The sequence below is a fragment of the Akebia trifoliata genome, chromosome 4 (genome assembly GCF_017979445.1).
Source record: "Akebia trifoliata isolate Shusen 1 chromosome 4, ASM1797944v1, whole genome shotgun sequence".
Taxonomy (NCBI): Eukaryota; Viridiplantae; Streptophyta; class Magnoliopsida; order Ranunculales; family Lardizabalaceae; genus Akebia; species Akebia trifoliata.
This window is the reverse complement of record NC_141378.1, coordinates 19989478-20133656: the sequence shown is the minus strand read 5'-3', so window position 1 is coordinate 20133656 and position 144179 is coordinate 19989478. Positions and strand designations below refer to the sequence as shown.

The window sequence follows — 144179 nt, the reverse complement described above, 5'->3', positions numbered from 1 at the left end:
ATTCACCCCTGAAGCATACATGGCTCCGCACGAAGAGGAACAACGAGCAGACTATTCTGGTTCACGAAAAGCTACTCGAGATCCACCACAAGGCTCTGTTGCTTCGCTTTCCGTTCAACAACTGCAAGCAATGATTACTGACACCATTCGTGCTCAGTATGGGGGCATGCCACAGTCCTCATTGGTTTACTCCAAACCTTACACTCAACGTATCGAACAAATGCGTCTTCCAGCGGGATATCAACCACCAAAATTCCAAGTTCGAAGGAAGGAAAGGCAATCCAAAGCAACATATTGCCCACTTCATCGAAACTTGCAACAACGCCGGTACATTCGGAGACTTCATGGTGAAACAATTTGTTCGCTCCCTCCGCGGCAATGCGTTTGATTGGTACACTGACTTGGAACCCAACTCAATAGACAGTTGGGATCAACTTGAAAGAGTGTTTCTCGGCGCTTCTACAGCACTAGAAGAACAGTAAGTATGGTGGAGCTTGCTGCCGTCAAACAAAGGAAGGATGAACCAGTCATTGAGTACATAGAACGATGGAGAAATCTTTCCCTCAACTGTATGGATCGACTCTCCCAATCTTCTGCGATCGAGATGTGTGTTCAAGGGATGCACTGGCAACTCCTTTACATCTTAAAAGGAATCAAGCCACATACTTTCGAAGAGCTAGCTACTCGAGCCCACGACATGGAGCAGAGTATAGCTGTGCATCAGACTCCACGACCAAGCGAGCCTCGAAGGCAAGAAAAGAAGGATGGCAAGTCCTTCAAAACCAAAGAAGTCTTGTCTACCACTACCAGCAAACCTGTTAAGATCACAGGTAAAAGAAGAGAAGATCAGCCACGAGCTGATTCAACACAAGAAAAAGGAAAAGCTTGGAAAACTCTCAAAGAGCTTGAGGCAAAAGAGTACCCTTTTCCTGATGCTGATGTCTTGGGCATGTTCGAAGAGCTACTGAAGTTAAAGCTCATCGAACTTCCAATATCCAAACGACCTGAAGAAGCAGGTCGCAACAATGATCCGAGGTATTGTCGTTATCAGGGTGATAGTCACCCAATTGAAAAATGTTTCGTCTTCAAGGAGGAGAAAATCATGGATTTGGCACGTCAAGGGAAAATTGAACTTGACTGTGCCGAAAATGTTGCTACTTCCAACATGACCTCTGTCACTTTTGGATCTTTTGATCCAATACTCTTGACAAGTCAGTATGCTACGCAGATTCCATCTCCTCAAATCACCAAAATTTTACTTCAACCATCACAACTCATATCCGTACATTCCGATGTTGAAAAGGCCCATCCCACGCTGGGGGCAAGGCCATATCAAAGAAAAATCATCACATTTCCTACCTCACTTCAACAAGGACCACAATCTCATTCGGCTTCAAATTCAAAGTCGAGTATCTCACAGTCTACTTCAGTCGACGACGAAGGGTGGACGGTTGTCACTTGTCGAAAAAGACGTCCTACATACATGCCAACTCTTTCTGCTCCAAAGCCAAAGAGAAATAGAAGAAAGTCAAAACCAAGTACAGGGTCAAAGAAACGAAAGAAAGCAACAAAGAAGAAGGCTTTCCGAGTTCCACCTGCAGATCCCGAAGACATCCTTCAGCAACCTCCTCGTGTGCCAGTCACACTTCTAGAATTCTTACCCAAGAAGCTTTTAAAGGAAGTCTGCACGGTTTCATGTCATCAAGTAGAAGCAGAAGTGCTAGAAGATGATGTCGGTAATAGGTCCGAAGAACATCCTACTGCTTCCAGTAATGGAGATCAAAGACTTGAGAAAGACAATAGCACTTCGGAAATAGAAGATTCGCAAGTCGACTTGGATTTGTCCAGTGAATTCCAAAAAGTTCAGCTTACTTCAAAGCAAAGCTCGACCAATTCAAAACAGGAAGTTCAACCTGACGTAAATCCACAACAAGACAGTATGTGTATGGCCACAATCACCTTTACTGACGAGGATCTCCAATTAGGGTCTCGACCTCATAATAGGCCTCTTTATGTTACAGGTTATGTGAGGGAAACTAAAATTCAAAGAATCCTCCTGGATTGTGGTTCTGCGGTCAACATCATGCCAATTCGTACTATGAAACAGGTTGGCATCTCATCGGATCAACTTGCTCGCAGTAAGTTGATGATTCAGGGCTTCAACTTGGGAGGTCAAAGAGCGATTGGCATGATAAGAGTCAAGCTCTCTATTGCAGATTTGGAGTCAACAGCGCTTTTCCACGTGATTGATTGTAAAACTTCATATCACTTACTTCTCGGTCGACCATGGTTACATGAAACTGGAGTAGTACCATCCACATTACATCAATGCTTCAAGTATTACCAAGATGGTGTGCAGAAACGTGTAATAGCCGAAGATCAACCGTTTGACAAGGCAGAAACGTATTTTGCAGATGCAAAATTCTATTTTGAAGGGGATGTCATTCAAGAAGCATTTCCAGTTTCGGTACCTCCTTCGAGTAAGCAAAAACCTGACAAAGGAAAGTATGCTATGAATGACGCCGATAAGATTTCTCCCGGTCCTCCGCTTCAAAAAGAACGAAGTAAGAAGCAAGAACCAGAAACTCGACAGATGAAAGTGGGCCAATCAATGGTGGACGCGTCATCCACAGTTGTATCGCCAACCCCAATGCTTCGTTACGTGCCACAATCGAGACGAAAGCCGGGACAATCACCTTTCGAAGAGATTTCTTCAAAGACTAAACTTCCTGTCTCTAAAATCGAATTGGAGACGTTGAAAGAAGAGTTGACATTCCCGGTTACACCTCTCCAAAAATCTTACATAGTAAGGACACCCGTGGAAAACGTTGTCCCAACTACATCAATTGTGAAGAACCATAAAGACAACCTCGCAAAAGTAGAGTCCAAAAGTTGGTTCGGTCCTAAAACTTCAAAGTTATTCGAAATTGCTGGTTACGGAAAAGGTGAACCCGTACGATTGGGTGAACTACTACCAACTGATCAAATTCATGGTTTAACTTCAACACAAGTCAAACTCGTTCGAGCTGGAGAAAAGGTTTCATTCACACGAGCGGGGCTAGGGTATACGTCAGAAGCTCCAATCAAAATTTCTAAGATGAAGACGGCTGCTTCGCAACATACTACAGTAGAAATCATTGATGAGTCTGAAGAAACACCAGTTCCACGAACATCGGTCTTTGATCGAATTGGTGGCCACATCTCGACCACGTCGGTATTTGACCGATTAGGTGCTTTAGATGATCATCATGATGTACAGATTCATAAACCTCGTGCGTCTGCTATATCTAGACTTGGTCAGAATGTTGGGGTAAAAATACGAAAAGAATCGCGACGTCGACCTAAGCCAATGAATAAACATGTGGAGCATAAAGATAGTAGTGGCTTGCATAGCACTATTCCATCTCGCATGAAACGACAAACGACTTTAGAAGTCTCGATATCAGATGCATTGGTTGTGAAACGACGCACCATCATCCTCACAAACCAAACGAGCAACAGCAGAACTTCAACTGTTGAAACAGACAATTCTGAAGATGTCGTTTCGGTAAATCATATTACCATCGAGGAATTCCCTGAAGAAGATTCTACGTCGTCAGATGAAGAACTCGAAAATGCTCCACCTGTCTTTGAAGAAGGCGGGCAAGCCACTGTAGATGACTTAAAAGAAATAAATCTAGGGACAATTGAAGAGCCGAGACCTACGTTCGTTAGCACTCTTCTAAACCAGCATGAAGAAGCCGAGTACCTCAAGTTGCTACAAGAGTACCGAGATGTATTTGCTTGGACTTACAAAGAAATGCCAGGACTTGACCCGAAGATCGCGGTTCATCAGCTCTCAGTTAAACACGGAGTTCGCCCAATAAAACAGGCACAACGTCGTTTTCGACCAGAGTTGATACCACAGATTGAGACAGAGGTCAACAAGTTGATAGAAGCTAGCTTCATCCGAGAAGTAAAGTATCCAACCTGGATTTCTAACATAGTTCCGGTAAGAAAGAAGAATGGGCAAATTCGAGTATGTGTCGATTTTCGCGACTTGAATAATGCATGTCCAAAAGACGATTTTCCGCTCCCAATCATAGAGCTTATGGTTGATGCAACCACAGGACATGAAGCTTTATCTTTCATGGATGGATCTTCTGGCTACAATCAAATTCGAATGTTGCCAAAAGACGAAGAGCTTACAGCCTTTCGTACCCCAAAAGGTATATATTGTTACAAAGTTATGCCTTTTGGACTTAAGAATGCTGGTGCCACTTACCAGCGAGGTATGCAGAAAATCTTTGATGACATGCTACATGACAAGGTGGAATGTTACGTTGATGACCTAGTAGTAAAGTCCAGGAAAAGAGAAGATCATTTACAACATCTACGTGATACCTTCGACAGATTACGACGGTACCAGCTCAAGATGAATCCATTAAAATGTGCTTTTGGAGTTACCTCGGGCAAATTTTTGGGATTCGTGGTTCGGCATCGTGGTATTGAAATCGATCGAAATAAAATCGAAGCCATTCAAAAAATGCCAGCACCAAAAAATATTCATGAACTCAAAAGTTTACAAGGTCGACTTGCCTACATTCGTAGGTTTATCTCAAACTTAGCTGGGCGTTGTCATCCCTTCAGTCGATTGATGAAGAAAGATACATCATTTGAATGGGATGAAGCTTGTGAGAATGCTCTGAAAAGCATCAAGGAGTATCTTCTCAAGCCTCCTGTTCTTTCTGCACCAATTCCTGAAAAGCCATTGATTCTCTATATTAGTGCACAAGAAATGTCACTAGGAGCATTGTTGGCTCAAGAAAATGATGAAGGAAAAGAAGGTGCACTCTACTACTTGAGTCGAACTCTTGTTGGAGCAGAAGTAAACTATTCACCCATCGAGAAAACATGTTTAGCGCTCATCTTTGCCACAAAGAAACTCCGGCACTACATGTTGTCGCACACAATCCGACTCACTGCGCGAGCTGATCCACTCAAGTACATCATGACAAGGCCAGTCTTGTCGGGAAGACTAGCTAAATGGGCCCTTCTCTTATCAGAATTTGAAATTATTTACATCCCTCAAAAGGCTGTAAAAGGGCAGGCGTTAGCCGATTTTCTTGCTGATCATCCTATTCCAGCTGAATGGGAATTGTCTCACGACTTGCCTGACGAAGAAGTATTCTCTATTGATGTGCTTCCAGCTTGGAGAATGTTCTTTGATGGCGCAGCTAGAAGAGATGGAGCGGGGGCAGGTGTAATTTTTATCACCCCACAAAATGAAGTATTGCCATTCTCGTTTGCCTTGACGAAGCTATGTTCAAACAATGTTGCAGAATACCAATCTCTGATCATTGGTTTAGAACTCGGGCTAGAGATGAAGTTACACCAACTCTACGTGTATGGGGACTCACAACTTGTCATTAACCAACTCTCAACAGAGTATGACGTTCGAAAGCATGAGTTAGTGCCTTATCACTACTATGCTTTACAACTGGTAAGACAATTCGAAGACGTCATCATTAGGCATATACCAAGAGCTGAAAACAAGCAGGCTGACGCTTTAGCTAGTCTTGCTGCAAGTTTGGCTATGCCGGAAGGAGAAACAATGAGTATCCCTATCTGCCATCGGTGGGTATTACCTCCTTTGATAGATGAAAATTGTGAGTCTCACGAAGCAAACGTTGTTGAAATAGCTGAAATCAAAGATTGGAGACAGCCACTTATCGACTATCTACAGCATGGGAAGCTGCCAGACGACCTAAAACACAAAATCGAAATACGTCGTAGGGCACCTCGATTTTTATATTTTAATGATAAGTTATATCGTCGTTCTTTTGACGATATCCTAATGAGATGTCTCGGAGATGATGAAATCCGAGATGCTTTAGAAGAAGCACACTCTGGAGTGTGCGGTTCACATCAGTCAGGACCAAAACTCCATCACAGTCTGAAGAGGATGGGATTTTACTGGCCTACTATGGTGAAAGATTCTCTAAACCATGCAAAGAGGTGTAAAGCTTGTCAATTTCATGGAGATTACATTCGTCAACCACCGGAGCCATTGCATCCTACAATTGCATCTTGGCCCTTTGACGGATGGGGACTTGATGTCGTTGGACCACTCCCAAAATCTTCAAGGCAACATCTCTATATCCTCGCCGCAACAGATTACTTTTCTAAGTGGGCAGAAGCAGTTCCCCTTCGAGAAGTCAAGAAAGAAACGGTAGTCGACTTCATCAAAAGTAATATCGTCTTCCGTTATGGCATTCCACGATATATCATGACAGATAATGGTAAATCTTTTAGCAATACGCTGATGGATCAATTCTGCATGAAGTTTAACATTAAGCAGAGATGTTCTACAATGTACAACGCTGCAGCAAATGGACTCGCCGAAGCCTTCAACAAAACTCTCTGCAAGCTTCTTGAGAAGGTTGTCTCAAAATCGAAAAAAGATTGGCATGAACGAATTGGAGAAGCATTATGGGCATACAGAACCTCATACCGCACCTCCACACAGGCCACACCTTACTCATTGGTTTATGGAGTTGAAGCTGTTCTTCCATTGGAACGACAGATACCTTCCTTAAGGATTGCGATTCAAGAAGGTTTGACCTGCGATGAGAATGCTAAGTTACGTCTGGTTGAACTTGAAGCATTGGACGAAAAAAGATTAGAAGCACAACAACGGCTAGAATGTTACCAAGCCCGGCTGTCACGTGCATTCAATAAGAAAGTTCGACCACGTTCTTTTCAAGTTGGCGATTTAGTTCTCGCTGTACAACGACCAATCATCCTCTCACACCGTTCTGGAAAGAAGTTTGATTCGAAATGGGATGGGCCTCATGTAGTGAAAGAAGTATACACTAATGGTGCATATCTTCTTGTAACACCAGAAGGATTACGTCTTGGTCCGATCAACGGGAAATTTCTCAAACGATACTATGCTTGAAAGAATCATGCTCCCCAGCACGAGCCTAAACTGTTTGACAATGCTCCTCGGCACGAGCCTAAACTGTTTAGCAATACTCATTATCGTTCGAGCTTAAACTACATGATACTCCTGACCCGCATGAGTTAAAACTGTGAACGGTCCAAAAAAAAAAAAAAAAAAAAAATTTGGCTCGCTAGATTGAAAACCCGAGAGGGCGGTCTAGGCAAAACTTAGAGCATCCATCTGAACTACGTTATGGTTTGATCCCGTTTTTGGGTACGTAGGCAGCCTGTAAAGTTACTTCAGGTTCAACCACATCAAAAAAAAAAGAAGATATACTCGTATAAGGAAAAGGGGAAATTTTATTAATTTCAAATGAAGTGAACAATGATATAATTTCCTAAGTCCTATACAGTAAAAAATAAATAAATAAATAAAACTTAATATAAAGAAGTAAGGTTCCAAAACTTCTTCTTCAAAGACTCTCTCTCGGCTTCGCAAGCAGCTATTTCATCATCATCAATGATTGGAGCATTAGATAAGCGAGTACACTCCGCTTCAACAGTAAGTAGAGCCTCCTCCTCTTCCTGAACTTGAGTATTAAGAGATTCTTTAGAAGCAGCGACCTGTGGTAGCATTTCTCTGATTTGAGTCAACTCGATTTCTATCTCAACTTCTCGTTTAGTCAGTTCAACTTCTTTATCTTTAACTTCAGTCAGTTGCGTACGTAAACTATCCACTGATTGACGTTTTAGTTGAGCTTCCTGATCCAAGACAGATAGCTGAAGATCCCTATCATCTGCTGACAAAGATGATAAAGCCTTCTCTCGTCTTGAAAGATACGCTTCTACTCCAGTTATAAGTGATTCGAAGAAGTTAGCAAAAGGCATAGGATCAGTTCTGAAAGCATTCTTGAGAGAAGAGATGATGGCCGGCATATGAAGTGATTGCCATTCTCTTAGGTTGGAAAAGCCAATATTGAGCATCAACTCAACCCTAGATCGAAGGAATTCATCACGAGCTCTATGTAATGCTTGTTGAACGCATAAGTCGATGTCACTATCATGTAAAGAAGCTTGTCGAGTTTGGGTAGAAATAGTAAGCATTCCACGTGACTTCGGAACAATCACAGATGAATCAACCAACTTATTAGAAGTAGGTAAAGCCAATGCGGTAGGAGCCGTATGTGTAGTTGAAGTTGATGAAATGCCATGAGAATTTTGACGAGGACATGAAGAAACCTCATCCCCATCACTCTTTGAGGGGTCTTCAGTAGCAATCAATTCCGAAAGCCCTCTACTAAGATGACTGACATTCAAAACATCTCCCATACCCGAGAAGACAGGGAAGATTGGAAAATCTTCTGAGGCGAACAAATCGGCAATGGAATGTATATTGGTTGATGATTCTGCGAGATCAATTAAATCACAAAAGATTATACATTTAAAAAAAAAAAACATGAAATTTCTAAGAAAGGAAAAAGTGTGTAAAGTTACCTTTCCTAGGAGACACATCATTCTCAGCTTCAGCTTCTTGCCTATCCGGAGTCACACTCGTATCTTTAGGTTTAGTCTGAACAACAGGCTTCAAAGAACTAACGGGACTTGATTTATGAACAACTTGTTCTACATCTACCCCAAGAATGTTGGCCTGTTCTGTTCGAGTAGTCGTTGGAGTCGGCAGTATTTTTTTGAAACGCAATTTCAATCTACGTTCTGCAATGACATTTTGCGTATCATCAATGCTAGTGTGTTCTATTCTTCTTTTTCGAGAACGACGTGCCTCACGATCTTCAAATCCTTTTCTTTCATCAAAATTAAAGTTCGGAACGGAGACGCTATCTTCAAGAAGACGAAAATCAAGGGCATCCAAATGAGGTAGTACATCTTGAACCCACCAATCCCTATAACTCTTATCAAATTGCCGGTTCATGTCTTGCACTTTTGGAGGAATAAAAAAATTGACTCGACTTTTGGTCTGAGTCAAAGACAACCATAAACTGTATAACTCTATCCCATCCACGGATCTTGTGAAAGGAATCGGAGTTCCAGGGATACGTTGACGAAAGCCTTGTTGACGAGCAAACCTGTGAGGGCTATACATTTCCACCTCGCAAACATCACCATATCGAAACATAACAAATCCAGGACGACAGCTTATCATGAAAGCTTGAATTTCAGAAGGATCATCACCATCATCAGTCCGCATCCTTCTATGACCTTTTGGCGGCCAAATCTCTTCCGGATACCATTTAAAATCACTAGAATCCATGGTTCTTATCAGATTCCTTGCATCTTTAGCACTATCTTCCCAATAAAAGTATGAGTTGGAAACACCAGCTGTGCGAACCAAATACGGAGGTCCAAAGTCAGCATCAATGCTACCAAATACTCCCCGAGGAAAATGAAGTCCAACCCACCCAAATAAGTAATGAAGGGGACAATAACTCGTGGAGGCACCTACAACTTTCTGTGTTTTCATACCCCAATAAGTCTGAGTTAGACCTTTGTATAAACAACACAGAAGTGGAGGTACCAAGCTGAACGTAGTACCTCGGGCCATCAATGCTGCTATCTTGAAAGTACCTGGACGAATAACATCACCATTCTCACAAGGGAGAACAAAACGACACAACCACAAGGAGAGGTATGCAGCTGTCATAGCTTCATCTTCAACATTCTGATTTGCAAGAAAACCGAGCCTGATAAATGGATTTTCTCCCTCTTTACGACCCCCCTTAGCCAAAGTAACTCGAGAAGAAAAGGGTCTTTGTAATTTTGTTCTAGGATACTGACGGCCATTACGATTAATGTAGAACGATTTTGCCCTTTCTTTATACTCTACTGTCAGACGAGGATTAGAAATTCGTTCAGCTTTAACATACCAGAAATCAAGCCACTCACTGTGACTAACACAGTCACTCCCTTTTTCAAGAATCAGTAAAGCATATGCCTTGAACAGATACTGACAGGAAAGAGGAAGTCCTGAAACACCGTTGCAACCCATGAGTTCATTGAGACTGGGTACTACTTCTTCATAATACTCACCGGTGATAGAAAGCCCAGAAATCTTCTGCATTTCCCATAAAGAAATGCCAACTTCCCCACGACCTGTCACAAAAGTATTGGTTTCGGGACACCAAAACTCACACAAAGCCCGGTACATACCATTAGGACGACTGTACTCCTTACTAGCTGCAAATATAGTTTCACCAAGGGAAGCTGTCGACTTTCTGCTTTGTAGTTTATGGCTCACGTCCAAACTCCAGTCCCAAAAACCACTGAGATATCGAATGTCGCCTCGAGGTTCAATATCCGAACCCCATCGAGTGAAACGTTGCATGATTTTCTGTGCCAAAACAGCCTGTGGACAATTACGAGTTCGATCATGATGTGGAGGATGACATAAAGATGGTTGACGCTCCATATCAATCTCATCTCCAGGAAGTAGGTCAACCGTTGAAGGATATTCACTCAAAGCTGCCAAATCAAGTGATGTGTCCCTTTCTGTATCATGTGCCTTCAAAGGACCAGTCATCGGTGTGTGCACTGCAAGTTTCAGCTCCATAGATGAAATATTTCCTCCTTTTGAATGACCAGATATCATAACATGGGGAAAACAAAGCCATTTTCCTTTCTGAGAAGGATCTGCATGGTCATCTACCCAACCTTCACGCGGTAAGCTTCGTTTGGAACGATTCTTATTCCTTAAACCTTTGGAAAGGGTGTCCCTAGCCATCTCTGCAAAATTTCAATGGAAAAGAAAAGAATAAACACATTTATTCAAAAAAAAAAAAAAAAAAAGTCTTACTAAGTACTAGTGTCACATTGACTAAAAGTATATAAGAGTATGAATAAAAATCCATCATGTTCAATAGTGCTATAGTGCTAGAGATTAGCCAATTGACGTTTGTCCACTCTTAAGCACTAATGATAAATGACTACTTTAGAGCTTGACCAACTAACTGGACAAATAGATCGTCGCCTGGTTCTTCTACTTGAACAAATCCTGCTTCAAGTAATTTTTCTAGCCAATTGACGTTTGTCAGCCAGTTGACGTTGTCACCTCTTAAGCACTACTGATGAACAGCTATGCTAAAGATTGACCAACCGACTGGACAAATAGCTCGTCGCATGGTTCTTCTATATGAACAAATCTTACTTCAAGTGATTCTTTAGCCAATTGACGTTTGTCAACCGATTGACATTGTCCACTCTTAAGCATTATTGATGAACAATTGCTTTAGAGATTAGTCAATTAGTTGGACAAATAGCTCGTCGCATGGTTCTTTTGTATGAACAAATCTTACTTCAAGTGATTCTTTAGCCAATTGACGTTTGTCAACCGATTGACATTGTCCACTCTTAAGCATTATTGATGAACAATTGCTTTAGAGATTAGTCAATTAGTTGGACAAATGGATCGTCGCATGGTTCTTCTGTTTGAACAAATCTTGCTTCAAGTAATTTTTCTAGCCAATTGACGTTTGTCAGCCAGTTAACGTTGTCACCTCCTAAGCACTACTGATGAACAGCTATGCTAGAGATTGGCCAACTAGCTGGACAAATAGATCGTCGCATGGTTCTTCTTTTTGAACAAATCCTGCTTCAAGTAATTTTTCTAGCCAATTGACGTTTGTCAGCCAGTTGACGTTGTCACCTTCTAAGCACTACTGATGAACAGCTATGCTAGAGGTTGGCCAACTAGCTGGACAAATGGATCGTCGCATGGTTCTTCGGTTTGAACAAATCCTGCTTCAAGTAATTTTTCTGGCCAATTGACGTTTGTCAGCCAGTTGACGTTGTCACCTCCTAAGCACTACTGATGAACAGCTATGCTAGAGATTGGCCAACTAGCTGGACAAAGAGATCGTCGCATGGTTCTTCTTTTTGAACAAATCCTGTTTCAAGTAATTTTTTTAGCCAATTGACGTTTGTCAGCCAGTTGACGTTGTCACCTTCTAAGCACTACTGATGAACAGCTATGCTAGAAGTTGGCCAACTAGCTGGACAAATGGATCGTCGCATGGTTCTTCGGTTTGAACAAATCCTGCTTCAAGTAATTTTTCTGGCCAATTGACGTTTGTCAGCCAGTTGACGTTGTCACCTCCTAAGCATTACTGATGAACAGCTATGCTAGAGATTGGCCAACTAGCTGGACAAATGGGTCGTCGCATGGTTCTTCTACGGGTACATATTTCACATTACGCAACGCTTCTGTCATGTCAATAATGTTCGCCCCAAGCATGACTAACAAATTCGAGTCATTATAAAATTAACGGACAAGCACCGTTTCCTAATAACTTGATCAATGCACCCTGTTGCAAGTCATCATGTATAAAAAGGGAATATGGCAAGATAATCAGGTTTTAAAAGAAATATTACCTTTTTTTTTTTTTGGTATAGTTGTCGAGGTGCGATGACGAAAATTGAATTGAGTAGTTGCTAAGATTAAAGCTACTGCAAAAAAGAAAAAAAATGCATGTTAGATGTTATACTGAGCAACATCACAAAAGGAATCTAAAAAAAAATCCCAAAATAAGTCTAGGGGTCAAAGACCTTAACAAGATCTCAAATCTTATTGGGGCCATGGGTCCATAAAGATTATTATATCGGCAATCCAATTTTGAAATTGAGATGCAATGCTGAAGAATGATCTCTGTTTTCAAAAATCTGAAAATTTTGTGGTGTTAATGAGGAGGGAAATTCGTACTTACAATTAAGAGGGTGGTATTTCAAAGAAAAAAAATGGAGATTCAAGGAGCTTAGTTCCTTGAAAATAGATCGGCTCTTAGATACGCTGGTACTATCGTCTTCTTTATCTTCTCATCTGTCAAGCAACTCTCCCAAACCTTGCTACTGCCATTGATGTGGATAGTTAGTAAAAATTTCAAAGAAAGAAGAAAAAGAATGACGTAGATCCATCGCCACAATATTCGATCCAAGGGGTTATAAATCTCTGTTCCCCAACATCCATCAATAGAGAAAGGAGAGTGAGAAGGAAAGCAAAGAACTCGACATCAATAGCCTTTATCACTAATATGGAGGTCGCAGCCCCTGTTTTGTAAAAATAAAAAAAATAAAAAATTATTCTCGAACTTAAGTATGTGAGCGCACATGAGTTACCGCATTGGCAATCCATCACCACAGTCTTCAAGATGTTACGAGAATAAATTTTACAAATAAATCCATCATGTTCTGGAAAAAGGAGATTAAAGTTTTGTTGTCTTCATTTACTTCCTTCTGACTTCAATTTACGTTTTGGAGATCACAATGTAAACCCAGTAAGCCTTAGCAAGATTTGGAAGCTTATTATGGTAGTAAGAATAGTTTTTTTTAATATAATAAGAAAAACAAGAGCAGCCCTTGTTTTAGCCTCCACGTACAGCAACAAGAGAGACTAACCTGTAGGCAGCTGTGGTTGGGACGTGAGTAGATGCGCCTTATGAGAGTGTTGCTCCAACGAAAAAAAAAAGAGGAGAATGAAATAAATAGGCGAGAAGAAGGTGGAATTGAAGAAGGAGTAGGAAAGAAGAGAGGAGTGGGACTCTCAGCGGTGCAGGAACGTGAGACAGAAGGAGAATAGAGACGTGAAAAAAATAAATAAATAAATAAATAAAATAAAATAAAATAAAATTCGAAAAAAAAAAAAAAAAAAGAAAAAAGAAAGTAAGCTAAGCTTACTAACTAAGTAAGAATTCAAATCTTACTAAAGTTGTTGCTGCCCCCTTGATGTTCCCTCATCACAATCTGCAAAGAAGAAAAAGGAGGACGAGACAAATAGTAGACGATGAACCCTCTACAGCAGCCGTGGGAGATGAATCCTTCTTGAAATAGGCTATTAGTGTTTAAAGAGGATTGAAAGATCTTCACCGAATTGATTCGATTGGCTTGTAGAAGGAAGAGTCCTTCTTGAACCCGTCTTGAATGTTTGGAGACGAAGTAAAAAAAAAAAAAAAAAAAAAACAATTTAAAGAAGAAGAAGGAGAAGGAAGAGAGGTTACCTATAAGCATGTAACGCTCAAGAAAAGAACGTGTTGCTGCAAATTCCTTCAAGAATCGTCCATTAACTGCAAACCGGCTCGGTTTGAAGAAGAAGAGTTCTTCTTGGACATGGTTGTGAGGGCTCTTCGAAAAAAAAATTAATTAAAAAAATAGATAAAGAAATCGAGGTTTCAATCTTGAGATCTGTTTTTCAAAGAAGGGCAATTCCAAACCCAATAATCGGTTTCTCTCCGGAGAGAGAGAGCTAATCCGAGGCTGTGGAAGGTGTAAATCGATCTTGACTATGCGAATCTACGGCTGAAATCTGAGAAAACGAACTTCCCATGGCTGCGACTTGAGAGGGTGAAGCTTCCATGGCCGTCGAGAATGAAGAGAACAGGGAATAGATTTAGAGTTTTGTTTTGTTAAAACTTCTATTGACACCCCAGTTTTTAATTGCCTAAGTCTCAAAGGGTTTACACAAAACAGCAAAATCGATAAATAAAAAAAAAAAATGATAGTAAGCTAAGCTTACTAACTTAGTAAGATGCAAATTATGCTGAAGCCCAACCTAGTCCATTACAACATCCAAGCCCAAGACTAGTATAATTGTTTTAAGGCCTGATCCATGGCTATTGGGCCTAACAACAACAAAGCATAGAGCTATGAGCCTTTAAAAAAAAAAAAAACAGCCCATTGGGCCAGGTTAGTGCGGTAATGTTCCTATACATGACCCAAACACGATGGGCTGAAGAGGCAGCATTCAAGTTCTGTTAAAATAAAGTTGTTGAGAAGTGGCATTGATCCTATGCACACTGGATACACCAAATTCTAATGGGACTTAATTGCTTCCAAGTTTTGTTCCACCTCAACTCGAATGAATATAGAGGCAACTCAGTTATAAAGCTTGTTAGAGGAACACGTCGGATTAACAAAAAAAAAAATGTTGACACATTCACCAAAGCATATCACACACTAGTCAAGGTGATCAAGAATGCATCATTGCTAGCTACGCATCAAATAATGCATCCTTGAGGGGGCATTTGTAGGCACCAAAATTTTGAAAAAGGGCTTTACAAATTTTATAAATAAAAATCCCTAATTTTATTAATGGGCTTCAAATCCAAATTGAGTCCATTAAATGGGAACGTGCCCCCCTACAAGTTTGGGTTTTGGGCTTTCGCAGATAAAGCTCATGATCCTATAAATTCAAGTGATCCACATTAAATATTGGGCCTAATACCCAAATAAATAAATTTGGCCCAATAATAATCCATAAAATCCATAAAATTGGATTTGGACAAATTTAGCCTTTTAAACAAATCAATTAAGCTTTCTTAAGTTGGGGGTATAATTGGAAAGCTAAATTACCTTTAAATCTATAAATACAAGAGCCTCTCTTATTGAGAGAGGATCTGGATCACTTTCTCTGAGAAGACAGAAGCTCTCCCTCTAGAAGAAGAAAAAGCTCTCAAGCCCTCCTTCAGAGACAAAAGCAAGGTTCTTCAGAGATCCGGACTCCGACTAAAGAGAAGATCAAGCATAAAACCCTTTTCCGGAATCCAAGCAACCTTCTCAGCCGATAAAGCGCGAAGCCCGGAGAGAAGAAGATCTACAGAAGCCTCTACAGAAGATCAAGCACAAAGCAAAGCCACCGTTCAAGCAACCTTCTCAGCCGATAAAGCGCGAAGCACGGAGAGAAGAAAAGCTACATACGTCATCACTATTTTGTACTTGACTGTTAATCAGAGGAAACACTGAGATCTGTATCCACTTTTCATCAAAAATCAATAAAATCATTTGTGATTATTTTTTACGGATCCCGAGGTAGATCCGTAGAAATTTATTGTCGACACATACAAGTGCAAGCAAACATCGATCAGGAACATACTCATATGGTTTAATTCAAGCTTTAAACGTGCACATCTCTAGCATTCATCAATTAGCAAATCAATTAATAAATAAGGGCCTATAATAATTAATTAGATCTAATCATCGCAATAGGCACAATTTTTATAATTTTTAAGGTCCAATCAATGATCACTTTTAGGTGATCCAAAATAAATCGAGATTCCAATAGGTGTTACATTGATGATAGAATGACAATGGTTGAGATGAGCTCACTCTCAAGAATATTAATTGTGCCAACATTAGATAAATTCAGATTTTCTGTGAATTAGGAAAATACAATCTGAACTTGCATCGATGATATCTAAGGCTTTCGATAACGAAATCGAGTGAACTCAAGTTCTAAATTAATCTACTCGATGAGATCTACATTTTATTAATAGATGTTCAGACTTAGTTCTCACCAGAATGTTCTGTAAAAATGTTTTAACGTTGCTGTCCCAACTTTCATTCAGAAAAAATTCCAGATTTACAGATTGAACTTGCATCGATGATATCTAAGGCTTTCGATAACGAAATTGAGTGAACTCAAGTTCCAAATTAATCTACTCGATGAGATTTACGTTTTATTAATAGGTTCCCAGATTTAATTCTCACTAGAATGTTCTGTAAAAAAGTTTTAACATTGTTGTCCCAACTTTCATTCAGAAATAATTCCAGATTTACAGATTGAACTTGCATCGATGATATCTAAGGCTTCTAATAACGAAATTAAGTGAACTCAAGTTCTAAATTAATCTACTCGATGAGATCTACGTTTTATTAATAGGTTCCCAGACTTAATTCTCACTAGAATGTTCTGTAAAAATGTTTTAATATTTCTGTCCAACCTTCATCATTCCATCAATTTGAATCTTTCATTATTTATGAGTCATCAAAAAGTGATCCTTAATTGAAAAAAAAAAAAAATGCAATACCCAAAATCATCTACAATCAAGACAAAAAAAATAAATAAACAGAAAAAATAAATAAAATAAATCCAACTAAATAATAAAAAAAAACTAGGTCATCTTGGCAATGCTCCCATACTTGGGGTTTTTCAAGTTTGATCCTCAATAGTCCCCAGCGGAGTCGCCACTGAAAGCGCCCTCGATCCGCGGGGGTGCGCGGATCCGCTTTTGACCCTTGAGGTTTGGGAGTCGCCACCTAGTTATTGTGGTCTAGGAACCAAACTGACTCTAACATGGATAAAAGGAACTAATCTACCATAAAAAATCTGAATTCGGGGATCAAGTTACGGGGTTGGAAGGTGTTAGGCACCAACCCCGCCCGGCCAAAGCCAGTCTCTACTAAATTTCCAAGTAAATTACATTGCTAAAACCTAGATAAAAAAAAATAAAAATAAAAATTTACCTTTCCGATGGCAAGGACTTGGTTCCCTCAGATCTGACAAAAAGAGCTCCTTGTACCGTGCTCCCTTGCTTCGTTCTGTTTCCGGATTTGACTTCGGATCTCCGAGGCAAGGTATCTCCTTGTTTTTGAATCTGAACTCTTCAAGTTCGTTGCGGATTTGGGAGTGTTTTTAGAAGGCTTTTGGGTGTTTTCTATGCTAAAATCGAAGGGGGGATGTTAGGTAAGGAGTTGGGACTCCAAAACTAGGGTTTATGGGGGGCTAGGGGAGCTTCTAGACCTACTTCTCTTAGGGTTTATGATTTGATACGAAAATAGGGTGTGAGCACCTCTATTTATAGATTTTTTTAGGAGTTGATTTGGGTAGAGTTAGTATTTAATTATAGTTATTTTAATTAGAGTTGTGTTTTAGTTAGAATTGTTTTAGGTAGAATTGTGTTTTAATTAGAATTGTTTTAGGTAGAATTATTTTTAAGTTAGAACTCTATTAGATAGAGTTATTATTTAATTAGAATTCTATTATGACTTTTGATCTTATTTGATTGACTTTTAATGTTTTGACTTTAGTTTTAATTGATTGACTTTTAATATTTTGACTTCAGTCTTGCTTAATTGACTTTAATTTTGACTTTAGTCTCACTTGATTGACTTTAATACCTTGACTTTAGTCTTGCTTGATTTACTTTTAATTTTTGGAGAACCCCCTTCCATTATTTCTTTAATTCTTTGGACCCCCAAATGGAGGGGTCCTTAAAGAAATATCCCACGAACCCTCAACAATTTTGCCTGAGAGTCCGATTAATCGATTTTTTAGGTTCAACTTTTTAAATTAATTTCATTAATGTTTAAATTTAATTATTTAATATTTTATTTATTAATTTCAGAATTTTTTATCATGAAAATTGTGAAATTACCGTTTTACCCCCGGAGAGGACTTTTCACGTTTTAAGTCGGTTTTTAATGTTCTAGGATGTTTTAGAATCGGTTTTTCGTAAGGAATTCAATGGAAATATTAGTTTTTGTTATTTATGAAATTTTTTGTGTGAAATGGTTGTGAACTTTATGAGGGGCATTTTCGTAATTTTGTCAAATTCTGTTAAAATTGGTGAAATGATTTATTTGGTTCCGATTTGTCATTTTATGTGTTCGAATGGATTTTCCTAAGCGTAACATAGGCTCTAGGGTTGTTTTGAGGTTAGGGGTATTTCGGTAATTTGGTAATTTTTAGTGATTTTTATCGTGAAGCTTCTTTTTGGTCTGCAAGATGATGATTTCTATGTTTCTGGGGTCGTACTTTCCTAACGTAGTGTGGTTTCTAAGGTTTTGTCAATTCGAGATACCTCATCTGGATTTCTGAAACAAATCTGGTAACAAAGTAAAGCAATGGAATACACATCCATCATTGGGAATCCTTGCGATCGGGTTGACGAGTTGATTAATCAGGCGGATGCAAAAATGGGGTGTCTACAGGATCACGTTACGAGATCGAAAGGTGTTAAGCACCAATCCCGTCCAACAAACGTCGATGTCTACTTTATCAAAAAATTGCATTGCAAAAATAATGACCTAAAAATTAAAATAAATACTTTTTTACCTAGGTAACTACGACAGTCGATTCCCTCAGAACTGGCGGAGAGCGCTCCTCATGTGAGTCTTCCTGCTTTTGTCTCGATCACTAGATCTGTTTTTTATATCTGAGATGATGTATTCTCTTCCTAGATTTGAATTTTTTTAAAAAATTTCTAGGTGTTTTTTAAGATTTATAGGTGTTTTTTGAGTAAAAAAATGGGATTTGGGTGTTAAGTAGGGACTTCAGATTTAGGGTTTGAGTGTTAGGTAGGGATTTAGGGCTTTTGATTTAGGATTTTGGGAAGGCTGGGGAGAGTTTTTAGCCTCTCTTTCCTAAGATTTTTCTTGACCTATGAGATTAAGTTGTGAATGCTCATTTTTATAGAGCTTTTGAGAGTTTTTCAGTTTGACTTGATTTTTTCAAGATAAGGTTAAGTTGTTTAATTAGGATTTAATTAGGTCTCTTGAATTAAGATTTTAATTCTTACGTACAATGAAGATTTTTTAAATTTTTTGGATAACCCCCTAATTATATTTTTTATTCTTTAGGATCCCAAATGGAGGGGTCTTTTTATAAATATTATGTGGGCCCCATTTAAATAGATGGGCCACCACTTAAAATTTGGCTCGTAGGCTTAATTAATTAATTTTATTTGTTCAAAATTTTAAATTTATTTTATTAAGGTATCACTTTACGCTCATTAATGTTTTAATTATTTGTTTCAAATTTTTTATTTTCAGAATTGGAAAAATTATTATTTTGCTCATCAAAAAAGACTTTTGGGTTGAGAAGTTATTTTTCAACATTTTAAGATGTTTTAAAATCAATTTTTTATAAGGAATTCAGTAGGAATATCGGTTTGTGTCACTTATGGGTTTTCGGCATGAAATGATCGTGGGCCCTATGAAGGCATTTTCGAAATTTTATCAAATTTTGTGGAAATTAGCAAAACAATTTATTTGGTTTTAACTTGTTATTTTATGTATTTGAAAGGGTTTTTCTAATCGTAATGTAGGCTCTAAGAATGTTTTGATATTAGGGGTATTTTGGTAATTTGATCATTTTTTAATAATTTTTCTCGTAAAGTTTTTTTTGTCTAAAAATGATGATTTCTATATTTTGAGTCACATTTTCCTAACGTAACGTGATTTTTGAAGCTTGTTTGCTTAAAATACTTCATCCGAATTTTTAAAACATATCTAGTAACAACAAAAAATATTGAAATATTCATCTATCATTGAAAATCATCGCAATCGGGTTGGCGAATTAATTAATCAGGCGAGTGTGAAAATTGAGTATCTACAGATGATCCTCTTTGGCAAAAGGTTGAAACAACCTAGATAGCAAATCTACTTTGATATATAGTGCGATATTTGAATGTTAAAGTTAATGACAGTTCATTTTGTAGTATGATTTAGTAATTCGTCGGGACGTTCAAATCTTTGAGGGTAAAACTCTCCTCGAACTAAAAGTTTGTCAGGTTTTCGAGTTTGAACTTTCACTAACGATGTCAGATCCTTGAATTTTAGAAAATTCTCCCCGACTAATGCAAATGCACTAAATGTGCAATGGGTGATGCCTATTGAGTATTCTATCGGATCATTGAGAATAAAATCTCCTCGCTAACCACAAATGTCAGGTCTTAGAGATCTTCTCTCATTAACGATGATAATTCAATTTGAAATACTTGATTCAATTTGAAATGCACATACGCAATGAAGACAATCACACAATATTGAATTATAGCAAATTTGAACAACGAGATAATTTGAGTCATAACATTAATAGAATCAGGTGATGTAGGAACTTGGAATCCTATTTGAAGTTCTTTTTTAGAGTTAAAAAAAAGTTTGAGTCTCGTTTATCAGATTCGAACTTATTGGAGCCACGCTTTTCAGACTAAGGTTGTAGGAATTTAAAAAATCTTATTCAAGTTGAAGTCTCGTTTCTCGGACTCGAACTCAATGAAATCACATTTCTCGAGCTAAGGTTTGTATGAACTTAAAAATCATATTCAAGTTGGAATCTCGTTTCTTAGACTCAAATTCATTTGAGCCATGCTTCTCGAACTAAGGTTTGTATGAACTTACAAAATCCTATTCAAGTTGGAGTCTCGTTTCTCGGACTCGAATTCATTGGAGCCACGTTTCTCAGACTAAGATTTGTAGGAACTTAAAAAATCATATTCAAGTTGAATTCTCATTTCTTGGACTCAAACTTACTGGAATCACGCTTCTCGACTACATATTATTTATCTTTATATAAGTCATTATCATTACTAAATTATTTAATATTGATGAGGAATGAATGAACCTGACCAATTTGATTTGGGTTAGGTTTGGGTTAATTCATACTTGAGGTCAGGTTTGGCACGGGCACAGGATGGTGATTGCCAAGTGTGAGTTGGGCACGGATTGGTCTTCAACCGGGCCCAATCCTTTTGAGTTGTAGTCTTATCTATTTATACTTTTAAATTTTTAGAACATGATAAGATTTGTTAAGCCACGATAAAATTTTAATAATTTTTCCTTATAAAGGATAAATGTGAGATTAAAAACAACGAACTCAGAATGAAGATTAATGGATTACAAATAATTAATCACATATTGTTGAGCATAAAGATAACAAGATTTTAATAAGAAAACGAAAGGTTTTTTATTTTCTTTTATTTTATATTATAAGAAGAAGACAAAGACATCGAGGTCGAGAAGACAGAAGAGAAGTGCATTTAGACATGGGAGGCATCTCAAATGACAAATATTCCACTTCATCAGTTTCAGAACCTAAGAGCCACGTGTCATTTAAAGAAGATGGATTTGAAGCTTTATCTGCCAAACCAAAGACAAATGAGTAAAATGCGGCTCAAAAGTGTCGGCATCCGACATATTCTCGTCGTCACATGAATAGGAACGCAGGTTTTATAGTGTTACTGAAAATCAGGAATAAATTAAATATTTTATTATAAAAATTCAACTCTATTTGAAAATTGTCTGAGAAAATAACTCTCGAAGATATAAATTAATTTTTTATTTTAGTGATCCGATGGTTGGGATACATGGACAGATCCATATGACGCCACGTATCTATTGTTGCAATCGCTTGCTCACATGAATTAAATCCGGTCGCTCTTCTTGCACCACGTGGAGCGATGATGAAAGTGTGCTTCATTGGGTGGATATGTGCTAGGGTGCGATTTGGTTCGATATGGTTTGAATCGATTTAGGCCCATATCGAAGCTCAAGTGATATAGGTCCATACCACTAAATAAGAATCAAAATTCAAAATCAATTACTAATAAGAATAAGAAATCAAAATGTCAATTTAATTCAACTCAGCTCTATGGATTGTCAAAAACCTATAAACCTACTTGGAAGCAACGTATTTTTAATTAAAAAATTAATTAATTTATATAAAAATAAAAATAAAATCATTAATCTATATATGCCCTAATTCTTATAAATCAACGTAAGTTATTAAGTTTGAATCTTTATTTGATTCATTTTCATACAATTGCTCGGTTCTCCATTTTCTTAATTTAGAACTTAACCACAATTTATTTCAAACAAGTCTGAAATTGTTGATTTGATTCAGCTCTCGATTTGAACCTTAAAATGACTGACTTAAATAATCATGTGTACCCTGAAGAATGAGTCATTTGGCATGCATGGGATTAAATAGATTCTCAATTTCAGATATCTTTTCCTTTAATTAAAGAAGTTTGATGGACCCAAATTCTCTTTTCTTGACCATTTTTTACCTGTGTGGAATCGTTTCATTTTTTCATTAAAAATATGTTACAAGAAAGTTCATAGGATATTCAATTGGCAACAAATTGAATCAAACTAACATTACTTGGATTTAGTTTGGTATAATTCTATGGATAAAGATTCTGATTCTTTTTTAGTAGAGTCGACTTATTTCGATTTGATTCCAGTTTGACTCCAAAATGAATGAAATTGCATCCTGGTAAGTATCATTCTTTATAGGGTTTTTAAAAAATATATATACATATTTTTAATTTTTTTTTAATTTAAATTTGTCGAATTGAATTAATCAACCAGATCTAACTTTGGTCAGACTAATTTGATAATTTTTTGTCAGATCAACGATTTAATTTTTAAACATCAACCTATAGTAATATAATAAAAAATGCGAAACCCTTTCCTTATTAACATAATAAGATTTTGAACCTTATTAAAGGTCGTTTTGCTCAAATGGATTACTATATCAGAAATCCAAATCATAGTCCTCTAAATTTCATTGAAAAACTCAAATAAATAAAATAATAATTTAAAAAATAATTTCTTCTAAACTAGATCAAAAATTTTAAAAATGAATGGCTACTAAGATTCTACATAACTTGGAAAATTAAAAATTAAATTCAATAATAAAACATATTTTTTTTTCGCAATTCATAGAATTTGATCTTCCAAACATTGAATCATATTTTTGAATGCCGAAGGACCCTCAGTGAGGGTGAAATCCTCAGTAAGGTTACGCAGCTCATTAAAAATAAATAAATAAAGAGAAATTTCATTAGCACACAAAAGTAAATGTGGCAATAGAATCTCTCTAAATAAATAATAAACAAATGCTTATGCGGTGGAACGCGGCTGATGTGTCAAGGGTACGGAATCATAGATCGTTTTCATCGGGATTCACGGACAAAGATGTACAGTTCTGTGCCCTTACCACGTCATAGATTCTCAGGTTTTAGGATAGACGGACACAGACACAGTTTACACTCCTCCTCTAATCCTCTCTCTCTCTCTCGTCCCAAGTCATCACCGTCTTCTACTATATATTTGACAGCTAAACAAAAACAAAGCTTCACAGATGTCGAAATATCTCTTCTCTTCAACTAAACAACCACCTCATACCCCTCTAAACCCCACTCTTTAAAATGCCCTCTCCAAACCAATCTCCACTCCAAACCACAAACACCATGGCTAAACCTTCCTTTCGTGGCAACAAACCCTCTTCGATTCTCACAGACAGCTTTCTCTTCGTTGGAGGCGCAACGGTCTCTCTCTTACTAGTCTGGGCTTTTGGGTCCTTTATAAACCCTAACCCTAACCCTAATCCCAATTTCCCTTCCACAATAACCAAACCAAAACCAATAGCTTCTGAACAACTATTCACAGAACAACCAATAGCTTCTGAAGAACTCTTCACAGAACAATATTGTTCCGAAGCTACGCAAGCTGCTAACTTGCGCGACGATTCGTCTTCTCCAACTTTCTACGACGATCCGAACCTAAGCTACTCTATCGAAAAACCAATCAAAAATTGGGATGAGAAACGAAGAGATTGGCTCAATAATCATCCATCGTTCATCGCTGGAACCCTAGATCGGATCTTACTCGTGACCGGATCACAGTCGACTCCGTGCCGGAACCCTATCGGAGATCATGTCCTCTTGAGATTCTTCAAGAACAAAGTCGATTACTGTAGAATCCATGGCTACGATATCTTCTACAACAACGCTCTCTTTCACCCAAAAATGTCACTTTTTTGGGCGAAAATCCCACTCATCCGAGCCGCGATGATCGCTCACCCAGAAGCCGAGTGGATCTGGTGGGTTGACTCGGACGCGGCCTTCACCGATATGGAGTTTAAACTCCCTTTAGACAGATACAGAGACCATAATCTAATCGTCCATGGTTGGGCCCACTTAATCTATGAGAAAAAAAGTTGGGTGGCTCTTAACGCAGGAGTTTTCCTGATACGTAACTGTCAATGGTCGATGGATTTCATGGATGTGTGGGCCAGTATGGGCCCACAAACACCGAATTATGACACGTGGAGTAAAACCCTTAAGTCAACTTTCAAAGACAAGGTTTTCAATGAGTCATGTGATCAATCGGCTCTCGTTTACTTACTTTTAAAAGAGAAGGAAAAATGGGCGGACAAGATTTATTTAGAGAGCGAGTATTACTTCGAAGGGTATTGGGTTGAGATTGTGGGGACACTTAATAATATAACGGACAAATATATTGGGATTGAGACACGGGTACGGGAATTAAGGAGACGACACGCGGAGAAAGTGAGTGAGTATTACGGTACGTTGAGAGAGCCGTATCTGAAGGAAGCTGGGTACGGGAGTGGGAGTTGGAGAAGACCGTTTATTACGCATTTTGCGGGGTGTCAGCCTTGTAGTGGGGATCACAATCAGATGTTTTCTGGTGAGAGTTGTTGGAGTGGAATGCAAAGAGCTTTGAATTTTGCTGATAATCAGGTGTTACGTAGCTTTGGATTCGTGCATCGTGATCTACTGGATAGTTCCTCCGTGTCACCCTTGCCGTTCGATTTTCCAGCTTGAGATTATCACAAAAGGTGCAGTGAATTTCATTTTTATCTTATTATGTATAATAGTTGTTACTATGTTATGAGGGCGGTCAATGGATCAGTTCAAGCCCGAAATCCTACTTATCTCGATCCGATAGCTATCCATTCGGGTTTTAGGACATGGTCCTGTAGGGTTTCTTCAGAAAAAAAATGTAATATTTATATTTTGTTATTGTACATGAAATTTATTTAGATTTTGTATTCCAAATTGAGTTTGATCCTATCCAAAATCGAAGCTGATGTTATTGGATCTTGTTGGGAAGTTAATATTTAGATCAGACAAAAAATCAAATCTGATACTTATCGGATGTATTCCAAGTCTAATTGGATCCTTATTTGATTGGCCCTAAATCAACTTAGTTCAGATCATTCTGATCCTATTCGAACCATCACATCATTGACAAATATAGGACTTCAATGAAGAAGCATCTCTTTCATCTTATTAAATCAATTTTCAATTATTAACGGTTGTATCCAGACATACAGGTTTTTCCCTTGTAGGCACGTACAATGCCCGCACATCACACGTATTAGGTAAGTAAATTATGTAATTTAAATGGATTGAATTTCGGGTTTGATTGATAAGATCCATTGATAGCTCTAGGATTGGATGTAAATTTTTAGGGGTAAGACAAAAGCATATAAATTACATTGAGCCTCTTAATCACACCATTAGATGATGATGATCTGTTGGTATGTTATTTGTTGCATTTTATTATTGCAGGGACTCCATTATCATCATTTCTTATTTGTTAAAGTGTACCGGAGAATCTTTGGTTTTGGGCTTAAATTAGTGAATGATTGAAGGAAGGATAATCACCCACTTTCATTATGGCTGTCATGTTGTTGGCCATCTTTTGACGGTCTTATGTTGGTTGACTTAATGATGCATTGTGATGTGCTTGAGAACACGTGTTGGTATTGGTGAGGTACATTAAGGTCTCATGAGTAGAACCTACCCCCACATTACCACCCCCAATTTTTTTTTTATTCTCTACGAATCTTAAGTAATCCAAAAGCATGTTGATGGAATAATTAAGAAAAGCACTTTCCTTATTAAGTTAGTTAGAGTAAGATTTTGGAGATCGCACGACTCCGTTGGTCCACGTAACACCTCTTATCCATTTCCCTCTCACACATTTTTATTTTTTTTTAAATAACTCTCTCATGTTTATTAAAAGAAAAAAATTAAGAATCGTGCTGGAGTGATCTCAAGGTAGAATCTAATATTACACTTTTTTTTTTTTTTTTTGTCGATTAATGGGGGGTTAGGCAGACCCCCAACCAGAAAAAACAAGATTACAACCTTTCATAGGCATGCCCAGAAGCATCCTTACATATAATCTCTATCAACCTCTGAGGGAGGTCCCTATGCTCAAGAATAACGCTACCTGAAGAATGAAGGAGTGAAGCAAGAAAGTCGGCAGCTTTGTTGCATTCTCTGTAGCAGAAGGTGAATCCAATTTTTTGGAAGTGGTTCCCTTTCGTCTTAATGGCTTTAACTAGCCTTTCTTCTCTCCAAGGGATTGTTCTCTCCCCCTTAATGCATTCGATAGCCTCTTTAGAGTCGGTTCTGATCTCTAGCACTTTGATGTTTTCCTTTTCCGCCATTGTCATCCCCTTTAGGATTGCTTGAAGCTCATGGTGTAAGACTGTCTCTCCTCGATTTTGCTCCGCTAAAGCTAACACCATCTTGCCATCGCTGTCTCTAATAATAGCCCCTTCTCCTCCCCTGTCACCTTTTAGAGATCCATCGGTGTTAAGCACAAACCAGTGCTCCGGAGGCTTGGTCCATATGCATTTCAGAGGCACTCTAACCATATACTGAAGGCTTAGGTTCCATGAGTCCATGAATGCTCTATTAGCAGGGTTGTCTTCCACAGAGGCTTCGATGCTTTGAAGTCTCATTTGAACATCTCTGACTATCATAGTCTCTACAAGCTCAGAGGGGTTGTAGCTGTTTTGGAAGATTCTCCTACATCGCTCAGCCCACACATGGTGTATGAAGGCATTGAATGCCAATTTTTTAGTGACCGCATGAAAAGTTTTACCTTTGAAATTGTTGCATGCCCACTCGACCTCTTCTCTCCAATTTCTATTTGATTGGGGTATGTTAGATCTTCTTAGCATTCTTTGCCACAAGTCGTGGGAGAAATTACATCCCAAAAATAAGTGATCCTCTGATTCAGGATGGTTTCTACAGAAGCAGCAGCACGAGTTCTGAATGACCCCTCTAGCCTTGAGCATGTCTTGAGTTTTCAGACCCTTGCTTAGGCAAAGCCATGCAGTGGCGCTATGCCGTTTGATGTTGTTAGGGAACCATACCAAGGTGTGCCATCTAACTTGAGGTATGGTCTCTTTAAGAGCTTTGTAAGCAGATTTCATAGAATAAGTACCTTTAGGATCAACTGTCCAGATGACTCTGTCTGACTCCGAGCAGTCGAGACTCATAACTTTGATCTGATCCCATATCCCTCCTAACGAGGTAGCTAGGTGGGCTGGAAGGTGCCACTCGCCTCCTCTAACCAAAATGCTGACCCTGGCTTCACTGTGAAGTCTGGTGTCATAGGAGTTCCCTTGTTGTATTACTCCCTCAGTAGTCCAAGGGTCATGCCATATAAAGGTGTTGCTGCCATCGCCGATTCTATGAGTGATCATGTCTTTAGAGGCCTCTCTCATCTGTAGCAACTTTCTCCACATCCATGATGCATAACTCGGGATACTCATAGTCCAGAAGTGGTTTTCTTTTATCAGATTCTTATGGATCCATTCTACCCATATGCTTTTCCTGTTCGAAGCAATATCCCAAACTTGTCTAACAATACCCGCTTTGTTTTGAAGACCGAGGTCATGAAATCCCAACCCCCCTTCTTCTCTTCCCCTAGCCATTCTCTTCCAGCTCACACAATGCATTTTGTTTCCCATGTTCTGCCCTGCCCATAGAAAGTTAGCACATATTCTTTCAATTTCTTTCAGCACCTTCTTGGGGAGCATTAGAATACTAGTCCAATAGATATGCATACTGCATATCACTGATTTGATGAGCTCCATCCTTCCTGCAAAAGAGAGAAAATGGGCTTTCCAAGACTTGATCTTACTAGTTATCTTGCTAACAATAGGCTCGCAATCAGCAACCTTGAGTCTTGTTGAAATGAGGGGCAGACCAAGATACTTGACAGGAAGAGTATCTTCAGCGATTTGAATGGTATTGGAAATTCTCTCTCTCACTTGGCTGCCAATCCCAGCACAATAAAGCTTACTTTTATTCAAGTTCATCTTTAGCCCTGTAATGTTGTTGAACCATTCCAAAGCTTCTTTAATAGCAGTTGCAGATCTGATATTCCCTTTGAAGAATAACATCAGGTCATCAGCGAAAATCAAGTGGCTAACTTTGGGATCTCTGCAATTGTCCATCAGCTCCAACTTCCCTTTATTCGTCATATCTTGCAGTTTGGCTGAAAGCAGCTCCATAACGAGCACAAACAAGTAGGGGGATAAAGGGTCCCCTTGACGAATCCCTCTCTTGCCTGGAAAGTATCCTTTCAAGCTTCCGTTAATAGCTATCGAGTACATAGGGGATGAGATGCACCCCCATATCCAAGCTATAAAATTCTCTGGGAATTTCATCAACTCCAAGCAGTGGATGATTGCCTCCCAAGCAACTGAATCATAAGCCTTCTTCAAATCGACCTTTGCAACGCATTTGGGGGGGTTTTTCGTTCTATGAAAGTTTCTAACCAATTCGTGGGAGAGCATTAAGTTGTCTCTGATTGACCTTCCTTGGATGAAAGCTGATTGGGTTGGGCTCACTATCTCATTTAGAGTGTTTTTGAGTCTGTTGGCTAGGATCTTGGAAATGCACTTGTATATCACATTGCAACATGCTATGGGTCTGTACTCTTCTAGAGACGTAGGCCTATCCATTTTAGGGACAAGGGTTACTGTTGTAGCATTTACTTCCCTAACCAGCTTCCCCCTCTGAAAAAAATACTTTATAGCAGCCACCATGTCGCTTTTGACTATGTCCCAAGACTTCTGGAAGAAGGTAGCAGAGTATCCGTCAGGGCCAGGGGCTTTGTCTCCATCCATGGAGAACATAGCTAATCTGATTTCCTCTTCGGTCACAGGTTTGATAAGCTCATTTGCCGAGGCTTCATCAATTTGCTTCAGCTGCAACTCATGGTTGTCTATGGAACTATCTGATCTGGTTTCAAACAGATTTTTATAATACCCAATAATCTCTTTCTCTATGTCTTCATTTCCCTCCACTTGATCTCCATTTCTGTCTTTAATAGAAGATATTCTGTTTCTCGCTCTTCTAGCTACCAAAGACTTATGGAAGAAAGCTGTGTTAGAGTCGCCAAGCTTAAGCCAATTCACTCTTGATTGCTATCTAGTTGCTGCTTCTTCTCTTCTAGCTATCTCATTGTAACTCTTAGCTATTCTTCTCTCTTGTTCAGCGAGCTCTTGGTTCAAAGGCTGCTCTTGAACTTCCTTTTGGACCCTCTCTAGCTGCTCATAGGCTTTCATAGAAGCCTTCTTGTCTTCCCCAAAATGGTGAGAACTCCATGACTTCAAAGTGGATTTTAGCCTTTTGAGTTTGAGAACAACTCTGTACATTGGGTTGCCTCTCACAACTTCTTCCCAACTTCTACCCACTATATCAAGGAAGTTTCTGTCCTCAGCCCAGAAATTGAAAAACTTGAAGGGTCTCAGCCTCGACTTTTCCTTATTTCCAAGAGACACTGACATGGGACTATGATCTGAAATCCCTGACGGGTGGAACTCAGCTTCAGAACTCTCAAAAGCTTCCAGCCAATTGATGTTGGTCATAACTCTATCGAGTTTAGAAAGGATCCTTCTGCTGTCTTGTTTATTACACCAGGTAAAATAGCATCCCTTAGCTTTAAGGTCCATGAGGCATGTCTTCTGGAGGCACTCATTCAGGTCTTGCACATCAGCCCTCATCACTCTCCTCCCCCTATCTTCTCCCCACCTGTGGTAATTGAATTGAAATCTCCCATAACTAACCAAGGGCTGTCAATGTGGTCTGCTATGCATTCTAACTCTCTCCAAACCCTTTTCCTTTCTTGCTTTTCATTATGCCCATATATCATTGTTAGAAAGAACTGGTGCCCCTCTATGTGCTTCCCTTGTAAGGTGATCATTTGGTCAAATTTGAAAACCAAGTTCATATTCACTTTATTGTTCCACCCCACCCAAATTCTACCCTTCAAGGCAGTGTTGTAATTATCTTCCATCTCCCAGTCTGGCCACACTTTTCTCGAGACAGCATCTCTATTAATCTCTCTTACTCTAGTCTCCACAATCCCCATAACATCTATATGGTTCTTCTTAATGAACGTCCTCATCTCTTGCTGCTTTAGAGGATCATTACGTCCTCGAATATTCCACGTGGCGCACTTCATTGGGTAACCTCTGTGTCCTTCCCCTCTTCCTCTTGCCCCTCTGTATTCTTGCCTTGTTCATTCATAACTTTTATTGCCTCCTTAATCTGCAGTTTGTGATTTTGCTTCATGGCTACTTCATCCACTTGGAGTTTGTTAAAGTCCTTATTGCCCCATTTCTGAATTTCAATACTTGTGTTATCTTCCTTTTCTTGAAGCACAAGAAATCTATTCGGCGGTGTAGTCTGCAAGGGATCGTGGTTGATGTTCCTGCTGTTTTTGTCCCCCCTCAATTCAGCATCAACTTTTTCTCTTCCTTTGCTTTTATTATACCCCTCTATCTCCGGTGTTTTCTTCATATTGGTACTCCCTTCCATCTCAGCTTTTTTGCTTGATTCCCCAATCACCTTTGCTCTATACCCTACTTGATTTGGTTCCTCCCACTCCATGCCTTGCTGGTAGGATTTACTTCCTTCTGTTATCACACCACCCTTCCCCCTCTGATTTCCCTCTTTTCTTGATGTTGGACTTGACTGATCAGTTCTGATGTTTTGATTGTGTCTTTTGGTGACTGTTGTCCACTCTTTCTCTACTCTTAAATCTGTTACAGTCCTTGTCGGCATCTCCTGTTCTGAATTCAGCCCTTGCACGTCTCTCTTAGTAGCTATAGCAGATGAGGGGCAATGTCCTTCCACATGCCCGAATGTGCAGCATGTTGGACACCTAGGGGGCATCCAATCGTACTCTATGGATACTTCAGCATGCGCATTATCCTCCACTTCCACATAAATCTTGTTTGGGGTCTCCTTGTTAGCGTAGATTTCCACACAGACCCTAGCATAAGATAATCTCAATTGTCCTTCCGTAGCACTATCCATAAATAGAGGCTTCCCTATAGAGCTGGTTATGAATCCTAAAGTATCAGGATACCAAAACTGGTTTGGGAGATCATGGAGTTTGATCCATACAGGGATGGATGCAGATTCCAGCTTTTCTAGTTCAATTGTGTTTGTCCATTCCTTCAATATCATCAGCCTTCCTGCCACAAACCAGGGACCTTGAAGCAGGGCTTTGGTTCTGTCCTCTTCAGCTCCAAACTTAAAAAAATACATTTTGTTGCCCTTTGAAAAAATTTCAACATTCCCTCTTGGTTTCCAGAGTTTGTTGACTGCATTCTTGACTACAGCATATGAGAATTTATGCCCCAGGAAGTGACCCACCAGGCTCCCTTTCCATTCGTCTTCTCCTTTTCATAGCATTTCTTTTGGGCAAGAGATAAGTCTTTGGTTACTCTCCAGAACCTTAGGATGAAAGGTTAGTTTGCCTTGACCTCTAGCTGAGGCTTTTGCATTTGTCCCCACCAATCCTGCCCAAGACAGGGGTGTTGTCCTACCCTCATCCCTTGGAGCATTGCCCTTAAAAGAAGGGCTCTCTGCTGGAAACAATCCTGGCACAGCCTGTATACTCTGGATCTGCTCTTCATTTGTTGGACTCACACTGATCACATTGCCTAGTTCTGTTCCATTACCTTGGTATATTGTTAGTTGGGTTTCTGGCACCTCTTCGACATCTTCTAATGAGGTGGTTTCAGTGCCCCGAAGTTGGTTTTCTATGGGTGCCCACCCCTCTGATCTCTCAAGCATTTCATCAAGCACTCGTTCCTCACCCAACGGTTTCACCAGTTTCCTTCTTTCAAGGATTTCCATTGGACTGCCTAGAGAGTGGCCAATCCCCCCTCTTCCTTTCCCTCCAGCATAACTCTTACTTCTACCAGCCCCTTTGTTGCTCCCTCCTCTTGGGCGAAGGTTGATTCCTTCCATGTCGATTCTGGTTCAATGTTTCTCCGGTCCACGTTTCACAATCAAATAGCAGATTTCTGTTTTTTGTTCTGTTTTACCGCCCATAGAGACATTTCAATCCATTGGATAAAATAAGGGTAAAATATAGAGAATGGACCTTATCTCTCCCCTAGTTTGTTTGTTTTCAAACGTGTAGCCTTTATTACGAGCTATGAACTTTTAATATCTCTCTCAAAAAGTTAACCAAGAAAGTAAAAGTGGATGCGAACCATAAATGCTTTTTCACTTGTATCTAGGGTTTCCATACACTTTCACGTCAAGAAGTGCGATATGAGATTCTAACTTGAGGTCACTTTAGTATTATTCCAAAAATAAAGGAACAATGACTATGAAGAACTCTTTATTAAGAATATGTAATGAATAGTCCCTTAGTAAAGCATATAGATTATTTAAGTCCCACTTAATAAAATATTAACCTATTAAAAATCTTTTCAAGATTTTTTTTAAAGGAAAATACTTGAAATACCTTTTTAACAATTTTACGAATTGGTTTGATTTAAAATATATACCTGAGTCAAATAAAAAACTTGATCAATTTATTTGATTATTAATATTTTTGTAAAAAATAAAAATAAATATTTTTATTTATTAAAAGTTATTCATTAATTCAATATAATTTTATTTGACACATTTAAGTCAACCTGTTAATTTTTGAGTTAAATTAATTTGATGAACATTCAAGTTGAGTTTTAAAATCGTGTTTTAATTATTTATATATTTTATAAATCTAATATACATGGATCAAATCAGTTTGATGATGATGATGACCGTACTCATCTCCATCAACATCATCTTTATCACTTATATGAATTAAAGATTAGTAGTTTTGGGAAGAGAAAACAAGGAATTTTTTTTTCTTCATTTAGATCATTTTTTCATTGTTGTATAAGAGATGACCATAATCAAGAGGCATGTCATTAATCTTAGAATATAGGAGTACCTCAAATATTCTCAAATAAACATGTTTATTTAAAGTTCAAAAAATTGTTGAAAGGGTAATTATGGAATTTTTATTTCAAAAATCCTTTTTAGATTAATACTTGATAAAATGAGTACTAAAGAGTCCATATTTTGTTTGAAGGGGTTTTTTGGTACATATTTTCAAAAAACTGGTCTTTGTCGTTATTATTCCAAAATCAAACCACCCCCCCCCCCCCCAAGCTCGTTTTTCTATCACATGTTTGACTTTATGTCATGTGAATTCAAGGTGTGAAATAGACGGTCATTGAACTCCCAAATTTAAAATTAAAATTCAACGGTTAAAAATATATATTTTTTTCGAAGTTCTAAGAATTTTTTCCCCTGCATCCTCGTGGCATTGGATCATGTTCTTGGATGCAACAAGGTGATGGGGTTAAGAAACTTTCCTTTCTTAGCAATGGAAGTGTTTTTACTCTGCAATAAATCTAAAAGTTGGTTGGCTTAGAAAATGCATTTTAATTGTTGGTTACAGCACGACCAAATGTAACAATTAATTGGGAGAAAATCTCATGTTGCACTATGAGATCGTGACACACTCCTACTTGATTGCATCGAACGTCCCCGTCGCAGTTCATTGTATGTCACTTATTCTGGGTATCTTCCATGAGTCTTTTATTCCAGGTGTATCTTGAGCATCTTTTCTATTACGATTTTTTTTAAGGGTTAGATAGGCAAGCAAGGTCATTAGTAGTCAACGTGAAGGTGAATTCAACGAGATTTGAACGTTGTTCATTGGATCAACACTCCACATGCCTTTACCAACTTAGGTAAGTTCGCACCTTCATCTTTTCTATCACCATGTTATCCATTTGAATCATCACATAGCCAACTTGCTCGTTCACCTCGCCCTTCTAGCTTTGATGACAATGTCGCTTTCCTTCTTTCTTGCTTTCTTGGGTTCTCCATCCCTCATCCAACTCGGGGTCATTCCATGGATTCATTTTGTTGTTGTACCTGCTCTGATGCCACTTTGTCATCCCAAGTCTGCCCGCGGGACCATGAAGTTAAAGCTAGATAAAGATGGAATTCCACCAACTGAAAAAACAAGAAAGATAAATAAGAATGTGTCAAGTGGAGCCATGGTAACCATTTGGAGATGTCGATATCTTAAATAGTTGGAAATTATTGGGAGATCTCAAAATTTTCCTTGCATTGAAAGTGAATAAAAAATAAGTTTCGATAATTTAATTTGTATTTCTGAATAGTGAATATTTAACTTAGATGAATACTATACACTTCTTGAAGATGCAAAAAAGTGGAATGGACCTTCGCAACGCTATCCTCGTGATTCTGGACAATTCAGTCTGTCCCCAAATACCGAGACAGTCTCAATTGAGAAATTCGGAATATTAAACGTTTCGGGTCAGTGTTAAATTCCAGTTCTGAAACACTCCAGAACGAACCATGATTAAATTAACAAGTTGGAACGAAATCTCTTATTAACTATTAGAGACCTTTTACAGTTGTTGAGGAATAAATGTAAATAATTAAGACAAAAATAGACTGATTAGGTTTAATAATGAATGAATGAACTAAGAGTCTTCTTTAGTCTAATTGAACATTTGCCTTCTATCTTGTTTAACAGAGACATCCATCAAAGACCTTATCAGAACATCAAATCCTAATCTTTTCTTCTATTTTTCTTTTTTTTTTTTTTATAATGAAATTTTTTTTTTTTTCTAAAACAAGTCTCAGATATGTATATTTGTGTGCAACTCTTGCATGTGCTTTGGGTGTCACCATAGCTCAAGATAATGCTTTTTCATCATAGAATAGAAAGTTGGTTAAGGTACTCTCTTATAATATGTTTTCTACTATGGCCATCACATTGATTCGGGCCTCTGAAAAATATAGTCACTCTGAATCGTCCGTCACATTGACTTGTCAAATAATTTGACTCAAATTCATCCAAGTTTTAAAACCATAAGTAAATTACAACTTCATAAAGTAAAAAAAAATTATACTTTTGTTTTCTTTCCTGTCCTTTGAACCACTATTAGCCCTCACGGAGAATATTCAACTCACCTTCTCAACATGTGCAAAACACATGGATCATTTGGGCAGTGGACTTGGCTGATTTTAAATTATGTCATTGTTGTTTCTATTTGTTTCTGGTTCCTCGTAGGAGAGGGAGTAAACATCTATTGTTCATTTGGTCCCTCATGGGAGAGGGAGGGTATCCCCAAATCCTTTAGGATGTGACTTCTCCCTATGGTCACATATCCCAACCCAACATACAATAGATTATGTATGCATGCCACTCAGTTTTAAACACACGACTAAAGAAACCTCCAAGTCACTTGTTTTACTAGGAGAATTGTCATTCCTCCTAGATGATAAATAGGCATACAAAACCTAAGATCTAGTGCTAATCTACAGGGGTAGTGGATGTGTGCCAGAAGATGAAATATGGTAGAATTACTTTTGTAGAGGCATATTCTTTAACATACTTTGAACACCTCAATGCTAGCTTCAATGGTGAATCTGCCTCCTTTTGTCGAGTTGGGGCACCATTGTGGTACCTGGCAAATATACTATGACACTAAAGTTAGTATCAATATTGTAGAAAATAATGGTTATAAGATCTAACCACCCCCCAAAAGTCCTCTTATGCATGGCCTCATCCTCTCTTTATAGGCTAATTGATTTCCTTAACCCCCTACTTGGACACGTTCCCCTTTCCTTATTCAAGGGGATTCTTCATGATCCTCTCTAGAAAGAACTTAATTAATACACTCAAGTATCTACTCCTCTACTCTAGCAAGTTACCAATTTGGCTCAATTGTGCCGAGCCCATCACCTTCAAAGGGGTTGCGCTAGGATACGATCCCTCCTACCCTTTCAACCCCACTTAATGCTGCCACGTGTAGGGACAGGATCTAGCCCATATTTTCTCCCATACAACTTCATTTATTTAAATCGATGTAGAAATTAGATTGGTTTGACTTGTGCCACACATGTTAATTTGTCTGAGATATTTAAATCTTTGTGGTGAGGAAATGGGAAACCAAGATCATTATTTTCCAAAATAATGGAATGGATCAAGGGTTTCCCAAGTAGAATGCTTGTGTGATGCACATGAGTGAAAATGGAAGCGTGAATGAAAAATGCAACAAACATTAGAAGCTTTAATGAATGTTGTAGTTTTGTTTGTCATTGATCTAACATCATTGATTGAATGATATAGTTTTATTCGATGAAGTATAAAAATATTTTCATAGACGATAAAAAAGGAGAGTTGAATTGGTTTAATGGATTCAAAGTAGGACAATAGAGAGGGAATAAGGATTTATCATGAGAGATGATAAGAAAGGAGTTCAAAGTGGGAGAATAGTTAGGGAATACGGATTTAACATGAGAGATGATGGAAGAGAAATCCTATATGAGATAAAATGAAAAATAGATAGCATTTCTCTTGTTTTGAAAAATCTTAGATGTAAGAATATTTTGCTATGTTAAATATTTTGCCAAGGTTTACCTGTGATACATAGAGGTATGATAAAGGGAACTTTTGCCATTTAATATGAATTTTTGTAAATACCCACCCCTTCTTATTGTAATAATAAAAACTAACCAGCACTATTATAGGAAGTTGTGGCATTGAAATTTTATTCCATTTGACTAAATAATCCTCGATAATAGTAATGTTAAATGTAAAAGTGGGGGCATTTTTTATCTTCTAAATTTTGGTGTAAACAAACACCCATTTGGCCTTCTCTCATTATAATAGTAAACTAAAGATAAGTTCCTACCTTATGTTGTTATTTTAATAAAAATAACGACTAATATAAATTTTGCCAACATCTTCATGGGCTAACAAAAATCATAGAAGATTCATGATAATATGACGTTCTCCTCTGACAAACACCCCCTATGCCCCGAACACAGAACTGTAGATCATTTGCCTTGGGATACATAGAATCATAAATCTTTTTCTTATGTATCCCAAGGCACATGATCTATGATTCTATGATGGGGGCGTAGGGGTGCGTTTGTCAGAGCAAAGTGTCATACCATCATGGTTCATCATAGAATGTTTACGAAAATAAAATTTTGAAGGTGATGAGTGGTCAATAAGCCAATTTAATGGGCTACTCCCTTATTTGGAGAATTTTATTAAGTTTTGTGATAAGAGTTGGGTGTGGGTAGGAAAAGTGATGTTGGAGTTGTGTCTCCCATGACTATACTACTCATAAACTTTCCAAGTTATGAACTCCACTTTGTCATTTGAATTACAAAACTCCCAAATATGTCGAAATTGCAACAAACATCTACAAGCCTCTAACTTACAACTCCAACCCTCCAACTTTGCCCTTGTCCATGCCAACCGCACTTGAAAAGATCAATTTTGACAATTCCAATTGAATTCCCATGAACAATCGAACATTGGAAATCTGCTGCCAATTCTCAATAATTCCATCTAATATTTATTTTTTATTAGAATCATAAACAGAAATTGACTAGAAGAAAAATAAAAAATCAAGCTGGCAATTTCTTGTGATTCTGGAAACCTGTTTCTTAGGTTTTTAAAAGAGTAGGCAATTCTAAAGTAGTTCAATAACAAAGAAAAATCCATCATAAAAAGGGGGAAAAAAAAAAAAAAAAACAGAGTTTTACAAAGAATAAAGAAAGCTAATTGAAAGAATATATCAAAAAGTTCATAAGAAATTTTCTTATCCTCCATTTATGGGTAGAATCCCTACATGCAAGAGTGGCATCATATAGTTTAAGAAACCTCTTATCAAACCATGCAAAGGAAATAGTCTCTGACAAGTTACAATAAATAAATAAAAAATTAGTAGGTAGTTACAATAAGATCTAAATCTCTGCATGGTAAATAAATCAAGAAAAACAACACATCTGATTAATGATTTTTAGTTGGATTAGTGGTGAAAACATGTGGAGTAATGAAGCCTTCACTCTCTCTAAACCCTTAACAATCGACGGGGCATGCATGGAATGAGTGACAATGTTAGAAGTGAAAGCTAATCTAGATAGATGAAGAGGAAACTAGAAGAAAGTTTGCTGGAATCTATATAAGAACGAAAATAAATATGCATCATTTTCCATAAGAGACCACAACTTGATTTTTAAACACATCGAAACTCAAGACTGCATAGCAGTTGCTTCTTCAGATTCATCCCCCTCATTTGCTAGCCCTTCACTGAACATATATTGGTTTTGATACTCCATCAAGTACTGTGTTGATCTCTTTACATCAAGAAACAGTTGGTATACTCGGCTAATGTCCTCCATCTCAACAAGTTTTCCCTTTCGTTTTTGGCAAGCCAATGCGGCAGCCGTGATGAGGTGTATCGCATACCTTAGAGATGCTTCGACCCCAATCCTCGTCAACAAGACCTTTGCATCCTCAGACATCTCAACGTCTTCCTCTTGGCTCCTGATGTCTAGGATTTTACGGATCTCATCCTCTGTGTACGGTTGTGTTGATATAATGAGCAAGCGATCAAGGAGGTCGATTGGGATCCCATGTGGGGATTTGTAGTTTGTGCCTCGGATGGTTGTGATCCCTCTGTTGGTTGCAACAACTAAGATAGGTGCCATCTCATTCTCTAATGCACGGTTCAAGAAAGAGAAACACTCAATGTCAAGCATGTGCACCTCGTCAATAAATAGGACACCCGGCACTATCTCCGCTTTCCCTTCCTCTCTCCACTCTGCCACCTTTGTGTCAATTTGTTCCCTCACTTCTGCACGAATTTCACCTGTATCCCCAGTGAAGAGTGCTAGAAATCCCTGTGTCCTGAAAATTTAATATCAATTAGAATCAAAGAGAATGTAAGAATCAATGGTCTGGTGTGAGAAATTGGCCCAAGGAAGGATGCTAAGCATTACTCACCATGACCATAAGCAAAACAAATCTATTGGGTAAGGTGTTCAAGGTTGGGAGTGTGGACAATATTGAATAACCGTTTGGAAATTTTGGCTGTCAATGGATTCTCCCATCTGCCTAGAATTTCAACGTGAATGAATAATTGTTTGAAGGCTATTTGGGGTCCTACCCTCGAGAGATTTGGAACAAGATTGGTACACTTTAAATCTCGTTACTTATCTTGTGGAATGAGATGAAAGGTGAATATATCAAGGGTTAAGATTTTTTTCTAATCAATTTAGATCTTCCGTTAAAATCGGAAGAAGATATACAATAAAAAAAATAAAAAAAGAGGCACAAGTGGATTTCAAAAAGACCTACCAAAGAGCACAACCCAAGATAACACATACATAGAGATATCCCCTCCCCTCCCAACATTAGGAACTCCTATGATTGTAGTTTTTGGAAGGCATTTGTAATGTTTTTTTTTTTTTTTTTGATAGATAAAAGCATTTGTAATGTTTCTTACGAATTTTCTAAAGGACTGAGAGTTCATGTGGGTAAAGGTGATAGGGATCATTGATGTAGAGTCATCCTTACAACCGATTTTCCAATACTATTTATAATTTTAAACAGAAAAGACCATTTAGTGCAAAATTATAATTTGGAATAAAGAAATATCTCTCGGGGTTTTAGTTTTAAAAGGGATTGGAATGATTGGAAGATAGATCTAATGGCTAGCTTGTTCGGTTGCACATTGCAATTACCATAATTCCCTCTTGGATGAGGACAAATGGATGAGGTTATGGAATCAAAATAAATACTTTTGGGTTTGTTCTTTTAGTAAGCTTTGGATACATCTCCTAGATTTGCTTTTTGGGCTGCTCATGTGTGGGGCTACAAAATCCCATCTTAAATAATAATCTTTTTACGCTTGAACTACTTCTTTGGAAAAAATTCTTACAGAAGTCCATCTAATCACATAGAAGAATAATTGTCACTAATGAAGAATAAGAAGATAACAGGAGAATCAATTAATCACCTTGGGTAGAGAGGCTTGGGAACCATTCTTTGGTCGATTTGGATTTTGTCGTGGTCCATGTAGACTTTTTCCACAACTGGCTGGCACCATTGTGTTCTCATCCAGAGGTCAGGTGATTTGGAGGTTCTTAACATTCACCTATGTTGGTGATGTAGGGACAATTCTAGGTCTGTTCTACTTGAGGAAGAAAAATGCTAATTAGGTGGTGAAGAAGAAGAAAAAAATTATAGAAAATAGTATAGGATCAAAAGATATTCATTGTAAAAAGTTTCAACAAAGGACAATTAGGTATTTGAAACACAGTTTTGCAATAGGATGTGGTAATTAGGTTTAAGTTAGGTTAAGAATTAATTTAAAATAGAAAATAAAGAAAAAGAGATGAAAACAAAGAATAGATGAAAATTAAAAATTAAAAAGAAGAAGATAGTAATTTGGAATCACACCACTGGTTCTTCACATCACACTAGGATGGTTTCAAACCATCCCATAATTGGAGAACTCTTAAAAAAAGAGCTGTAAATTTTTTAATTCAATAAACTATAAGAAATAAATTATAATTACCATATATATAAATTCTCACATTTTAGACTCAAACCCTAATCCTAACATGACTTAAACTTTGACCTTGAGATGCAAATCCCATTTAATACAGATTCCCTGTTAGTATTTTGTTCATTATTTCTCAAAACACATTGAGAAATTTCTCAAAGCACATTGGATTTGTAGAATCTTCCACCCGTTGGATAGATAATTGAATAACACTTTAAATAACATGAAAATCAACCAAACGCAACAAGTTTTGACTTTTGACCCCTCAAAATAAGGCCTAAAGAAAAATGACATGAATACTACTCATACTCAAATTTAACTCTTAAAATAACTAAGAGACAACTAAAAACTAAAATATAATAAATCTAACTAATCTAAAACTAATATCAACAAGGTACAAATAATAGAAAATAATTAGAGACCCAAACAAGTGGAAACCAAAAACTTCCATGGAACCTATGACTGGTAGTTTGATTTGCGTCTCATATTACTTGGGACCTATGGAAGGAGAAGAATAGGAGGGTGTTTGAAGGGAAGGAGAAAGACATCCATCTCAATATTGTTAGAATTAAATCTCTTAAGTCATTGTTAGAATTAAATATCTTAATTTCGAATGATCTAAACGAATCAAGAGATTGCAAGGGTTTATATTGTTTGAAGATTTTGTGCTTGGATCAGATCTAATTATTAATAGGTTAGGGTATTATATTTGTTTGTATCTTCTTTTAATCCTCAGTAGATCCCATAGACCACAAAGGAATGGATAAACTATGCTTAGTTTTCTTTATAATAAATTCTAATTATCAAAAGACCTAAAATGAATTTCACATGATAAGAGAAGGGATTATTTAAAGGCAAGAGGTAAGAGATTGGGTGATACTTATCAAGTATTACGGTGTGTTTGGATTGAGAGAAATGGAGAGAAAAGAAAAAAAAAAAAAAAAAAGAAGAGAAAAATGGGGGTCAGTTTTTCCTCTCTTTTTTTCTCTCTAAATCGGAGAGAAATAGAGAGAAAAGAAATGTTCATGACTAATAAAAGCACTAAAATTTACAACTCTACCCCTTTTTCTCTCCAAACTTAAGTTTTTCCATTGTTAAACCAAACAAGATGGAAGAAACTGGATTTCTTCTCTCTTTGTTTTCTTTTAATGAATTTCTTTTCTCTTCGTTTCTTGCAATCCAAACAAAGCGTTAAGGCCTTTTTTTTTGTTGCTTTAGATATAAGAAATTCTTATCTAAAAATAAAGGATCGGAACGAAGGTTTGATATGAGGCACTGGCTAACATAACGTCCTTTACATATATGCAAGCAATTTAAGACGATTTCTAAGCTTAGCTAAGTGTTATTACAACTCCCAGGCTTTGCAAACTTCCTAAGTTGGTATCTTTAGTGATATAAGGCCCTTGGTATTGAATAAGGAGAATTCACAAGTTCAAGAGGAAGGTCAAAAATATGAACCGGTCTCCTATCTTTCATTTGAATTACTTCTCCTTGGAGGGTTACCAAAGTTTAAGAACTTACGTAGCTGTCACTGCTTCTCGGTCAAAGCCCAAGTCATATCAACATCACAGGCAATCAAATCATGATATCTTGTAAAGTAGTAGTAGCTCAACTAAAAGTTAGTATTGACTTACACTAGTTCAAACACTAACCAAGTAGTGCAGCCTGGATATGCAAACTTGAATCAAAAACCACTCAAGAGAGCAATGGTTTATGTAAGCCGACTTCAAAGAACAATATTAAGGTCTTTTTGTTTTTTTGAGGACTTCGGTTTTAAATGGGGTTGTTCTGGTAATGTTTTACTAGTTTTAACTTTTAAAGTCAATCAAGATTTTTTTTTTTTTTTTTTGTGAGGACTTTGTTTTTAGATGGGATTTCTTTCCATTGGTTTATTCTTGGGGTTCTATTTCCGTAACATGGGCAGGTTATTGTTTATGTTTGTAATGGCACAAAATACAAGAATTGCTTTACTGGATAAGGTCTCGAAAATTGTTCCTTTCTCCTTAAACAATGAGGTATTTATAGGCTTCCTCACTAGTCATTGTTGCGGTATTGCTTTTGTCATGAACACCAATTCGTGATCGCGGCATCGCCCTTCCTTATGACCAATACAAATTCAGGACGTGCCCCCCTTCTCATTGGCCTTTTGGTCATGGGATGCTAATTGGCTAATTTGACCCAGGTCAGGCTAACCTCATCCACATGGGGCCCTTTAAAATCGCCATAGGTGTCAATTTTCTGTTGGTTACTTACAGGGTCCATCACTCCTTAAGCAAGGCTACACGGCATTATGGATGAAATGGGTTCTACATCATTTAGCACCACTCACAATGTTTTGTTTTTTTTTTCTCTTCCCACCCCCCCCCCCCCCCCCTCCCTTTTCATATCACATTCCACCCACAATTTTGATATCTTCAACTCCTAAACAAAATCAAACAATCCCCACCTAAATTTTTATCATTCTATAGTTCCATCCAAAATACAAATTAATAACATTAAAATTCAATGGAAATTAATCAAATGACTTACCTGCTATTAATAACATCGATTTCATGAAGTGTGACACAATGCACAACCTCCTTCCTCTTCTGCAACTCCCCATCCGGACACTGAACAAACTTAGTCTGCGGTCCCATAGCATCGTAATCTCTCGACCTCGCAAACGATCTCCCAATCTTTGTAATCTTCCCCGATGCCTTATCAATCACAACAACATCACCACTTTGTACCTTCTGCTTTCCAAGGGCCTCAATCATTTTCGTCCCCAAATCATAAACAGTCTCCATATCCGTAGTTTTCAGAGTAAGTTTCCCTGTTTTGGACGCAGCACCCGAAACCGCAGGACGATCGATCTGAACCTCAACAACTTCACCTTCGATTACCTCGGTCTCCTCCTTGATTCGAACTGCGATTGCTTTGCGGAAAGCTTGCATTAAAGCTTCGGTTTTCGACATCTCGAGGGAGAAAAGTTCACTACCAGCCATCATAGCGAAAGGGGTTTCTTGGCCAAGGGATTTGGCCATGCCCATGGCGATGGCGGTTTTTCCGGTTCCAGGTTGACCCGCAAGGAGGACGGCTCGACCGGCAATTTTTCCTTCTTTGATCATCTGGAGGATGACACCAGCGGCTTTGCGAGCAGGGGCTTGACCCACCATTCCTTCGGAGACGAGTCGGGGCTCCAGTGATGAGTCCAAGCCGAGTCCACGTATGTGAGAGTGAGCTCCTATGCGCTCTATTCGGGTTAGGTCTCGTGTCTCTGAGAGCTTTAGCTCCGCCATTGTTCTTTGTTGCAGGTTGTTTACGCAGAGAGAGAGAGAGAGAGAGGTTTAGGGGTGATCTACGCTTTGTTTGGGATGAACCTTGAAAGTTTGGCTTTAAAAGTTAAAACTCGTTTTGACGTCTCGTCTCGTCCCGCCCATGAAAGAGATCGAATCGTCTCGGACGTGTCATCTGATTTATTCGAATCGTCTCGTTCTACAATGACACGATGGACTGACTTTTGAGAAACACATCAGGTTTGAGGCTACTTGTCAAATACCGAGATGACTCGATAAATGCATGTTTGTAGAAAAAAGTTGAAATTCTTGAAACAATTATATCTAGCACTCAATTTTTGATAAATATTAGAGGTGCCCCTTTGTTTTGATTTTGAAACTGATTGCCATGCCTCCCTTGACTTCAGTATAATGAAGAAGACCAAACTATCATCGTTTTCATCAATCAAAATTTTCCCATTTGTCTTTCCAAACCAGTCAGCTTCAAGATTTTCAACTTAACCTCAAATACTAAATTAATATGATATATCCAACATTATTTTCAGCCCAATGATTTTGATTTCTCCCTTCCCTTTAACCTTTGTAGAAAATCTTAATTTTTTTAACTCAAAGTTTCATTTAATACTTTTTTTAAAGTACCAAGTTCAAAGGTTAAAAACTTTTAAGTAGATAGAATCTCTAGGTTTAAAATTTTTTATTCAAAGAGATTGGAGATTGAAGATGATTGTTTTGCGAAGAAAAACCTGAAGATTTTTAGTTTTGAAGATGAATAACTCATCATTGATTGAGATGACTCGTCCAAGACAACTTGTCTTGTTCATGAATGAAACAAGTCCAAAAAACGAGATTTAAAACAATGGTTGAGAGAAGTGGAAAAAAAAGAAACTCCTTAAGAGAAAAGAAGAAAAATGAAAATAAACCTAATTTTTCTCCACCATGTTTAAAGAGAAAGTAGAATAATTTTAAGTTTCTCCTATTTGATTAGTAGTCATAAGAGAAGAAAAAATAAATTATTTTTAATCAAATAACTATTATACTTTTTATAGTCTAAAGAATAAAGTTCTACCTATACAATGATACCAAATATAAACAACTAACATCATTTATAAAGAACATGATAAATTCAAGTCTTTCAATCAAATATCATATTATAAAACATAAAAAAAAAGTAAAAAAAACATATATTAAAATAAAATTTTAAAATTTATATAATGACTTCTAATATAAAAAAAATAACATATATATTGACTTTCAACTACTTCAAAAAGAAGATAATCAATTACAAACATCCCCAAAGTTATATAATTAAGTTACAGCATAAAAAGCTAATAAAAAAAAGTTACATCACAAAGAGAATCGAATATATGTTAGAACTCTATATCATGTGGCCCAATTGACCTCATGGTTTTTGTTGTTTAATTGCACAAGGATTCTATATACATAATAGATATCAATCTTAAAGAGTCCTAATATTAATAAAATTGTTAATATTCTTTAAAGTTATTAAGAGATCTTGATGGATAGGAAACTTAATAAAAGAATAATTATACGCCCTTAACCTTCATCTATAAAAGAAGATCGATGACCCCATATTCAAAAAAAGTAAGAAAAGAGATAGAGAACGAATAGAAGTGTGGAAAACGAATATAGTAGAGAGTTCTAATAAGAGTGATATCCATCAATCACCAGTACCTAGCCGATCCATATAGAGTGAAGGGAGAAGGTGAATCTAAAAGAAATGATCAATTTGATTGAGATTTTAAAAGTTTCGAGGAACACGTGGATAGAAAAGGCATGCCTCAAACATTCTGAATCAACAACTTCATAATGGCACAAAGTAAACACCCTCAACTCATTTTACACTGAAGGAATAGTATGCTTGAGATATGTGATAGATTATATCCTATTAAGGAAAAATCATGAGTATATTAAAATTATGTTTTAAGATTTTGAATACGTAAAATCTAACATGTGATATCAGAGCCATAGGTTCTTAAATCTCCATATCTTGACTACGAACTATTCATGCATGAAGATTGTCATGATTTAAGACAAAGTTCTTGTTCTAATTTGTTGATCTCGTTTATATGACTATGATTATTATGATTGAAATTCATTTTCAATGTTATATATTATTTTGTTAATTGAATTCAAATTTTGATTATATATTATTTCGGTTTTGAATTTATATATAATGATTTTATTTTTGCTTATATATAATGATCCAATTGATTTCAATTTTGAATTTATATATAATGATTTCGTTTTTGCTTATATATAATGATCCAATCGATTTCAATTTTTGCTTATATATAATGATTCAATTGATTTCAATTTTGCTCCAATATCATGATTCAATTGATTGTGTTTTTATACAAGATTATGATCCAATATGATTTTGAATTATTGATTAAAGTTATATGTCATATCATGTTATTAGAACATTAAAGAATAATCTAAGGATTGTGTAAATATTGTTGAACAATTTAGAGGAACAAAAATTCTATTAATTTTGTAATTGTCAAATCTACCTTAATTAGTAAAATTATGAAATATTTAACTGTATTAAATTTAGTCATCGAGTGACATTAACGAATAATAATATTTACAATTGCAGACATAATTAGATAAATGGGATTAGCTCAAAGAAGAATTTTATTTAACTAATTAAACTCTAGGTAAGGTAATATAATTTACAAGAACTTAACAAAACTAGGATTTGATACCTAAAGATAACAAAGTTGACTGAATAAATTATGTAAATTATGTTATTCTTATAAGATAAATAAATTAGTCTTTACCCTGAAATGAGTTAACAATAAATATACATAATTTAACTTAAAGAATAAGTTTAAGTGATATTGATAAGTGTACTTATTAAAGCATTATCCTTATTTTATTTCAGTTTCCAATTTATTGCATTATTATGCATTCACCATCTCAATCCTTATCGGATCAATTTTTTCTAAATAGTATGAACACATCCAATTCACTATAGGTGTTTAGGATCTTGACCCAGTACTCATTTCTACAAAACCTGCAAACCTAACTAAGAGTAGTACGGTAGAGCAAGAGAACTTGCTTCCCACTTGAGAAAGATTGAATAAGCTTAGTTTGATGATCATGAGGATGACAATCGTTAACAACATCAAGACCTTCCTATCTCCGACTAACAGTACACAAAAGTATTTGAAGAACGTGAAAGAAAAGTTTAAGTCTATTGATAAATTGTTTGTAGGTACTCGAATGACTAAGTTGATGACTATGAAATATGATGGAATGCGAGGAATGCAAGACCATATCCTCAACATGACAAACAAGATTCAAAGCTAAGAAACATTAAGAATGAGCGTAGATGGTTCTTCTTAGTACAGTTCATCCTTAATTCTTTCCTAGTTTAATTCAGTCCTTTTAAGATCCATTATAACATTAATAAAAACAAGTGGAGTATGAACAAGCTGACTAACATATGCATTTAAAAGGAAATGAAATTGAGACAAAAAAAGTAAACAGTCTACTTTTATAATGACTCAAGAAACAAGAAAGAAATAAGAAAAATCTAAAAAAATGAAAGAACTTATCAGGGAAAAGGAAAACGTCTATGAATGCAAATCAGGTTGAAGAGAAGAACGACAATGGTATCAAGTGCTACTTTTGTGGCAAAGCATGATACATAAAGAAAGAATGCATAAAACGTAGGAATTAGTTTGAAAATAAATGTATGTTTCTTTCTTTCATATGTTATGAATCAAATTTAACTGAAGTACCTTATAACACTTAGTAGATTGATTTTGGAGCTACAACTCATATTATGAGTTCGATGCAGGGATTCCTTTCAAGTAGAAAGCTAATGTAAAATGAAATATCTGTCTTTATGGAAAATCGTCTTAAAGCGCAAATGCTAGTTGTAAGGACCTATCACTTGGTATTGAAGACTAGTCATCAGATGGATTTAGAGAATATTTTTTATATTTGTACCATAATCTAGAAATTTAATTTCATTATCTAGATTAGATAGTTTGGGATAATGTGAACAGTTAAAGATATTGTCACATTTGTTTTTAGGGACCTATCACTTAGTATTGAAGACTAGTTATCAGATGGATCTAGAGAGTATTTTTTATGTTCATACCATATCTAGAAATTTATTTTATTATCTAGATTAGATAGTTTTGGGATAATGTGGACAGTTAAAGATATTTTTACATTCAGTTTTAGTTGGATTGAGATTTTAATTGATGATATATATATAAAATTAATTTTAAATTTTGATTATGCTCAATCTTTAGTTTTCTTACATTGAAATAATAGTTTGAAACGTTACTTGATTAATGAAAATTCCTCCATCTTGTGGCATAAACGTTTAGGACATATCTTCAGAGCTAAGATAGAGAGATTAATGAAGGACAAAGTTTTAGATAATTTAGACTTCACTAATTTTCGATATATGTAGATTGCATTAAAATAAAGTAAACCAAACATATTAATAAAGGAGACACAAGAAGTAAAGAACTTTTCGAGATCATATACACTGACATTTGTAGACCATTTTTAAAATAGTTAAGTTAGATAAAGAATGTGAATATCATGGTAGATTTAATGAATTAGGTCAAAACCTTAACCCTTTTGTTAAATTCTTAGAAAAATTAGGTATTTGTGCACAGTATATACAATGCCTAGGATATCTCAATAGAATGATGTAAATGAAAGGCATAATCGTACACTCATAAACATGGTTAGGAGTATGTTGAGTTACTCAACAATTTCAGAATTTTTGTGAGGAGAAGTATTAAAGACCGTAATGTACATCTTAAATAAAATTTCTAGTAAGACATTTTCTAAGACTCCATTCGAGTTATGAACTGGTAGAAAACCTAATTTAAGATACTTACATATTGGGACTACCCAATGGAAATAAGGATCTATAACTCACAAGAAAGAAAAATGGATCCCAAGATCATCTTTGGATATTTTATAGGTTATCTAGAAGATTCTAAAGGATGTAAGTTCTATTACTCTAACCATAGTACGAGAATAGTTGAAACTGAAAATGTCAAATTCTTGGAAAATAGTGAGATTAGTGGTGTGTGAAATCACTTAAAATAACTCTCGAAAAAATAAGAGTTAATATCCTATCACCTCTTAATATTCAAGAAACTGTTAATTCTCAAGTAGTTTAACAACTTGAGGAGAATGGACCGCAATTAAAGTAAGTTGGTTTACTGTTCCATCAAGACTTAACCACTGTAATTGAAAATTTACTATCGATCTCTCAGAGTAAGAAGACCTATCATTTCAGATGATTACATGGTGTATCTAAAAGAATTTAACTTTGGTATTGGGATAAATAAAGATCTGATTACATTTTCACAAACAATGAAAAGTGATGATTCTATCAAGTGGATAGATGTCATGAAAGAAGAGCAAAATTTATGGACAAGAACCGTGTTTGAGATCTCGTCAAATTACTTCCTAAAAATAAGAAAGTCGATTATAAATGAGTCTTCAAGATCAAGTACGACGCAAAAGACAATGTCAAAATATTTAAAGTCAGACTTGTGACCAAAGGTTTTACTCAAAAAAATGTATCGATTACACTGAGAGTTTCTCTCCAATTTCAAAGAAAAGCTCACTTAGAATCATTATGGCATTGGTAGCTCATTATGATTTGGAGTTACATCAGATGGATGTGAAAATGACTTTCTTAAATAAGAATTTTGATAAAGAAATCTATATGGAACAACCTGAATGGTTCACAGAAAAGGAAAAAGAAAATTTAATCTATAAACTTAAGAAATTCATTAACAGACTTAAACAAATTTTAAGGTAATGATACATAAAGTTTAATGATACCATTACCTCTTTTGAATTTATGAAAAATATTGTCAAACAATATATATATATATATCTGGAGATCAGTGGGAACAAATTTATTATATTGGTCATATATGTGGATGATATTTTGTTAGTTAGTAGTGATCTTGGTTTGTTGAACGAAACCCAAAATTATCTTACTAAGAATTTTAAGATAGTTGATATGGGTGAGGCAACATATGTCATTGGCATAGAAATCTTTAAAAATTGATCTCAAGGATTATAAGGATTATCTCAAAAAAGTTATATCAACAAAGTCTTAAATAAATATAATATGCAATCTTGTTATATTGGTGATGTGCCTATTGGGAAAGAAGATAAGTTCAACTTCATGCAATATCCTCAGAATGATTTAAAAATATGGCAGATAAAAGATATTCCATACACTTCAGCTATTAGGAGTTTGATGTATGCTCAGACATGTATCTGATCGAATATTAATTTTGTCATTGGAATGTTAGGAATGGATGAAAGATTATATGCTCACTTATAGGAGATTAGATCATCTAGAAGTAATCAGATACTCGAATTTTGATTTTATAGGATGCTCTGATAACAAATAGTCTAACTCAAGTTTTACATTTCTACTAGTAGGATAAGCTATCTCTAGAGGGGTATGAAATAGAGCATTACGACTTCATCTATTATAGAGATTGAATTAGTGGCATGTTTTGAGGCCATGAGTCATAGTCTATGGTTGTTGAATTTTATCTTAAGACTTAGGATTGTCTACTCTAGAGACATGCCGTTGAAGATATATTGTGATAATACCACAACTGTATTCTTCTTTAAGAATGAAAAATACTTGAACTGTGTGAAATACATGAAGGTTAAGTACTTGGTGGTTAGAGAAAGAGTTCAGAAATAGTTAATGTCATTAGAAAATATTAATACCACTCAAATGATTATTAATCTATTGACAAAGAGATTATCACTAAAAACTTATAAAGAAGTTGGGCCTTTTAGAAAAATCTTTTATGTATTTGGAATAGATTATTCTAAAGTGGTTATGTAATTGATATTAATATTAGTATGAAATAAAGTTTGTTTCTGCTTATTACTTATTTTCATTTATATCATCTATATTTTGTTTGGATTTAAGGTGACAAGACAAAATAAAAGAAACACAATTAAATATTATATCAGAAATGGTATTGATAGTGTGATATATGAAAATAAGTATGGCATAGATGACATATCAACAGTTATGACTTACATTAATGTCTAATCGAAATATGGCATTAAAGAATCTAATTGAATATTGGGAATATTGATCATTTTAAATTTGTGATCACGTATAAAATGATTTTTTATTATAGAATCCTAAAGATGAGTCTTTTCAAAATGTTTTGAAATTTACTATTAACACAATTGGTCTAATGGGTCAAGTGAGAGAATGTTAGAACTATATGGCCCAAGTGACCTCACGATGTTTTATGTTTAATTGCATAAAAAATCTATCTACATAATAGATATCAATATTAAAGAGTCTCAATATCGTTAAAATTATTAAAAGACCTTGATGGATAGGAAACTTACTAAAAGAATAACTCTAGACCATCAATATGTATCTATAAAAGAGGATCAACGTCCCCATATTAGAAAGAAAAGATAGAGAAAACGAATAGAAGTGTGGAAAACACACATAGTAGATAGTTCTAATAAGAGTGATATCTATCAATCACTAGTACCTAACCGATTCATATAGAGAAAAAGGAGAATGTGAATCTAAAAGAAATGATCAATTTGATTGGGATTTCAAAAGTTTCAAAAGAACACGTGGATAGTAAGGCACGCCTCTAACATTTTGAATCAATGACTTCATAATAGCATAAGGTAAGTATCCCCAACTCTTTTTACACTGAAAAAATAATATGTTTGTAGATACTCGAATTTGGACGGGCCCTCCATGCAAAATACAAAAGTTCACAAAATTTAGAATAGGCCTTAAGGCCCAAATCCTCTAAAAAGCCCAAATCCTCCAAAAATTCACTTATACTTCTAAGAAATAGTCTAAGACCCCTTCCCTTCTTGCTTGGCCCATAGGCCAAAAATCCACCATCTTTTAAATCATCATCACACACCTCTCAACCCAATCCTAGTCAAATGCAACTCAATCCAACCCTAACTCAAATGCATACTCAACCCACTACCCAAGCCCATCAAACTTAAAACTCTATACACACAACCCACCACCAAACCCATTAGACTTAAAGTCCAATCATTATCCCAAGCCCAAGTCTCAATCCAATAATCACAACCAATCGTCAAAAATCATCACAATAGGACATAAGTCACCACCAAAACCCCTTTCATAATTCTTTTAATCAACCCCATCATCACTTGCAAAAAGTAAATCAACCCTCACCACCTCACTTCTCAACCCAACCCAATCATACCCTAATAAAATCCATCCCAACTTTTAAGCCCATTAGACCTAAAATCCAACCCAAAACCATCATCACCACATTTTTAAAATCCAATCCAACTCAACCCAAGCCCATAGATCCAAAACCCAACCTTATCCTAAGCTACAACCCAAATCCAACAATCACACCAATCACCACAATGACCCAAGATCATGACAAAAGGACACATGTCATCACCTCAACTTGAAAGCTCCCTTGATCCGCGGGGTGCGCGGATCCACTTTTGACCCTTGAGGATTGGGAGTCGCCACCTAGTTATTACAGTCTAGGAACCGATCAATGACTTTAAACGGATAAACAACTAATCTAGAACCAAGAAAAGAATTGAATTTAGGGATCATGTTACGGGGTTGGAAGGTGTTAGGCACCAACCTCGCCTGGCCAAAGTCGGTCTTTACTAACCTCCCAAATAAATTACATTGCTAAAAACCTAAATAAAAATAAATAAAATATAAAAAATAAAAAATATACCTTTCCGATAGCAAAGATTTTGTTCCCTCAGATCCAACAAAAAATAGTTCCTTGTACCGTACTCCCTTACTTCGTTCTGTTTCCGGATTTGATTTTCGATCTTCGAGGCAAGGTATCTCTTCTTTCTTGGATCTGAATTCTTCAAGTTTGTTGTGGATTTTGGGATATTTTTTTGAAGGCTTTTAGGTATTTTTTAGGCTAAAATTAAAGGAGGGATGTTAGGTAAAGAGTTGGGGCTCTAAAATTAGGGTTTATGGGAGGCTAGGGGGGCTTCTAGACCTACTTCTCTTAGGGTTTTTATTGATACGAAAATAGGGTGTGAGCACCTCTATTTATAGAATTTTTTAAGGATTGATTTGGATAGAGTTAGTATTTAATTAGAGTTCTTTTAATTAGAGTTGTGTTTTAGTTAGACTTGTTTTAGGTAGAATTGTGTTTTAATTAGAATTGTTTTACGTGGAATTATTTTTTAGTTAGAACTCTATTAGATAGAGTTATTATTTAATTAGAATTCTATTATGATTTTGGTCTTATTTGATTGACTTTTAATGTTTTGACTTTAGTCTTAATTGATTGACTTTTAATATCTTGACTTTAGTCTTGCTTAATTGACTTTAATTTTGACTTCAGTCTTACTTGATTGACTTTAATACCTTGACTTTAGTCTTGCTTGATTGACTTTAAATTTTTGGAGAACCCCCCTCTAAAATATCTTTAATTCTTTGGACCCCCAAATGGAGGGGTCTTTAAAGAAATATCTCACGAACTCTCAACAATTTTTCATGAGATCCCGATTGATCGATTTTTTTAGTTCAAATTTTTTAAATTAATTTCATTAATATTTTATTTTAATTATTTAATATTTTATTTATTAATTTCGAAAATTTTAATTATGAAAATTGTGAAATTACCGTTTTACCCCCGGAAAGGACTTTTCACGTTTTAAGTCGATTTTTTATGTTCCAGGATGTTTTAGAATCGATTTTTCGTAAGGAATTCAATGGAAATATTGGTTTTGTGTCATTATGAAATTTTTATGTGAAATGGTCATGAAATTTATGAGGGGCATTTTCATAATTTTGTCGAATTTTGTTAAAATTAGTGAAATGATTTATTTGGTTTCGATTTGTTATTTTATGTGTTTGAGAGAGTTTTCCTAAGCGTAACGTAGGCTCTAGGGTTGTTTTGATGTTAGGGGTATTTTGATAATTTTGTCATTTTTAGTGATTTTTATCGTGAAGCTTCTTTTTGGTCTGTAAGATGATGATTTCTATGTTTCTAGAGTCGTATTTTCCTAGCGTAGCGTGGTTTCTAAGGTTTTGTCAGTTCGAGAACCTCATCCGGATTTCTGAAACATATCTGGTAACAAAATAAAGCAATGGAATACACATCCATCATTGGGAATCATTGCGATCAGGTTGACGAGTTGATTAATCAGGCGGATGCAAAAATGGGGTGTCTACACAACCCACATCCCTAATTAATCTACCAATCCTATTATTTTTATTTAAAAAGTTAACCTACCCACATCTCACCCATATTTATGTCATAACTTACCCCCATCACTTTTGTCAAATCCCTCATTACACGTCACTCATTCTCCTTAATCAACTTACCTAACACACACACCCTACACCTATTTGACACTTATCACCATCTCTTTCACCTTTTCAAAAAAATTTACAACCACTACCTTACACGCCCCCATTCTTCTAATCAAAACCTATTCCACTTAATTCACCTAAAACTCAACCCATTTGGGCTACAAATAACCTACTTACACCCCTATTAGAAATGCCCTTCCACCACCCTCAATATACACACACACACCCTCACACCATTTTATCTCTTTTCACCATTTCATCCCATTTTACCCCTAAAAGTTACCTTTCAAATCCTATAAAACTCCCCTCACTCTCAACACAATCGTCCCAAAGACTTGAACTCCCTTGTTAAGTCTTAACTTTCCCCCAACTCTCTCTTAACTCCCTCAACTCTCAACTCTCAACTCTCAACTCTCTCCCTTTCTTACAATCATCATACTATCATCTACCAACCACTAAAAGTTTTTCACCTCTAACACATCAAGACTAAAATCAAAGCTCATCAATTAGATATCAATAAGAAAGACCAAAGAAGAAGAATAACAATGTAAGGTGTGGACAAAGAAAAAGAAAAATATTTTCCTTCTTTCTCCCCTTTAAATTTCCTCTTTCAATTCTTTCCCTCTCTTTTTTATTTTATTTTTCTTTTAGTCTTAAGATAGGATAAAAAATAAAACCTCATCTTTCTCCGATAGATTGGGTTATAGCTGGGTTTAAAAGGTAAATGTTGAAAATATTTTCAAAACAAAATGTTTCTAAAATCCTTGCACTAATCCATACACCACGCCTTGGGCCCTTTCTTTATGGAAATGGACCATCGACTAAAAAAATATACATTTTTCAAACTAGTTAAAGGTATGGACTATAGAAGGGCCCTTTCCTCAATAAGGAAGTCCTTCTTGATTTAAACATAAATCAAAGTCCCTCATACTCGAGGGCACAAATCGATTTCTTGACTTTTTTTATCTTTATTTTCAAATTGACTGAATTTGAGGTTACCACGAATGGTGGAGGGAATAGGGTGCCTAACACCTTCTCTACTCCTTAATATGAATCATTTTACCTAGATTTAGGTAGACCAATAAACCTTATATATACAATAGTTGCTAACTAAAAAATGATTTTTCAAAAATTACTTCCCAGGTGACTATTCACACCATTTTCTAAAAAAGAATAGTGACGACTCCAAACCCAAGTAGGAGAGATCTTCGAAAACGAAAATATTGTGTTTATAATGCTTGAGATATGTGATAGATTAGATCCTATTAGGGAAAATCAAAATATATTAAAGTTATGCTTTAGGATTTTGAATGCGTAAAATCTAACAATATATCCTATCAATGACAAACAAACGAATCAAGAATTTCCAGTACTTTTTAGCATCATCAATAAGTATCACACATACCTCTCAATCAGGCAACCAAAAAACACCCTCATTGTTCTCGATTTTTTGATAAGGAAAGAGTAGGTAGGTACAAGTAATTCTTCCTAATCTTACCAACTTATCAAAAACATCATCCTTTAAGTAAACGTGTGATTGACTTCTATCAAGAATCTCATTTCTTTTTTGAAGAATTACATTTTCTTTGTTAATTGTCAATACAATTTCTCTCATCAAAGCATCTATTCATGAGTAATTTATTGAACATGATACATTTATTTTTTTTGGAATGTGATAACATTGTAGACTTAGTAGTTGTTATAAAAGTTGTTTCACGAGGAGTTGTTGGTTGACTTTGGTCATGCATGTCATGTGTACCTTCAAAGCTCTCCAAAAAGACATCCTCATTTGTCATCATATGATCAATATCTTCAATAGTTGTTTCACCATCCCCACGACTTCTATCTCCCTACCTATTTACTTCTCTTTTTCTCATCTATTTGATTTTTTAATCGTAGTTTCAGCAACCTCGCCTATTGCTTTATCATTTTCAACGAGCTTTGTTAACATTTCATTGTTAGGCAAATGTGTATTCATCAACTTCTTTGTTTTGAATTTTACTTATAACAATCATGGTTTAAAATATCGTCCCATTTCAAAATATTTCAATCGATACGTATCAATTTGTCAACATTTCGAGACGAAATAGAAAAGAATTGTTTGTTTCGTTGCTGCTTTCACCTCAGACTCAAAAAGAGGTAAAGAGATAGGGGAGAGAGACATAAAAAGAGAAATAGATAGATAGATATAAAGCAGATAAAGAGATATATTTTCATTGGTAGAGAGATAAAAACATAGTGGGGTTTTGTAGGTAAGAGAGAGAGAGACGTACCTACACAAAATTACTCATCAGAGTTGGATCGAAGCTAGAGATCAAGCTGAAGATCTTGATCAGAACTAGATTCATTAAAACCCTTCATCTCCCTTTCTTGCACATCCAAACCCATTTATGGAGATTGTTATGGGTCTTTTTGTTGTTTGTATTCATTTAATCTCTTTAAAAAAGAGATTTTTATGGAAACCCTCAATATTTGTTATTAAGATTTGAGAAACCCATGTGTTTTGAAACTGATAAAAGACCACTTGACATTGGTCTCCTTTTTAAGACCTTATATAATTGTCTCATAATGTATTGAATGTATCAATTATGTTTTGATTTCATTTTGATTTTTTAGGAAACCGAAACATTGTATCGAAACAACATTTTAAACCTCGATAATAATAAATTAAAAAAATTAAAAAAATTAAAAAAAAAACTCTAAAACATTACTGCATGTTTAAGTGATATAGAATAGTTATTAGTAATTAAAATTTAACCTCAATCAAATCCTTTCAAACTTATGGCTCAGCACCCTACATCTTTGTCACTTAACTTCATAAAAAACCATCCATGCCACCTTTAAAAATATCATAACACTTATTGATTTTTGTAAATTGTTTTCATATGATTCTTGACGAGTTGTTTACAATTGAATTCTTACCCAAGCCTTTCATTTAATTCGGTCATAATATTACTATATGTTGTGGTTGTAAAAGTCTCATTAACTATATTCTCCATGTCAATATGGTAGATGAATGCATCAATGAGAACCTAGCTCATCCATTTACTATATCCATTTTCAACAATGTTCCTTATCAATAGTGTTATTTGATTTACCTGTTTTGTTCACCTTTGCCCAGCTCATTTTAAATATATACAAAAATAAAGAACTATACTAATTAAGTAAGCCATAATTTGTAACACAATAAATTATTATGCAACATAATAAGATATCCAACACATATATCTAGCATTAAATATGTTCACAACCAAAATTTAAAATCATATTTGAACATGGTCTTATAATACAATCATTCAACTATAATTTCACATGTCATGAAAAATAATTCAAAATCACATTTAATTCAATACATAATCATTCCACAGGGCAACTGATATATTATCCCTTAAAATTTCTCATTTTTTAAAGTCATCATCATCATCATTGTCTCAAGAACAAACATTTTCTTAAGATTCAGGCTCATTCATAATCATTCGATCTACTTTAGTAGTAAGATTCTCCTCAGGGTCAGTACCTATTAAGAAATTATGGAGAACAACATGCTAAAATTATCTTTTATTGTGTGTCAACTGAGTATGTGAGCTCTGTCATATTTTTTATAATATGAAATATTTTCTTCAATACTCCAAAAAAGCTCTCAATTTCATTGTGTACAGATGTGTATCGATGATTAAATATCTCTTGAGTATTCTCTAGTACATATGTAGAATATTCTTTTAAGTGGTAACACATATTTTTGTAAGACACAATAAGTCCACACCTAAACATATATCCAGCATCAATAAGATAGTATTTATCTATTAAGATTGAGTCATTACTATAATGGTATTTTTAATTAGATAAAAAAAAAAAACTTATATAACTCAAAAGATTATTATTAGGGATTTAAAATTATCTTATCTAGTTAGTACATTTTTAATTATCTTTAAATATAATGCAGTCCCTTCCCATTTAGGTAAACTTGTGTGAATTTCAAGTCAAAGTACATATTCCCAACACATTTTGTATTGGATATTCCTTCCTTCCTTCCTTCTGTAATATCTTGGTACATCTATACTATATATATTTCCTAACCGGAACCAACCCATTAACACCCTTACAATAATACCCCTCTAACTTTATTTTATATTTTTCCTCTTTTACACCTTTAAGGATGCTCATGTGTTAGCATAGGCAAACTCTAGTAGATTGGAAGAAGATCAACTAATATGGAAAGACAATCAATTCAATCTACCATATATATTTAATTGATTCTAATTGTTACAAATTTAGATCTTCAATGTATATGACGAGATACACTATAACATTGCATACAATAATCTATCTCAATTAAGTCTTGAGTTTAAGGCCCCTTGTTGGCCACCCACAAGAATTATCTCAATTTATGTGGGTTATTGCATGTACTTGAGGGATTTGGGTGAGATATGATGCTTTAATAGGCCAATTTCCTTGGCCCCTAATTGTGCCTATGGGTCCAGATACACCCGTCCAAAAACAAAATCAAAAAAATTATCTCCATTTAACAGAGATAAGTTTTTGTATGCAATATAATAATGTGCATGAGATGCACCATATCAATGTTACAGTGTATCTCATCACAGGTATTGAAGATCTAGATTTGCATCAAATAAGATCAATAAGGTATATTAGATTGAATTGATTGATTGTCTTTCTCTATTAGTGGATCTTATTTGATAATTTTTCTCTTAGAGGCTATCGATTTGAGCAAACTCATGTTGATCATTGATCAACTTGAGTCTACACCAAGATTTTAGAGTATTATATATGACCACGCATTGTAATAACATGTACTCTGATACACAAAATCATGTTCATACGAGGATAAGGATTAAGATTTGGATAGATTTAATTCATACGAGGATAAGGATTAAGATTTGGATAGATTTAATTCAATTAAATCTATCCAAATCTTAATCCTTATCCTCGTATGAACATGATTTTGTGCATCCGAGTACACCTTTAATTGAATTAAATTCTTAGGAATATTGATACGGTGTATCTCATGCACATTATTATTATATTGCATACATTATATCTATCACAAAATATACCTCAAAACAAATAAAATTTACCAGAGTAGTTTTGATGAAGCCTAAGGATTCATCAATTTATGAACAACCCAAAGATTTGAATTTAATCCTTGGAAATCTTATCATTTTTTATTTTCAATTTTCAACCATATTAAACCAAATGATTCGCATTATATTAAGGAAGCAAAAGGGAACAAATTCAAAAGCAAATCAATTACCAAACTGTAACAATAACTAAAATCCATTATTACAACACTTTACACAAAGAGAGAGAGAGAGGGAGAGAGTTTTCCCTTAGCTAACATATCTATGAGTTATGAGCCAAAACATTAGTCCTGTTCGAGACCTCATAGCTTTTGCTTCTTGGAAACAAAAATTGAGGCTTCCCCTTAATGTCTTCAAAATCACAGGGCTTGTCTTCATCAATTCTCCCTATCCCAACAGTAAAACTTCTTCGCATTACATTGGATCTCACCGATGATTGCTGCGGCTGTCGAATATTTGTATCAACTTTGTTCCTTGGAGTACCCTTCTGTGATGCAGCCCGAACCAGCTCCTCGAGATCCTTATCATTAAATCTCGATGAATTTGTGCTAAAGCTCTTGGGCAAGGAAGAGATGGATGAAGTAGGACAGCCCATGGCGCTGCCATAAGCGATAGTCCCACCACAATCGGTCACGCTTCGGATGTACAAGTCCCTGACCATACACAGGACTCTAATGGGTGCCTTCATGTATCGTTTCAGCTTGCTTTGGTTTTTTGCTTTGTTGCTCATTTATCCAACACAATAAGAGAAAAAGATGGCTATTGCACAAGAATAAGAGAGAGAGAGAGAGAGAGAGATGATATAATCAAAGAAGGCTGATGGCCGGCCCAATTCAACCCCTTCTCATCCTGTCTTCTTCATGTTAACAACTTTTGGATGTCGTCTTATGGAAAAATGAATATAAATCCGATATTCTAGACATCAGTTTATTTCTAAGAACTCTGCACACTGAGCTGACGTGGAGCTGTACTCAGAATTATAGACGCTTGTCACTTGTATCTCGAGGAAAAAATCTATGGTTCTAAGTACAGATTCATATCAGTAATAGTTCAACAAATAATAATAAATATCTTTCCATATGGGCTGTGGGGGTGGACCCAAAGAAAAACTAAAATGGATAAAATAACATTTAATTTAAAAAATAATAATAATAACATATGACTCCATGTACCCACATGGTAACCAATATGGGTAAAATTGTCTTTAAAAGATCAATTAAATGTTCAGAATCTTTATAAAGATTTGCACATTTAAACTTTCAACAATAAATATTAGGAAAATATTATCCTCAAAGGATAGTTGGAGGCTCTCCTTCACTAAAAGATTTTCACATTCAAACTTTCTCCTATTAATAAACGATAGAAAATTCGAAATAAAGAAAATAATTTCCTCAAAAATGGGTTGGAGGCTCTCTCTTTAACAAAAGGCTGAGATGGGAAGCTATTCCTAGAGATTTCAAAAACAATGCTCTTGGGAATTTGTGTTTTTACACCCATCTCATCTCAGCAGTGCATTTGATTTATGGGTGGCAATGGGTTGGGTCAAGTCGTGTTTGTGTTCAAGTCGTGTTGATGAGGTAAAACCTACAATTATTCCGAAAAATTACCCAACCCGAACATGACCCGTGTAGCCAGTTAGTAAACATGTTGGTTTATGTCATGTTCAGGTGAGCCTGTATAACTTGTGAGCACGACATGATAACAATTCGAACATGATTATGACCCGAACATAAACATAAATGCGATTACGGCCCAAACATGATTACAACTCATATCTACCAACCTACCATTAACATAAATAAGTAATAATACAAAACATAAATACAGTTCCACCAGCCAAATAAAATACAAAAACCCTTAAATGGGTACATTTAAGGGTTATTGGGCCGGGTTGTATGCATGTCAACTTGAAACATTAGTGACATGTATTGGTGACAATGGCTCGGGTCATGTCTTGTTGAGGTAAGAGTACTCTAAAAATTTACCCAACCTGTTTAATAATCGTGTGTCAAAACCTTAAACTCAAATCCAACCTGTTTATTAAAGTGTCGTTTTACCTTCAAAAGGGATTTCACTTTTTGTGGTCATTTGAAGGTTTTGGGATGTTTCAGAATCAGATTTTCATGATGAATTCATTGGAAATATCAATTTAACGTTGCTTGTGATTTTCAATGTGAAATGGGTGCGAGCCCATGGGGTAATTTTTTTTTTTTCAAGTTTGTTGAATTTTTTAAATCGTTATTTCGTGTGTTTGAGAATGTTTTCACAAGGGTAATGTAGCCTATAACTATCAGGGTTATTTTAGTAATTTTTTAAATAACACTTCATTTGGTCCTAGAAAGGCCATCTCTATATTTAGATTTGATATAGAATCTCTCATTAAAGTTCTAGGAAATATCCAAAGACATAAAATCCCTTAGAACACTAGCCCATCATCTACCACTACTACAATCGGGTTGACAAGTTGATCAACTGAGCTTATGCAAAAAACCAAAAGAAAAGTATTTACAGGTGTGAAAGTTGGAAACTTATAGTTGTAGAAGTTGTTATATCCATGCATGTTTGAAAAGCCTAACTTCAGAAAGCTATAAGTCATTTTTTTAACAGAGTTGCAACTATTTATGAGGTGAGAGTAATAATTTCCTATTAAGTGTTGATTACTTACACCGGAGCCATGATCATGATCATTTGACTGATTTGGACCTCTTAAGTTCGCACCTAATTGGAAAGGTCCATTTATTGTTGCAAAAGTCATTTCAAGTAGAAGGAAAGATGTTATGTAATGGATAGTTGTTAAAAAATTATTTTTCTTAAAATACCATTGTTCCGCATTTGTCTAAATTTCTCAAAAATATTACATCTTCTATTTTGTATCTGCTTTGGAACAAGTCTCAAAAGAATGCATCAAGTTGGGCCTCTAAAAGTTGACAACAATGGTGTACAAAATTTACGTTTCTTGACGATACCGCCTATTTCTCACAAAGCACTCAAATTTGATCAATCGTGGACTATTAATATGTTTTTCCTCAGAAGTAAGCTCATTTTTTGTAAATTTTAGAATTTGTTCCTTCTGACAAGCAATAACCTCCACTTTTATAGTCTCAGGCTCTCAGCTAGAACTTGTTCTCGAGAAGAGGCTCTCAGGCTTTGAATTACATTACATGCATGGCTCACATTCGTGCTAAGCTTAACATTTTATATATTTGAATGTAAGTAATGTATCCTAACGTTCAGAGAATGATGTTCATCTTCTCCGGTAAAAGCCATGGGCCAACCCTGGGGAGCTCTACACACCACAGTATCTTAAGGGTGATAGCTACAACCACCACCCAACATCCCAAGAAAATTGATGTGGAAACAAGCCATAAGAAATATTTCCACTTTCACCCAGGCTCTGTTGCTAAAACCCCTACTCATATGATTTGATCTTACCCTTCACAAATCTTCCAGCCAAATAACTGCAACCACTAGAAAAGGTTCAGAGATGAAAGATGAGAAGAAAATCAACATTTTCAGATAATCTTACTCAAATGAGATTATAGAAGTGGATTACCTGCAATGGGATTAAGGATCCAATGGTAGTCGTGAATCAGACCATAACATTAAAGTTGCCAAAAGTGCCATCGTCGCAGTCTCAACCCGTAGTCGATGTGGCCCAAGACCAACTGCAGTAGCACCTGCTTCAGTCATCATCTTCACCTCCTCCTCAGTGAAGTCTGAGATATTGCAACCACCAACGATACTTATAACTTGTAGTTTCCACAATTAAAAAAAGGAAAAGATTTTGAAACAGATCTTATATATTCTAGATTTGTGTCTCCAGCTACCTGCAGGGTTCCAAAGTGCCTCCCTAAATTTATTTGATCATTTCATAAGATAAAGAAGAATTACTGTTTATGTCTACGATATGTGCAAGGAGTGAGAAATGGGGTCAACCATATTGTCCTTCATTGTGCATAGACTTAAGAAGTATGGGGGGTATTTTGTCCACCAATTTGGGACTAGTTGGGTTTTTCCTAGGTATGTCATGGATTTTTTGAGGGGCCGGTTCACCTCTGCTTTTTCCTCTAGAGGTTGTTCATGGTGGTTTCTTCCGTTAGTAGTTTATTTGCATCTTTAGAAGAAAAAGAACTGATGGGTCTTTGATAGCAAAGAGAAGAGCACAAACCATTATTTTTTGTTGATAGGTGAAGTGTTAGTGGTTAACAAAGGTGAAGTTGGGTTCAAGAGGGTTTGAACCTAAGACGTGGGGACAACACTCCACACGTCTTACCAAGTTGGCTAAGTTGGCACTTCAAGGCACAAACCATTATCCTAAAGATGAAAGCTGTCATGCCCCCCTTTTCTAACATGAATCCCAAGGCGCGATATGCACGTGATCTCATCACGAGAACGTCAACTAGCTAACATTTGGCTCTAACATCTTATCAAAAATAACCAAATCTCCATGATATCATAAGTAGTTTCAAGGAACGATTATAAATAGAATAATCAATTTGACATGCTAATTATGTCATTTTCCTGCTCATGCGACACGTCTTTAAGAATTATCCTGAAATTGTTTGGCTGGTAGGTTGAGTAACGGGGAGTTATCTAGCAGAAAACTTACATTTTAAATAAATAGTCACAACCTGCACAATGAAACTTTCTACACGTTTGAAATGGTGCATGTTTTATTTTAAAAACATCGAGAAAAATTGAAAAGTACCTTAATCGGATAACCAATAAATAATTGAAACATAACTTGAATAAAAAAATCTTATCAACTACCACAAGAAGATTACATAATACAAACAATGATAGTGTGCTCGATAAGAATGTTGAGAAATCACAACTGATCTTACGACCTCAATCATGGCAAACGAATGTCCCAATACTTAACCAGTGTGGAACCCCACTGTTATTTCTTGATTTTGTGGCTAGCTGATGCACGTACCACAAGCTTCTGATTGACCTTGGTCAATCAACTTCGACTTGACTTGGTCAATGATACTTGCGAGCTCTTGTTTTGATCATCGGGTGTCCAACTCGATGCATTTATAATCAATTCTTAGTTTTTTTTTTTTTTTTTGAGGTCTACGTGTTTGTGTGATCAGATTTTCTAGAAAAAAAATCTCGATTTAACGATTGGTTACATGCATCTCAAGGTTTTCTATTGTTTTCGTCTTAACTCAGATTTAAACAAACTTACAGTCTAAACTAGTTCTCTTGGTTATTCAGATCCCAATGGCGAAGTTTATTTGTCTTAAAAACTTTTCCACCAAAATTTAGGTTATTTTTACTTAAATACTCAAAAAATTCCTCGAGATTCATAGTAAAATTTTAGGTTTTTATGTTTGTCTTCTTCTCTATGATAAATATCAAAGATGTTGTCTTTAGATGGGATGTAATGGTGTACAAGAAGAGATAGCAACTGTGATTGCATTTTTCCTTATTCTGGGTGGATCTTCTCGACCTCTTAACATGTTGTATCCTTTTCTTTTGGCTCTTTAATAATATGCTTAATCAAAAATAAAAGAAAATAAAACCTCCATATCACAGATTAATAACGATATATGGATTACAAATTATGGTAGAGTGCATCTTATCAAATATAAAATATCCCTAGGCAAGTCCTTTTACCAATTCAAGGTCAACTCTGAATTTTGGAACTCTAGTTACAATGACATCAGTTCTTAACTTTAGATCAATGACCACGACATGGACAGGGTCATTGTTCTAATTGCTATAAACTTCAACACATCTAAGCAAGAAGTGTCTGTGTGAGAGTGTATTGACTATTTATCTATCTGTCTGGAAATGTAGAACATTTAGAGTTTGTCAACACATATCTACCTCCATAAGCATGTCAAAATGTTCCGATACACGTTTTGACTTGTGCAACCTTCGGTTTACATGTATTTGTAAAGGATGTGCAATACATCCACCAGACATTATTTTGTTGAATACTACTATGGTGGTATAATCGTCCCCAAATTTCTGGGATAAGGCTGTGGTTGTGCTAATGACAATAATCTAACTCTAGTGCATGGAAATATTTTGTCTACAACTGAATTCTCTTAAATCTACACCTTTCTAGTTGTCTTTCCTTCTCTTGCTACCCATCCATCTTAGAAATGCCATCTCCATTATGTTCGTACAATGAACATGTAACAAAAAGTCATGATTTATGTGTACAGGCATACATACATTTCTAGCTTCTTAGGCACCAATTAGTTACCTCTTATCTGTGTGGAACATTAACGCAAGAATCTGTATGATTGTTAGATGGGATGTGCACGTATATGAGCATGGGAGAAAAATAATGTGTGTGTGTGTGTGTGTGAGAGAGAGAGAGAGAGAGAGGATGGATATCCTTTATCCGATAGGGTGTAGGGTGTTTTGGATCAGTGAGCTTTGACTTTCAACGAGTTTCAGGAGGAGAGGATTCTTTGATGATTATGTTTCTAGATGGGAGTATACCACCCGAGTAGTGGAGCAGTGGTTCACGGCCTGGGAATGCTCCCCAAGGTTGTGAGATCTAGTCTCCCCACCCGCGACTTTACCCGATAAGCTTGTTTGTGGAGGCAGGGCATATGAGCAGGAATTAGTCCCACTTCCAGAGGGAGTGGAGACACCCTGACACATTAAAAAATAAATAAAAAGATATACCATATCAAACGAGGGTGATTCCTAGCTTGAGTGTTTCGTTGTTTACATTTCTTATTTGTGTTTCTAATAGGTGATCTCACAACCTACAAGGTCGTGTTCTACCTTATTTTTTTGCTTCAGAGAGAGAGATGTACTAACCCCCTTCTGGACCAATTATTATAAGACCGCTAGCCTCCTGTCTTGTGAGAGAAAGGGTGCTAATAAGAGGAGCTGCTTCTGCTACTGCCAGAAAAGAGAGCTTTGACTGGGCAACCTAAATCATATGCAACATAAAGAGCAGAAAAAACAATTATTACATTGATGGAGATTGGCTATATTGTATAAATGAAAGCAACATAGGAAACATAATCTAAAGTAGAAAAAAATAAAAAATAAAAAGAGAACAAGAGAAAGAAGAGTTTGAAGATTCGAACTCATGAATCACTCGTACTCAGAAACCTAAATAACAAGAAGAACAAAGAAAACTAAACATTATTCATGACTGCACGCGCCTAGTTGCAAGACTATAAAATAACAAAAACCTAAAGGAAAATAATTTCATAGATAATTATATTATCTAGAAGAATCCAGCCAAAGACTACTTACAAACACATATCCATTACTACATTTAATGTTTCAAGAAGCCAGGGCAAGGAAATCAACTTCAATTCAGCATAACACGGAAAAATTACTCACTTGGGCAGGAGGCTACCAATCTTTGTTGGAGGATTCAAAGTCATTTCGTGCAGCCGTTGACCTAGGAAATAGACAAACACAAATTACTACAAAAATAAATAAATCAGACGTGAATGCATACGTAACCGTAGTGTCACATGGTGGAAGGGGTCTTATTATCCATGTTACCTATGAGTACCAAAATTAACATCAACCCAGGACATGAATGAAAAAGTAAATTACCAACTTCAAATGAAATAATTGATGAACATTTTTCTTTTATCTTATTTTCCCTTTTCTTAAGTGTTTTTTTTTATAGGTAAACAAAATTTATTGATGAAAAGACAAAAGCAAGAAAAGCATACATTGTTTAACAGCAGCTAGAATGACACGTTGCAATCTGTCCACCCGATTTTCTGAAATTGAAGGAGAACGTTCTGTCAGCAGAGGTGTTACACTACTAGCTCCAAGCTCCTATGGAAAGGAGAATAAGAATTAGTTGCTAGCATAGTAACAAAGAGGGGTGATTGGTGGTTACATATATGAGACGTTTCTGATGTTAGCACCGTTCCCACCTCGGAAAGGAAAATCCAAGCTTTTACTAATAATCATGGACGTGACCAAAAGGAGAAAAAAGAACTCAAAAGGATGGACTCTTTCCCTCATGTTCTATTCACCAAATGAAGGCCTTTTGGACAAACTGTCCAACATTTAGAAAAAGATGTCCATGTGCCCAAAATCTAAATAAAACAAAACATTTCATCCAAATAAAGGTATTTTAAAGACACCCCACCTGTAAAATTGGTGATATTAGGTTTACTCTTCTTGAGTCAAATTTTTCTAGATGATTGAATAGTGAAGGTTTGATAGTTTTCAAATTTTGATTTAGTAATTTTAGTATTTAAAAAGTATTTTGAGAAAAAAAAAAAAAAAATTTACCATTAAATCTCAAGAAAACGCAACGTTGACTTACAGTCAAGGTGGGTAAGCCTACTCTTGCATTTTGCAAGGGGTAGTCCTATTATCACCAATTTTACAGGGGGCTGTTTCTAAAATACCCTAATCCAATGGATACATTGAAACATACCGTGCATTTCTCAACCAGCCAGTCTGCCCGGCCACCCTTTAAAGTACCTGAAAAGGCATAACTTCAAAAATGTAGAAACCAACTTTTATAACCAAAAAGAACACAACAATTTATAAAGACTCACCGAATGCTGCAAACACATGCCACTGCGTGCTTTGGGGAAGCACTACCTTTGGATCTTCTAATGCCATGAAATCCACTCCAGTTCGGTCTATCTTCTGTATGCAACCTTCGATTACACCTCCTGTCCCATTGAAGAGCTCAACCCTTACATGTATGCCAAGGAAAACCAAAGAATACAATAGATTACAAAAACTACTAGGTATCAAATGTACGACACACATAAAGTTCAATCAATAAGATGGAACTAAGCATCAAAATCAAGGTGCAGCCACGCAGGTAGCAGATTCACTATATGCATCCAGAACTTAAAGTCAAAATTGAAGAATAAATAGAGGCAAATTCACTATATGTATCTGGAGGACTTTCTCATGAGTGATTTGATTCAGAGAGCTTCTATTGCCACACCAGCTTTTGCTAACGCCACCCTAAGATGTGTGCTAATTCTTTGGTGATTTACATATGAATTGGGGTGGCATTAGCAAAAGTTGGTGTGGCAATAGAATCTCTCTTCATTTAATAGGTTTTATAATTCAATTATTTCAATTCATTACACAGAAAGTGGATGATTATTCCCCATTCTCCGTCAAAAGTCCAACACATTAGAGCTAAGATGAGATTCCTACACTGAACACACACCTCACTACAGTTATCACAAAAGCTAAGAAGAAAGAGATGACTTGCCTAGGGTAAAAAAACTGAAAAAGATCATGGGAATCATGGGATTGCTAAGACCCCTTTAATAATGATATCCCATCTAAAAACCAAGTCCTCGAATAACAACTCCATACATTCCTTTAAAATGAATGATCAGTTCAACATAAAGGTTTTAACGCTGATAATGATAGCCCACAAAAAACCAAAAAATAAAAGATAATGATAGCCCACCCTCTGATTACTTTCTTTCTTTCTTTCTTTCCATATATATACCTAAAAATGGCAAACGCAGCATTTTGCAAAGAAAACCTCTTGAAGAAAAGGATTATATGAATCAGCTTCAATGAAAACCTATAAAACAGATCCAGGCATCATCCAAGCAACACCAAAATTAAACAAGATGTTCGAGACAGCTTGGGTCAAGGACCAAGGAAACAATAAGTGGTACACAGATTCCCTGCTAATGTACATGTAAGAGAAATCTACGTTTTTTTTGCTAGATCTTATATTGTGAATCGTTAGAATCTTTTCAAGAAAGTAGCCCACATAATAACAACAGGTATCTTGGAAAGGATCTTGGAACCCCAAATGAAAGGAGAATGATAATTGGCGCTGGAAAAGTTGTTAAATGAAGAATCTAACCATGAACTTGTCATATTGGTTCAAATTCTTCAACTGATAGGAGAAGAAACTATATATATTTCACAATCATTAAAATTCCGTTTCAATCCAAGATCCCAAAAGATATTTTCATCACGCCAGATTACAAAGTCCTGCATTAAGCGCTCCTTGTGAAAAGGAACATGTAAAGATGAGGAGTCTTTGAGATGGTATTCTCCATGCCATTTGTCATCCCAAAGGTGCACTTTGCATCCCCTTTCAACATGAATTCTAACACTCTAAGCCTTTCAAAAAGCCTGACTGCATGTTCAGAAAACCTTTCCATACATTACAACCATAAGAGTTTCTGGATGGACAATTATGGTTTTCAGGAAGTTTTTAAATAGCCATGAAGATCCCATCAAAACAACTAGGTCTCATATTGAGATGAGTTATTGGTTGATCTTATGATCCATATCAGAATCCAACCTTGTTTTTGGTGTGACTGTCCTGTCCTATCAAGACAACGATTAAAAGAACAAGTGCCATCAGGAAAAGAGCCCAAGAGAAAAGCACGAAGATCAAAGACAAGCCTTAAAAGACTATGAAAACTTGAAACTTGTAACAAAGAATGGATACTCAAGGAAATCAAAGATGTTCAAAATCATACGGAGGGAATAAAAAGATAAAAAATGCTTCTGAGTTCTGAGAATACAGAAGAAAAAAAATACAAAATATTAACAAGAAATCCAGTTAAAGGATATAAAAGCAGATACCATTCCAGGGGATATCAGGTAGCTCAAACTAGGAAGATAGAAAACTTACACATTCTTTTAGCAATGTAATCAGAAATAATGAAGGATCAAATCATACCTATCATCAACACTCAAGCGCAAGACCTTTGTCATGTGTCGGAACTCATCTCCATATACCCGAACAACATTACCCTGTATAGATATGAAACTTAATCAATTACTCATATACCTGTTGATATTTAATTGAAAAGTGTTACTAATTTAAAATTTTTAAAATATAGAAAATACTAATTTATTTAATTGATATGACCACTTTGAGGGCGGTGACCTATGCACATCTTGCTTCTTCAAGGGGGCAAAAAACTTCCTACTAAAGGATTTCACCCTGATACTTATTTTTCCTAAACCTATATCACTAAACTCGAAATTTATAACCATTTTTTTAGATGTCAACGTGAAAGTGGGTTCAACCTCGTACTTATAACCTACTCCTTAAAGATAAGATCGAACAGTAAATCGATCATCCTCAAAAGAATATCTAAGCATCCTAATTAAATAAAACTTGATCCTATTACATACGATAGTTCTTATTAAATCTAACATCTACTAATTTTATTTTAATTTCCGTTACACATCCTTTGTCACTATCTTTGTTAGGGCTGTCCAATCGATGTACTTCCATGCATCCCTTATCAGGAACTTCCATCAATAGCTAGCACGCAAGGGGAAGAAAGATAAGTAGGAATCATAACATTCCACCACTCAATGAATGAACGTTGTCCTCAAGGTTGCAATTTGAAAATTCTTGGTAGGAACCGAAGTTATCAAAAGTTCTACATGTGTCTAGGCAATTACCCCGGGGGGGGGGGGGGGGGTTCACCTCACTTTTTAGTTATCTAGGATTTCTTTTCCTAAAAATGTATATACCTGTAACCTTATATTATTTTTGTCTGTAAAACTAATATTTATTATATTTTTACATAATATTACTGAAAAAATATTTTGGCATACTTTTATAACTATGAATTCTTCTATTGCAAGGGTTTCATTCTTTTAGAAACACTTTTTTCTTTCAACTTTCAAAAAATAAATAGTAAAAATTGAAATTGAGGAAATCTTGAAAAAAAAAAAAAAAATTATAATCGCTTTCTTTGTTTAACTTTTGAGTGTTTGTGTAACAAAAGATGATAAAAAAGATAAGAAAATGACCAAGATAACCCTAATAGAGTATGGAAAAGTTGATTGTAAAATGAAATAAACAAAATGGTAGTGGGATTAAAATGTTATACAGTTCTTATTCTTATTATTCAACAATTAATGGAGCGCCTAGAGAAGGCGATGCAATTTGCCCTCGCATCACAACACCTAGACGAATGTCTTGAATAATAAGAATAAGAACCATACAACATTCTAGTCGAAAATATGAGATTTATTGAATTGTTCCCAGTTTGCCAGACAATCCTCAAGGAAAATCTTTCTTTTATCAATTTTACGGGGTTTTGGGAACTTTTGAAGTTTGCCACCACGTCTATGAAAGGAATTTCGATATTAATAAATTTTATGGGGCTTTTGAATTGGTTTACACTTAAAGCTCCTACTCATAAAATCATGTTTTAGCCGAAAATATGAGGTTTGGTGCAACTTCACTTGAAACTTCAACATTTGATAATATTGGTAGGATTTTCAAATATTTCGTTGATCACAATTTGTTCTTCAAATATTTGTCATCTTCAAATCATCATGTAAACCATAATTTGATTCTCTAGTAATAGAAAAAGTAAAAGAGACCACTTTCAAAGGGCTTCATTTAATGCAAGATGCAAATCAAGACAACACTCATGGGTTCCAATGGAAATTTTGTAATTATTTAGGTTTCAAGTTATTTGGGTCTAAATTTATTTTTTTATCGTTTATGTTTTGTCAGGATTATTTTAGATAAGTTATTCTTTAGTTTTGATTTGTTTTAGGGTTATTTTAGGAGTTTGATTTGAGTCTAGGTATATTCACATCATTTTTCTTTAGGCCTTATTTTAAAGGGTCAAAACTTGTCGTATTAGGTCGAGTTTTGAGCCATTTAAAAGGTTATTCAATTACCTATCCAACAAGCTCAAGATTTCGCAATTTCAATAAATTTTGAGAATGTTATAGCCCAAATACTGATGGGTATCAATTTTACACGGATTAACTTCTTAATGTCAAAAACGTCAATTTTTACGCAATTTTAGGATTAGGGTTTTGAGTCTATCTTATATATATAGTTATTGTAATTAATTTTTAAAGATTTTATGGAAAAAAAGAAAACTTTTAGCTCTTTTATTGAGATTTCTCCAGTGATTTGATCATGGTGTGAGGCTATTCTTTGCGTCAAACCAATGCAACATCTATCTTCTATCCCTCCCCTTGTTCTTATAATTTGAATTCTCTTTTATTGATTTTCTTTTTTTTTCTAGTTCTTGATTCAAGAACTCTTGAATTCTTGATTCTTGAAACTCATTTCCCTCAACCCCGAATCCTTTATCCATTCTTTTACTCGTCAATTACAACCCTCAAACCATCCCTCCATCAAAACTACCTTATTTAATACCCCTAAACCTAATTACAAAACCATGTTAAAAATATTGTGATTGCATAAATTTGCATTTATTTTTTCAACATATATTTGATTGGGATTTCGGGAACCCTTTTTTTCCTTTAAAAAAAACCTTCAATAATTTTTGTTGTTCTTCATCACCACCTAATTAACCTTTCCACCATCATTCCCAAGTGGAACAACCTTAGAATCGAAAAAATCTAGGTAGTCCTGCATCACTACTCCATCTTTTAACTTGACCATCATCATCTATCAAGCCCACAACCTTCAACCAAGAAAGTTCAATGATACCATTTGTCATGACCCTGAAATTAAAGACATAAAAAAAGACTAATATATTTTACTGATACGACCACTTCAAGGGGGGCAACCTCTGTACATCTTGTCTCTTCGAGGGGGCTAAAACTTCCAAAAGGATTTCACACAAATACTTATCCTTCCTAAACCCATATCACTATAACTCTTATCTATAATCTACTTCTCAAAAATAAGGTAGAAAAGTAAATTGATGATATCCTCAATTAAATCTCTAAGAATCCTATCCTAATTAAATAAAACTCAAACCTCGAGGTTGAAATCTGAATGCAATGTGATTCTCAAATAATAGCAAAAGCGAAGATGACCTCAATGGGATCTTCTTCCTAATAACAACTTCAAGGGGATTTTCCTTCATCCTTTACCCTTCACAATATTCTCATTCTTCATTGAACCCACAACCTTTAAACCAAGAAAGTGCTCTAATACCATTTGTTAGAAGGAACCGACCTTCATACATCTTGCCTCTTCAAGAGGGCAAAACCACTAAGAGGATTTCACCCAAATACTTCTTATTCCTAAACCTAAACCCCTAAACTCTAATTTATAATCTACTTTTTAAAGATAAGATTGGGAAGTAAATTGATAACATCCTCAATCAAATCTCTAAGAATCCTAACTAATACAACTCAATCCTATTACATAATACATTACTTATTACAGTTACTAAATGTGGATTGCAACAAAAGGTACCAATTGAATTCCACAATAAAATTGCAATAGTAACCGTATCAATATGAAGGCTTAGACTGATAGCTCAGATGGTTTGTGTTGTTTTGTTTATTTTATTTGAAAAAAAAAAAATTTAAATTAAAAAAAAAAACCCAAGGGTTTTTAAGTCTTTCCTCTGTTAAGAGACTTGGTCTCTAACTTCTCACACATATAGAGGATAATGAGGAATGGTATCCAGCTGTCCCACGCATTCTTCTAGTGTATTAGTTTCTCCAACGGTCCAGTAGTGTTTACAATTATAAATAATCTCCTCTTGCTGTTTTTCTACACACAGAACTAAAGGACAGAAACATCTCTGTTACTAGAAAAATTCCCAGCCATCTCTTCAGATTTCTTTCTCACCTCATTTCTGATTTTGGTTTTTGTTTGGAGTACAATACACCATCTGTTCAAAGGGCTTCTTAGTTATTGTGCTGAAGAAGGCCGTTGAATCCTGGGAGGAGGAACGTAAGCAGGCTGTTCAGCATCAATCTCATCGAGAAGCAGCACGTAATCTCCTTTAGGACATTGTGCTTAGCACGAGCCTCGACCATCCTAAACCAATAAGTTTCTGATTTTCTAATTTCTGAAACTATTGCTATGTTACATATTTATTTAGTAGTATCAAACCAGGATTAGATTATTTGGTGGTGTGATTGAGTAACTAATTCTTCTAAATCCATATTCTGGAAGCTACCATCTTTTATTCTTAATTTTTCCAACAATCTAAAGGAGATTGGCTTTATTCAATTTCGAATTGATGGCAACTCCAAATCATTCTGAGAAACCTGAACAATTTGATGGATTGAATTTCAAATGATAGCAGTCCAAGATGCTCTTTTATTTAACAACCCTTCAACTTGCTGAACTGTTGAATGAATCTGCTCCAACTGTTATGGAAGAACATGAACCTGCTAGATCTAGTATCGTTAATGCATGGAAACATAGAGACTAAATTGTGTAGGAACTACATTTTGAATGGTTTAGTTTCTTCGCTGTATGATGTATATGCTCCCTTCAAATCCGCAAAAGAACTTTGGAATGCTTTAGAGAAAAAATACTTAATTGAAGATGTTGGGTCAAAAATGTTTGTAGTGGGCCAATTCCTTGATTTTAAAATGGAAGATGGAAAACCAGTCGTTACTCAAGTTGAGGAGTTGCAATTGATAATTCACAAAATTCTTGCAAAAGGATATAAGATCTGTGAGGGATTTCAAGTAGCATCAATTATAGAAAAGCTTCCTCCCGCATGGAAAGAGTTCAAAAATAGTTTGAAACACAAGAAGAAAGAGGTGAGTTTAGAAGACCTAATTGTGAGGCTTCGGATTGAAGAAAACAATAGGCTGAATGAACTGAAAGAAAAATCATCTAAGTCCAAGTCCAAGGTAAACCTTATTGAATGGAAGCCTGAAAATTTTCAGAAACCCAAACTGGACTTCAAAAGGAAGTCGTTTGCTAAGAACAAAAAGTCCAAGCCAAGTTTCGAAAAACCTAATGGGAATTGCTATGTATGCGGGAAACCTGGACACTTTGCTACGTTTTGTCGTGACTGAAAGGAATAGGATAAAGCACGAGGGAAGCAAGTTTAGGCTCAAGCACATGTGGCTGAGGATGGGAACCTTTCTGCAATGGTAACAAAGGCCAACATTGTCAGTGATATGAGGGATTGGTGGGTAGACACTAGAGCTACTAGGCATATCTGTGCTAACAAAGATGCTTTTACCTCCTACAAGAAGGTAGGGGATGGTGAACAACAATTCATGGGCAACTTGTTAGCTTCCAAGGTAGCTGGTAAGGGAACTGTGATTCTTCTGAAGTTCACATCAAGGAATGTCCTCACATTGAAAGATGTACTGCATGTTCCAGAGATCAGAAAGAATTTGGTCTCCGACTCGTTAATGACCAAGAAATGGTTCGAGCTAGTCTTTGAAGCTGACCAATTTATTTTGTCAAAGGGCGGGTCTTTTGTTGTGAAAGGGTATCTGAATGATGGTTTGTTTAAACTGAATTAATAAAGTTGATAAAATTAATAAAGTTGTTTCTTCTTCTGCGTAAATAATTGACTCTTGTGATTTATGGCATGGTAGATTAGGGCATATAAACATAGCCAAAGTGTAAAAATTAATGAATTTAGGATTTATATCAAATCCAACTTAATGACAAACCACAAACGTGAGGTTTGTGAATATGCCAAGAAACCTTACAAATCAGTAGAACGATGTTCTGAAATTTTAGGCTTAATCCATAGTGATTTAGGTGACTTAAAAGGCTATGAGACAAGAGGTAAAAACAAATATTTTGTGACTTTCATTGATGATTATTCTAGGTATTGTTCAATCTATTTATCAAAAGGCAAACATGAAGCATTAGAAAAATTCATAATTTTTAAGTTGGAATCAGAAAATCAATTAAGAAAGAAAAATAAAGTTTTAAGATCAGATAGAGGTGGAGAACATGATTGCGGACCTTTTACAAATTTTTGCGAAGAGAATGACATAATTCATCAAGAGGCAGACCCTTATTCACCTCAATATAATGGAAAAGCTGAGAGAAAAAATAGAACTTCAAAGGATATGGTTAACGCATTGTTAATAAGTTTTGGGCTGCCCATGAGTATGTGGGGAGAGGCATTGCTTTCAGCATGCTATATATTAAATAAAATTCCTTTTAAACATTTAGATAAAACTCCTTATGACTTATGGAAAAGAAGAATACCTTCATACAAATTTTTGAAAGTGTGGGGGTATTTGGCTAACGTGTCAATTCCTACCCCAAAAAGGACTAAACTAGGCCCAAAAACAGTAGATTGTGTATTAATAGGCTATGCTCAGAATGGCAGTGCGTACAAATTTTTAGTAATTAAGTCTGAAAATAACTTGATAGAGAAAAATAACATGCTTGAGTCTAGAGATGCAAAATTCTTTGAAAACTTTTTTCCTCTTTAAGGAAAAGCCTGTTGTTAAAGAAAACCTTGGGTTCTACCTGAAAATGAAATCTATTCCTCAGACGAAGATGTTATTGAACCTAGAAGAAGTAAAGGACCTAAAATAACTTCTAGCTTTGGTCCAAATTTTTTGACTTACTTAGTAGAAGAAGATCCCGAATCCTTCAACGAGGCTATGACTTCTTTTGATGCTTCATTCTGGAGAGAAGCTACTAATAGTGAATTTGATTCTATAATGAGCAATAAGACTTGGGAATTAGTAGACCAACCTCCTGGATGTAAACCTATTGGATGTAAATGGATATTTAAAAAAGAAATTAAAATTTGACGGGTCTATAAAAAAGTTTAAAGCTAAATTGATAGAAAAAGGGTATAGGTAAAAGGAGGGTATTGATTTCTTTGATACGTATTCCCTAGTGACAAGAATAACTTTTATAAGGTCATTAATATCTAGTAAAAAACAACATTCTTAAATGGTGAATTGGAAGAGGAAATTTGCATGGACCAACATGAAGGCATTGTGATTCAAGGCCTGGAAAATAAAGTGTGCAGACTTTTAAAGTCTCTCTATGGTCTTAAGCAAGCTCCCAAACAATGGCATGAGAAATTCGATAAAGTATTGATCTCAAATGGTATACTATTAATGAAGCAAATAAATTTATATATTGTAAGTTCCGTAATAATTCAGGGGTCATTATCTGATGTATGTTGATAATATGTTGATCTTTGGCACTAGTTTAGAAGTGGTAAAAAGCACTAAAATGTTTTTGAAGAAAAACTTTGATATGAAGGATTTGGGTAATGCAGATGTTTATCCTAGGAATTAAAATTATTAAAAATGTATAAGGGATAATTTTATCTCAGTCTCATTACATTGAGAAAATACTTAAGAAATTTAATCAATATGATTGTAACCCAAATAGGACACCCTATGATCCTAGTAGTAATCTAAAGAAGCATATAGGAGCTGATGTATCTCAGATAGAATATTCTAGAGTGATCGGTAGTCTCATGTATATCATGAACTACACTAGGGCTAACATTGCATATGCAGTAGGAAGACTTAGCAAATATACAAGTAACCCTGGACTAGAGCATTGGGATGTTTTAATTAGGATATTGAGATATTTAAAATATTCTTTAGATTATAGGCTTCATTTTAGTTGATATCCGACTATATTAGAAGGATACAGTGATGCGAATTGGATTTCAGATTCTAATGAATCTAAATCTACTAGGGGATGTGTGTTCACCCTTGGTGGAGGTACAATTTCTTGGAAATCAACAAAGAAAAGTTGCATAGCCCTATCCACTATGGAATCAAAGTTTATAGCTTTAGATAAAGTTGGAGAAGAAGCAAAATGGCTTCGGAATTTTTTAATGTACATAACATTGTGGCCAAAGCCGGTGTATGTTGTATCAATTCATTGTGATAGCCAAGCAGCTATACTAAGAGCTCAAAATAATTCATATAATGGGAGATCTAGACAAATTCATCATAAACACAACACTATGTGACAGTTGTTGAAAGATGGGATCATTGTTATTGACTTTGTAAGGTCAAAAGAGAATTTAGCAAATCCACTAACTAAAGGAATTCCTAAAGATCTTGTCTACAACATGTCGAGGGGGATGGGGCTTAAGCCTATATATGTAAATGAATCACCAGCAATGGCAACCCAACCTATATGATTGGAGATCCCAAGATCTAGGTTCAATGGGAAAACAAGTTGTTAAAGTGGTTTGTGGGGGTACTACACTACGCATCCCTAAGACATAGTAGTACATATGTATTGATGAGAGGATGAGTTTTGTGACTCTTTATGCTTTCTATAGCAGGAAGGTCAGTGGAGTGTTATTGTATAGGACACTCTTGATAGAACTACCTATATGGGTGTGGAAGTGAGGCCACCTCCTATGAGAATTTTGGCAAATTTTCTAGAGCACTCATGAAAATCTGGGAATGCTCATGGCTGAAATGAGCACAACCGTAAGAACAATGGTGTGTTAGAAGAGTTGTGTGTGTAATCCATTGTCTTGGTTTACATTATAAAGTTGGGCAGTTCAAGACGAAAGTTCACTTACCAACTAGTAAACTCGATTGGTTAACACAAAGCAAATGTTCAAGTCCAATAGACACCTTTGCTCATGTATTACTCTTCCACAATACTCTAAATCTTTCTTTTTTCATGTGGGGGAATTGTTATTTTATTTATTTTATTTGGAAAAAAAATCAAGGTTTTTTAAGTCTTTTCCCTGTTAAAAGACTTGGTCTCTAACTTCCAACATGTATAGAGGATAATGAGGGATGTAATCCAGCTGTCCCACGCATTCTTCCTAGTGATTAGTTTCTCCAACGGTCCAGTAGTGTTTTACAATTATAAATAATCTCCTCTTACTAGTTTTCTACACGCAGAATTAAAGAACAGAAACATCTCTGTTTCTAGAAAAATTTCCAGCCATCTCTGCTGATTTCTTCCTCACCTCATTTCTGATTTTGGTTTTTGTTTGGAGTACAATACACCATTTGTTCAAAGGGCTTCTTAGTTATTGTGCTGGTTCTCTAAGAAGAAGGTCGTTGAATCCCAGGAGGAGGAACGTAAGCAGGCTGTTCATCATCAATCTCATTGAGAAGCAGCACATAATCCCCTATAGGACATCATGCTTAGTACGAGCCTCAATCATCCTAAACCAATGAGTTTCTGATTTTCTAGTTTCTGAAACTATTGCTATGTTACATATTTATTAAGTAATATCAAACCAGGATTAGATTATATGGTGGTGTGATTGAGTAACTAATTCTTCTGAATCCATATTCTGGAAGTTACCATCTTTTATTCTTAATTTTTCCAACAGGTTTGACATATAGCAAAGCAGCTTTGAAGTCATGGGTTCGAGTCCAGCTTACCCGTTTAGAAAAAAAAAAGTGAACATGAGAAGTTTTTACTTTTCACGATGTAATCTCACACTTCAATGTTGGTCACAAGCAGAAAAATAACTAAGAGTTACAACGAAGTGAAGAAAAAAAATTAAAAAATAGAACTAGTTACAACGAAGTGATAGATAAATGTGATAAGAGAAAGAGAGAGAGAGAGAGAGAGAGAGAATGCCTTGCAAGGAGGAAGAACTTCGGAGTAGAAACGAGGGAGACCACCGCGGGACTGGTTCGCATAATCTGCTTTTGTGGAAGCTCGAAGACTAGAAAGCTTCCGCCATGAAAGGCTGAGAAGCTCTGCAAGAGGAGGTCGGAGAACTAGGGTTCGCATTGTTCCTCTCCCCGCTTGTATGAATTGTTAATCTTCTGGGTCTGAGAACGGGCAAATGCAAGATATTCCAGGCGCACAAACTATGGGTGGCAAATCTTAACAAGAGCACAAGACCGAAATTAGTGGGTTTGGGTCGAGTCTAATTGGGTTTGGTGTCAAATCACTAATCATAGAGGTATCACAAATATTGATAATTATTTAAGGGTTTTTCACATTATTCAAAATTTTACTTGAATTTTTTTCATATTATTTTATTTTCAAATTTTATAAATATCGAGGTTGTTTTAAGATATTTATCAAATAATTAAGAGATAAAATTTTAATTTGGGAAAGACAAACAATATCTTAATTAAATTATCTTGTGGCATGGCATCAAAAACATGATTAGATGCCAAAGGAATGTAGAGGACAAAACGTTGGGAAAAAAATTTTGGGGGTGAAAATGAAAGTTATTTTCTCCATTTAGGACTAGAATTTTACTAAAAGGGTTACCTACTTAATAAATGTGTTGGGTTTTGATTTTGATAAATTTTCATAATATCCTTGCCTCACACAACACAAACATGGCTCATTGCCACCCTTAGCACAAGCACAACCATTGTTTTTTAACTTGAATGAGTCAGAATGATACCTAAGTTGATTCCCCTGCAAAACTCAACCAATCTTTAGAAATTTTAGCCCAAGTCAAACGATTTATTCGAATTTATGTACTTTTCTATTTGAAATAACTATTTATAAGATAATAACAAAGATATTCTATTTGCATGCAAACTTTTTTTTATATTATAACTTAGTATCCTTGTAGAGAAGGCATCAGGGCCCTTACTGGACTTTGCCTAGTCCATAGACCATGGTATTGTCCAAGGACTGTTCCCAAGGCATGTGCAATGCTCGCACATCACACGCACCACATAAATAAGGGTGCGCTCTCGACGGTGACCCTGAGGAATTAATGCTCATATTAGGTATTGAACTCATGATCTACGGACATTAACCACTTATCGGTCCGAAATTGCCATTGAGCTCGAGGTCTATAGGTTAAAAACAACTACTTACAATACATTGATACCTTGAACATTAAGTAGTTGTCTACATATTGATTGGGGTGTTATAAGTAAAATTCGGTGTGTTAATAGCAGTTCTCTTATAAAATTAGATTATTTTTTTAATATCACCATGTATTAAACCATAATAAATGTTTTAGAGACATATATATATATATATATATATATATATATATATATATATATTTATATTTCAATTTATTTTGAAAGAGCTTCGAAGTGGTTTAGGAGGGTTTGACTCATCCGAGATGGATGAGCTCGATCAAACCAACCTAAACTCAATCAATGTGGATCAAATCCCTAATTGGAAAAAAAAAATTAAAATATTTCCTAAGCTTTTCATTTATTCCCAAAACATTATTTGTTTGGCCCTGTTCCTTAAACTTTACAACAAACAGCGTATTGGACCAAAATGCCCTTAAAAGTTAAAACGGGCGTTTTTTTGTTTAATGTGACAATATGATAGTTGCCAGTAGTAGATTAAGTAAAGTATAAGAAAAAAAAAATTATTTCCAAGCTTCTCTCATATTCTTCTTCTTTCTTCTTGTTCTCCTTTGTTTTGGAATGATCATTCAACTTGCTAAGGTAAACACCACCTCAACATTCTAAATCTCCATTAGAATCTTTTTTCTTCTTTTTCATTCTAGATGAATCCTTGAACTCGATGAACAGCAAGGTAAATACTCCTTCAACATTCTAAATCTCCATTAAAACTTTCTTTACAAGTTGAATTTCTATTAGAGTTTCTTCTTCTTCTCCTTTTTCTTCTTTCTGGATGGGTTCTTCCACTTGATAAACTATATAAATATTATTTCAAGTCAAATCTTCATTACACTATGAGCATAGTGTTGACAAATTATGAAAAATTTACAAATAGACTTTGAATAAATTATTGACATAACTTGCATAAAAGGTTAACAAACCGTATATAAATATTCTAGAAGAAATCAGCCTAATAGATCTTGAAAAAATATGTATATCAATTCAAACACTATGCATATGTTTACTATGTGATTAATGAAAAGGTGGTTACACTGCTATATTGAATAGTCATAGAAAGAACACTAATGGCCATGATCATATAAATTTTAGAACATGGAAAAAGATTAATAAGATTTGCTCTAATGATTTGTTTGTGAACACATAATGTTGATACTTATTTTTAAGAGTTGACAAAATTATACATTACGTTGACATATCTTGTTATAAATGTCGACATACAATTTTCGAATAACATCACAATATGCCTTGCGTGCAATTGATTAAATATCAAATTCAAAAAGGTCTAACAATACATTTGAAAAAGTTTGTGGACTTTTTTGAAGTATATATCAATCTTTTAACAGAGGATCTGTTATCACTTTTATGAAGAGGTGGACTACATTGTTGTTACGAATTGCAAAAGGCTTTGGAAGATGTTAAGATACCATGTTGTAAATTTGTGTGATGTATTTCACAAGGTATCGACAGAAACTCAAAAAATACACTCACAATTTTGCGCCATCTGTGGGAAATTCGAGCAAGAAGTCGTGTTCTACAATTTTTTACCCTCGTCATGTTTAGAGACTATTGAGATAAATATTAAAAAGAAAAAAAGATATTCATTAATACAAGACAGGGTGCAACAAGTTCAAGAACATATAATATGATAGATCAAGGATCTAATAAGCAATAAAAACGAGGTGACTCTCTCAATAAGGGAGCCGCCCTCCTCAAATTAACTTTTTATTTATTAAAATTCTTCCTAGGCTACCAGAACTGATTACATCTTATATATATATATATATATATATATATATATATATATATGAACTCACTTTCAATATTTCTTTGTAACATGGTTCTAATTAAATCCTTCAAAAGTTCCTTTTATTTGGTGGAAAACATTTGTCATTGAATGGTCTATGCAGACCCCACTACCTGGTGTTCAGATTTTGGGAATATTAGAGGGCATTAACATTACGTTTATGAAGGAAAAATCCAATGTTAAATAAATCGCAAGAGAGGTCGGGATAATGACGGAAGGGATATTTACAATTGGAAGAAAAAGAGTATTTTCTACGATTTGCATTATTGGAAGCATACCATGTTGCGTCATAGTCTCGATGTCATGCACATTGAGAAGAATGTATGTGACAAAATCATTGGGACATTACTAAACATCGAAGGGAAAAGGATAATTTAAAGGCTCATTTGGACTTACATGATATGAAAATTAGAAGCAAGCTTCATCTAACAAATATGAGAAACAAGACATATCTACCGCTTGCATGTTTCACCATGAGTTCGGCAGAGAAAGACAATTTCTACAATATCTTAAAATTAGTGAAAGTTCTAGATGGTTATGAAGCAAATATTTTACAATGTGTGTATCTCAAAGAGCATAAAATTTCAATACTCAAGAGTCACGATTGTCATATTTTGATGCAACAACTAGTCCCATAGCTATTAGGAGAACAATGGCTAAGCCAGAGATTGCCATCTTGATTGAGTTTTGTACTTTCTTTAGGGAGTTATGTTCCAAGGTTGCACGATTGGATCATTTTGAACGATTACAGACTTGGATTGTACTAACACTTTGTAATGATTATAAGAAACATTTCATCATTGTTATATGAATATGATATAGGAAGTGTTCGACTTTGATGTCAGCCTGAAAGATTGGTTCTTGAATCGTTCAACAGAAAATGAAAGGATCGCAAGTGCAAATTGAAAACGACACATTATGTTGATGGTGATCTAGATGCAGCTAAGAAAAATTGCCCATTAGACGTTGATTAGAAGGAGTGAGACTAGCTCATCCAATTTTGGGAAAGCGATGTCGGCAAAGTAATAGTCACATATATGATTACATTTAAATTCATTTAAAGATATGGTATTGTATAATAATATGTTCTACCCTTTCCATACTTCAACTTGAACTTGTAGATGCGCAGAGACGAACAAAGCAAATTAGGCGCAACAAACGATGACCCACACATCTGGAGCAAAGAGTTTCACAAGGAGATATGAAGAGGAGGTTTGAGATAATAGTTTCTCCCATGTTATTATATTGGCTTAGCTTATATCTCTTTTCCTTTTTGTTTTTGCAAATATGAGAAAATAAGAAGAGTATGTTACTATTTTAGAAGAAAAAACAGCTTGAGCTTTGTTGGATAGTTCTAAACATCACATTGTTTGGAGTGAAGGTTGTGGTTTCATTTAGGTTTATTCTCTGACGTACGCCCCCATCATAGAACCGTAGATCATTTGCCTCACGTTGTGATTTCCATTTTTAAGATTGTATTATATTCATTTATCATAATCATTCTTTAAACCTGCAATGGTTGATGCACACATGAGTAGTGTCATTTCTGCACAACTTGCACTAAATTACAGACTGATAAAATCTCACCTTAAACTTTTATCTTTAATCAAGTAACAGAACCTGCCCAGTCCTTACAAGCTTCAGTGTCCAACCTCGGCAACCCAGCCACCCATCCGTGACAAGCACCGGCTGGTCACAAATGCTAGCTTTTAGTATAGACTTAAGGGAACACTCCCCTTTAAGCCTAAGGTCCTTAATCAGTTTAATTTCTTGGTGTCTGATAAGTAAGGCCCGATCTATGCTGACATTCATTGATGCATTATCACCAATATTGGAGTCAGCAACATGTACACTATTCTGCCATTCACAATCTAAATCTACGTTTTCAGTCAAAACGACTACAACCAAGGAGATCTAAGCAAAAAAATTACCTATTAGTCTGATTGTAGCCATGCAGGTCAAGTAACCTGGACTGGAAATGTCTACCATTCAAAGTGAACTAGACTTATCTTATGGGCAAAGGTATCAAGGAGTTGCAATTCCTGAAGTCCATTTCTGGTGAAAGGGTTTTTAACTAGGAAAGTTTGCAAGCTACATGAGCTACCTCAGTACTCTGTTTATGCACTTTCAATATTATATATATATGTTATCTCAGAATGGATATTATCAAATTCGATATGTTAATATCCATATCAAATAAAGATTCGAAAAGATAAAAGTGTTCGAATCAAACAAAATCCTTTACATCTCTGTTTTAGGAAGAAACAGAGCACAGCAAACAAGGAGACAAGTATATTTATTTTACTCTCCCCAATTGTATTGTTTTTGAGTTTTTATTGCATATGTGAGAATCATGGATGGAGTTCAAAAAATTAAAAAAAAAAAAAAATAGTTTTGATTTGGTGACTCTTTTTGAAATTTTCTCATAAAAATAAAGAGAAAGATAATGATTTCAGCCAGAAAGGTCGCATTACTTTAGTCATTCTCATATGGTTTTGTTTTTTATATTTTTTTAACCTCATATGTGAGAATAATGGATGGTCAGTCCCAAAAAAAAAAAAAAGTTTTCTCTTTCAAAACTCTTGGTGGATTTTGAAAACATGTGCTGCTGGGTTGAGAGTTTGGAACCATTATTGGTGTCAATGTTGTTTGTTATTGTGTCGACCTTTAATAGTTTCCGGGAACTTGCTCACCAGGTTGATGAGGCCTTAGGTTTTATGTCTGTGGCCGGACTCACTGTCGACCACCCAATCATGACCACAACCGAGTTCTAGATCTCCCATGAGTGATTGTTATTGCCTTATGAGCAGTCCCTTACTAGGGAGGATTCTACTTCGAGATTTCACTATGATTGCTCTGCTTACATGATTTGGGCTGGGGAACGTACTCGCCAGCTGGATGGTGCCCACCTCAAGTTTCTGAGAGGAGTCGCCAATTCCGTTGGTACCAAGGTATCTATAATTGGATCCAATTGAACTCAGTGCCCTTTTTGTTCAATTGAGTGATCTCGTTGACTTTTAACTTCATCTAGAAGGATGGCATTCTAGTGCCGTGTGGCCCTTTGGTCTCCTCGGGGCACAATGACAATCCTCTAGAATACAACGAGTATGTCGTCTACAACCCAAAATAGGTATATCGGTTACTACAGGAATAGGGTATTTTTAATTTTGGATTTGTAAATTATGACTCATTATAACTCCTTTTGTGTATAAATTAATGTGATAGAGACTCTCGATGTTCTCTATTTGGGTCTATTTTGACCACGAAAAATAGGTGTGTAGAAAAAAAAATGTAAGTTTAGATATCGATTTTTGACAACTTTAGATATCATTTTGTAACCGATGTCTAAAGTCCCAGACTTAGTACATCAATCTTATAGACATCGAATTTTAAATCGATGTCTAATATCTTTTTTGTGTGCATGTAAATGCAGATTTGGAACGGTTTTTAACAGTTCCAAATCCTAAGATGTAGACGACTTCCAATCGTTTAAATTCACTAATGACACCTCGATAAGAGACGATCTTTCAACCGTTTCAGATAGTCTTAAGAACGGTTACAAACCGTTCCTAATTTCCATTTTTTGGTATATATATGTCCCTTTCGGCAACAAACATTTTTTAAAACATGGGTTAGAGGTTTTGGAATGGGCTGATTTTTGGTGAGGATGATTTCTACGGTGAGGAGATCATCCTCACCAAAAATCAACCCATTCCAAAACTTCTAGCCCATATTTACAAGTTGAAAAATTGTGGACCGTCCATTTTTTGTAAACCATTTTTGATGGGTTATAAGTTTTGGAATGGGCTGATTTTTGGTGATGATGATCTCCTCACCGTAGAGATCATCCTCACAAAAAATCAACCCATTCCAAAACCTCTAACCCATATTTTGAAAAATGTTTGTCAAAATGTTTGTTGCTGAACATTCCCACACACACATATATATATATATATATATATATACTGAATTTCAAGAGAAACGATTATAAGATAAATAGTAGAGGAAGGCTATTAAATCAGGAAGGCCACAAAAACAACAAAACAAATCAAACCAAATTAACAAATCTCTAGGCTAGAAAACAGAAATTACTAAAATCTGAAATAGTAATTTTAAATTTTATTTGCAAAAATAGTAATTTTAAATTTTATTTTCCTAATTTATTCCCTAAAAATTTGCCCCCCCCCCCCCCAACAAGTTGGAAAGTAGATATCTATCATGCCCAACTTGCTTACAAAAAGCTCAAAACTAAGGTGGTGTTTGTTTGCGCTATATTTCAGTGCTTATTGCTGAAAAAAATTAAATTCAGCACTTTTGTCAAAATAGCGCGTTTGTTTACTCGTGCTTATTGCTGAAAATAATTGAAAAAAATTCAGCATTATTTTGATGCTGAAAAAAAGTGCTGAAGCGGTAAGCACTTCGTTTTTTTCAACACGGACAAGTATGCCTTTTGTTTTTTTGAACATGGACAAGTATGCCCTTATTCTTAAAAGGATATTACCTCTTATATCCCATGGTAAGTATATAAACACCTCACAAATTAATAAACCCACACCATAACTAAATTATTTTGTTTTATATGGGTTAAAATTTTTGGAATGAGTTGATTTTTGGTGAGGATGATCTCTACAATGAGGAGATCATCTTCACAAAAAATCAGCACATTTTGAAACTTCTAACCCTATCAAAACAAATTCAAGAACCGTAAATTGTCCCTTTAAAAAAAAAAACTATTTTTAACGAGTTAGAAGTTTCAAAATAAACTGATTTTTGGTGAGGATGATCTTTAGACCATATAAACCATCCTCACTAAAAATTTGCTCATTCCAAAAATTTTAACCCATATAAAACAAAACAAAAAATGGCTATAATGTGGGTTGTCCTTATTAATTCATAGGGTGCTTTAATAATTACACATCCTTCATTTCTATCGAAAATTATTCATCCAAAATTAAGTTCTTTTAAAGTTGATTTCAAATTTTGGTGGCTTGTATGACATTATTATTTTTAATTTGAAATTTGTGGGTTTTTATAAATAGAAATTATTATTTATAAATTGAATATTATTTGAGTATTATTTATTATTTAAAAATAAATTGTATTTTAATTTTATAAGAAATAATATATTTTATTGTGTTTGATAATAAATAAGCATTTGAAACATGTAAACAATGTATAATATGATTGTAAGGGTAACAAAGACAATTTATCAGTTTCAGCAATGTGTAACAAACATGATTCAGCATTTAAACAAACAACTTTTTCAGCACTTAAATTTAGCGCTTATAAGTTTCAGCGCTTAATGCTATTCAACACTTATTTTTTTCAGTTTAACAAACAGCACCTAAGTCTGAAAAATCCTTTGGTGAAAATATCAACTATTTGTTGAGTAGTTAGAACAAAAGATATGCAAACAATTCCACTATCAATCTTCTCTTTTATGAAATATTTGTCAATCTCTACATGCTTCGTGCGATTTCAGGCAACCATAAAAGGGAACATGAATCTCATGGACACTCGAAGTGATACTATTCTCCAAAGAGATTAGATACCCCTTCTGTTATCTCAAGTAACCGATCGTATCCGTAAACACAATGGGAAGTTGCCCTTACAAGCATTCTCCAGTCCTTTAGTGGTTCACATATCTAACTAATTGAAATACAATTTTATATTTTTCAAAAACCTTTAAAAATAGAAATTACCGCACAAGTACATGTGATGAAACCCTAGACAGTCATAATTTCCATTCATGGGCCACGCCTAAAACACAATTTTCATATCCACCACTTGAAACTGCCAACGTAAAAACACAATATCAATCAACCATTTCACACAATTTCCATTTCCAAACCATCCTCGCCACTTTGGGGTCACTCAACACGTACACAAACAATAGGGGTACCTCAAGACCCCTCTACAAGCTTCTTCCACCTTCTTCAAACTTCCAAGAAAAAAAATTCCTAGGAATCAATATGCCTCGACGGCACACATAAATAACTTCTACATTTTGGCATTCTAAATCAATTGAGATTATCGATCACAAACATGCTTAAAAAATCAATGCAACGACATACATTACCTAGTGCCATCAACAAGGAGATGGTGCAAGCTCAATCACATGGGGCAATCTATAACTCTCGCACCTCAGATCACAATATATCAATCCAAGCTATCGTGAGGAGGAAATTATGGATGCCACAAACTTGGATACATTATCCACAGTCCAGTGACACCTTGAGATTCATGCTAGCATCATCTCACGCAACTACTCGCTCAACATCAAAGTGAAGCTCACCAATAAACATCCAAGATATATTCTTTAGAGAATTATAACAATCTCTAGAGAATTTAATAGATTGTTGTCACAAATTCCAAATGAGTGTCACAAATTCCAAAAGGCTTTGGAAGATATTAAGATACCATGTTGTGAATTTATAAATAGATCTCTTCCATCAAAATAAATGGGGAAATGTAACAAGACCAAGGGAAATCTAATATTCTCTTCATAGAATTTTCATAGTGAAATGGCTCAATGAGCCTAGGGACATACCCAACATTTGTGGGGAACCTCGTCAACAAAATATTGTCTCTTATTCTTTTTCTTTCATGATCATTCTTGTATCTAATGTTATAATTTGTGATGCATTTCACGAGGTAACAACGAAAACTCGGAAAATGCACTCACAGAAATAATAAATATTGGAGATTTTCAATTTTAAGGGGCATGGGATTATGCTAGTTAAAAACCCATATATCCACAAAGATAATAAGTTTTTGGAAAAAAAATTAAGGATTTTCTTTGAGGGCTTGAAGACGAAGTTGACTTAGTTAAAGACCTCCAAGGTGATATAATTATTGTGAGAAAAATCAATGATTTTTGGGATAAAAATCGAGTTTCCAATTTGACTTGGCGAGTTGTTTCCAACAAGTTTTGTGGCAGAGTCATCCCAAACTCTAATTGTCGAGTTGACTCACTCAAGTTTTGAGTCGACTCAACAATTTTTAAAACTATGATTTATATAGAGAACTTTTATTAGTACCCCAACATTTACTTTTGACATCCCAATTAGTGAAATTATTTATCGCACCTTAACTAAATGTTAAAACATGCCATTTAAAATGAGAATTGACATTTTCACACCAAAATTCTTTCATAACACCTCAATAGAAGTTGTTGTTGGAAAATGTATACAAAAATGAAAAGTTCGATGAAGGAAATTTTAAGACTTCAAGGCTTGAATCAAGATTCAATCTCTTTAGAAAATTTTCTTCGTTATGGTTAGAACAATAGGACACAAAGGGTCTAAGAAAAATTTCCTTCGGGATATAGAGAAGTCTACACCTATGTTACCTAATTCATGGATTCGCTTAGTTCGAATTCGGGTTAGTGGTTCGTCACTCGATAATGAATCCAAGTCGTAGGGGTAGATAGAGATGATGGAATTTAAGTTGACGTAAAAAAGAGATTGAAAATGACAGATTTTAGGTAGAATCAAGTTTCTTTTATTTAAAAGTGAGGTATTTGATTATTTTTCAGTATTCTATTAATAAGGACCAAGGTCAAAGGGGCATGTTCAATTTAAAATGCTAGGGTGATATGTCAAATATTATAAACTTGTAGAGGAAGATTAAAAAAATGAAATACAATCAAGTCCGCAAGGTTCGCTACATTTCACGAACCCGCAACGAACCATACCATGAATAGGTTCACAGTTCAACACTTATATAATGAATTGGGTAATGCTGGTCCACACTCAAGTTGATAAATCGAATTATGTACGATCCAGTTTAACCTAGAATACTCATAAATAATTGATAACTGAAGATGCTAAGTGCTTAAGCTTGGAAATTGGAGAACATAGAAATTTTTGAAGTTAAAATCTGATTTTTAGTTGACTATTTATAGTTATTTCTGTGTCGATAAACCAAGAGTCATGACTCAAGGTCTCTTGATATATTAGTTGTTAGATTATGTCTGATCTTAGATCTGACAATCCAGATTGCATCCTATCGAAGGTATGTGTCCCGTGCCTAATAATCAATACCTATTTTTGAATTTGTGTGATCTAACAATTTCGATCGCGTTCAAAAGATCACCACTTGATCTAACGGATCTAATAATCTGTGATTGGATCTAATAATCTGTGATTGGATATCAATCACGAACCAACACACCATATCATTTTTGGTTGGGTACTAATTTAATCCAATGCACCTGATCATTTCTGATTGGGTACTAACTTGATCATCATGTCCAATCGAATAATAGTGTGTGATTGTACGGTGCAGATCGCACTCGATCCATTAGACGTGACAGATCAACAACAATTGTTGATCGACAAGCGTACATGCGTACATGCAAAGTGCATCACAAATTACCTTAAACGTCAAATCGTCATTTTGCACGACAAGCGTGCGTGGGTGGTGTTTTACACCACCTCGAAGTACCATATCAAAGTTCTAAAAGTATGAAGATAACTAACTTTGTTTGCTCTTTATTAATAGGTATCCCACATTCTTAGTTGTGAGTAATGTGGGACTAAATCTTATATACAAAATTCCAAAAAATTCCACCTTAAGAAAAATTAAAATAAAACCACAAAATCTGTTATTTTATATTTTAGAAAATTCCAACAATTGCAAAAGAAGAAAAAGAAAGAAATGTCACTACTCGAAACATCCATCAAAAAGAACATATGTAAGGCCATCTCTGCCATGACTCGAATTTTAATTGAGATTTGAGTAAAAATTTAAATAAAAAACTTTAATAGAAATGGAGCACTTCAGTGAACAATTAAAAACTTCTAATTGTAAACTCAAATTTCTATTCATTTTTTTTCTAAACATCTCCACCATCTTCCAAAAATATATTACTTTCTGTCAAATTTTTACTCATATTAAGAATTTGGGTGAAGATTTGAGTTTCCATTGATTTGGATAAAGATTTGAATCTCCTTTGATTTAGTATTAGTTTGAATAAAGAAGTGGATCTCCTTTTTACCATTTTTCACTCAAATTTTAATATAGATCTCAATTAGGACTTGAGATGATGTAACCAGATAAGACTGAAACCAAGAATTAAAGAGGGCCAAATACCAATTTAATTTGAATAGAATTCAATGAATGAAGTCATATAATATGAGTTAATTGTGGGTGTAATAATTTTCTTTGTATGTGCCACCAACCTTCATCTCATCTTTAATGTGGAGGTTGGATGTTGAGTTCAAAGAAGGAAAAAAATTAATGATTTAGATATCATCATTCTTTTATTCTAAATTGAAAGGATAGCTATTGTCAACCTATAATTCAAGAGAGCTTCTATTAGTACTCCAACTTTAACTTATACACCCCAATTAAAATAAAAGAAAATTTCAATGATTAAGAATAAGTAAAAGTTGTGGTGCCAATAAAATCTCACTTTTACACACACACACACACACACACACACACATATGTGTGTGTAAGTAAGAAGATCATCCTCACAAAAAATCAGCTCAGTCTAAAGCTTCTAAGTCCATCAAAAGTGGTTTACAAATTTTTAATAAAAAATCGACAATCCACCATTTTTATATCATTTTTTATTGGGTTAAAAGTATTAGATTGACCTGATTTTTTTTAGGATGATCTTCTCACCATAGAAATCATCCTCACAAAAAATCAGCCAAATCCGAAACTTTTGTTAATGAATACTATATCTCCCAAAAATTTCTCTTTCAAATTTTTACTCATGTGGATATAGAGAAGTCTATACTCAAGTTATTAAATTGAATTATATACGATTTGATTTAGCCTAGAACGCTTATTAATAATTGAGAACAGAAGATACTAAGTTCTTAAGCTTGGATATTGGAGAGCACGAAATTTTTCAGTGTTGAAATTTGATTTTTAGTTGACTATTTATAGTCATTCTGTGTTTATAGACAAATAGTCATGACTCAATATCTCTTGGCACAGGAGTCGTTAGATTATATCTTATCTTAAATTTAATGATCCAGATCACACCCTTTCGAAAATATGTGTCTCGTGCCTTATAATTAACATTTATATTTGAATTTGTGTGACTAACAATTATGATTGCGTCTGATCGATCACTACTTGATCTAACGAACCCGATCGTCCATAATCGGATACTAATCACGAACCAACACACCTAATCATTTTTTATTGGTATTGATTTGATCCAACGTACCCAATCATTTTCAATTAGGTACTAACTTGGTTCATCGTATCTGATCGAATACTAGTGTATGTGATCATGCGATGCATATCGCAGTCAATCTATAATGATGCGAACGTTCAAAGTGCGCCACAAAACATCTAATGCGCCCTAAACACCCAATCGTCCTTTCACACAATGCAAGTTCGTAGGTGATGATTTACACCATCTTGAAGCATCCGATCAAAGTTCTAAAGGTATGACACAAAGATAACTAGCTTTGTTTGCTTCTTCTTATTAGGTATCCCACATTCTCCCTTATGAGAAATGTGAGACTAAATCTTGTATACAACAATCTTAAATTTTTAACTTATGAAAAAAAATCACAAAATCTTTCATATTTATTTTGAAAAATTCCAACACACTCCATTGTTTCAAAATATAAATAATATTTGAAAAAAATAAATATATATTATTGAAACAGCTGCACCACATAAGTGCCAATGTGCCCAAATAGGTTCAACTAAAGAATGATTAAATAATTATATTGAATTACAAAAATTGACATCATTATAGAGACTAGTATATAGATGAGAGGTATCTTTTGGTTTTGAACATTCACTTTATGTAAATAATCAGAGCCTTGTCAAGGTGTTGTGGTAAATTTGTTTTGAACCAAAGACTCTTAGAGATGAGCCAGATTCTTCACACATTCTTTTCTCTATGATGTTAAGTGTTTTATCTGCTTTGCAAATTAATGGTCATGTGTAATATCCTGTTTTCATGAGAATTTTTAGAAACGATCTAATTTTCAAAGGAAACGACTTGATTTCCTCACTCATATAGGTAAGTTCATTTGGAATAATTCTTTGAATAACTACTTGAGCTTTTAAACCTTATTAAGGATTTGCATATATCATTTATCTTGTAGAAACCAACACTAGATATTGGAATTTGGGTAAAATTAGTTCTAATGTCTTGTTAAATCATTCATTTGATTTGTTTGTACCCATTGAACATTGCCTATCTTTTTCAAGACAAATGTTAGGTTCCCATCAAAGGTGATTGATTTATATTACATATTTTAACCCCATTTCTTTTGAAGTTTTAGATATCATATATATTAGAAGTCTTTTTATTAAAGGATCTGCTAAATTTCGATTAGATTCTACATAATTGTCTGTAATTACTCTATTAAATTGTTCCCAAGACTTATGTGTCTTGATTTCCCATTGTATGTTTTGTTTTTGACTTTATACAATGTTGCCTGACTATCACATTTGATCGTTATAATAAGAATTGACTTTTTTCATAATGGTATATCCATTAATAGGAGCTTCACCTAATATAAAGATTCAACTAATTGTAGCCTTTGAATTAGACTTTACGGGTATGTTTGGTAACACTTCTGAAGTCTGGAGTTTAAAGTCTAAAGTCTGTTTTCTAAAATTTGAAATCTGAAATCTTATTTTGAAAAAATTGTTTATTTATCATTTTTAAAAACTTCTGGTTACAAATAGAATTTTAAAACATAGTGGCCATTTTGACAATAATACCCTTTTGTAATAAATTGTCAACCGAAAAACATAACATGTTATGCATGCTAAAATCATCCACACATTTAATTTCGATTTCTAACACATCAAACACCCTAAAAGTATTATTTTCAATTTGAATTCATACTTAAGAAATTATATTTCAACAAGGTAATACTCAAACAATAAATAATCATTCATTTTTTAGTTGAAAAATATAGGGTTTTAGGGTTCGTATAAAATATAAGGTTTTCAAACACGAAACGAGAGAAAGGGGAGAAACTTTGATAACATAGTTATGAAACAAGGAGAGGTAGAAAAGAAATGAGAGATAGAAAAGTTAAAAATAAGGGTTTTAAGGTTCGTATAAAGAAAGGATAAGTGATAGAAATCAAGGTTTAGAGGAGGGTATTTTAGGAATAAAAAAATTAGATTTCAAAAATTTCATCCAACATCTCTCCATCGCTGGTTCAAAACTTTTGAAGTTTGGTTCTAAAGTTTGAAGTCTAAATCAAAACAAATGGAAATAAAGCTTCTAAAGTCTGAATTTTAAAGGTGGACCACCTCCATTTAAACTTCAGAAGTGTTACCAAACACACTACATTATTCAAACTTACATTACTGCACCCTTTGAATACATTTGAATGTACTTGATAATATAGTTCATAGTTTAAAGTCCCTTTCAAGTACTGTAAGACTTTAGATACAATATTCCAATGTTCGATACTCATATTACTAGTAAAACAACACAATACACCTGCATGTGTGCTATATTAGGTCTTGTGTAATGCATATCATACATAAGACTCTTAATAATACTGGCGTATTCTAGTTGAGCTTTAATACAACTAATATTTTTCATTAACTTGATACTAGAATTCATAGGGGTAGGGGATGGTTTATAATCAAAATGACCATATTTTTTAAAAATTGTCTTAATGTAATTAGACTGGGACAAAACCAAAATATTATCCATCCTTAGGATTTTGATTCCTAGCATCACGTCAGCTTCCCCTAAATCCTTCATATCAAAGTTAGATGACATAAATATTTTTATTTTTTTTCTACACAAGCAGTATTAGTTCCAGAGATTAACATGTTATCGATGTAAAGATATATAATAATGCCAACATTATTTTCAAATTTGTAATAAATGCATTTGTCAAAATAATTTATTCGGTGTTTCTATTTAAAACCCTTAGCAACTACTCTAGCTTTAAATTTATTTATTAATCCATATGTGTTCAATTTCTTCTTAAAAATTCACTTACACCTTATAGGTTTTACACCTGGGGTTAAATCTAAGAGAACTGAAGTCTGATTTGAGATAATTAAATTTATGTTATCATTAATAGATTCTTTCTAAAGTGATGAATTGTTCAATTTCTTCTTAAAAATTCACTTACACCTTATAGGTTTTACACCTGGGGTTAAATCTAAGAGAACTGAAGTCTGATTTGAGATAATTAAATTTATGTTATCATTAATAGATTCTTTCTAAAGTGATGAATCTCTAAAGTTCATAGTCTTAAAAAATGTACTGTTCATCTTTCTCTATATTTAATATGAACCTAGTAACATTCTTAACTTTATTTTTATCTCTTTCAGTAAGATATACTAGAAAGTTAGGTCTAAATGTTGGTTCAACTCTAGGTTTCTTACTCTTCCCAGGTTCAAGATCTTATTCATGATCAAAACCTAGGTTACCACTGGTGTTGTCTTGAACAGATCAAGGAATTTGATTAGGAATAGAATTTTCAGAAGTAAGTTCATGAGGACTTGACTTGTTCAAATTCTTAAAAAAAATTTACATCTACAGATTCAATAATATCATTAGTGTTTAAGTCAAGAAGTCTATAAGTTTGACTATTCAAGAAATAATGGAGATGATGTAACCAGATAAGACTGAAACCAAGAATTAAAGAGGGCCAAATACCAATTTTGAGTGGAATTTAATGAATGAAGTCACATAATATGAGTTAATGGTGGGTGTAATAATTTTCTTTGTACGTGCCACCAACCTTCATCTCATCTTTAATGTGGAGGTTGGATGTTAAGTTTAAAAAAGGAAAAATTAATGATTTAGATAACATATTTCTTTAATTCTAAATTGAAAGGATTGCTATTGTCAACCTATAATTTAAGAGAGCTACTATTGGCATTCCAACTTTAACTTTTTACACTCCAATTAATATAAAAGAAAAATTCAATGATTGAGAATAAGTAAAAGTTGTGGTGCCAATAAAATCTCTCTCTCGTATATATGATAGATGGTGGTGTTTGATAGCCAATGTTAGGGTGCCAACATTGTCCTATATGGATTAAAAGTTTTGGATTGAGATGATGAGGAGACCACCCCCCACAAAAATCAGCCCTATCTAAAACTTCTTAAGTCCATCAAAAGTGGTTTACAACTTTTTGATAAAAAATTAACTGTCCACAATTTCTAAATCAGTTTTGATAGAGTTAGAAGTTTCAGGTTGGGCTGATTTTTTGTGAAGATGATCTTTTACCCATAGAGATCATCTTTATAAAAAATCAGCTCAATACAAAACTTTTAAGTCATATAGGACAAACACGTTGGCTCCATATTTGCTCCCTAACATTTGTCCTATATGACTTAAAAGTTTTACATTTGGCTGATTTTTTTGTGAGGACGATTTCTATGATTAGAAGATCGCTCTTACAAAAAATAAGCTCAATCTGAAACTTCTAACCCCATAAAAAATGATTTAGAAATTATGCAGTACATATTTTTTATCGAAAATTTGTAAACTACTTTTGATGGACTTAAAAATTTCAGTTTGGGCTGATTTTTTTGTGAGGATGATCTTTTCACCATAGTGATCATCCTCAAAAAAAAAAAAAAAAAAGAAAAAGAAAAAAGTCATCTCAATTTGAAACTTTTAATCCATATAGGACAAAGTTGGCTCCCAAACGTTGGTTGCCGAACACCACCGTGTATATATATATATAAGGTCCCGTTCAGTAACAAACATTTTGGCAAAATATTTTTCAAAACATGGGTTAGAGGTCTTGGAATGGGCTGATTTTTGGTGAGGATGATCTCTACGGTGTAGAGATCATCCTCACCAAAAATCAGCCCATTCAAAACCTTGTAGCCCCAGTTTACAAGTTGAAAAATCGTGGACCGTCCATTTTTTGTAAATCATTTTTGATGGGGTTAGAAGTTTTGGAATGGGCTGATTTTTGGTGATGGTGATCTCCTCACCGTATAGATCATCCTCACCAAAAATCAGCCCATTCCAAAACCTCTAACCCATGTTTTGAAAAATGTTTTGCCAAAATGTTTGTCAAAATGTTTGTTGTTGAACATTTCCCATATATATGAGCCTAATCCTAACGGTAAACAATTGTTGAAATTGTTTAAATGTGTTATAACGCTTAGTAATATGTTGAAATAATAACTTGAACCAAACTTTTATAATATTTGAATGGTGTGTTTTAATATTTAATTAGGGAGTGATAAATAATTTATGAAATTGGAGTGTAATAAGTAAAAGTTGGGTGCTAATAGTAGCTTTCTAATTTAAACTGCTTTATCTTGCCTCATTCAACCGCTAAATGGATATAAAATCACCTAACAAAGTTGGAGCCTCAAAAAAAACCTTCCAACGAAGAGGCCTCTCTCTTTTAATTGAAATTGAAATTTTTTTTTGATGAAGACTATATATCTCCCAAAAATCTATTTCTTTCAAATTTTTACTCACGTGGAGAATTTGGGAAGGTATAGATTTGAATCTTCATTGGTTTGGTATCAATTTGAGTAAAGACATGGAGTTCCATTTTACTATATTTTTACTCAAATTTGAATAAGGATCTGAGTAAGGATCTAAGTTAGGATTGGATATGATGTAACACACGTCAGATTGAAACCAAGAATAAAAGAAGGCCAAAAACCTCTCTCTCTCTTTCTTTCTTTAGATTAAGGATTTTATGAGCCTAATGCTAATTGTAAACATCTGTTGAAATTGTTTAAATGGATTACCACGCTTTGTAATGTTGAAATAATAATAGCTTGAACTCAACTTTTGTAACGTTTGAAGGGTGTATTTTTTTTTTTTTTTTTTTTGAAAATTAAGGGGGGTTAGGTAGACTCCTAATAAGAAAACAAAAGGCCCTTACATTCTTTTATAGACGTGCCCACAACCATCCTTATATATGATGGTCTTGAGATTAGTAGGGAGGTTTAGAGGATCCAACCTAATGTTACCAAGTAGAAGGGTGTGTTTTAATCTTTAATTAAGATATAATGAATAATTTAAGAAATTGAAATGTAATAATTAAAAGTTGGGGTGCCAATAACAGCTCTTTAATTTAAACTGCTTTATCTCGCCTATTTCAACCGCTCATGGACATAAAATCATCCAACGAAGTTGGAGAATTCCAAAAAAATTAACCTCCAATGACGAGGCCTCTCTGCCTCTCCTACTCCCATTTAATGTGGTCAGTTTTATTTAAACATTTTAATTTTTTGTTGACGAAGACAATACGAGACCTGCAAAACGCTCTCTCTCTCTCTCGCGTCTCGCCTCACCTTCTTCAGAGTTTCGTGTTCTTCTCATCTTTGTTTTCTTGTTCGCTATTAGGCAGGTTTGTAATCTCTCTGTTATCTCGAAGAAGCAAAACCCTAGGCAGGTTTCAAACATCGAAAACCCCTCATCTGTTAACCAATCGATCAAATCACTAAAACCTTCTAAATAAATTGAACCCTAGGGTTTCGTTTTCCAGATCTATGGATCTACAACTGGTGCAAAAGGGCTTAGATTTCTCCCGAAGAAGGAAGAAATGGCTTTTGCTCTTAGCAACGTTAGGTTTCACCAGTTATGGCGTTTACAAGGTTTATAACTTGCCTTCGGTAGTAAAGAAAAGGAGAAGATTGTTGAAGCTCTTAGGGACCCTAATTTCAATCTCCGAAGTAATTTCTGATTCGGCCGAGACAATTGGGGTCGTTTCGAAGGACCTTAAGGAGTTTCTCCAGTCTGATTCAGACCAAATTCCCACAAGTTTGATTCAAATTTCCAAAATTGCTAGGTCAGAAGAATTCTCGGATTCGCTAATTGGGGTAACACAAGCCCTATCTGCGGGAATTTTGCGAGGGTATCGATCAGAGGCAAAGAATGATGAGATATCGCAAACAAGTTCTAATTTTGTCGATCGGATTATGGACAAGATTTGCTCTACAGCTGGGACTGGTTTTGCATCTGTTGTTGTTGGTAGCTTTGCAAGGAACTTGGTCATGGGTTTCTACTCAGCTAGGCAATCGTCCGGAGGTTTGCAGTCGGATGGACTAAAGAGCGTCTCTTGTCTTGAATTGGATTCTTCATCGGTGGTTCCAAAATGGGTAAATTTAGTTTGCAGTAATCAGTGCAAAGAACTCATAGCTGATTGTATCAAGTTGTTCGTGAGTACAGCTGTCGCGGTTTATCTTGAAAGAACGATGGATGTCAACACTTACGATGAGATCTTCTCTGGGTTGACAAACCCAAAGCACGAGATGAAAGTGAGAGACATCTTGGTTTCTGTCTGTAATGGTGCCATGGAAACCCTAGTCAAAACATCTCACCAAGTAATGACAAGTTCGAATTCGAACTTGAGTGCAACTTCATCTTCTCCTGGTGTTGAACAAAGTGAACGTTGGAGTAAGGAAGAATTCAAAGTGATAAACTCACTCAATGGGACTAAGGACAGTGGATGGGTTGGTAAGGTGTCGTCCACGTTGGCTGTTCCAAGTAATCGGAAGCTTGTTCTGGATGTGACTGGAAGAGTAACTTTTGAAACAGTTAGATCTTTCTTGGATTTCTTGTTGTGGAAACTGCAGGACGGCTCAAGGAGAAGTCTCAATGTTGTTCATGAGAAGGTTGTTGATAGGGGTCTAGAAATCATGAGGTATATTAGTGCAAAATCTGTTGTTATTGTTGCTTTGTGCTTTGCTTTATGTTTGCATGTTCTGGGCATTACTAAGGTTGGTTGTGTTAGCTTAAATCATTGAATTTATTCTCATAAAGCAAGTTGATGTCACGGAGAATTGAAATTCATGATAAATGTTTCGCATGGAGATCATTTTTCTAAGTATGATATCATTGTCCTCTATTGAAATCTCCAAATTCAGCAGAAATAAAAGGAGAGACATACTTTGATGACTGCATTATGATTCTAGCAATTGTAAATTTATGGGTTTTTCCTCTTTATACATTCATCATGTAATAGTCTTTGATAGGTAGATTTTATTGTATATTCAAGTAGCTTGGATTCGTTTTGAGTGAAGAAGGAAAAAAGTGAAATTGTTTGTGGTGTAACTTAAGTACTTGTTCACTTTTGAGAAAAAAAGTTTCTGATTTGGCATCATCAAATTGAGAGAGAAGCAACAAGTGGTGGACTGGCTCCAATCAAATATAGATGTCAGTGTCTTGACTTATAGTTCTTGCCATGGTAAGTGCTGGCAACATGGTTTTTAAACTTGATATCTCGTCTTGTCTCGTTTAGCTCCGATACCGAGTTGTCTCGGACAAATTTTCCAATACGTTTGAGATGTCTCGTGAGTCAAATTAAAAAATTGAACGTGACTCGTAAATCTCGGTCAAAAAATGACCTCGTTTAGCTGATACCGAGTTAACTCGGGTGATACGTCTCGTTCTCGGATGAGTTTAAAAACCATGGCTGGCAATGCTCCCCCTGTGGCCGTCTTTGGCTTGTGCAAGAGAGATGAACTTTGGTACCTAGTCGAAATGAATCCGAAGTCTTTTTTGTTTCAATTGTATAATGAGGAGTATCTGTGGAGTTCAACTCAATGCAAGCTGACTAAGATTAATTTCTTGAACTGTAATTTGTTTGTCGATAATTGAGTAGTAATTCATGAACTAGACTATAGTGGTACTGCTGCTGTTCTCTTCTCGTTCTTCCTCATGGTTTGGAAATTATGTTGAAAAAAGATGCCTTGATTAAGATAATTATTTTATAGGTTGTTTTAGTATTTAGAGCTAGAATGATGACATTGATGATGATTTTGCTCAATATGAATGTGTGCTGACACACATATTCGATTTGACCTAGAAACCACAGATTAGAAGCAATCATTAAAAATAGACCTTTGTAATGAAATTTTGTGTTAGCTCTTTGTTTCCTTTTTATTCGGTTGGTGCTCAATACTCTATATAGCTTGCTTACCCTTGTGAAACATTATTGTATACCCGGTGACAATTGTAGTTGACAACCGTCATTCTACATGGGTTAGAGGATACAGAATCAGCCCATTCTAAGACTTCTAACCCCATCAAATGTGATCTACAAGTTGAAGAATTATGTACTGTTAATTTTTACCATATACTTGTAAATCACTTTTGATGGGGTTAGAAGTCTTAGAATAGGCTGATTTTTTGTGAGGATGATTTATACCAGGTAGAGATCATCCTCACAAAAAATCTGATTTATTCTATGTCCTCTGACCTATGTGGAATATGATAGTTGTCAACTACAATTGTCAAATAAGGATTGTCTGATCCTGACCCTTTTTTGATTTATGTGGGTTTTTACATTATACTATATATAAGGTAATATTGATGTTAATAGCCACATGAAATTCCTTATTGACAAGAATTGGGAGTGTGTTACCTGTGAGAGGACAACTTTCACCACTACATTTGTATTCAATGTATTACTCCGTCCCTGATAATAATTTCCTTAATCAGTGGATTGGATTATACACAGGATCGGGATTGTGAGAAGTACTGCTTGATTATTTCTACCAACATAGAGCCCCATTTAGCAACTCCAACGCAAATAGGCATATTTGCTAGGTATATCTGGTAGTCATTTTATTGTGGAGAGTCATTTTGCCTATTCAAGGGGTCTTCACTCCAATCGTACCAGCGAAAATGACTACAAATTCAGTTACAGTGAAATGTTTCACAAGGACCATAATTTTTTTACTGCCAACGGATAGAGAGAAACTCATTCACTTCTTGTGCCTTTTCCACTCTCTCCAAAATATTTGAAAGTAGAGAGCCCAGCCCAAGAGTATGAGAGTGCTTTCAAAGGGATCTGGTTATGTAAAATAACAATCGAGAGATGATAAAAGAGTCTGAATCAGAGTGCATTGGAGTTGCTCTTCAGGTTCCTTTTCTAATTCTTGTATTTTTTTGCGTCATACCATAGATAAGACATGTTCATGTTCACAACCATGTGATGTTCCTTGTTGATAAGAATTGGGGATGGCAGAATGACTTGCCTACCCAAGGGAGAGTTCACATTTGCATTTACATGCAACATAATACTTTATTGTTGATGGTAACATTTTAATCAGTAGATAGGAGCATACTCTCATTCAGGATCATTGGAAGTATATTTATATTATTTCTACCAAATTAAAGCTCTCATTAGGGTTTTGTTCATGTCAACAATACCTTTGTGGGTTACTTGTATTATCTCCATTACTAATGGGTTTTCTTTGACTGCCCACTCATACTTGCATAATCTCCATTATGGTAAAATAAAATATAGATGCATACTATAGTCCATTTCTTTTTTTTCATAACTAAAATTTTATGGAAAAAAGAATGATAAGTCCGCAAAGAGAATACAAAGAAAGAAAACAAAACAGTGAAAAGAAAAAAATAAAGAAAAAACAATCACCCAAACAACAGCAAAAACAAACAAAATCACCTTTCAAATTTATTAAACTCAATTCACTGATTTATACCATCCCTCAATTTACTTACCAACCCGTAAGACAATTTTTAGCAAGCTTAATGACGTCGATAATGATCTCTAATGAGTTATTTTAGAGCACCCTGATTTCAACATCTCGATCCTTGTCATTGTTCATCGCAAGTTAGACACAGAGAGAGAGAGATGTTTCATTGATGGAAATTACTTGTTTCATTAATGGATATGTTTTTAAATAGTGAGCAATTAACTCTAATTACTCACCATTGAATAATTCTTATTTAGGCCATTCATTCCATCCAAAAATATGGAAAAAACAAGCGTATCCACGACTCTATCACCCGGTCAATTCTGTTCTACTTAATTCCTCTTTCATTGTCACATGTCTTTCAACTAAAGAATCTACAATCTTTGTCGTGTTACATGAATCAAATGTTTCAGTTCTCTTGGGAAAAGCTATCTCTTTTTTAACAATGTTTTTGTCATTTAATCCAATTGCATTTTGTTATATAGGAACATATTTGATAATCTTAAAATATTGAAGGTTTTCTGATCAGTCTTTATTCATGAAATTTTTGTGATTTTAGTGAGAAATTGGAAAGCATTTGGATTGCCATTCTTAAGGAATGGCTATGGTGCAAGGACCTTTATAGAAGCACAGAAAAAATATATATATTCATTAAAAATATTTCCTCAAAAGAAATTTGTAGTGTTATAGAAATTCTTTTATCTGACAATTGTTTTAGGAAATATATCAGAGGGTAACTTTTCCTCAGAATTTTTTTGATAACCCTAATAAGTATCATCTTTTTAGGGTGATTTACATGGACCTCCATGTTTTGGCAAATAATTGAGATACACCACCCTGTTTCTAAATTGATGACATGCCCCCTTGACCAAGGTATTCTTTGCAGTACTAATTGAAAACTATATCTAGATGCCTTCATCTTCAACATCTAATCTAACCAATGCCCCTTATTTTCTTCCCCAAACCTGTATCCAGGTACATTTTTTTTTTTACTTTGCTGTGCAACCTTAGGATTCATCTCCTTCAACTTTCACCCTGTTTTTCAATGTTGTTCTTCTCCAAATTTCAAACCATAAAAGATAGGATTCTTGGGAAGTATAAGGTAAAAGATTTTGGGTGAAAATGAAAGGTTTTCTAAAAGGGTCATTGCTATTACAAAATAGCCACTACGGCCATTTTCCTACTCCTCTTTACGTGGTAGCATTTCCAATCCATAGACAAACATTAGACACATCCTTAAAAGGAAGGCAAGCAGTCCATTCACCCAAATTAAAGAATTTCATCATACCAAGTTAATAATGATCCATATATAGAAATTACCCAATCAATTTGGAGAATTTCTACACCTACAACAGGATCATCCACTTTTAGGGTTAAGGAGGTAAAAACGATATATATATATATATATATATATATATATATATTTGAAGGGATACTATTATAAATTTTAGAACTTAAAGGGGTAGAAGAGGAAAGATGATAAACTTAGAGAAAGTAAAATTAGAGAAATATTTATTGAAAAGTGTGTGTGTGTGGAAAGACAATAAAGTTGAAGGGGGTAAACGAGGAAAAGCAATAAATTGGTTAATATGTACCCCCACTCCAACAAGATGTTTATACCCCCATACTGTAGTAACAATGGGATCCACCGTTGATTTTATTATTTAGATATTATCTAATTCAAATCGAAAAATCAATGTCTTGGAAGGTTTGGGCCAGTTATTTCAACTTTACTTGGTAAATGGTTATGGCACTTCGGTGATGGCGATGATAGCTTATGGAGACATGTGATAGCCTCAAAGTTTGGGTCGAAACCCCTTGGGTGGGAGAATGGGACAAATAGGGAATCATGTGGGTGTGGTATTTGGAAAGGGATCTTGAAGATCCTTCCCATGTTAAGAGTGAAAACTCGTTTTAAGGTGGGAAGATGAGATAAGAGTTAGATCCTGGGAGGATCCTTGGTGTGGTCATGATTTACGTAGAAATTTCTTGTCCTGTACTCAATGTCCACAAAAAAAGTTCTTCCAATCTCGAGCTTTAGGCTGTGGTCGGATGGGTTTTGGAATTGCGATTTTGATTTTCAGAGGGATTTTAATGATTGGGAGTTGGAGGCAGTTGGTAACCTAGTTCATGCTACTAACTCCTACCCTTTTCAACATGACCACTGTGATGATGTTTGAGTCTAGTTGAAATCCAAAGATGAAAAATTCTCGATGAGGTCTTTCTATTCGTTTCTTGTCAGCATTGGTCATTTGCATTTCTTGGAGGTAGTGGTATGAGGGCCGAGAGTACCATCAAGGGTCACATTTTTTAGATGGACGACAGTTCATAACAAAATATAGACTATGGATTCCCTCATGCATAGAGGCTTATGTGGAACTAGTTGTTGTCCTATGTGCCTTCGAGATGCAAAATCAGTGGATCATATGCTTATGCATTGTTGAGTGGCAACTGAGGTGTCGAACCATTTCTTCAATCTATTTGACATATCCAAATGCTTCCCAAGGTCGGTGAAGATGTTGTTCGAGTTGTGGTTAAATGTGGGGAGTACTTATTGTTTGATATAAATCAATTTTATTAAGAAAATAAATCAAGTACAAAATTAAATGAGAAGTTAAGTTGAATCCAAATTACATGTTAGAAAAGAGAAAAAAAAAAAAATTAAAAGAACTTATCGATTTGTATAAACAAATTAAGATCAAGGCTTCATGTTAAATGCAATGTCCTTAAGACAGATTTCGCCCCTGCTCTGATGCCAACAGTTCGTAGATGTCTGTCTCACAAGATACAATAATCTATAACAGAGAGGATAGCATTCCAATCTCTGTTTATGACGAATCCGAAAATATTTGATACTTTCTTTTAATATATCTCAAAAATAATAAATAATGAGAACAATTAAAGCATAATCGATTGAATGTTTTTAGACTCAAGAATCTCACAATGTTTACTTGAGAATAAATCAGAAGTGAAGTTCTTTGATCTTCTTGAATTAATTCCAATAAATAAATAATGATGAGTTCCCATTGTTACATAAGAGGGGTTAAAAATTGGAATATGCAAAACTAAACTTGGTTTGAAAAGTACATACAAAAGAAGACGTTGGTTAGAGTTAAAAGAAATTATAATTTTTAAGGAATTATCTCAAGATTGGTAATTTAACCTATTAAGTTACTCTCATCCAATAAAAAACCTTTGATTTTTTAATTTATTTTTAATTCTTTATTTTTTTACAAAAAAATTCAACAATTACTCCACTCCCAAAAGAATCCTATGGAGTTTTGCACACATTTCAATTTGTTGAGGCCTTTGGTTGAAGCGTAATAGATGCATATTGTGGTGGAAATTTGTTGAGGCCTTTGGTTGGAGTGTAATAGACGCATATTCAATGAAAAAAACTTTAGATTGTCAGTCTCTTAAGCTTTCAATTTTAGGGCCGCTTTTGTTGTGGAAGTTCTATGATGAATTTACAGGTTTAAGGTTTGAGGACTTTGTGTTTAGATGGGAAGTGATATGCTGTATTTCCCATAATTAAGCACTTGTATCTGTTTTGCGCTTGGTTGGTCATCTCAAGCGAGTAAGCTTTCATCGATAAAATGTTTGCTGATAAAAAAAAAAAAAAAAATTTGTTAAATTAATTTTGCTATATGCATCAATTATCACTTCGAAGCTTTGCAAGTCAAATTTATCTTATAATCAATCATCAAGTTATGTGTTGTTAATGCCACATGTGTGATACTATTTTTTTAGTTACATAATACTTAATAGAGTAGAGAAAAATATAAACTTCATAGGATTAATGCATATTTCTTAGGAGTACTCTCAAGTGCTCATAGTTTGAGACTAGAAATTTTCTCGTTAATCTATCCCCCTTTAAAATTTCTATGATGTCAATTTCAAATTCCTATTTTTAATTAACAAGTAAAAAAAAGAAAGTTAAAATTCCTCTAGATGTCGCCCAAAAGAAAGGGGGATTTAGAAAGAAGTCCCTCCCATAAGGCACATTAAGTACTTATCCCTTAGTTTAGAAAGTTTTTATTAGCACCCCAATTTTACTTATTACATCCCAATAAAAATAGAGATATTTACGAAAATGTGCACAACTTTGTTCTAGTTACAATTTTGATATACTATTCATTTTATTTACAAAAACATGTACACGGTACGCATCTAGGAACTCGTAAATTTAAAAATGACGAACTTACGAAGTCATAGATATTAAAAGTGATGAACTTACAAGTTCGTAGACTCTTAAAAAGTGAACATTGTATTGCGTGCATGTTTTGAGAATTAAAATGATCCGTGTATTGAACGCAAAATTTTGACATATTCAAGGCACAATTTGGAGATTCATCCAAAAAAATAAGTCAAAGACAAAAGAATAAGTAAAAGTTGGAGTGCTAATAGAAACTCTCTCCCACTGTTTTTTTTTTTTTTCGTGTGTAGATATCTATTTGTTAGATTTAGAATTTTATATGATGGTAATGCTAATTGTAAACAATTGTTGAAGTTGTTTGAATTTGTTATAATACTTTGTAATGATGAGGTAATAACTTGAATCAAATTTTTGTAATGTTAGAATGACGTATTTAAATATTTGATTAGGGTGTGATGAATAATTTAAGACATTAGGGGTGGAATAACTAGAAGTTGGAGTGTAATATGTCCAAAACACCTCATTGGTAGGGTAAAAATGGGTCGGTCGGGCTTTACTCAAATATTTTAGTGATCTGACTCATCCCCAAACATAATTTAGCGGGTTTGAATCCTTAAAATAGATTAGAAAAAAAAAAAGTGGAATATGTTTAGACCTTATTCTTTTGAGCTTCAGGAGCCAATTTTGTTTGCTTTTAAGTCAAAAGAGTTAAATAAATGATGTTCATTTGGACTTTTTTGAGTCCCGTGGATTTCAATTGAAGCCCAAAAGTGAATCCTAAAAAAAGTAGCTGAAGAGGGGTTTCTTCAAATGGCTTTTACAGGAAGTCAAAAACGTAAAATGGTTCAAGTGTAATTATCAAAATACCCTTCATCTTTAATTAAATTTTCAACTAAATTTAACATTGAAAAATGAAATGAGATTACTAAAAGACCCATCATATTCTAAAATACCCTTAATTTTTATCAAAATACCTTTCATCTTTAATCAAAATTTCAACCAAACTTAACCGTAAAAAATAAAAAGGAATTACCAAAATACCCTTAATATTTACTAATTGTCAAAATACCCTTCATTTTTAATCAAAATTCCAACCAAATTTAACTTTAAAAAATAAAAGAGAATTACCAAAATACTTATTATCTTTACCAATTATCAAAATACCCTTCATCTTTAATCAAATTTTCAACTTAACTTAACCTTAAAAAATAAAAGGGAATTATTAAAATACCCTTCATCTTTAATCAAATTTTCATCCAAACTTAACCTTAAAAAATAAAAAAGAATTATCAAAATACCCTTCATCTTTACTATCAAGATGAAAAGTAATTCATCATCACTATTTTATTACCAAAACACCATTCATTTTCATTTGGATGTTGGATTGTGTATTATGTAGGTATTTTCTTTATCATATGTTAATTTTTAAGAGGAGATACTATCGAAATTTCGATAGAATTATAAAATTTATAAATTTATTTAAATTAAAAATAATATTTTTATAATTTTTTAATATTATATATTTAGTGTAATTATATATTTATTAAGGTATTTTACTCATTTTTTGTGCATTTTAGATGCATTATCAACATTAAGGGTATTCTGGTCATTTTATCAGAATTCAACAATGAAAAGCTATCGAACGAACATCAATTTCTGGATTATGTGCTTCTGTAACGAACAAGCTTCTGTTGGATGTGGCTTTACCAACTTCTAGAAGAAACAAAAGCCTAGAACCCGAAAAGCCACATCTAATAGAAATTTATTTGTTACAGAAGCACATAAGTCATAAATTGATGTTCGTTTGACAGTTTTTTATTGCTGGATTCTAATAAAATGATCAGAATACCCTTAATGTTAATAATGCACCTAGAATACACAAAATATGAGTAAAATACCTTAATAAATATATAATTACACTAAATATATATAATAAATTTATATTAAAAAATTATAAAAATAATTATTTTCAATTTAATAAATTATAAATTTTATAATGCTATCGAAATTTCGATAGCATCTCCTTTTAAAAATGAACGTATGATAAAAAAAAATACCTACATAATACACAATCCAACATCCACATAAAGATGAAGAGTGTTTTGATAATAAAGTAGTGATGATGAATTACTTTTGATCTTGTACTTATCACATCTCAAGTTCAAGTCTTTTAAACCCACTTAGAATCCTTTTCAGTTGGATTCTACTTTTTCTTTGTCTGGAATCTTGACTGAGTTGATTTATACACTTTGTTCTTATATAATTTCAGTCTTTAATGTCATTTTTCGTTTTAAATTTGCTTTTCGATTTGAATCTAGAGGTTTTATGGAAATATCATCTTATTTGGAACTAATAAGAGATGAAGCCTACAAAATTGAAGATGTTATCGAGGAATTCCAATCTATGATGGAAAGTTCTCTCATCGAGTCGGGAGAACCTGCTAGCGGTTGTATAAATATCGATTTCTGCATTCATTATGTGCATACTTTCTTCAAGCAGATGGGAATTCGTCATCAATTTCATTCTCAGATAGAAATCATCAAGAAAGAGGTTGATCACATCAATAAGATGAAGAAGCAATGCATCCTTCAACAAGAAGGAAGTGGCCCAGACGATGAAGAAACATGGAGAGGAGATCACGGCGTGTCTAATCCTTTCTTTGAAGAAGATGATATCATCGGGATCGATCAAGATGTGAATAAGTTACGAGCATGGCTGCTAAAATAAGAAGAGGAGCATCGACGATCAATAGTTTCAGTTGTCGGCATGGGTGGTTCTAGAAAGATGACACTCGCCAAGAAAGTCTACAAGAGCATATCCAGAGAAGAATTTGAATGTAAAGCTTGGGTATCTGTGTCCCAAGATTTCCAAGTAAAAGATTTCCTGAAACGAATCTTCCAACAATTTCATAAAAGTAGGAATGAGGCAATTCCTAGCAACGTGGAGACGATGACACCGGACGAGTTGTACGAAACCATGTACAATTATTTGGAACGGAAGAGGTATGTCCTTGTCCTTGATGATATCTGGGATGTTAATGCTTGGGGAGTTGTTAAAAATGCATTACCGCCTAAAAATGGTGGTAGGATTATCTTCACGACCCGGGATCAGGATGTAGCTTCTCCTATAGGAGAGATTTTCAAAATTCACCGAGTTGAGCCATTACCCCATAAGTTAGCTTGGAATCTTTTTTGTAGAAAGGCATTTAAGAGTGGCGATCTTTCGAGGGGTTGTCTGGACCACTTGAAAGAAATTGGAGAGGAAATTGTTAAAAGGTGCGGTGGTTTGCCTCTTGCAGTTGTTGTCATTGGTGGTCTCATGTCAAAAAAAGGCAGTAACATATCAGAATGGATTAAGGTACTTGAAAATCTCAATTGGGAACTGCAAGATAATAAAGATCTTAAAAGACTTATTAGTGGAGTGTTGTTAGCAAGCTATAATTATTTACATCCTTCTCTAAAAGATTGCTTCTTATATTGTGGAATGTTTCCGGAACATTATGAAATCGAGAACTCAAAATTGATCCATTTGTGGGTGGCCGAAGGTTTTATAGAAGATCATCCTCGTAAAACACTTGAGGAGGTTGCACATGGGTACCTTGTTCAGCTCCTTGAGAGGAACATGTTGCAAGCTGCAATTAAGGAGTCTTACCAGGTCGGTCTAGTAGGTTGTAGAATGCACGACCTCATGCGTGACATGGCTATTCATCTAATTAAGAAGGAAAATTTTGGTGAGATTTTCACAGAGAAAAGCAGCGGTACCAGAATCGTCGGGGGGCAACGTCGTGTAGTAGCAATTCAGAATAGTCCGGATAGCATTCCATTAAACACGTTTAGTGAAAAAACCCGCTCCTTTCTAACATTTGATGTTGACAAGTTTTTTCCATTGAGTGTGCTTGAAACGATATTCAAGAGCATCAAAAGGTTGCGGGTGTTAGATTTATCAAGAACGAAGATCAAACAATTGCCAAGTAATGTGGTTCACTTGATTCACTTGCGTTATTCAATTAGTGTGAGGGGAACAGAGGTGAATGAACTTCCGGATTCATTATATGAGCTACAGAACTTGCAAACTTTAGATGCTCGTCATACATTTGTGGGCAGTTTTCTAATCTATCCACAACTAAGGCATCTTCTCTTTGGTGGATATGTGAGATTGTCTACATTGGGAAGGGGAAGGGTAAGCAACTCAAGTAACTTGCAGACACTAGGCTGGGTGGTCCTTGATGAAAGCTTAGTAAGTCAACTTTGTTACTTAACCCAGCTCCGGACTTTAAAGCTCCATGAAGTCAAAGAAGAATATTGCGTAAGGCTTTGTGATGCCGTTGAGAAGATGCAACACCTTCGCTCTTTGGCAATATGGTCATCTAGTGACGAAGAAGACATCCTTGATTTGGAAACCAATATGTCGTCAGCACCTCCCTTCCATCTCCATCTTAAAATTTTGGAATTATATGGGGTTATGAAGGAAGGTCACTTACCGCAGTGGACACGCTCTCTGAAATGTCTACAGAGATTGGACTTAAAGAATAGCAATTTAATGGAAGACCCATTTAGCACCTTGGCACAATTTCCCAATTTGGAGATACTTTTTGTAAGACAGGAAAGTTACAGGGTAAGGCAGATTGGTTGGGGTGGCACTAGCAGCAGCAGCAGCAATGAGGGGCGACAATTAAGTTTTCCAAAACTGAAATCCTTATGGATATGTAGTTTGCCTGAGCTGGAGGAATTGAGTGAGATAGAGGAGGGGATGATGCCATCCTTAAAAGAAATTTTTATAACAGATTGCCCAAAGTTGAAGAAGCTTCCCCATGGCTTTCAACATCTCAAATCCCTTCGTCAACTCCTAATACGAAACTTGCCGGAAGACTTCATGAAGAGGTTGCGCCGCCACCACCATCATCATCGTGAAGGAGAAATAGTAGTAGAAGGCGAAGGAGAAGGAGTGGACCATTGGATGATCCAACACATCCCTACTGTTACAGCTTATTATGAACATCGGAAACCTGAAGCATTGAATTCTCAAGAAAAACATCAATAGAAATCCAAAATTTGTTAGGTAAGTTTCTGAATTTGCAATATTTATTAATATTACCTTAATTATTTATTAATATATCTAAAACTTTTCTTTTTTTATTTACAAGTGCCATTGCTTATATATAAATATTAATTTCTATGCTTTAATAGTTTAATTCATGGGGAAAAATTTCCCAAAACAGTAGAACATTCATTTTAGAGAGATTTACCGGGCAGACCTGTCTATTACAATTTTATCACAAAACTCCCTTACGCTATCAATTTTATTACTGAACAAAACTTACTTTAAGAATTAGACTAGCATAACTGTCTTAGTAAGATTTCAAATCTTACTAAGTGTTGTTGGGCTCACAGGGATTATCAAATTAGAAATCTAACACCACACCCTCCAGATTTAATGGAAAAAATTCAAAAAACAATCTTGACAATTTGTCATAATTAAAATATTTTGGTTAAAGTGAGAATTTTTTTTCCTAATCTATAAAATAGTATTTTTTTTTTTTTTTTAGTTTGTTTTCTAAAACAGTAAAATTTTCCCCTCTTTTACTAAAATGTTTTAATTTTGGAAATGGCAATTTACTATTATTGGAATTAAAATGAATAGTCTATTGTTTTGTGTTTTTTTTTTTTTTAATTTTCAGTGCATGTTTTGGTAAAACAGCCTTAATTCATTTTTTTTTTTCATGAATTAAAAATGATAGAGATTAATTTTATTTGTGCTCTTAATTAACTTTTGTGGAACGAGGTCATGAAGATAGTTCTGAGGATCTATCATAGCCTTGTAAAGGTGATGAGAAGAAAAAGGGACATTAAACTATCTACAAATATGATTGGAACATAAGAAGTCCAGTGCCTTAGCATAGTCTTGATCAGGTTGGTGCATTAAATTATGGTTGGTGCATTAAATTATTGTTGAATTTTGTTTAAATATGACATATAATTGTGATCTCCAATGCTTTCTTTCTATTTTTTCCTCTTTACCTACAGGGTGATGTTGTTACATATTCGCCTTCTTTATTAAATTTCTAAAGTTAGTAGAAATTATCTGAAGCTCGATTTTATTTTCTCCAATCTCTAAGGTATGCTACCTTTTGACATCAATGCCTATATGATAGCTTTATTTATTATTGTTTATGTGTGTGTAATCCAAAACCTTATGTTAGACAAACTGATAATGTGTGTGTGTGTATGCATATAATTGGCTCCATGTGTTACCACTCTCTATATATTGGAGTTTGATTGGTCTTTTACTTATGGATTGATCCCACATTTGATAATTTAATCATCAAATATGACAACATTTTAACCCTTCACCATAAATCTTATGTTGTTCTACATTCAAATCTAGAATAAGATTGAGTTTTTTGGAAGGTTAAAGATGATGGGTTTTGGTAAGAACCCACCTCCACCCAAAAAAAAAAAAAAATCATTTTGTATATTCATCGAAATTTTATCTATTTTTCTGCAAAATATTTCCCCAATTTATCCGAATTAACCGAGTTGAACCCCTACTGAATAATTAGTGAATCCGAACTTGATTACTATGCTTTCAAATATAATTTTAAATGTTTTCGAGTTGAGTCGACTTGATTGGATTGGATTTTGAGATGACTTGGACCCTATTGCGTCCCCCGTCGTGAAGGTGACATATTAGGAGGAGAGGACCAACACATTCCTATTGTTTTAAATGAGCATTGGTATTATGGAGAGTTGGTCACTCAGGAAAACATCAACAAAATTAATTGTTTGTTAAGTATGATTATGTTGCAAACCCAACTCCTTCAAATACATTAGCACCTTGTCCAACTAATTGATCTTAAAGTCTCCAAAGCTTCGGTCCTGCTTGATATATATGCTGCAAATTATACCGAAAGTCTATGATTCAAAGATAGTACGATGAAATGATGCATATTATGACAATTAAAAAAAGCCCAACACTTAAATCATTGAGAAATTTATCAAAACAGTACAGTTTTCATAATTAATTACCAAAACGGTAAAATGTAGTAATTAATTTTGAAAACAGTAATTTTACCATTTTTGGAATTAATATTTTTTACCAAAACGGTAAAAACAGTCAAATATAAAAAAAACAAATTTATCGAAAATACTTTTTTTGTTTGTTTTACATATGTATTTACCATTTTAACCTTAGAAATAAATTAAAATCCAATTAAAACTTTCTCTTCTTTCTAATCTTCCCAACACTAAATAGAAATATGAAAGAGGAGAGGATTTTTTCGTAATTTTAGTCAAAAAATAAAAAAGGGTATTTTTGGTTTAAAAAAATTACATTTTACTGTTTTTATCGTTTTGGTAAAAAATATTAATTCCGAAAACGGTAAAATTACCATTTACTATAGTTTACCATTTTAATAAATAGCCGAAATGTGATGCATGTTTTGGTAAATTTGCCTAAATCATTGGGGATAAAAACCTTCTTGGTTGACAAATTCCTAGTATTATGGTGATGGCTGTAAACTATTGTATTCTTGGAAATTCTTAAAATAGAGGTAATTGAAGTTTCGTTCTCATCAAACTGACATCGGGAAATTCTTAAAATAGGGGCTTATATGTCAACCTGAGAGAAATAGATTTTCCAAATTTTTTTGAAAAAATCATGAATTTTGTGACAGCGCTTGATGCTATATGTCAGGGAGATGGAGAATGATAAATTGATGCTCTAGATTTCAATACGTCAAGTTGGTAGTTATAAAGAATTACAATCTCAAAGATTGCAGAATTGGTAATGCATTTTGAAGTTATAAGAGTTATAACTACAGTGAGATGAGATGGCTCTAAATAAGAGGGTAGAGGGCTTAAAAAGATTTGAGATCCTGTCGTAAGGCGTCAACACAATCTTATATCTTAAATTGAATGGGTTTGGGTTCAAAAACCTGTTTGCTTGTCAATCCCCTTAAACCCATATCTTGTTATTGAGAATTAAAATGATCCGTGTATTGAAATCAAAATTTTGACATATTCAGGGCACAATTTGGAGATTCATCCAAAAAAATAAGTCAAAGACAAAGAATAAGTAAAAGTTGGAGTGCTAATAGAAACTCTCTCCCACTGTTTTGTGTGTGTGTGTGTGTGTAGATATCTATTTGTTAGATTTAGAATTTTATATGATGGTAATGCTAATTGTAACAAGTGTTGAAGTTGTTTGAATTTGTTATAATGCTTTGTAATGATGAGGTATAACTTGAATCAAATTTTTGTAATGTTTGAATGATGTATTTAAATATTTAATTAGGGTGTGATAAATAATGTAAGACATTAGGGGTGAAATAACTAGAAGTTGGGGTGTAATATGTCCAAAACACCTCATTGGTAGGGCAAAAATGGGTTGGGCTTTACTCAAATATTTTAGTGATCTGACTCATCCTCAAACATAATTTAGCGGGTTTGAATCCTTGAAATAGATTTTTTTTTTAAAAGGTGAAATATGTTTAGACCTTATTCTTTTGAGTTTCAGGAGTCAATTTTTTTTTGCTTTTAAGCCAAAAGAGTTAGATAAATGATGTTCGTTTGAGTTTTTTTGAGTCCCGTGGATTTCAATTGAAGTCCAAAAGTGGATCCTAAAAAAAGTAGTTCAAGAGGGGTTTCTTCAAATAGCTTTTGCGGGAAGCCAAAAACGTAAAATGATTCAAGTGTAGTTACCAAAATACCCTTCATCTTTAATTAAATTTTCAACTAAATTTAACCTTGAAAAATGAAATGAGATTACTAAAATACCAATCATATTCCAAAATACCCTTCATTTTTATCAAAATACCCTTCATCTTTAATCAAAATTTCAATCAAACTTAACAGTAAAAATAAAAAGGAATTATCAAAATACCCTTAATCTTTACTAATAATCAAAATACCCTTCATTTTTAATCAAAATTCTAACCAAATTTAACTTTAAAAAATAAAAGGGAATTACCAAAATACTCATTATCCTTACCAATTATCAAAATACCCTTCATCTTTAATCAAATTTTCAATTAAACTTAGCCTTAAAAAATAAAATGGAATTACTAAAATGCCCTTCATCTTTAATCAAATTTTCAACCAAACTTAACCTTAAAAAATAAAAAAGAATTACCAAAATACCCTTCATCTTTACTATCAAGATCAAAAGTAATTTATCATCACTATTGTATTACCAAAAACCCTTCATTTTTATTTGGATGTTAGATTGTGTATTATGCATGCATTTTCTTTATCATATGTTCATTTTTAAGAGGAGATACTATCGAAATTTCGATAGAATTATAAAATTTATAAATTTATTTAAATTAAAAATAATATTTTTATAATTTTTAATATTATATATTTAGTGTAATTATATATTTATTAAGGTATTTTACTCATTTTTTGTGCATTTTAGATGCATTATCAACATTAAGGGTATTCTGGTCATTTTATCAGAATTCAACAATGAAAAGCTATCGAACGAACATCAATTTCTGGATTATGTGCTTCTGTAACGAACGAGTTTCTATTGGATCTGGCTTTACTAACTTCTAGAAGAAACAGAAGTCCAGAGCCCGTAAAGCCACATTTAATAGAAATTTGTTCGTTATAGAAGCACTGTAGACACCCCATTTTTGCACTTGCTTGATTAATCAACTCGTCAACCCGATCACAACGATTCCCAATGATGGATGATTATTCCAATGCTTTATTTTGTTACCAGATATGTTTCAGAAATCCGGATGAGATATCTCAAACTGACAAAACTGTAGAAATCACGCTACGCTAGGAAAATTTAACCCCAAGAACTTAGAAATCATCATTTTTCAGACAAAAAAAAGCTTCACGATAAAAATCACTAAAAAATTATCAAATTACCAAAATACCCCTAACCTTATAATAATCCCTAAAACCTACATTACGCTTAGAAAAATTCATTCAAATACATAAAATAACAAATCGAAACCAATTAAATCATTTCGCTAATTTTCACAGAATTTGATAAAATTACGAAAATGCCCCTCATAAAGTTCACACCCATTTCACACAAAAAATTTTATAAATGACATAAACCAACATTCACATTGAATTCCTTACGAAAAATCGATTCTAAAACATCCTAGAACATTAAAAACCGACTTAAAACGTGAAAAGTCCTCTCTGGGGTAAAACGGTAATTTCACAATTTTCATAATTAAAATTTCGAAATTAATAAATAAAACATTAAATAATTGAAGTGAAACATTAATGAAATTAATTGAATTAAAAAAATCGATCAATCGGACTCTTATGAAAAATTGTTGAGGGTTCGTGAGATATTTCTTTAAGGACCCCTCCATTTGGGGGTCCAAAGAATTAAAGATATAATAGAGGGGGGTTCTCCAAAAAATTAAAGTCAATCAAGCAAGACTAAGGTCAAGGTATTAAAGTCAATCAAGTGAGACTAAAGTCAAAATTAAAGTCAATTAAGCAAGACTAAAGTCAAGATATTAAAAGTCAATCAATTAAGACTAAAGTCAAGATATTAAAAGCCAATCAAATAAGATCAAAAGTCAAAACCATAATAGAGTTTTAATTAAATAATAACTCTATCTAATAGAGATCTAACTAAAATACAATTCTACCTAAAACAATTCTAATTAAAACACAACTCTACCTAAAACTATTCTAACCAAAATACAACTCTAACTAAAAGAACTCTAATTAAACACTAACTCTATCTAAATCAACCCTTAAAAAAATCTATAAATAAAGGTCCTCACACCCTATTTTCGTATCAAATCATAAACTCTAAGAGAAGTAGGTCTAAAAGCCCCCCTACCCTCCCATAAATCCTAGTTTTGGAGTCCCAACTCCTTACATAATATCCCTTCTTCGATTTTAACCTAAAAAACACCAAAAAGCCCTTCAAAAACACCCCAAAATCCATAAAGAACTTACAGAATCTAGATGAAAAAAAGGGAGATACCTTGCCTCGGAGATCAGAAATCAAATCCGGAGACAGAACGAGGCAAGGAATACGGTACAAGGAACAACTTTTGTCGAATATGAGGGAACAAGGTCTTTGCTATCGGAAATGTATAACTTCTTACTTTTTTTATTATTATCTAGGTTTTTTTTTTTAGCAATGTAACTTATTTGGGAAATTAGTAGAGACCGACTTTGGCCGGGCGGGGTTGGTGCCTCACACCTTCCAACTTCGTAACATGATCCCCGAATTCAGTTTTTTTTCTGTTATAGATTAGTTTTTTTATCCGTTTAGAGTCATTGATCGGTTCCTAGATCGTAATAACTAGGTGGCGACTCCCAAACCTCAAGGGTCAAAAGCGGATCCTCGCACCCCACGGATCGAGGGCGCTTTCAAGCACATAAGCCATAAATTGATGTTCGTTTGATAGCTATTTATTGTTGGATTCTCGTAAAATGATCAGAATACCCTTAATATTAATAATACACCTAGAATGCACAAAAAAATGAGTAGAATACCTTAATAAATATATAATTACACTAAATATATATAATAAATTTATATTACAAAATTATAAAAATAATTATTTTCAATTTAATAAATTTATAAATTTTATAAGCTATCGAAATTTCGATAGCATCTCCTCTTAAAAATGAACATATAATAAAAAAAATACCTGCATAATACAAAATCCAATATCCACATAAAGATGAAGGGTGTTTTGATAATAAAATAGTGATGATGAATTATTTTTTATCTTGGTAGTAAAGATGAAGGGTATTTTGGTATTGATAAAGATGAAGGATATTTTGATAAAAATAAAGGATAATTTGAAGATGAAGGGTATTTTGATAATTCCCTTTTATTTTTTAAAGTTAAATTTGGTTGAAAATTTGATTAAAGATGAACGATATTTTAGTAAGTTCTTTTTGTTTTGTAAGATTAAGTTTGGTTGAAATTTTGATTAAAAATGAAGGGTATTTTGATAATTCCCTTTTATTTTTTAAAGTTAAGCTTGGTTGAAAATTTGATTAAAGATGAAAGGTATTTTGATAAAAATGAAAGGCATTTTGGAAGATGAAGGGTATTTTAGTAATCTCATTTCATTTTTTAAGGTTAAGTTTGATTAGAAATTTGATTATAGATGAAGGTTATTTTAGTAACTACACTTGAATCATTTTAGGTTTTTGGCTTCCCACAAATGCCATTTGAAGAAGCCTCTCTTGTACAACTTCTTTTAAAAGCTACTTTTGGGCTTCAATTGAAATCCACTTGTCAAAAACCCTCAACTTCGATCCCCTTAAAAACTATATCTTGTCATTGAGATTTGAAGGTTGAATAAGACGCAATTAATTCATTGATTTACCAATTTAATCGGTAGGTCCTTTATTTGGAATTTTTTATTCAGAGTTTTTTTTTTTTTTTTTTTTCGGATTTTTTTACAATTTATGGAATTTTGTGATAGTGAATTTGCTATAGATATGTATATATATTTCCATGGGTAGCGTTCAATGGCAAGCTTTTTAGCAAACTTTTTGGCAAAACATTTTTCAAAACATGAGTTAGAAGTCTTGGAATGGGCTGATTTTTGGTGAGGATGATCTCTACGGTGAGGAGATCATCATCACCAAAAATCAGCCCATTCCAAAACTTCTAACCCCATCAAAAACAGTTTATAAAAAATGGACAGTCCACGATTTTTCAACTTGTAAACATGGGTTAGAAGTTTTGGAATGGGTTGATTTTTGATGAGGATGATCTCCTCACCGTAGAGATCATCCTCACCAAAAATCAGCCCATTCTAAAACCTCTAACCCATGTTTTGAAAAATGTTTTGCCAAAAAGTTGGCCCTTGAACGCCACCCTATTTCCATAGGTTTTTATTTAAAACCACATTCAACCATAAATTGCTTGAACTTAAGGTACCATGAACTGCCATGACATGAGGCATGCTTTAATCCATAAAGAAACTTCTTAAAACAACAAGTCAAATGTTCTTTAGCAATTTGTTCTATAAAAATTTCTTCTACATCCATTTGATGTATCTTTTTACTGATCATTTCATACAATCTTAGTAACAAAAATCCATCTTTTCTTTATGTAACAAGTGACAAAACTTGAACCCATCATACAACAAGTGAAAGAAAATTTCCAATAGACCATGATACCCTTAGTAAGTATAAGTTAAAACAAACTTATCATCTTCGGTGACACCTTTTTTAAAAAATAAAAAAAAAATTATAACTGGATGTCCTTGTAAACAATGGACCAGGCCTGTATCTAGGTTTTTGCCCAAACCATAGACCATGGTGTTGTCCAAGGACTAGTCCTAGTGCATGTGCAACACATGCACATCACATGCACCAGGTAAGTGAGGGTGTATCCTCACAAGTGGCCCCTGAGGAATTAATGCTCATATTGGGCAGGTTTGGACCCGACTTAGATGAGCCCTAACCCACTCGTAAAATGGTGAGATTTATCTTAGATTAGCCTTTATTCTCCATTGAACCTAAGTCAATTAAGCTTATGCCTGGTCCGGATATATTTAGACTTGACTCGGATTGATTTTTAAATTTAAAAAAATATATCATATTTAATCATCTTTGGGAGTTGTTTGATACCATTTTCACCAAAATAAGAATATAATATCCATCCTAATTAAAGAAAAAACCTTGTTATCAATGACTCGAACTAGTATTATGTGTGCAGAGAACCGTGTACGCCTCAAGAAAAAAGCATCTATAGTTTTCTACGCACTTAGTCCTTGAGTAGTGCTAATTGGAGTGTTATTTCAAGTAATTCATATTTTTTCCTTAACAAAGGTAGAAATGAGATAACTTACAATTTTATTATGTTCTTAATTTGAATGTGCTGCCGAATACTAAAAATTGATTAAAATCTATGAGTGTGGGTTAAAAATGAGAGATTCTATTAACACACCAACTCTAACTTAAACACGCTAATCCATGTAAGTAAAATTTGGTGTGCCAATAGAATCTCTCTTAAAAATTCACCTCCACATCATGGTTTTAAATCTTGTTGGGATCGCGATTACTCGCCTAAATCATCTTGATCTCTTTCAACAACCGATACAAATATACAAGTCATCTCAAAATTCACATCATCTCTTGAGATAAAAGAGATGTCTCGGAAGTTATTTTGCAAATCTCGGTTGAGTTAGTAAAACTAAACCGAGTCAATTGGGATTTTGTAGATTTTGATTAAAATAATTAATTCTTTTAAGAATTTAATTATTTATTATATAAATAAAATATAATTTTAAAACTCAAATGTTTATCTAGTCGAATCAACTTTAAAACTTGCAAGTAAACTAGAACAAGTCAAATAAAAATATATTAATTTTATAAATATTTGACTGCACAGCTTCCTCCTGGGTGTGGACTGTGGGCCACTCGTTTTGCAGACCAGACCGTAAAATCTACATTAAAGAATGGGATTGTGGTGAACTTGTAGTGTCCATCTGCACTTCATTATATGTATCTTTTCCCCTTTAGAGGAGCTAATAATGAAAGGACCATACAGACAGATCTACTGCTTATGGCCATGACTCATGAGTGATGCACACAAGTATAGTGCTACAGTGCATTACAACATCATCTCTTCCATCAAGTATCAATCTATGTTACGTGGTACATTTTATTAGGCTCCCAATAAAATGGCAAAAAAATTTATATACTATTATTATTATGGTTATTTGTAACGATGAGGTCGGATTAGCGGGAGCAAGGCAATTCGTCTCTTAGAGAACCATATATCCCAAATCTCCAGGCACATATGTTTGATATTATTTAGGATGACACATTTTAATTAGATGAAATGTTGGAATAATTTTCATTGCCGTAACGAGAAAAAAGAGAGGTGGATGGATTTAAGAGAAAGAGATAGATTTCAAAAAAAATCGTGCTAAAGTGACCTCAACGGGAGACATCTTGGCATGGTGGCATGTGCATGCCCATAGATGTATCTCTCCAAGATACAAGTAAAATGCATCTACGGCTATGTGAGAGCCACCACATCAAAATGTCCCTAGTGTGTCCCCTACTGAGGTCACTCCAACATTAATCTTTCACAATAGAGTTGTGATTTTATGATGCCCCTCTAACACGCTTACCCTGTTGTGACATGTGCTAGAATTATAAATTCCCAAGAAAAGGAATCTATAGTTCTAGCACATGCCACGTCAAGGGACATATGAAGCATACGTCAGAGGTGGTGTCAAAAAATCGTTATTCTTCACAAAATCCTAAATGAGAGAGTGAGAGTCTTATGGGATCAACCTTCTCTTTCTCTCATTTATTTTAACAAGGATTGGGATTAGTACCTTCATTTAAAGGTTATTTTACTAATTTACCATCCTATTTTTTCTATTTTAATTTTATTTTTATTAAAAAAATAAAATAAAAATGGCCACATCTAAACATTTTCACACTCTCACACGCATCAACCCATTTTTTTTCAATAAAAAAAATATATATTTATGAAAAAGGCAACATTATAAAAAAGGTAAGACAGTTTTTATAAAATCAAACATCTTATTTTAAGTGTTAGTTTGATGGCAAGTAGACAGAAAGTGGGTAAGTGAACCCGTTACAAAATCATAGGGGAGGTGATTGCAATCATCAAAATGTTTAGGGGGTCAACATAGAATTATGCCAAGTCATATGGGATGAAAGTGTAATTTATCCTATTATAAATAGAAAGCTGCTATTGGCAACCCAACTTTTACTTATCACACCCCAATTACGAAAAAAAAGTGAATGATTGAGAATAAGTAAAAGTTGGAATGCCAATAGAAGCTCCCTTCTGCATAAGGTTCCTAGTCTTTCCATGATGGTCTCCAACTCATGGATACCTCATAAAGGCTAAACTAATAGAAAGATGCTCCCAAGTGAGCACGTAACCCTTTAAAAGAGTCATTGGATCCAAGAAAGTAAAATTCATATGGATTTCCACCAAAATCCTAGACTCATAAATTTTTTAACAAGTACCTTATTTCATTTTTAACTTGCTCATTAGGTTAATTACTTAGTTTTTTAAAATTAGACTATAGTCCATTCCCTTATAATTTTCTCCATAATCTTCTTTAATTTTTCAAAATCCAAAAAAGAGTTTCATAATCACATTATTTGGTCATATATTAGTAACCATCTTAGGATAGGAGGGATAAAGTGACTAACACCTTCCTTATTCCTCAATCGAACCTCTTTACCTTAGATTTTTAAGTAGACCATTTCTCTTTATCTTTTGGATATGTGAGTCACTACAAGCTAAAGAAAAAAATAGATTTCAAAACATTTTTGTAGTGTTCATTGACACTTTTAATTGAATGGTGGCAACTCTTTAACCCTTATAGATAAAATCAAACCTCTCCAAAGATTTCGAAGCCCGCCTGTCTATAGTAATAATAAATAATATAATATATTAATATTTATATTTATATTAATTATACCACCCCTTTAACACTTTAATAATTTCAAATCAATCATTCTTATATAAATAATTACACTTAAACTCAATTTTATAATAAAAATTTATTTTAAAATGTTAATAATAAAAAATAATTAAATAATATTTGTTTTTTCATATAGTTTTATTTTCTCTGTTATGTCCGTTATATTAGATCAATTTGAACTATGTATTTTGAATTTTTGAAATTCCTCATCGATTTTTTTTATTGACCAAAATATCCCTTAAGCCTTAAACCCCCTTAATAAAATTAATATTCTTATAACTTATAATATTAAATTCGGATTTAAGCATATTGACAACCTAAACTATGTTTTTTTATATTTTTGAACTCAATGGTAATGTCCATTTGACCAAAAGAACTTCGTATAAAATTTTGAGTTATATCTACTTTGACTAAATGTTTTAATTCTCTCTTTATAATCATGGTAAGGTCTTCGAATTATATATTTCATTTGTCAAATTCTCCTTCTAGCAAATTCTTATATTAGATCGACAATATCACGATTTATTTTTAATAATTAAATATAAAAAACTTAATAGGAAAACAAGTCAATATAGTTGATTTAATTCCTCGATATACATAATAAAATTTCATGGTGTTACAACTAATTTCATCATCACCATCACTATTAATATCACTATCCTATTACTAAATTTTTGGTTTTCAAATTTTTGAAATGAGATGGATAATCACTACGTGAAAATCAAAAATTTGTATAAAAAATTGTGATATATACGGTAGAATTTTAACTTATTTTCCAAGATTTGCTTCTTTTCTTTTCAGTCCATTTGTTAAAAAAAATTGTATTTTCCCACTATCTAGGACCTTGGAAGAAGAAGAACCTTCATGAAATGGGAATCTTCACACAGTGCATCTCCCCTACGAAAATTAATGATCAGGTTAGTATAGTTCAATTTCTACATTTTGATGATTCTCACACTCCCAATATAGATCCATTGTAGCACTTTAGGCCACTCCCAACATAGAACCATGTTCTAGCAATTTAGGTAGCATATTTCTTATTTTTTAACATTTGTGAATAAAATCTAGCTATGTTCTTCTATTACTTTGGGTTGGTATCTTGATATACCAAACCTTTTCCGTGTAGGTACGAGTGCGCTATTAGGATTTCTTTCAGAACAGTAACAATGTGGGGGGAAATCCAAATCTTGAGGAAAATAAGAGGCGGAGAGAGCCGGAAGAGATCATGGGCATCACGATCATTTGCTTTTAATCGTGTTTTATTTCTAAACAATTATGTGACACAATTTCATTTGTAACTGCTCAATTGCTCCAATTAGAGCTTGTTTAGTAATGAAATTTCAATATATAATATGAATTTTGAGTTATTTAGTTTAATTTGGAGTTTGTTTATGATTTTTGTTTTGTTTGTTATTTTTTTGATTTTTTTATTATTATTTTATTTATTGTGATTGGTGAATTGGATGACCGTCTTATTGTTTGTTAAACCTCCATATTTGACGGCCATATTCTATAGATTAATTGTTATTTTTTTTTTTTGAAGCCCCATTCTACAAGAGAATATTTGATAGACCAAGGCCGTCAAAAAAAAAAAAAATTCTACAAGAGAATATTTGACAGGAGGGTACGTCAAATTTCTCAAAATTTGACGGGCTAAGATCGTCAAATATAGGCTTTTTTCACATAGTGAATACGCGTATGAAGCTTATGTCACATATTTTTTGTTTATCGATTTTTTGCAATCCAAAATTGAATAGAACTTGAATTTTTCATGAATCAAATTTTTGTGGTATTCCGAATTGTCAACAAGGCCTGTGACCCTACCTGACGGCCCTTACCCTCAATTATTAGGTTATGGTCCCGACTGTCGAAAATTTATTTTCTTCACCATTAGTCTTCCACGTAGGTGGAGATTATTAGTTGTGGGCCTACCTGCCAGCCCATACCTTCAATTATTAGGCTATGGTCCTGACCTTCTAAAATTTGTTTTCTTCCCATTGGATTTGACGAGAATGGGTCCGTGAATGAAGAAAAACGTGCCATGTGATACACAAGTTGGGCTCACTAAGTAATAAAATTGTACCCAAAAAAAAAGGTTGTTTGATTAGTGGTTTTAGTCATCCTGATTTAAGTATGATTATATGTAAAAAGAATTAAGAGTTGCAATTTTCTTAGATCTGAGCCAAGAATTAAGAGAGTAGTTTCAGCTACATTACAGAATAAAGTATTGTTTGAATCTAGAAAGAATAGTTTTGGATCAACCATTTCCTAATCCATTAGGGCCTTAATCCGATAAAATTTGTGAAATTATATTACATATTTTATTTAAATAATATTTGAAATTTATTTAGTGTATATATAATCAAATTTGATGGATTGATTCGATTTGGATCCAATCCAATTATTTTTTAGGTATTTTTTTTTCTCAAGATGTTAAGACCATGGACTGGAAACTAAGGTTGAGAATGTGTGGCTACAGATAGGACCTTATCATTTTGTTTGACTAAGACAGTCAACAACACACCCACAATTATTAAGAGGCAGAGTGGAGGTGGTTACATATTGCTTGCAAATAATTAAGAGTGTGAGCTCAACTTAATTGAGATCAAACTATTTTTCGTTTTATATTGCTTGCAAATAATTAAGAGAATTTGAAAATGGCAGCAAAAGCTTTAGTAAAGTCTGCTATCACCAAGTTCAAAGACTTGGCAATTGAAGAAGCTGTCGCAGAATGACAAAACAGCCTTAATTCATTTTTTTCATGAATTATAAATATCACCCATTGGAAACTAAAAAAGATAGAGATTAATTTTATTTGTACTCTTAATTAATTTTTGTGGTAAATATTTCATTGGAACGAGGTCATGAAAATGGTTTTGAGGATCTATTATAGCCTTGTAGAGGTGATGATAAGAAAAAGGGACATTAAATTATCTACAAATATTATTGGAAGATAAGAAGTCCAAGTGCCTAAATATAATCTTGATCAGGTTGGTGCCTTAAATAGTTGTTGAACTTTGTTTAAATATGACATATAATTGTGATTGCAAATGCTTTCATTCTATTTTTTTTTTTTCCTATAAAACTACAGGGTGTTGGTGTTACATATCCGTTTTTTCTATTAAATTTCTAAGTTAGTAGAAATTGTCTCTGAAAGCTCCATTATATTTTCTCCAATCACTAAGGTATTTTGGCATGAATGCCCTTGTGATAGATTTATTTATTATATTGTACAAGTGTGTGTAATCCAGAACCTTATGTTATACAGACTGACAATGTGTGTGTATGTTGTTCTACATTCAAATCTCTATAATAAGATTGAGTTTTTTGGGAGGTTGAAGATGATGGGTTTTGGTAAGAACCCATCTCCACCCCTAAAAAAAACATTTTGTATACTCATCAAAATTTTATCTATTTTGTGAAAATTGGAGAAATAGTTTATTTGATTTTAATTTGTTGTTTTATGTGTTCGAAAGAGTTTTTCTAAACATAATGTAGCCTCTAGGGATATTCAGGTGTTAGGAGTATTTTCGTAATTTGATTATTTTTTTATGATTTTTCTTGTTAAATTTTTTTTAATCTCAAAATAATGATTTTTATGTTTTCGATCATATTTTCCTAACGTAGTCTAATTTCTAAAATTTGTTTGTTTGAAATATCTCATCCGAACTTTAGAAACACATCCAGTAACAAATAAAAAACTTTAGAATATTCATCCATCATTGGGAATCACCACAATTGAGTTGACGATTTAATTAATCGGGCAAATGCAAAAATGAAATGTCTACAACTAATCTTTTGTAAGGATGATCTCCTCACTATAGAGATCATCCTCACAAAAAATCAGCCAGTTCCAAAATTCTAACACAGAACTAAACACGTCGATCATTTGGTCGGTTCTTGATCATGATCCTTAGATTTTATTTTCTTTATCATTAATCACACATGTGGTGGAGATTATTACTTGCAATCTCCCACTTAATTCTTGAAAAATTTGTGAATTTTTCATTTTTTTTTCAATGAAAGTATTATTCTCTAGATTATTGAATTATTCTGAATAATTCATGCATTTAAATTTTTTTTCAGAAAAAAGAAAAAAAAAACAAAACGCATTTTTTACAAATTTTTATAAAACTTGATGGAAAAAAAATGCTATTGTAACTTGTTGTCGATTGCAAAGTGTAACCTTGTAAGTTGTGACATGTAACACAAGTCAACTTCGAAGCTGCCATGCTTCAAAATTTTGGAAGAATCCACCTTTTTACGTGACAAATGTCTCTTTTATCTTTAAAAAAATAATGACATGGCTCTCTACATTTATTTGAGATTACACCTTAATTTTTCAAATTGATGATTTGTCTATTAACATTGGTCTTCTTTTATAAATCAATATTGGAACAATAACCTTACCATCACCATGAACATCACTAATTACATCATTACTATCATATTACCAAATTTTTGAAATGAGACGGATAATACACGTATGAAGCATGTGCTGTATATTTTCTATTTATCAAATTTTTGCAATCCAAAATTTAATAGAACTCAAAATTTTCACGAATTGAATTTTTACCATATTCTGAATTACCAAAAAGGCCTGTGGCCCTAAGTGACAGCCCATACCTTCAATTATTGATTATGGTCCGGCGTCTAAAAGCTATTTCCTTCACCACTAGTCTTTCATGCAGTGGAGATTATTACTTGTGGCCCTACCTGCCTGCACATACAATTATTTTGTGCTCAAGATTTGATAACATGTGAATGAAGAAAAAAGTGCCATGTGATGCACCCGTTAGCCCACTAACTTATAAAATTGTACCAACAAATTTAAGTGTGATTATATGTAAAAAGAATTAAGAGAGTTGAAATTTTCTTACTCCCATAAAATTTGTGAAATTATATTCCATATTTTATTTAAATATTGAAAATTTATTTAATCAAATTGATGGATTGATTCGATCAGGATCCAATGTAATTATTTTTTGGGTAATTTGTTTTCACTAATGCTGGAGTGACATTTTTGGTGGTGATAAAAATGACATTTTGACATATTACTGCACACATAACCGTAGATTTTCCTTGAGATACGAGTAAAAAACATCTTCGGTTATGGCTTTTGACGATGGACCGGAAACAAAGGTTAAATAGAAAATGTGTGGCGAGAGTGTCCTAAGTCTACTGATTGGACCTTATCATTTTGTTTGATAACATATTGCTTGCAAAGAATCAAGAGAGTGTGAGCTCAACTTAATTTGATCAAGATCAAAATATTTATTTTTCTATTAGTTTGGTTTGTTCCTTCAGTTTGAATCTACATACCAGGCGAATTGGAAAATGGCAGCAGAAGCTTTAGTGAAGTCTGCTATCACCAAATTAAAAGACTTGGCAATTGAAGAATGGCAAATCCAACGAGGAATCAGCAACGACATTAACTTCATCTCTAATGAACTTTCTATGATGAAGGCGGTCATAAGAGATGCAGAGAAGAGAAGAGTACGGGATGAGGTGGTGAATCAGTGGTTGGAACTAGTGAGAGATGAAGCCTACAAAATTGAAGATGTTATCGAGGAGTTCCAATCTATGATGGAAAGTTCTCTCATCGAGTCGGGAGAACCGGCTGGCGGTTGTATAAATATCGAATTTTGCATTCATTATGTGCATACTTTCTTCAAGCAGATGGGAATTCGTCATCAATTACATTCTCAGATAGAAATCATCAAGAAAGAGGTTGATGACATCGATAAGATGAGTAAGCAATGCAACCTTCAACAAAAAGGAGGTGGCCCAGAAGATGAAGAAACATGGAGAGGAGATCACGGCGTGTTTAATCCTTTCTTCGAAGAAGATGATATCATCGGGATCGATCAAGATGTGAATAAGTTACGAGAGTGGCTGCTAAAAGAAGAAGATGAGCATCGACGATCAATAGTTTCAGTTGTCGGCATGGGTGGTTCTGGAAAGACGACACTCGCCAAGAAAGTCTACAAGAGCATATCCGGAGAAGAATTTGAATGTAAAGCTTGGGTATCTGTGTCCCAAAATTTCCAAGTAATGGACTTGCTGAAACGAATCTTCCAACAATTTCATAAAAGTAGGAATGAGGCAATTCCTTGCAACATGGAGACGATGACACCGGATGAGTTGTATGAAACCATGTACAATTATTTGGATTGGAAGAGGTATGTCCTTGTCCTTGATGATGTCTGGGATGTTAATGCTTGGGGAGTTGTTAAAAATGGTTTACCGCCTAAAAATGGTGGTAGGATTATCTTCACGACCCGGGATCAGGATGTAGCTTCTCCTATAGGAGAGATTTTCAAAATTCACCGAGTTGAGCCGTTACCCCATAAGTTAGCTTGGAATCTCTTTTGTAGAAAGGCATTTAAGAGTGGCGATCTTTCGAGGGGTTGTCCAGAGCACTTGAAAGAAATTGGTGAGGAAATTGTTAAAAGGTGCGGTGGTTTGCCTCTTGCAGTTGTTGTCATTGGTGGTCTCATGTCAAAAAAAGGCAGTAACATATCAGAATGGATTGAGGTACTTGAAAATCTCAATTGGGAACTGCAAGATAATAAAGATCTTAAAAGACTTATTAGTGGAGTGTTGTTAGCAAGCTATAATTATTTACCTCCTTATCTAAAAGATTGCTTCTTATATTGTGGAATGTTTCCGGAAGATTATGAAATCAAGACCTCAACGTTGATCCGTTTGTGGGTGGCCGAAGGTTTTATAGAAGATCATCCTCGTAAAACACTTGAGGAGGTTGCACATGGGTACCTTGTTCAGCTCCTTGAGAGGAACATGTTGCAAGAAAAAACCAACCTTTAGCCTCCAGTTGTAAAATAGTGAGATTTATCTTAGACCAACCTTTAGCCTCCATTGAACCTAAGTCAACTAAGCTTATGCCTGGTCTGGATATATTTAGACTTGGCTCGGATTGATTTTTAAATTTAAAAAAATATATCATATTTAATCATCTTTGGGAGTTGTTTGATACCATTTTCACCAAAATAAGAATATAATATCCATCCTAATTAAAGAAAAAACCTTGTTATCAATGACTCGAACTAGTATTATGTGTGCAGAGAACCGTGTACGCCTCAAGAAAAAAACATCTATAGTTTTCTACGCACTTAGTCCTTGAGTAGTGCTAATTGGAGTGTTATTTCAAGTAATTCATATTTTTTCCTTAACAAAGGTAGAAATGAGATAACTTACAATTTTATTATGTTCTTAATTTGAATGTGCTGCCGAATACTAAAAATTGATTAAAATCTACGAGTGTGGGTTAAAAATGAGAGATTCTATTAACACACCAACTCTAAGTTAAAGCACACTAATCCATGTAATTAAAATTTGGTGTGCCAATAGAATCTCTCTTAAAAATTCACCTCCACATCATAGTTCTAAATCTTGTCTGGTATCGCGATTACTTGCCTAAATCATCTTGTTCTCATTCAACAACCGATACAAATATACAAGCCATCTCAAAATTCACATCATCTCTGGAGATAAAAGAGATGTCTCGGAAGTTATTTTGCAAATCTCGACCGAGTTAGTAAAACTAAACCGAGTCAATTGGGATTTTGTAGATTTTGATTACAATAATTAATTCTTTTAAAAATTTAATTATTTATTATATAAATTAAATATAATTTTAAAACTCAAATGTTTATCTAGTCGAGTCACTTTAAAACTTGCAAGTAAACTTGAACAAGTCAAACAAAAATATATTAATTTTATAAATATTTGACTGCACAGCTTCCTCCTGGGGTGTGGACTGTGGGCCACTCGTTTTGCAGACCAGACCTTAAAGTCTACATTAAAGAATGGGATTGTGGTGAACTTGGGGTGTCCATCTGCACTTCATTATAGATATCTTTTCCCCTTTAGAGGAGCTAATAATGAAAGGACCATACAGACAGATCTACTGCTTATGGCCATGACTCATGATTGATGCACACAAGTATAGTGCTATAGTGCATTGCAAGATCATCTCTTCCACCAAGTATCAATCTATGTCATGTGGTACATATTATTATTATTGTTATTTTTTTTCTAACGAAGGGTATCCGGGCCAGTTTGCGAGCACCAGACTAGTCCCTACGCCCCACACTCAGGCTATACCCTACTACGTGGAGCGGTGCGTAGCCACCAAGGTTTTTTATGGGTAGTGGGATTTGAACTTGAGACCATAGAAATAGCAGATTCCTGGGTCCCAAGTTTCTACCATTTAGCCACCCCCTTGGTGGTTACGTGATACATATTATTAGGCTTCCAATAAAATGCCAAAAAAATTTATATACTATTATTATTATGGTTATTTTTAACGATGAGGTCGGACTAGTGGGAGCAAGGCAATTCGTCTCTTAGAGAACCATATATCCCAAATCTCCTGGGCACATAAGTTTGATATTATTTAGGACGACACATTTTAATTAGATGAAATGTTGGAAAAATATTCATTGCCGTAACGAGAAAAAAAAGAGGTGGATGGATTTAAGAGAAAGAGATAAATTTCACAAAAAATCGTTCTAAAGTGACCTCAACAGGAAACATCTTGACATGATGGCATGTGCATGCCCATAAATGTGTCTCTCCAAGATACAAGTAAAACGCATCTACGGATATGTGAGAGCCACCACAGCAAAATGTCCCTAGTGTGTCCCCTATTGAGGTCACTCCAACATTAATCTTTCTCAAAAGAGTTGTGATTTTATGATGCCCTTCTGACACACTTACCCTATTGTGACACGTGCTAGAATAATAAATTTTTCCCTCAATACATAATTGTACACTCCCATAAATATGTGCACTTGTGTATCCCAAGACAAAGAATCTATAATTCTAGCACATGCCACGTCAAGGGACATATGAGCATATGTCGGAGGTGGCGTCAAAATATCATTATTCTTTACAAAATCCTAAATGAGAGAGTGAGAGTCCTATGGGATCACCCTTCTCTTTCTCTCATTTATTTTAACAAGGATTGAGATTTGTACCTTCATTTAAAGGTCATTTTACTAGTTTACCCTCCTATGTAATCTATTTTATTTTTATTTTTTATTAAAAAGTAAAATAAAAATGGCCACATCTAAACATTTTCACACTCTCACGCATCAACCCATTTTTTTAATATAAAAAATTTATTTATGAAAAAGGTAACATTATAAAAAAGATAAAATAGTCTTTATAAAATCAAACATCTTATTATTTTAAGTGTTAATTTGATGGTAAGTAGACAGAAAGTGGGTAAGTGAACCCGTTACAAAATCATAAGGGAGGTGATTGCAATCATCAAAATGTTCAGGGGGTCAACATAGAATTATGCCAAGTCATATGGGATGAAAGTGTAATTTATCCTATTATATATAGAGAGCTATTATTGGCATCCCAACTTTTACTTATCACACTCCAATTACAAAAAAAAAAGTGAATGATTGAGAATAAGTAATACTTGAAATGCCAATAGAAACTCCCTCCCGCATAAGGTTCCTAGTTTTTCCATGATGATATCCAACTCATGGACACCTCATAAAGACTAAACCGATACAAAGATGTTCTCAAGTGAGCATATAACCCTTTAAAAGAGCTTTTAGATCCAATAAGCTAAAATTCATATGGATTTCCACTAAAATCGTAAACTCATAAAATTTTTAATAAGTATCTTATTTCATTTTTAACTTGCTCATTAGGTTAATTACTTAGATTTTCTAAAATTAGACTATAGTTCATTCCCTTATAATTTTCTCTATAATCTCCTTTTATTTTTTAAAATTCAAAAAAGAGTTTCCTAATCACATCATTTGTCATATATTGATAACCATCTTAGGATAGGAGGGATAAAGTGACTAATACCTTCCTTGTCCCTCAATTGAACCTCTTTACCTTAGATTTCTAGGTAGACAATTTCTTTTTATCTTTTGGATATGTGAGTCACTACAAACTAAAGAAAAAAACAGATTTCAAAACATTTTTATATTGCCCATTGATACTTTAATTGAATGGTGCCGACTCTTTAACCCGTGTAGATAAAATCAAACCTCTCCAAAGGTTTCGAAGCCCGCCTATCTACAATAATAATAATAAATAATATAATATAATAATATTTATATTAATTATACTTCACCCCTTTAACACTTTAATAATTTCAAATCAATCCCTCTTATGTAAATAATTACACTTAAACTCAATTTTATAATAAAAATTGAATAGAATTCAAATTTTTCATTAATCAAATTTTTGTTGTATTACGAATTGTCAACAAGGCCTGTGACCCTACCTGACAACCCATACCTTCAATTATTAGGTTGTGGTCCCGACTGTCTAAAAAAGAGTTTTTCTCAATTGAACCTCTTTACCTTAGATTTCTAGGTAGACCATTTCCTTTTATCTTTTGGATATATGAGTCACTACAAACTAAAAAAAAAAAAGATTTCAAAATATTTTTATAGTGTCCATTGACACTTTAATTGAATGGTGACGACTCTTTGACCCGTGTAAATAAAATCAAACCTCTCCAAAGGTTTTGAAGCTTGCCTATCTACAATAATAATAAAAAATAATATAATATAATAATATTTATATTTATATTAATTACACTTTACCCCTTTAACACTTTAATAATTTCAAATCAATCTCTCTTATATAAATAATTACACTTAAACTCAATTTTATAATAAAAATTTATTTTAAGATTTTAATAATAAAAAATAATTAAATAATATATATTTTTCATATAGTTTTCTTTTCTTCATTATGTTTGTTACATTAAATCAATTTGAACTATGTATTTTTAATTTTCGAAATTCTTCATTGATTTTTTTTATTGATCAAAATACCCGTTAAGCCTTAAATCCCCTTAATAAAATTAACATTCTCATAACTTATCATATTAAATTCAGATTTAAGCATGTTGACAATCTAAACTTTATTTTTTAATATTTTTGAACTCAATGGTAATGTCCATTTGACCAAAAGAACTTCGTATAAAATTTTGAGTTATATCTACTTTGACTAAATATTTTAATTTTCTCTTTATAATCATGGTAAGGTCTTTGAATTGTATATTTCAAATTCCTCGATATACATAATAAAATATCATGATTTATTGTCAAAATCTCCTTCTTACAAATTCTTATTTTAGATCGATAATATCACGATTTATTTATAATAATTAAAAATAAAAAATTTAATAGCAAAACAAGTCAATATAGTTGATTTAATTCCTCGATATACATAATAAAATTTCATGGCGTTACAACTAATTTCATCATCACCAATACTATTAACATTACTATCCTATTACTAAATTTTTGGTTTTCAAATTTTTGAAATGAAACGGATAATACACGTATGAAGCTTATGTCGTATATTTTCTATTTATTAAAATTTTAAAATCCAAAATTGAATAGAACTAAAAAATTTCATGAATCAAATTTTTGTTGTATTCCGAATTGTCAACAAGGCCTGTGACCCTACCTGACAACCCATACCTTCAATTATTAGGTTGTGGTCCGACTGTCTAAAATTCATTTTCTTTGGCACTAGTCTTCCACGTAGGTGGAGAATTAGTTGTGGACCTACTTGGCAGCCCATACCTTCAATTATTAAGTTATGGTCCTGACCTTCTAAAATTTGTTTTCTTCCCATTGGATTTCATGAGAATGGGTCCGTGAATGAAGAAAAACGTGCTATGTGATGCACAAGTTGGGCCCACTAACTAATAAAATTGTACCAATTATTAAGTTATGGTCCTGACCTTCTAAAATTTGTTTTCTTCCCATTGGATTTGATGAGAATGGGTCCGTGAATGAAGAAAAACGTGCTATGTGATGCACAAGTTGGGCCCACTAACTAATAAAATTGTACCCAAAAAAAAAAAAAAGGTTGTTTGATTAGTGGTTTTAGTCATCCTGATTTAAGTATGATTATATGTAAAAAGAATTAAGAGTTGAAATTTTCTTAGATCTGAGCCAAGAATTAAGAGAGTAGTTTCAGCTGCATTACAGAAGAAAGTATTGTTTGAATCTAGGAAGAACAGTTTTGGATCAACCATTTCCTAATCCATTAGGGCCTTAATCCGATAAAATTTGTGAAATTATATTACATATTTTATTTAAATAATATTTGAAATTTATTTATTGTATATATAATCAAATTTGATGGATTGATTTGATATGGATCCAATCCAATTATTTTTTGGGTATTTTTTAGAATGTGTGGCTATGGATAGAACCTTATCATTTTGTTTGACTAAGACAGTCAACAACACACCCACAATTATTAAGAGGCAGAGTGGAGGTGGTCACATATTGCTTGCAAATAATTAAGAGAGTGTGAGCTCAACTTAATTGAGATCAAAATATTTTTCGTTTTATATTGCTTGCAAATAATTAAGAGAATTTGAAAATGGCAGCAAAAGCTTTAGTGAAGTCTACTTGGCAATTGAAGAAGTTGTCGCAGAATGGCAAAACAGCCTTAATTCAATTTTTTCATGAATTGTAAATATCACCTATTGTAAACTAAAAAAGATAGAGATTAATTTTATTTGTACCCTTAATTAATTTTTGTGGTAAATATTTCCTTGGAACGAGGTCATGAAAATGGTTCTGAGGATCTATCGTAGCCTTGTAGAGGTGATGAGAAGCAAAAGGGACATTAAATTATCTACAAATATTATTGGAACATAAGAAGTCCAAGTACCTAAACATAATATTGATCAGGTTGTGCCTTAAATAGTTGTTGAATTTTGTTTAAACATAACATATAATTCTGATCTCAAATGCTTTCTTTCTATTTTTTTTCCTCTTAAACTACTGGTTACATATTCGCTTTTTCTATTAAATATCTAAAGTTAATAGAAATTATCTCTGAAAGCCCCATTATATTTTCTCCAATCACTAAGGTATGCTACCTTTTGGCATCAATGCCTATATGATAGCTTTATTTATTATATTGTATAAGTGCGTGTAATCTAGAACCTTATGTTATACAAACTAACAATGTGTGTGTATGTCGCTCTACATTCAAATCTCTTGAATAAGATTGAGTTTTTTTGGGAGGTTGAAGATGATGGGTTTTGGTAAGAACTCATCTCCACCCCCTAAAAAAATCATTTTGTATATTCATCGAAATTTTATTTATTTTGTGAAAATTGACGAAATAGTTTATTTGATTTTAGATTGTTGTTTTATGTGTTCGAAAGAATTTTTCTAAGCGTAATAAATTTGATCATTTTTTGATGATTTTTCTCGTAAAATTTCTTTTAGTCTCAAAATGATGATTTATATGTTTTGGGTTATAGTTTTCTAACGTAGTATGATTTCTAAAGTTTGCTTGTTTGAAATATCTCATCTGATCTTTAAAAACACATTTAGTAACAAATAAAAAAAATTTAGAATATTCATCCATCATCAAGAATCGCCACAATCGAGTTGACGAATTAATTAATCAGACAAGTACAAAAATGAGATATCTACAACTGGTCTTTTGTAAAGATAATCTCCTCACTGTAGAGATCATCCTCACAAAAAATCAGCCAGTTACGAAATTCTAACACAGAATTAAACACGTCGATCATTTTGTTGGTTCTTGATCATGATCCTTAGATATTATTTTCTTTATCATTAATCACACATATGGTGGAGATTTTTACTTGCAATCTCCCACTTAATTCTTGAAAAATTCATGAATTTTTCAGTTTTTTTTTCAATGAAAGTATTATTCTCTGGATTATTGAATTTTCTGAATAATTCATGGATTTTAAATTAAAAAAAGAACAAAACGCATTTTTTACAAATTTTTATAAAACTTGATGGAAAAAAATGCTATTGTAACTTGTTGTCGATTGCAAAGTATAACCTTGTAAGTTGTGACATGTAACACAAGTCAACTTCGAAGCTACCATGCTTCAAAATTTTGGAAGAATCTACCTTTTTACATGCCAAATATCTCTTTTATCTTTAAAAGAATAATGACATGGCCCTCTACATTTATTTGAAATTACACCTTAATTTTGCAAATTGATGATTTGCCTATTGACAGTGATTTTTTTTTATAAACCAATATTGGAATAATAACCTCAATACCCACGATAATACACGTATGAAGCAAATCAATATTACCATCACCATCACCACTAACATCACTAATTTCATCATCACTATCATATTACCAAAATTTTGCAATAAGACGGATAATACACATATAAAGCATATGCTGTATATTTTCTATCTATCAAATTTTTTACCAAATTTTTGCAATCCAAAACGTAATAGGACTCGAATTTTTCACGAATCAAATTTTTAGCATATTCTGAATTACCAGCAAGGCCTGTGGCCCTAAGTGACAACCCATACCTTCAATTATTGATTATGGTCCGGCGTCTAAAAACTATTTCCTTCACCACTAGTCTTTCATGCAGTGGAGATTATTACTTGTGGCCCTACCTGCCTGCACATACAATTACTTTGTGCTCAAGATTTGATAACATGTGAATGAAGAAAAAAGTGCCGTGTGATGCACCCGTTAGACCACTAACTTTTTAAATTGTACCAACAAAACAAATTTAAGTGTGATTATATGTAAAAAGAATTATGAGAGTTGAAATTTTCTTACTTCCGAAAAATTTGTGAAATTATATTCCATATTTTATTTAAATATTGAAAATTTATTTAATCAAATTTAACCTTAGAAATAAATTAAAATCCAATTAAATCTTTCTCTTCTTTCTAATCTTCCCAACACTAAATAGAAATAAGAAAGAGGAGAGCATTTTTTCGTAATTTTAGTCAAAAAATAAAAAAGGGTATTTTCGGTATAAAAAAAATTACATTTTACTGTTTTTATCGTTTTGGTAAAAAATATTAATTCCGAAAACGATAAAATTACCATTTTTGTAATTAATTGCTATAGTTTACCATTTTAATAAAAAGTCGAAATGTGATGCATGTTTTGGTAAATTTGCCTAAATCATTAGGGATAAAAACCTTCTTGGTTGACAAATTCCTAGTATTATGGTGATGGTTGTAAACTATTGTATTCTTGGAAATTCTTAAAATAGAGGTAATTGAAGTTTCGTTCTCATCAAACTGACATTGGGAAATTCTTAAAATAGGAGCTTATAAGTCAGCCTGAGAGAAATAGATTTTCCAATTTTTTTGAAAAAATCATGAATTTTGTGACAGCGCTTGGTGCTACATGTCAGGGAGATGTAGAATGATAAATTGATGCTCTAGATTTCAATACGTCGAGTTGGTAGTTATAAACAATTACAATCTCAAAGATTGCAGAATTGGTAATGCATTTTGAAGTTATAAGAGTTATAACTAAGTGACATGAGATGGCTCTAAATCAGCGGGTAGAGGGCTTAAAAAGACTTGAGATCCAGTCGTAAGGCGTCAACACAATCTTACATCTTAAATTGAATGGGTTTGGGTTCAAAAACCTGTTTACTTGTCAATCCCCTTAAACCCATATCTTGTTATTGAGAGTTAAAATGATCCGTGTATTGAAATCAAAATTTTGACATATTCAGGGCACACTTTGGAGATTCGTCCAAAAAAATAAGTCAAAGACAAAGAATAAGTAAAAGTTGGAGTGCTAATATAAACTCTCTCCCACTGTTTTTTTTTTTTTTTTTAATTATGTGTAGATATCTATTTGTTAGATTTAGAATTTTATATGATGGTACTGCTAATTGTAACAATTGTTGAAGTTGTTTGAATTTGTTATAACGCTTTGTAATGATGAGGTAATAACTTGAATCAAATTTTTGTAATGTTTGAATGATGTATTTAAATATTTAATTAGAGTGTGATAAATAATTTAAGACATTAGGGGTGGGATAACTAGAAGTTGGGGTGTAATAGTCCAAAACACCTCATTGGTAGGGCAAAAATGGGTTGGGCTTTACTCAAATATTTTAGTGATCTGACTCATCCTCAAACATAATTTAGCGGGTTTGAATCCTTGAAATAGATTTTTTTTTTAAAAAAAAAAAGGTGGAATATGTTTAGACCTTATTCTTTTGAGTTTCAGGAGTCAATTTTTTTTACTTTTACGCCAAAAGAATTAGATAAATGATGTTCGTTTGGGCTTTTATGAGTCCCATGGATTTTAATTGAAGTCCAAAAGTGGATCCTAAAAAAAGTAGCTCAAGAGGGGTTTCTTCAAATGGCTTTTGCGGGAAGCCAAAAAAGTAAAATGATTCAAGTGTAGTTATCAAAATACCCTTCATTTTTAATTAAATTTTCAACTAAATTTAACATTGAAAAATGAAATGAGATTACTAAAATACCAATCATATTCCAAAATACCCTTCATTTTTATCAAAATACCCTTCATCTTTAATCAAAATTTCAACCAAACTTAATCATAAAAAATAAAAGAAAATTACCAAAATACCTTTAATATTTACTAATTATCAAAATACCCTTCATTTTTTATCAAAATTCTAACCAAATTTAACTTTAAAAAACAAAAGGGAATTACCAAAATACTCATTATCCTTACCAATTATCAAAATACCCTTCATCTTTAATCAAATTTTCAATTAAACTTAACTTTAAAAAATTAAAAAAAAATTACTAAAATACCTTTCATCTTTAATCAAATTTTTAACCAAACTTAACCTTAAAAAATAAAAAAGAATTATCAAAATACCCTTCATCTTTACTATCAAGATCAAAAGTAATTCATCATCACTATTGTATTATCAAAATACCCTTCATTTTTATTTGGATGTTGGATTGTGTATTATGCTGTAAACACCCCATTTTTACATTCGCCTGATTAATCAACTCGTCAACCCGATCGCAACGGTTCCCAATGATGGATGTTTATTCCAATGCTTTATTTTGTTACCAGATATGTATCAGAAATCTGGATGAGGTATCTCGAACTAAAAAAACCTTAGAAACCACGCTACGCTAGAAATACGACCTCAAAAACATAGAAATCATCATTTTTCAAACAAAAAGAAGTTTCACGATAAAAATCACTAAAAATTGACTAAATTATCAAAATACCCCTAACATCAAAACAACCCTAGAGCCTACATTACACTTAGGAAAATCCTTTCGAATACATAAAATAACAAATTGAAATCAAATAAATCATTTCGTCAATTTTCACAGAATTTGAAAAAATTACGAAAATGCCCCTCATCAAGTTCACGAATATTTCATACAAAAATTACATAAATGACACAAACTAATATTTCCATTGAATTCCTTACGAAAAATCGATTCTAAAACATCTTGGAACATTGAAAAACGACTTAAAACGTAAAAAATCCTCTTTAAGGGCAAAATGGTAATTTCACAATTTTAATAATTAAAAATTTCAAAATTAATAAATAAAGCATTAAATAATGTAAAGTGAAACATTAATAAAATTAATTTTAAAATTTTAATCAAAAAATCGTTCAATCAAACTTTCAGGCAAAATTGTTGATGGTTCGCAAGATATTTCTTTGAGGACCTCTCCATTTGAGGGTCCAAAGAATTAAAGATATAATAGAGGGGAGTTCTCCAAAAATTTAAAGTCAATCAAGTAAGACTAAAGTCAAGATATTAAAGTCAATCAAATAAGACTAAAGTCAAAATTAAAGTCAATTAAGTAAGACTAAAGTCAAGTATTAAAGTCAATCTCATAAGACTAAAGTCAAAACCCTAATCTAAACTAATCAAGTCAATCTCATAAGACTAAAGTCAAAACCCTAAATTAAAATCCTAATCTAAACTAATCAAGTCAATTTCATGAGATTAAAGTCAAAACCCTAAATCAAAATCATAATCTAAACTAATCAAGTCAATCTCATAAGACTAAAGTCAAAACCCTAAATTAAAATCCTAAAGATTAAGTCAATCTCATAAGACCAAATTCAAAACTCTAATTAAAACCCTAAAAGAAATCCTAATCAAATCCTAATGCTTCTAAAAAACTTTATAAAAGGAGCTTCCACACCCTATTTTCGTATCAAAGAAAAAATCCTAGAAAAAGTAGGTGAAGAAGTCTCCACAACCTCCCCAAAATCCTAATTTTGAAGTCCCAACTCCTTACCTAACACCCTTACTTCGATTTCAGCCTAAAAAATACCTAGAAACCTTTAAAAACACCCCAAAATCCACAATAAATTCGGAGCACCAAGATCCAAGAAGAAAATACCTTACCTCGGAGATTAGAAATCAGATCCTAAGACAGAACGAAGTAAGGAACACGGTACAAGAAGCAGTTTCACCATATCTGAAGGAATAGCACCTTTGCAGATCGAAGGTAAGATTTTCGTTATTTTTTTTATCTAGGTTTTGTCATTAGCGATGTAATTTATTTGGGATAAGTAGAGGCCGGTATTGGCCGGGCAGGGTTGGTGCTTAACACTTTCCAACCCCGTAATATGATCCCCGGATTTAGTTTTTCTGTAGTAGATTAGTTTTTTATCCGTTTTAGAGTCAGTTTGGTTCCTAAACCATAATAACTAGGTGGCGACTCCCAAACCTCAAAGGTCAAAAGCGGATCCGCGCACCCTGCGGATCGAGGGCGCTTTCATATGCAGGTATTTTTTAATCATATGTTCATTTTTAAGAAGAGATACTATCGAAATTTTGATAGAATTATAAAATTTATAATTTATTTAAATTAAAAATAATTATTTTTATAATTTTTTAATATAAATTTATATATATATTTAGTGTAATTATATATTTATTAAAGTATTCTACTCATTTTTTGTGCATTTTAGGTGCATTATTAACATTAAGGGTATTCTGCTCATTTTATCAAAATTAAACAATGAAAAGCTTTCAAACGAACATTAATTTTTGGATTATGTGCTTCTGTAACGAACGAGCTTCTGTTGGATGTGGCTTTACTAACTTCTAGAAGAAACAGAAGTCCAGAGCCCGTAAAGCCACATCTAACAAAAATTTATTCGTTATAGAAGCACATAAGCCATAAATTGATGTTCGTTTGATAGCTTTTTATTATTGGATTCTGATAAAATGACCAGAATACCCTTAATATTAATAATACACCTAGAATGCACAAAAAATGAGTAGAACACCTTAATAAATATATAATTACACTAAACATATATATAATAAATTTATATTAAAAAATTATAAAAATATTTATTTTTAATTTAATAAATTTATAAATTTTATAATGCTATCGAAATTTCAATAGCAACTCCTCTTAAAAATGAACATATGATAAAGAAAATACCTGTATAATACACAATCCAACATCTACATAAAGATGAAGGGTGTTTTGATAATAAAATAGTGATGATGAATTATTTTTTATCTTGGTAGTAAAGATGAAGGGTATTTTGATAATTTTTTTTTTAATTTTTTAAGGTTAAGTTTGGTTAAAAATTTGATTAAAGATGAAGGGTATTTTGATAAAAATGAAGGGTATTTTGAAGATGAAGGGTATTCTGATAATTCCCTTTTATTTTTTAAAGTTAAATTTGGTTGAAAATTTGATTAAAGATGAACGATATTTTAATAATTTCTTTTTGTTTTTTAAGATTAAATTTTATTGAAATTTTAATTAAAAATGAAGGGTATTTTGATAATTCCCTTTTATTTTTTAAAATTAAGTTTGGTTGAAAATTTAAAGATGAAAGGTATTTTGGTAAAAATGAAAGGCATTTTGGAAGATGAAGGGTATTTTAGTAATCTCATTTCATTTTTTAAGATTAAGTTTGATTAGAAATTTGATTAAAGATGAAGGGTATTTTAGTAAGTACACTTGAATCATTTTAGGATCTTGGCTTCCCACAAATGTCATTTGAAGAAGCCCCTCTTGGACAACTTCTTTTAAAAGCTACTTTTGGACTTCAATTGAAATCCACGTGAGCCAAAAAAGCCCAAACGAACATTATTTATCTAACTTTTTTAGTTTAAAAATAAAAAAAATCTGGCTCCTGAAGGTCAAAAGAACAAGGCCTTTAGTCAATCCTAGATAGTTGTGAATTGGGTTGAAAAACCTATTTACTTGTCAAAAACCCTCAACTTCGATCCCCTTAAAAACTATATGTTGTCATTGAGATTTGAAGGTTGAATAAGATGCAATTAATTCATTGATTTACCATTTAATAGGTAGGTCCTTTATTTGGAATTTTTTTTCTCCAGAGATTTTTTTTTTTTTTTTTTTTTTTCGGATTTTTTTACAATTTATGGAATTTTGTGATGGTGAATTTGCTATAGACATGTATATATATATTTCCATAGGTTTTATTTAAAACCACATTCAACCATAAATTGCTTGAACTTAAGGTATCATGAATTGCCATGACATGAGGCATGCTTTCATCCATAAAGAAACTTTTTAAAACTACAAGTCAAATGTTCTTTAGCAATTTGTTCTATAAAAATTTCTTCTACATCCATTTGATGTATCTTCTTACTAATCGTGTCATATAATCTTAGTAACAAAAATCCAT

General features: G+C 34.0%; 7 protein-coding genes and 1 pseudogene across 9 annotated transcripts; 4 read left to right on the top strand and 4 right to left on the bottom strand.

Moving 5' to 3' along the window:
* Window positions 1–6540: 6540 nt before the first annotated feature.
* Window positions 6541–14560, bottom strand: LOC147404385 (uncharacterized). 2 transcript variants are annotated; one of them, XM_086440316.1, is made up of 4 exons: window positions 13926–14560; window positions 12639–12780; window positions 8419–12381; window positions 6541–8330 (listed from the first exon to the last, which is right to left on the bottom strand). In XM_086440316.1, the coding sequence occupies exons 3-4, from the start codon at window positions 10658–10660 to the stop codon at window positions 7363–7365; spliced, it is 3210 nt and encodes a 1069-aa protein (XP_086296442.1). In that variant the 5' UTR covers window positions 10661–12381; window positions 12639–12780; window positions 13926–14560; the 3' UTR covers window positions 6541–7362. The 2 variants fall into 2 exon arrangements, with proteins under 2 accessions (XP_086296442.1, XP_086296443.1); XM_086440317.1 differs by lacking the exon at window positions 12639–12780.
* An 8938-nt stretch (window positions 14561–23498) lies between these two features.
* Window positions 23499–25273, top strand: LOC147404384 (glycosyltransferase 6 pseudogene; annotated as a pseudogene).
* A 12896-nt stretch (window positions 25274–38169) lies between these two features.
* On the bottom strand, window positions 38170–44103 carry LOC147404383 (uncharacterized). Its single transcript, XM_086440315.1, has 2 exons — window positions 43283–44103; window positions 38170–39093 (listed from the first exon to the last, which is right to left on the bottom strand). The coding sequence occupies exons 1-2, from the start codon at window positions 44029–44031 to the stop codon at window positions 38436–38438; spliced, it is 1407 nt and encodes a 468-aa protein (XP_086296441.1). The 5' UTR covers window positions 44032–44103; the 3' UTR covers window positions 38170–38435.
* Window positions 44104–59767: 15664 nt separating this feature from the next.
* Window positions 59768–60235, bottom strand: LOC147404382 (uncharacterized). The gene has a single exon (XM_086437845.1). It carries the CDS (start codon window positions 60233–60235, stop codon window positions 59768–59770), a length of 468 nt encoding a protein of 155 aa, XP_086293971.1.
* Window positions 60236–61912: 1677 nt separating this feature from the next.
* On the bottom strand, window positions 61913–80036 carry LOC147404381 (methyltransferase). The gene is given in 9 exon segments (XM_086440314.1): window positions 61913–62972; window positions 63059–63221; window positions 66295–66409; window positions 66828–66892; window positions 67176–67284; window positions 67898–67944; window positions 68022–68164; window positions 70148–70221; window positions 79700–80036. Coding segments are annotated over 8 exon segments (861 nt in total). The 5' UTR covers window positions 79856–80036; the 3' UTR covers window positions 61913–62972; window positions 63059–63069.
* An 18797-nt stretch (window positions 80037–98833) lies between these two features.
* On the top strand, window positions 98834–100586 carry LOC147404380 (protein PHLOEM PROTEIN 2-LIKE A10-like). Its single transcript, XM_086440313.1, has one exon. It carries the CDS (start codon window positions 99174–99176, stop codon window positions 100428–100430), a length of 1257 nt encoding a protein of 418 aa, XP_086296439.1. The 5' UTR covers window positions 98834–99173; the 3' UTR covers window positions 100431–100586.
* A 9084-nt stretch (window positions 100587–109670) lies between these two features.
* On the top strand, window positions 109671–113591 carry LOC147404379 (disease resistance protein RPM1-like). Of its 2 annotated transcripts, none has more exons than XM_086440312.1 (3): window positions 109671–112344; window positions 113077–113195; window positions 113310–113591. In XM_086440312.1, the coding sequence occupies exon 1, from the start codon at window positions 110053–110055 to the stop codon at window positions 112324–112326; it is 2274 nt and encodes a 757-aa protein (XP_086296438.1). In that variant the 5' UTR covers window positions 109671–110052; the 3' UTR covers window positions 112327–112344; window positions 113077–113195; window positions 113310–113591. The 2 variants fall into 2 exon arrangements, with proteins under 2 accessions (XP_086296438.1, XP_086296436.1); XM_086440310.1 differs by having other exon boundaries at window positions 113068–113195.
* A 15473-nt stretch (window positions 113592–129064) lies between these two features.
* LOC147404378 (disease resistance protein RPM1-like) lies at window positions 129065–130555 on the top strand. The gene has a single exon (XM_086437844.1). The coding sequence runs from the start codon at window positions 129065–129067 to the stop codon at window positions 130553–130555; it is 1491 nt and encodes a 496-aa protein (XP_086293970.1).
* Window positions 130556–144179: the final 13624 nt, after the last annotated feature.

Excerpts from the sequence above, each read along its gene's own strand:
- LOC147404385 (XM_086440316.1), bottom strand. The coding sequence starts at position 10,660 with ATGGCTAGGGACACCCTTTCCAAAGGTTTAAGGAATAAGAATCGTTCC. Across the intron at positions 8,331-8,418 it reads TGATGTGTCTCCTAGGAAAG|AATCATCAACCAATATACAT; the intron begins GTAACTTTACAC and ends TTGATCTCGCAG.
- LOC147404383 (XM_086440315.1), bottom strand. The coding sequence starts at position 44,031 with ATGGCGGAGCTAAAGCTCTCAGAGACACGAGACCTAACCCGAATAGAG. Across the intron at positions 39,094-43,282 it reads ATCGATGTTATTAATAGCAG|GACACAGGGATTTCTAGCAC; the intron begins GTAAGTCATTTG and ends TTAAATTTTCAG.
- LOC147404382 (XM_086437845.1), bottom strand. The coding sequence starts at position 60,235 with ATGAGCAACAAAGCAAAAAACCAAAGCAAGCTGAAACGATACATGAAG.
- LOC147404380 (XM_086440313.1), top strand. The coding sequence starts at position 99,174 with ATGGATCTACAACTGGTGCAAAAGGGCTTAGATTTCTCCCGAAGAAGG.
- LOC147404379 (XM_086440312.1), top strand. The coding sequence starts at position 110,053 with ATGGGTGGTTCTAGAAAGATGACACTCGCCAAGAAAGTCTACAAGAGC.
- LOC147404378 (XM_086437844.1), top strand. The coding sequence starts at position 129,065 with ATGGCAGCAGAAGCTTTAGTGAAGTCTGCTATCACCAAATTAAAAGAC.